Below are 144,179 nucleotides of genomic sequence, written 5' to 3'. Positions count from 1 at the left end.
TGGCTTTCTGGAACTTGCATTCTGATGAGGGAAGACAAAAATGCTAACAAAATAAATATTGTTGTATAGGCTTCCCTGGTGGCTCAGATGATAAAGAGTCTGCCTGTAATCTGCTTGCAGGACACATAGGTTTGATCCCTGGGTCAAGAAGATCCCTTGGAGGAGGGCATGGCAACCCACTCCAGTATTCTTGCCTAGGCAACCCCATGGACAGGGGGAGCCTGATGGGCTACAGTCCATAGGGTCACAAAGAGTTGGACATGATTGAGTGACTAACACTTTCACTTTTCATGGTATATTAGAAAGTGATGAGTGCTAGGTAATAAAGCAAGGAAGATGAGAAGGCTATTGAGAGTCAGTTTTCAATAGGGTAAGCAGGGACAGACCATTTAAGAGGTGACATCTGATCAAAGACTTGAAGTAGGGGAATGAGCCACGTGATCATCCAGAGGAAGAAGAGCATCGTAGGCAGAGACCAGAAGATGCAGTGAGGCTGAGGCTGGAATTTTTCTCATGTATTTGAGGATCATTAGGAAAGCTAGCATGCCTGGCCTGGGGCGAGCAGCAGGGGTAGAGAAGTAGGCATGGTGATTATACATCCCAATTTCCTAGAACAATCTTGAATTCTACCTGTTGTCCTGGCAGAATTACTATTTTTTATTATTATTTTTTGTTACAGGAGGATAATTGCTTACAATATTGTGCTAGTTTCTGCTGTACAAGAAAGTGAGTCAGCTATACATATGCATATATCCCTCCCTTCTTGAGCCTTCCTCGCATCCCCTGCCTTGGCAGAATTATTAATAATGTCCCTGTTCCTTCTCCAAGTGCCCCAGTTTAGATGATAAATCAGATGGTCACTCTCCTTACGGGCTACCGTTAGGACTATGATCCAGATAGAAGCCAAGGCAGGAGGTAAATACGGGACAGAACCTGACTCACATCGCCAAGGACTCACTGGCTGGAGCAGCCCAGTGATGGGCAGGAAAGGGAGTGACCTCTCTCCTTAGAACATCCCTCTCACACTTCGGTCGGTGAGCCCCCAGCAACCTGCCTGTCTTTCTAGACTGATTGCAATGTCTCCTCCTTCTGAAGTTATCCCAGACACAGCCCCAAAGCCCCCAGTCCTCACAAAGTTAAGTAGCTCCTTGATTCCTTTTTTGTACTTCATTCTCATACCTTTTACAATGTTTACACAGCCTATTTAGTTATTAGTTGACTTCTATTGCTAAAGAGTTAGAATCTTTCGTTTGAAAAGGGAAACATATTTATTGGGGCCCTTGTGCTAAGTGTGTGTTAGTCACTCAGTCGTGTCTGACTCTCTGCTCCCGTGGGGTGTAGCCCACCAGGCTCCTTTGTCCACAGGATTTTCCAGGCAAGAATACCCGAATGGGTTGCCATTCCCTTCTCCAGGGGATCTTCCTAACCCAGGGATTGAACCCGAGTCTCCTGCACTGCAGGTAGACTCTTTACCATCTGAGACACCAGGAAAGCACTTCATGGGAAGCTCTGGGATGCACCCTCATGGTATGATCTGGATCTTTCTGTCCCCAATAGAGTTTATGTGTTGAATCCTAACCCCTCAAAGTGATGGCTTTAGAGGGTGGGGTCTTTGAGAGGTGATGAGGTCATGAAATGGGATTAGTGCTTTTATGAAAGAAGACCCCCCAAAAAGGAACCCCACAGAGCTTCCTAACCCCTTCTGTCACAGGAAGATGCAACGAGAAATCTGCTACTTGGAAGAAGGCCTTCAGCTGATCATGCCATCAGCCTGACCTCAGACTTCTGGTCTCCAGAACTGAGGAATAAATAAGCCACCCAGGCCCATGATATTTTGTTACACATCCTGAATGGACTAAGACACTAAGGTAGGGTACCGACTTTGTACACTTTCTTTATTTTCCATTTAAAGAGAACAGTAATCCTCGGGGATGTAGAACAGCTCTGGTTTTCTACCTAACAAACCATCCCAAACCCCGTGCTACAAAATAACAGCCATTTCATTATGCCCATGGATTCTGTGGGCCAGGAACTGGCACAGAGAAAAGTGGGCACTGCTGGTCTCTGATTCGAGTCAAATGGTCAGAGGCTAGAAGAGCCAGGGCTGGACGATCCATCTGCCAGATGGTTTGATCACTTGCGTGTCTGGCCCAGGCTCCGGGGGGACTCACAGGCTGGACTAGCTACTTATGGTCTCTCCAGGATGGTGGCTTATGCGGTGGCTCAGTGTTCCAGAGAACAAGGAGGAGGCTTCCTGGCCTTCATGACCTAGGCTCAGGCCTCACAAAGCATCACTCCAACCATATCCTATTCAATGAAGCGAGCACAGTCTGGCCAGATTCAAGGGGAGCTGCCATAGACCCTACCTCTCAATGCATTGCTGTGCTATGCGCAGTCACCCAGTCACGTCCGACGCTTTGCTGCTCCATGAACTGTAACCCACCAGGCTCTTCTGTCCGTGGGATTCTCCAGGCAAGAATATTGGAGTGGGTTGCCATTCCCTTCTCCAGGGGATCTTCCTGACCCAGGGATTGAACCCACATCTCTTGTGTCTCCTGCCTTGGCAAGTGGGTTCTTTACCACTAAGCCACCTGGGAAGCCCACCTCTCAATAAGCACTCTACAAGAGTTTGTAGCCATCCTGTGTTTTTTTGTGTTTATAAGCATTTTATTCCGGTCATTATAGTGGGCAAGCTCTCAGCTAAATGCACAGATATATATGCAGTGTTCCTGGGTTAACACAGCCACCAGTGGGTGACACAGGACTGAGCATGGAGGCCAAGGAGAGGGCACTGACATTTCAGAGTCAGACCTGGCCAGAGACCTGAGTCCAGGGCGGGCCAGCATCTCGACACTGACAGCTGCTCCCTTCTCCCAGCTGGGCCACCACAGGCCTGTCTTCAACCTCACACCATTTCACTGATGTCACGGGGACAGATATTAAAGAAACAGAACCCAGGTCCCGATGTACCTTAACTGCCATTGCTTTGTAAGTCACAAACTAGCCTGTGAACAAGACTTTTAGAATATTCTGGTAATGGTGAGCCACAGGGTGGTAAGACTTCTTTCTCCCTCAGTGCCTCCTTGACTGTTTTCATTCCTACCTGAATCCCTGTCCTTAAGTCACACACCCTGATGGCCAAAGTCTCATGCACACAACAAAAGTCCCTCAAATGACAACAGCTATTCCCAAAGTTGTTGTCAGGATTCCCCTGGTGGCTTAAATGGTAAAAAATATGCCTGCAATCCAGGAGACCTGGGTTCGATCTCTGGGCTGGAAGATCCCCTAGAGAAGGGAATGACTACCCACTCCAATTTTCTTGCCTGGGAAATTCCACAGACAGAGGATCCTTGGGGGTTACAGTCCAAGGGACTGCAAAGAATTGGACACAACTGAACGACTAACACACATTCCCAAAGCAGCATCTTATGCAGACAGTCTATAACATCCAAGAAAGAAAGTGTCTCTGGTTAGCTATTCTCTGTGAAGGGAGATATCCATCCTGACCAATGTCTAACTGAAAGCATAATTTAGAAGACAGTTTTAGGAAGTGGACTATAGGTCGAAATAAGAAGCAAACTCTAAAAAGCTATCGTCTATGGGGACTCAGCCATGTTTTAAAACTGCCACGGTTCCCATGGTGCAGATAAAGAAGCCAAGACTGAGAGAGTGAGGCTTACTTGTTCAATATCACATAGCTAAAGCATCATGGAGCCAGTACTCCAAGCGCTCTGTCTGTCTGCAAAGCACATGTTCTTTCCACAATACCAGATGCCCATGGTGGGGAAGAGAGAATGTCTCAGTTCTGTCCTTCTGTGCTTGGCATAGTTGGGCACATTATGAATGAATGAATGCTGCATGACCAGCTGCTTCTGAGCGTTTTCTGACCTCTGCTTACAATCCCAAGCAATGGTTTTACCACCGAGAGTTCAGTCCCCGTGGCAAGAGGTATGGAAGACACTCTGGGGTGTTGGGGAGAGATTTCGGGTAGAACTCTGTCTGCTAAAACCCTTTTAACAGAAAGAAATGCTCTTGTACTCTCTTACCCAGCCCCAACAGACATATTGCTAGACTCATTTAGAAGATGCAGGAACTGTGAAATAGTCTGGTGGCTTCAATGGTTAACAGGCCTCAGCTCACCTTCCTCTCCCTTGTAAGGATAGCAGGAGCCTGAGAGCAGGGAGTCAGGGTCCATCTCTGAGAATCTGACTCTGCCCACTCCTCCCTGACCTTTTCATAAAGGTGAAATGCGACTATAATGAAAGCACTTTCACCCTTGATCAAAAAGCGCAAATTGAAGACCTGAGCTCACATCCTGGCCCTGCCATTTATTGGCTGCGTGTCCCAGGAGAGCTCGCCTCCCTTCTCTGGGCCCTACCTTTGTTGGCTGGTACTTAACAGTCTATGACTTGATTTCTGCCCCTCACACCTAACTTCCTGAAGTGCAGGAATGGGCTATAAATTTCTCTCTTTCCAGCCCTCAGGCTGCTCCATCGTCAAGTCTGACTAGAGTTAATTTCCAAGCTGATCACCTGGGTAAAGAATTACTAGGAATTTCTGTCCTATTTTTTTTTGCCCCTTTTCTCTAAGTCTGAAATTACCTTCCTCCTTTTTTTTTTTTTTCTCTCCATTCCTTCCAAAATATCCACTTTCATCCATACCACCATCATCTGTGTTGTTACATTTGCTCAGCTATTATTTATTGTTTGTTTTTCTGCTTCAATGCTTGTGCAAGCCAGGTGGTCTTTATTTGGGTATTGTTTGTTCTTATTTGTCTTTTTCTTAATTTTAGTAAGACATGCATAATGTAACATTTATCATTTAAACTGTTACCTTGTGTACAATTCAGTAATATGAAGGACGTTCACATTGTGTAACCATCACCAGCATCCATCCCCAGAAATTTTTCATCAAATTGAAACTCTCTACCCACTGAACAATGACTCCCCATCCTCCTCTCCCCGCCAGCCTCTGGGAACCACCATTCTACTTTCTGTCTCTGAATCTGAGCTCTCTGGGACCACAGGTATCTCTCTCCAGGCCCCTCACATAAATGAAACCATACGGTGTCTGTCCTTTGTGTCTGGCTTATTTCCTGCGACAGTGTCTTCAAGGTTTATGCATCCTATTACATGTTGGAACTTTCCTTTTAACACTGAGTAATATTCCACTGCATGGATAGACCATACTTTGTTTATTTATTCATTAGTAGATGGAAATGTGGGTTGTTTCCTCCTTTTGGCTATTGAGAAAAATGTTGCTATAAAGGTTGGCAGAGAGGATTATCTTTTTTCAAAACACAAATCAGTTCCTGTCACTCTCCACTCCCTTCAAGTTCTCCAAAGCTTTATGCTAAGAATAAAATCCAAACTTCGTTTGTTCACTATTTCCTGTAGGTTCACTCTCTGGTCTCTCTTCTCTGAGCTCACCAGGCTCCAGTAGTAACAGTCTTCTTCTTTTTTTAAACTTTCTGGCCATGCCGTAGGGCATGTGGGACCTTCCCCACTAGGGATCGAACCTGTGCCCTCTGCATTGGATGCACGGAGTCTTACCCACTGGGCCACCAAGGAAGTCCTGTACTAGCCTTCTGTTTGGTTCGTTTCTGAAACTCACCAAGCCTGTCCTCATGAGGCCCTTTGCACACGCTCTTCCACCTGCCTGGAATGCTTCCCCCCAGATTCGAGAGAGGCCAGCTCCTTCTTTTCATGCAGGCCTTCCTCTTCCTCGGGCACGTGAGTTGCAGTAGCCCAAGTGCCCATCCAGTCTCCAGGTCCTGCTCCTAGCTTGCCTGCTCCCAAACAGCTGCACCCTGACATCACATAACATCCCTGCTGGTGTTGCCTTCTAGACAAGTCTAGACTTCTCTAGACTGTAGAGCAGGCTGCCTCACTCACCGCTGAACCCCCAAGCCCAGACAGGGCCTGGCACGCAGAGAGTGCTCCGTGTTCGTGGAATGAATAAATCCAAAAGTCAGATCTGACAGTGCTGCGTGGAAGTATAGTGGGACAGAGGCATCACAGGACTCCGAAAGGTGTTGACAGAAGGAGGATTCGGGGCACGCTAAGCTGGTCCCTGTTACATCCCACCTCTGCTGCGAACCTTTCCTTCAGCGGCTGCCTTGGCTGCCTCCAAGTGGGAGCCCTGGTCAGACGAGCACATGGCATGGCAGGGCACGCTTGGCACAATCAACCCCGGGCACATGTCCACTCTCAGCTATGTCAGGCTCTGTGCTCCCTGAAAGTGCGGAGGTGACAGGGGAAAGCTGGCTGGGTCCGGCCAGGGCCATTCTTCATAGACGTGCCCCTAAGTCACCGTACCACCTAATATGTACAAGGAGAGACCCATTAGTCTGTGTCTCCTCAACGTTAGAATGCTAAGTCATTTTTCAGGCTTGGCTTGCTTTCTCTTCCATCACTAAGAGCTACAGTCCTGCCAAGCCAGGAACAGATAGCTCTACCTGCTGCCGAGATAGGGGGCTCCGTCAAAGGTGCAGAGGCTGCCGGCCACCATCCTGCACTTGGTGGGTCCCACACGGCTGCTCTTAGGAGCTATCAGAGGCTCTCGTCCTTGGGTGGTGGGGGCTACAGCCGGATGGCCTATCCTAGCACCACAGGGATAACGTCTTCCACTGGAGAGACGACACAACCCAGACCTGCTGGAAGGATGCTGCATGGGAACTCAGACGCAGGCTGGAAGCTTGGAGGCCTAACTCCCAGATCCACCTATTTTACTAACCAGGTGGCATTGACAAGTCTTTGAACTAACCTCTTTGGGCCCCAGTTCCACAAACTGCAAATGAAAATAATTGAGCCAGATGGTCTATAGGGCTGTGTAAAGCCTGGATATTGTAAGCCAGGTGCAGCAAGAAGCTGCAGAGAGATGTGACGACATCTCTCTGGGACATCTCTCAATGGGAGGGAGCGACCAAATGCTGCTTGTGTCCCCTTCACATTCTGCCTTGCCCCAGCTCGTAGTCCACTTCAGGACTCTAAGCCAAGGATGAATTTATCTTTGAGGAAAAGAAGAGCAGGAAAAGAAATTACTCCCCCATCCCTGAAAATGATCAGCTAAAAATCGACAGAATGCCAGTTGACAAAAGCAGCTTTCTCATTATTATGAGGATGCAGCTGACTGTGCTTTCAGATCTCCATGCTGCAGACGGTTTCTTGGGACCCCTTGGATTTCCACGGGTCCCTTTAAGGGAGAGCCCCTGGGCCTGACTACTCTGTCCCATGCAGTCTGCCTGGTCAGGGTCCACATTTCCGTGAAGGGTAGGCTTCATTCATTCATTTATTCATTCATCAAACAAACCTGTCTTGAGCACTTACTTTGTGACAGGCACTCTAGATATAGAGATGCAGGATAAGGTCCTTGTTCTCCAGGAGCTCCCCATTCAGAGAGGCAAGTAAACATCATGAACAGGCCATAGCAGTCGTATGTGATAAGTGCTATGGAGAAGAGAAGCACAAGCCCAGAGCGGAGACTTGACCCAGAGTTGGGAGGAGTGGTCTGCTATCAGGGAGGTCTCCCTAGAGGAGGTGACAGCTGAGCTTATCTTGGAAGATTCTACCTAAATGTCTCTATTTTTGTCTTGCTAAAAGTTAAAAGCAGCTCAAAGTTGCAAGGGAGTGTGGAGTGACAGTGGTACCAGGGGGCTTGGGAAGAGGAGTTGAGGGTCTGATGGAGGGACAAAGAGGGATGATGAAGCCTCGCTCAGTCATAAATCTTTAGTGACACCAAATGGCAAGGTTGGGAGATAGGTTTTCTCCCAGATAAGGTGGAGGGTTCCATCAATGGAGTGTTTGAGATTATTCCAGGAGTTGCAGTAGATGGATAAGAGAGTAAGAGAGCTGGACTTGCCAATAGAGAGGTCTATGTGACAGGTCAGGAGTCTAAGCCAGATGGAGAGAAGGAAGGGGCACCAGGAGGGAGCAAGCCCAGGAGAAAATGGGGGCATGGGGGACCAGTGAGAAAGCATGGGAGGGCAAACCAGTGTTGCAGAAGCAAAGCACAAGTGTCCTGAAGGTAGGCAATGAGACTGTAGGTGAAGCCGACCTGTGTCAGGCAGAAACATGAAGATTCTCTGGGCTATAAAAGAAGGAAGCCTTGAGAAGGGAGGCTTCCAAATCTCTGATGAAAAGTGGCAGAGTTTCCATGGACCTCAGAACTCAAAGGCCTCTTTTCTATGTGTGCAGATGAGACAGAATCCCTCCAAATTCTGCCCAGGTCAGTGGAGACCCAGTGTCCTCTGAGACATTAGTAAATCCTCAGCATTTGCTTACAGCTCCATCTTTTTTGTCTGTTCACCTTAATCTTCACAAGTGCCGTGTCAGGACAGATGGCATCCACGAGTATCTGATCTCCAGGGCCGTTCAGGTAACAACTGGCCCAGCACAAAATGTAAATGTCTCCTAACTGGTCTGCACAGCCAGTCAATATTTTCAAGAATCTAGCATTTGCAGAGGAGCAAGGAAGGGGGAAGGGGGGAGGAGTGATGGCCTTTAAGACATCCTGCAGGACCAGCCCACTCCCGAGGTATTGGGGATATGCAAGTGCCCTGGACACTGCTGTGGGCGTGTGTTTGTCCGTGTGTGTGTGCACGCATGCCTTTGTGTGTACGTGCCTGCATGTGTGTGTGTGTGCACTTCTGTATGTGTGCCCAGATGCCTGTGCATGTGTGTGCATGGGTGTGACTGAACGTGTTCCTGTGTGTGATAGGGCAGTAGCAGGGCTCCCTGGGGAACTGGTGGTTCTACCAGCCAGTTCTGTGGCAGTCCAGAGATGCCATCCAGTCAGGCTGCTTGGGAGGCAGCAATTGCCCCAGTGTTTTCTACTTCAAGTGGTCTCTACTCTTTCAGGGAAAAAAAAAATCCCACCCAGGGTCCACCTTGGCCTCAGGGGTGGACAAAGTAGTACGGTGGGCCACTGACACCAGAATGGGAAGCCAGCAAGACCCCCCCAAAGCCCCTTAGAGCAGGATGTGGGAGGTTAAGGTAGAGCCTCCATGCCAGGACTCAGGAGCCCACCTGGGGTGGGGGAGCCAAGTGTGGTTCACTGGAGCTCCCATGTGTCTCCAAACCTCCCCTGTTCATACCTTGGGGAAGGCGATGCAGGGATCTGCTGTCTTTTCCTAATGGGAAGTAATGAGCAGCTGATAGTATCAGCAATAATAATAATAAGTGGCATTAATTGAGCCTTTCCTATGCCTTACTACCAGCCAGTGTGTTGAAGGTTCTCACGGATTAGCTTGTTAACTCCTCATAACAACCTTAACAGAAAGATACATAATTGGTCCCACATTACAAGTGTTGAAATAAAATTTGGTGGTGTTAACTAAGAAATTTTCCGTTGTTGAGCACCACATACCTCCCTCCCCAGGTGAAGTCAATGCCTTCATTGCCTCAGAAGCTATGCCTTGCCCACAAATATTGGGGATGAAGACAAAAATCAAAACCAAAAAGCAACCAATGAACAGCAACAACAACAACAAAAAAAAAACAGAGAAAACACAGAAATTGATCATGTCTCCAAATAAGCATTGTAAGAGTCACATCAGAGACCACAGTCTTGAAGCCCCAGGGCTTTTGATGGACAAAAAGAACTGGGGCTTTTTGATTTGATGTTTCATAGAGAAGATATTTTCTACATTTCAGAACTTTGACTTTGATTATGAAGAGGCAGAGTAGGAGGGGCTGGATACTAAAAGTGTCCGCCAACAACAGGAACTGGGGAGAAGGAAGATGATGAATGGTTTAAGAAACACACCATCTCCAGACTCAGTCAAAAAAAAAAAAAGGAGCAAGAATAAAAATAAAAGGAGGGTGGGGAATGGAAGGGGGAGGAGGAGGTAGAAGAGGACGATCTACAGAGAAGCAGGGGAAGACCAGAAAGGAGAGGAGCCAGGCTCACTGTCGGTACGGGTCTCCTAGAGAAGCCAGGACTCTCTCCTCCCCACCCTCTCAGCACCTCTCAGGACACCCTCCATGCCACCACTACCTCCAGAAGATGCAAGAAACTTGAACCAAGTGTTTCCTGGGCTTCCATTGCAGGGAGCAGCAGAGGGAGGCTTTGAGTCTCTGGAACAGGCACACACGCACAGCACACCGCCACGCAGCAAACGTCGGGGGCACCCACGCACCGTGAGTACCTGGGTGGGGGTGGTCCTGAAGGATGCCTTAAGGGATGTCGTTTCTCTCCTTCCCCTGGCTCACTGTGACAGCCAAGTCTCTTGTTCTGGGCACCAAGACCCAGCAAGTGGTATTTCTTTCTTTACTTTTTATAGGATAAATAATTCAAGATAATGTAACCTGAATAAATTTTCCATGGAAAAAAGAAAATACAGATGAGCAAAAGGAAAAATAGTTAAAATCCTACCATCTAGAGATGGCCACTATTAATAACTGGTGTGTATGCCCATGCCTATCTATAGATCTATACAAATTAGGTACATTTTTATAGCAAGATAGTTTCCAGTTGGTGAAGGGATAGACTACCCACTCCAGTATTCTTGGGCTTCCCTGGTGGTTCAGCTGGTAAAGAATCCGCCTGTAATGTAGGAGACCTGGGTTCAATCCCTGGGTTGGAAAGATCCCCTGGAGAAGGGAATGGCTACCCACTCCAGTATTCTGGCCTGGAGAATTCCATGAACTATATAGTCCATGGGGTCACAAAGAGTCAGACACGACTGAGCAACTTTCACTTTCTTTTCACTTTACAATCAGATTGAGAAGGACTACAGCCATAAGTTACACCTATGTCACAAGTAATTACAAGGCTAACGTTAATTCAGGAATTTCTATGTAGTCCCAGAAAAATAAACAAAGGAAAAGTCATAGCCACCTTGTGGCTGGAAGAATGTGCCTCAGGATAAAGAAGGAATGGAGCCCAGCTTCTGACTCAAGGATGTGGTGTAGACCAGGCCAGACTGTGAGCTCTGGTCCTGATGCTGCGTGGGGGGTGTCAATGTCAGGCCCGGGAGAGCCGAGATGTCATCCTCTCCCTGCTGCTTACAGACCCAAGACTTTGTTCACTTCCAAGTATTGCAGTGCCTTCTTGCAAAATGCCCTGAGTTAGAAACGCTCCTCTCAGGATTAGAGAGCTCTGCATTGGGTAGCAGGAGAGGCAAGTTGATCCCTAAGACAGCGAGAGCCACAACTCTTTAGACAGGCACAAACTTGAGATCAACAACCCACCCCAGTCTTAGAGACCTTTGTGAAAAGATTTAGAAAGCCAGACACACAGGAACCATGTGTTCCCCATAATGGTTCAGATGAAATTATATTGTCCAGAACATTTTAAAAGCAGGCAGCTTGTTTCAAACAGGGGCACACAGAGGCTGCTGATGTACACTGTGAAAACTCAATAAAGGAGAACATCTAATGAAAACAGATAAAATGTAGCACTGCAATCACAGGTCATGCATGAATTATTAACCTCGGGGAGGTCTCAGTCAGTTCTGAGAACTATGGATTGTGTCTCTGGCATACAATTTGGAAGATATTGGCTCTCCACTTCATAAGAGAGAGCTTGAAGCAGGAAATGTAGCTATTTCTTCTTTAAATATATACTGTAATTACTGGTCCACAGTGACTAAATATTATTATCCATCCGTTGGTTGTTCAGAGACCTGTAATGAGTAAACCTCAGCAGGTTCATGCCACCTTCTATAGCACAGAGGCTGGGGCATATTTGCCCCAGTAAAGTATTGAGAATTTGTTATTGAAAGTGTTTACAGAGACCAAAAAATGAAAACAGTCTTGAATGGGTTTAAAGCATCTGCTCAAAATCTTTTGTTGAGTTCTCATTGAAATCAGAAGAGAATGTAGACTCTTTTGTTGGGTTTATAAGGCCTCCCACGGTCTGGTTGAACTGGCTCCCCAACTCTGGGTCATGTCCATCACTTCCTGACTAACCACATCAGGTATCTTCTGCTTCAAGAATCTTTAAAGGTGCCAAGTTCTTTTCCAACTCAGGACCTTTGCACATGCTCTCCCTCCCCCTGAGTCATTTGTCTCCACCCCCACACTCTCTACCCAATTTTCTCTCATTCTACAAGTTTCAGTTTAAATATCACCTCCTCGGGATTGCTGGGTCATAGGACAAATCTATGTTAAAATGTATAAGAAACTGCAAAACTGTTTTTCAAGTTGGTTGTACCATCTTCCCTTCCAACCAGCAATATCAGAGTTCTGGTGCTACACGTATCATTGTGATCACTGGTTACTGTTGGTTTTTAAATTTTCAGCCTTTGTAATAGACTCTCTTGTAATATCATTTGCATTTTACTAATGATATTGAACATCTTTTTATGATTATAAGTTATTTGTATATCTTCTTTTTTTAAACTTTTTATTTTATACTGGTACATAGTTGATTAACAATGTTGTGTTGGTTTCAGGTCTACAACAAAGTGATTCAGTTATTCATATACATGTGTCTATTCTTTTTCAAATTCTTTTCCCAGTTAGGTTGTTACATAATATTGAGCAGAGTTCCCTGTGCTATACAGTAGGGGTGACGTGTCTGTCAGAATCTTTTGTCAGTTAAAAAAATTAAGTTTTTTTCCTAAAAGAAAAGAGAGAAATATATTATCTCTTCAGTGAAGTGTTCCCTAAATGTCTTTTCTTAAGTAGCTTCTGCTTGCCCAACAATATTCATCTCAGCACCCTATTGATGTCCTCCAGGTTCTGTTCATAATTTAGAATCATTTAGTTGTGGGTTTATGCACCAGGCCTCTTTCTCTCCCAGGGGACAGAGTGGCAGAGATTATGTCTGTATTATTTACCACTGTAATCCTAGCAACAAGAATACTATCTTCCATGCATTTGATGACCGAATGAATGGATGGGTGGGTTAATCATGCTATTTGTTGCTGTTTGTTGTTTTTTTTGGATGTAATGTATAAAAGGGTATATTTGAGTCAGGACCTATGACACAGTCCCAGGGATGAGGGGCCAGGAAGCTCTGCCCACAGACCAACAGGGGAGGCACCTGCGGGGACCAGTACTTCCTGTTCCCCCACTGCACCTGTCTATGTGGGCCCCTCTTTTGACAAGCACCCAAATTCTCCTCTGCTCTTCCTTAGCTCCTCTAAGCCCCCATTAGGTTCACTTCCTCCTTTAAAAAGGTCCTAGGTTCCTTGGTTGGAATATCAAGAGATTCCTTAAAACCTTCTTCGTGTTACAGGGCTCCCTCCTCTCCCTCTAACAACCACGGCCCTCTCAATTCACCATCTAACTGTGTTCCGTCTCTATCAGGCTCCTTGGCTTTGTATGCTGGTTGTGATTCTCCTATCAGATTGTGAGTATTTCGAGTAGAGTCTCTGGTTCTGGTGCCTCTCTGTCCTGATTCAGTGAACACAGACCCCACCCCCACGGCCGCCAAGTTCGTGGCCGGACGAATCCCAGTCGTTCTCCCATGGGCTTGTGGTTTCATGACTCCCTCTGCCTCACTCTTCGACTCAGTTCTCTATCATCCAATGCAGATGCTTTGAAGAGGCCCGTCCCTCAAAACATCAAACCCCAAACAGAACATTTGTCGGGATGGTAAAATCTCCCACAGGTTTTGGAAGCCACAAAGAAGGAAGTCGTATTTCAGTTCCTGGAGCAATCAATCTCAGAACCCACCTTTTTGCACTCCTTTCTGCTCGAGTCCTTCCCAACGACTCCATCCAGACTCTGTCATCCTTACTTAGGGTCCTCCCTTCTTTTAGTTCCTGTTTCTCCTTCCACACAACCTGCCCCGCCCCCAGCACCACTTTCTTGGAGCCAAAACAATTCTCTTTGACTCTGGCGGAGAAATGTAGTCATTGTGCATGGAATTTGAATGTGTATGTATTAGAGGTGTCTCTGCCTCCACTCCAGGCTCAACGAGGCAAAGCCTTTTTAAAATATCTTCCTTCAGCTTATGAGTTTGCCTCAGCATCCTCCATTGTCTCTTTTTTTTTTTTTTTTTAATTTTTATTTTTCAGTGGGTTTTGTCATACATTGATATGAATCAGCCATAGAGTTACACGAATTCCCCATCCCGGTCTCCCATCCCACCTCCCTCTCCACCCGATTCCTCTGGATCTTCCCAGCCCAACAGGCCCGAGCACTTGACTCATGCCTCCCACCTGGGCTGGTGGTCTGTTTCACCACAGATAATATACATGCTGTTCTTTCGAAACATCCCACCCTCCCCTTCTCCCACAGAGTTCAAAAGTCTGTTCTGTACTTCTGCATCTCTTCTTTTGTCCTGCATATAGGGCCATCGTTACCATCTTTCTAAATTCTGTATATATCTGTTAGTATACTGTAATGTTCTTTATCTTTCTGGCTCACCTCACTCTGTATAATGGGCTCCAGTTTCATCCATCTCATTAAAACTGATTCAAATGAATTCTTTTTAACGGCTGAGTAATATTCCATGGTGTATATGTACCACAGCTTCCTTATCCATTCATCTGCTGATGGGCATCTAGGTTGCTTCCATGTCCTGGCTATTATAAACAGTGCTGCGATGAACATTGGGGTGCACGTGTCTCTTTCAGATCTGGATTCCTCAGTGGGTATGCCCAGAAGTGGTATTGCTGGGTCATATGGCAGTTCTATTTCCAGTTTTTTAAGAAATCTCAACACTGTTTTCCATAGTGGCTGTACTAGTTTGCATTCCCACCAACAGTGTAAGAGGGTTCCCTTTTCTCCACACCCTCTCCAGCATTTATTGCTTGTAGACTTTTGGATAGCAGCCATCCTGTCTCTTTCAAAGTGCTGAGTACTTAGTCGGTGATAGTAAACTCTTGCTGAGCATTGGCTGGAGGCCCTGGCTGACCTGGGAATCCTGGGGGTAAGGTGTAAATATCATGGACCTTTGACAGTGATAAAACATTCTAGGCTAGCATTCATGACCTCGATCATGACCTCGACCACGATCATGTGTGGAATAAGAGTTCCCTTCTCCAAAACTATAAGCTCAGTGTCACCCAGAGACAGGAAATCCATAGTTCAAATTAAAATAAGATGGCAATAACGTGACATACAAATATCCAGTTGTAAATGTGGAAGGGACTTAATCAGGCAAAAGGGCAGAGCTTTTCTATGGCAGCATAGTGTTAAGGCATTTTATTACTGTGGCAATTGGCAAAAAAGTCAAATGAATTTATGAGGCTTTTTCTAAATTACTTTTATTAATGCATGTAATATTTTTGAATGATTATGCTACAGAGTAAATGCTGCATTGAGCTACAAGTTGCCGGCAGGAATGTGTTGTAAATATACATGCGTGAATATGTTACTATCTTTACAACTCATTTCCCACTTCCTTCAGCCTTCTGAAACCAAACCATCACCAAGTACTTGGAAGGGTATGGGTATTTTACAACAAAGTATACAGTGTATATTTGTTGATCCTGGAATTAAACCAATTGTCAGAGTGTGAGAATGTATTTGGGAGTTTCTTTTTTATTTTTTTTTAGGACTTCTTTTTCCCAGCTCCCCTGCATCTTTCTGATATGTTGACATTTACTTTAAAAAGCTTCTTTGGGCTGATTTGAATAAATGTGGTTTGGGCAGTTGACAAGACTTTTCATATTTATTGTACTTTAATGCCTGGAAACAGAAGAGCTAATGACTGAGGTATGCCTGGAAGCAGGTGAGTGAAAGCTTTTGCGTCTTCCCTCAGCTCCTTCTGTATGTGTCTCTCTTGATAGACAATACATTGAGTTATGGTCTGGGGATTCCAAATGCAATCTCTCTTTGCTTCTGGAGTCATCTCTGATACCACCCTCTCACTTTGAATGTACTAATGATCCAGCCAATATAATTTCTGAGTTTGTGATTCAAAATCAATGTTTCAACCCAGCTCTCTCCCATCTGACAGCCACTCGTCAGGCGTGACCCCTGAGCCAGTCTATCTTCCTTCACCTTCGTCTTGTTTCTGCTTATAAGTCTCCTGTCACTTCTGTGGTTCTCCGTCAAGCTGAGGAGAATCCTCCTGTCCTAATTTATGAGGCTAGTTTACATGTCCTGCTGCTTGCTATTCACAGTGAATTCTGTGAACTGGTTGGAGAAGGTGGAGGGGGGAACAAAAGAAAAATAAGATGCAAAAAAAGGTAGGACAGTGAGGCAAGCTAAAAGTTACCATACGACTTTGCCTCATAGATTCCTCCAGAGCTCCCACTCTGGAGAGCAAAGACATGCTACCTTTATGTCAGCTGAAGTCACAGCATCCCCGAGAAGCCACCATCAGCCCACGGATGTCAGACTGTGCCACTCTGTTCCCACTGTAGTTAGTTCTGGACTGGGAAGGCTTCCAAATGCAAAGCATGTCGCATTTAGACATAACTTTTTAATTCTGTTCTTTTAGCCATTCACACTCCCTTTCCTCACTTATCTAACCCCCACCTTGGCTTTTCAATTATTTAAAAGAGCTTCTTCATATTCTTCTTTGGCAGGATGATAGTGTGTTGGGAGTATTTGGACCAAGTCACTAAGAAGTAGCTGGTTGCAAATCAAAAGCTAGGATGGGAGACCAGGTCCTCCCCCAGCCAGGGTTAGGGCTGGTGGATGAGATGTAGTGATTTCCCTGTGTGTGTGTGTGTGTGTGTGTGTGTGTGTGTGTGTGTGTGTGTGTGTGTGCACGCGCGCGCTCAGTCATGTCTGACTCTTTGCAACCCCTTGGACTGTAGTCTGCCAAGCTCCTCTGTCCATGGAATTTTCCAGGCAAGAATCCTGGAGTGGGTTCTCACTTCCTCCTCCAGGGCATCTTTCTGACCCAGGGATCGAATCTGCATCTCTCACATCTCCTGAATCAGCAGGTGGATTCTTTACCACCAAGTCACTTGGAAGCCCTCTAGTGTAGCTCAAAGGGCTACCTTAAGGCTCCTTTCTCCCACCATAGCTCCTCTACCAGTCTCCCATGGACTTGCCTTCCCATAATCTTTTGAAAGTCAGTGTATTTCTACGCCTGGCAGAATGTTGCTCATGTCTCTTAAAAGGAAGAACAATGATCTAAGATGGGTTTATCTAATACATTGCAATTGATAACATCTGTTTAAATTGGTTTAAGTTTGTATTGTAACATAAATGTAATGTATATGTATATATATATTTATATATAGTAGATGAATATGCACACTAATTTTTTTATCTCAAAGCATTTTGTTTCTCCCATAGTATTCTATCTTCACATCTTATACTATTCCAGCAAGAATTCTGAGCAAACAACACAAATCTAGAGTGATGTTTCATTTCCCAAACTAGCAGAAAATGCCAAGCCACTGAATGAGGTTAATTAATCCACCATGTGGTAATACCAACCATGTGCCAGGCAGCATGTTCATTGCTGGGGACCTAGAAGTGAATAAGACACGTGCCCTTTCCTTCATTCTCAGCTGATGACCTGGCTTCTCACTTTGAGAAGTGGAAGCAATCAGAAGAGAAATTCTATCCAATCCCACTTTCCCATTTACCAACCCACTTGGCTTTTACTCTGCCTTCCCTCAGTGACTAGGCTCTTATTTAAGCCACCTCTCTCCATTTGAATGGTGGCTCAGACAGTTTAAAGCATCTGCCTACAATGTGGAGACCTGGGTTCAATCCCTGGGTCAGGAAGACCTCCTGGAGAAGGAAATGGCAATCCACTCCAGTATCCTTGCCTGGAAAATCCCATGGATGGAGGAGCCTGGTCGGCTACAGTCCATGGGGTCCCAAAGAGTCAGACTGGACTGAGAGACTTCACTTTCACTTTCACTCTCTATTTGAATACTGGATCCCAACCTCTCCTGATCACTTAAGGACACCTACTCACTGAACATCCCCTCTATTCTGCATCACCTATTTTCCTCTGCTCTGAAGTCACTTATGACTTCTGCATTGCCAAATCCAATGGTCAATTCTCAGTCATCTTAGTGGGCTGATTCACTGCGTCTAATACAATGGAATCCTCTCTCCTCCTTGAAACACTGTCTTCTGTTGGTATTGATGGATCCACTCTCTCTTGATTCTCTTCATGCCTCAGTAGGTGCTCCATTATCATTCATCTATTCTGGTTCCTCACATAAGTTAAACCTCTAAATGTCGATGCACCATCAGCTTTCTTCCTTGGAATCCTTCTGTCCTCCTCCTACACTCACTCCATCCATTTCCATGAATATTCACCAATAACTTTCAAAAATATATCTCTAGCCCAACATCTTTCTTGAATCATAGATATTTATGTCCAACTTCCTCCTCAATATGACCTCTTGGAGTTCTAATAGTTACCATGAACTTTATTCATCCCCATTTGAAACCTCTGTGCTCAAAACCTGGTCCTCCCTGGTCTTTCCCATCTTGTTAATTGCATTGCCTTCCTTCTATTTGATTAGACCAAATATCTTGGTGCTATCTTTCATTATTTATTTCTCTCACCTATCATAGTCATGGAGAAGGCAATGGCAACCCACTCCAGTACTCTTGCCTGGAAAATCCCATGGACAGAGGAGCCTGGTAGGCTGCAGTCCATGGGGTCACTAAGAGTCAGACACGACTGAGCGACTTCACTTTCACTTTTCACTTTCGTGCATTGGAAAAGGAAATAGCAACCCACTCTAGTGTTCTTGCCTGGAGAATCCCAGGAACAGGGGAGCCTGGTGGCTTGTCGTCTATGGGGTCGCACAGAGTCAGACACAACTGAAGCGACTTAGCAGCAGCAACCATGGTCAATCCATCAGCAAACTTCATTATTTCCTCCTTCATAATGTCACATAAGTCACATCATGTCATACCTCTGCTCATAAACCTCCAATGGTTCACCATCCTACTCAGAAAAAAAACTGCAGTCCTAATTAAGGCTTCTAAGGCCCTACATAATGGACACTGCTTTCAGCACCTCTGACTTTATCATGTCACTCTCCCTTTCACTTGCCTTCATACTATTCTTGGAAAATCTCAAATATAATCCAACCTCAGGGCCTTTGCACTTGCTGGTCTCTCTGACTAAAATGCTTCTCCTCTAGGTATCAGCATGGCTTGTTCTCCCACTTCCTCCAAGTCTTGGTTTAAAGATTTCTCATCAGAGGTGTCCTCAGACCCCCTAGCACCACTTTGCTATCCATGTTTACTCTGTTTTAGCTTTTTTTTATAGCATTCATCTACTTGCTATATTCTATTTATATGTCTATTTTTTCTCTTCCACCACTGAAGTGTAAGTTCCTTGGGAGCTATTTTGTTCATTGCAATATCTCTATTACTCAAAATATACTAGGTACTCAATAAATACATATTAGTGAACAGAATTAAAAGCTTGGTCCTTGACCTTGCTTCCTAGGTGGCGTTAGTGGTAAAGAACACACCTGCGAAAGCAGGAGACAAAAGAGACAGAAGTTCAGTCTCTGGGTTGGGAAGATCCCCTGGAGAATGAAATGGCAACCCACTCCAGTATTCTTGGTGGGAGAATACCAAGGGCAGAGGAACCTGGCAACCTATAGTCCACAGGGTTGCACAGAGTTGGACATGACTGAACTAACTTAGCATACACACACACACCTTGCCCTTAAGGACTTCATAGTCTAGCAGAGCAGACAGGGACATAAAAATTCACTCACACGCAATGTAGAAAGACAAGGACAGAAAATTCTGGAAGCCAAAAGGAGATACAATTACTATTCCAAATTGAGGAAGATTATAGAAAAGTTTTTGGAAGAGGTGATAATCAAAGTCTTAAAATTAAGGAGGAGTCAGCTAGGTGAGATGCATTGGTGGAGAGAGAGAGCAAGGAATAGGGAGAACTGTCAAGAGCTTTTAAGCAGAGGGTCAGTTGGAGTAAATCCAGAGAATTCAGAAAGTGTGCTGCAAGCCAGTGCATGTCTGACTCTTTGCAACCCCATGGACTGTAACCTACCAGACTCCTTTGTCCATTGGATCCCCAGGAAAGAATATTGGAGTGGGTAGCCATTTCCTTCTCCAGGGTGCATGCCAGTATATGGTAGGAACCAGAATAGTAGAAACACATTCCTAAGCATAAACCAAGAAACCAGGATTGGTAAGAGTTGAGGCTGGAGACCTAAAGAGAGTCATATCATGAAGTTAATAAGCTTGGGACATAGATGACAGGGAGATATTTCAAGGTTACATGCAAAGGTATGATGGTGCTATTCACTCAGGATCTCAACAAAACTCTTTGGAATTAATATAGGCAATGTGCCAACTGTTGGGCAAATGGCTCTGCAGCCACAGTTACGGTCCAGCAGGGAGGTCAGTGGGCAGTGATAGTCAGGGAGGAGGGGAGTACAATCCAAGACAGGGCACCTCCCCGGCAGGATGGAGGATGGGTGGGAGGGAGACACACAGGAAGCAGTGAAAGATCAGCTGGAGGACTCATGTTCCAATTTAGGCATGAGATGATAAATTAGTGAGCCCAGGGAAGGAACAGTGTTCCCAGAGATGGCTGACACCCATATGTCGTGATCATAAAAGGTAGAGCTTATCTAGAGTCTTCACTCCTCTTCCAATGCTTCATCTCACACCTGCTCTCTGGAAGTGGATGTGTGTTACCCTCACAGGCTGCCAGAACCTTCCTGGGAAACCAGCATGTAGATAAATCTTGAAAATTCAATCTGGTTGCATCCTGGGAGTTTCACATGCTGATTCTCTGGGACCACACACTGAGACACTTTGCAAGAAAATTTAACAGAAAACAGATGGCAAATGTCGTGGGGCCTCACACAACAGAGAAGGCAAGGGAGTAAACCAAGAAACAAAGCACTAGGACCAGAGATCCTAGAGCAGACAAAGCAGTGGTCACCTCCTCTCTGCCCCTTGACTGGGAGGAATGGGAGGGGTACTGGCCTCCTACAGGAGCAACCCCAGTCTCTGTGACCCAGTGGACGGGCTGGTGCTTAGACTGATGGGTAAATTGTCCCACATCTCTTCCTTCTGTTCCTTCACTCTGAATATTCTTTGAGCTCATTACAACAGCTCAGAATGAACACTCTAAATTTAGATCCAAACTATTTCATGTTTCCAAGGGAACTGTAAATTACTTTGTGAATGTATATACAACACAGCCAGCAAAATCTGCTTGACGAAGCCCTCTCTTACATTCAATGTCTTACGGCGCCTCATAAATTGTTGCCCTGTCCGGGATCTTGGACAGCTGACAGCCTCAGACAGATTGCCTTGCTTCTCCATGAGACATTTCTCTAGGACACTCTGCTGTGGGTACAAGGGACTCAAACCTTCAGCTGCTGCAGCTCCACACTCCACACTCCTCGAAGTTCTACACCGTGCCTATGAAGGATTTGTTGGATGGAGAACTGAGCCAGGGATGCTCTGTTCCCTGTGATGAGTCATCTAATATGAGAATGACCAGACTGCTCCCCAAAGCCTCCTGTCCTGCCTGATAGTGAAGACAAAGGGTCAATGACCCAGGAAGGGATAATGGAGTATGGGAAACAGTTTTTGGCGAGGTTCATGGGTAATTTAGGATTGATTTCAGCTGTAGGACAGAGACTGGAAATAACAATGGCTTGAACAACTTAAAAATGTATTTCTCTCTCACAGGTAAAAAGTCCAGAGACATTCAGTCCAAGGCTAGTATAGTAGATACACAGTGCCATCATGAACCCAGACTCCTTCTATCTTTTCTCTACTCTTCTTATTGTGTAGATTCTATCCTCAAGTTCATTGCATGGTCCAAAATGATCTCAGGAGCTCCAGCCATTATGTCCATGCTCCAATCAATGGAAGGAGGAATGTGGAAGGGCAAGAAGGCTGCAGCTCTCAGTGGGTCAGCTTCCTGTGGGCAACTTTCCCAGAATCCCCCATATAACACTCTGCTTACGTCTCATTACCCTACCTGGTTACCTGGGCACTCTAGCAGGAAAGACTGGGAAATGTAGTCTTTTGGTTGGATGCAATATGACCCCATATAATATCATGTTTTTCACTAAAAGAGGGTAATGAAAACTGGGTGGAGTCCAGCAGTCTCGGTGGCAGTTAGGTTGTAATCATATGAGGAAGAGAGGACCCTAGCTCTTCGTATAATACCATGGAACCTAAAATCCCATCAGATAGTCAGCAAAGAGAACAAATCCTAGAAGAATGGAAGGATCGAGAGAAGAGGAAGGAAAAAATGATCAAGGAGAGAAGGAAGAAGAAAGAAAGAAAAAAGGAAGGAAGGAGAGAGAGAAACAGGGAGGGAGAGAAGAAGAAAAATGAAATCTGAAAATAAGATAAAGGAAGAAAGAGAGAGGGTTAATGAAAGGAGAGAAGGCAAAACGTAACCCAGATGTTTCACACAGCCTCCATTTTCCATTTTTAGGAATGACTTTTACTACCAGGAAATTTTGGCTTCCTATTTCACAAGCCTATGGTCTTCTTCTCTGCCCTCCTGGGAACAGGGCTCCCCACTTCTGTTTGTAACCACAGATGTTACAGCCCCTTCTCCCCATCCCTAGAAAATGGGGCCAGACAGGTTCGTCTATTTCTGGGTTTCCCTTGATTGTGAAGTTAAAGTGTTAGTTACTCAGTCATGTCCGACTCTTTGTGACCCTATGGACTGTAGCCCACCAGGCTCCTCTGTTCATGGGATTCTCCAGGCAAAAAAATACTGGAGTGGGTAGCCATTCCCTCCTCCAGGGGATCTTCCAGACCCCAGGGTGGAATCTTCACGCACTGGCAGGCAGGTTCTTTACTACTAGGGCCACCTGGGAAGCCCCAGATAGTTGATAATACCTGTTAAATAAATATATGAGAACATGTCTATTTTCTCAGCTCCATGTAGCTGAGACACACACTTTAAATTTTTTTCCAAAGAACTAGTTAATATGAAAAACTTCCTTGGAAAGGATTCAGGTTCTGATTTTTTCTCCCAACTGATTCATTCCTCCCTACTCGTCCATTTGGTACAGCCCCCAAGTGAAAAGGCAGTTTTGAGGATGTCCGAGGCTGAATGTCATGCAGATGATTATGCAAAAATGCAGGCTGCTCCCCAGGCTCTGTGGGGAGCTGTGAAAGATTCCATTCCTGGAATAGGTACTCATATGAGGAAGGGCGGAAGATGAGGTCAAATATCTCCCCCAGTTCATTCCTACAAATGAACCTGCAAAACAGGATGCCCACATTGGGCCCAAGAGAGACTCCAAAATACTTGAAGTAGCACCAAAGCAAAACTTCCCTTCTCTTCGTCGAAAAAAAATTTTTTTTACTCCAAAGTATGAAAGAACTCATTATTGCAGTAAAAAATTTCCTTTAAATAATGAGATTTCATTGGGTCCTCTTCTCTGTTGCTGTTGTTGCTGTTTTAGTCGCTAAGTTGAGTCCAACCCTTCGGGACCCCATAGACTGTAGCCTGCCAGTTTCCTCTGTCCATGGTATTTCATTGTAGATAAATAACTCATATAAGAGGCTTTCTTGGTGACTCACATGGTAAAGAATTTACCTGCGATGCAGGAGACCTAGGCTCAATCCAGGGTTGGGAAGATCCCCTGGAGGAGGGCATGGCAACCCATTCCAGTATTCTTGCCTGGAGAATCCCCATTGACAGAGGAGCCTGGGGGGGCTACAGTCCGTGGGGTCGCAGAGTCAGACATGACTGAGTGACTCACACTTTCTCTTTCATGGCTACCATAACTTTGGTTTTTCGTTAACTTCCTCAGCCTCTGTTCAGAGCTAACTTTAAACAAAGTTGGCTGAAAAGTTCGTGCCTCCGTAGACTTAGTTGTCTGACCCACACATCAAGGGTTTTAGCAATGTTTGTGTTGCTGAAGTGTTGAAGCACTGCTACTTTCCTCATCACCAAATGATGACTGACCCCAGGGCTAGAAAGCATGTTTTATCTCACATGCAGTTTCCACCTTTCTTGTAGAGTTGCATGAAGGGCTGAGTTGAGAAGGTTAGCAGGAGAGAGTTTCATGATCATTAGTAATGTCTCCTTGAGGTGAGATGGCAGAAGTAATGACATACACGGCACTTATTTGCTGAGCCTGTGTGCCAGGCTCTTGGATGACCAACCTGTGCCTTCATGAAGATGAAATTACAATGGAGAGGACCCCATTCCTCCAGTGACAACATCTCTCTCAACCAACAATATCATACAACAGTCCTCCCACATTCTATAACATAGCTACATCCTACCAAGTTTCTTCAGTTCCAATCTGTGCTCTAAGTCCTTGAGAAGCATTTTACAGAGTATCCCTGTATATTAATCCCGGAAGATGCTATTAAAAAAAGGGCTTTTGATCTGACATTTGGGAAATGCTGCATGCTAAATATAGCTAACATTTTCATCAAGGAGTTATTGAGCATTCATCATGTCACAAATTTTGCTCTAAGAGCTTTGCATGTATCAGTTAGGTTAATCCTCACAGTGATCTTCTCATGATACCCATTCTACAGATGAGGAAACCGAGGCAAGAGAGGTCACACACTGGAGGAGCCAAATTTCCATCCAGCAATCCAAATCTAGAATACATTCTTTTAACCATTACATCATGCTGCCTTCAATTTCTATATCTATCTTTATAATGTGTATCTTTACAGAGGTACTAGAAATCTATACCTATCTTCATGACTCACAAATCACATTAGCATGTTAAAGGCTCTTAAAATTTCTTCTGTAGAGAAATCTATTTAACTCTGTTTAATTAAGTGATTTCTAAAGTAATCTGACACAAGAAGCCCCCAACAGACATATTTCCCTCCTCTTTGCTTAGCCTCCCTGAGCCTTGGTTTGCTCATATATCACATTGAACTGATAATAATGATTTCAGTTTCCAGGGTGGCTGTGAAAATTAAATCAGATGGTGTATTTGTGAGCGTTCATCTTAGAGGCTGATGTCAACATCAGCTGGAGATGCTGTCATCATCAACAATAATTAACTTCGTTGGGTCTGAAGCCCAGTCTTCCAACTTACACCAGATCTCTCAGCCAGGTCTCCACCCCAGTCATGCCCGGAGTAGGAGATGCTGGTCAATAGCAGACTTACAGGGAGAAGAAAGCCCCCAGTATAGAAAAAGTTCAAAGAAAGGCCACTAGGGACAAAGCAGGAACAATCCCTAAGCAAATCGCCCTCTGGCCCTGAGGAAAACAGCCCCCCACCAAAACCACTTAGATGTTGAGACCTTGGTTTGCAGTTGATACACAGTAACTGTTCAGTGAGAGTTTGGTGAATTCAGCCAACTTCTACATCTTAAGGAGGTAGAATAATGTTCCCCTTACCATCCTCCTTGAATGTTCCCCCAAAGCTACAGATAAGAAAGGCTTTCTAACAGCAAATCTGGATACCAACTCCAAGTCCATTTTGCTATAACATATCTCTGGTGCTGGAGCAGAGGTGCCAAGAAAATGCAGCTTCAGAAAGATAAACATGTTGCCAAGATCTCACACACCTGTAAAAACACCAGGATAAGCACTTGATTCTTCCTCCCTGAAGTACCCTCTAAACTTGGCCGAAAGAGGAGTCACTGGCCCCATATGACTCCTTATTGAGCACTTGCTGAGATGTGCCAAGTCCAATCTGAGACGTGCTGTGAGTGTAAAATACCTACTAGATTTCAAAAGCTTAGTAAAAGAAAGGAAGATAGCTCATTCATCATTTTTAATACTTATTACATGTTGAAATCATAATATTTTCGCTATATAAACATACTATTAAAATTAATTTCACCTGTTTATCTTTGCCTTTTTAGTGTGGCTAACTAGAAAATTTTAAATTACATATAATGCTTGCATTAGTGACTTGTCTTATACCATTATTGGATGGTGCTGCTCTTAAGCAATAATTTCAAAATTGTGGGTTGTGATGTATTAATAGAGCATGAAACCAGTTTAGTGGGTTACAACCTGTTCTTCCTTAATGAAGGAGCATAGAATATATCTTCTTTAATAGAGTGGATGGAAACATAGTCAAAATAGTAAGTATTATTTTGCGAAATTTGGTTTCAGTTCTATACATATATAGGATTTATGTATGATGTATTGAGTAACAAGGTTAGAGATATTTTCTTTTACTGCCAGTAGAGTAAAAAAGTGTTTCAACACCCCTTTTCTGAATTACCCATGATGAGACAGTACTTCCTCGGGTCAGAATGTTCCAGTATAAAAACAAAGGCTATACAATTTGTATCCAACCCGGGAGATTCAGAGATGAGTCAGGTCAGTGCTACAGCTTTTAAGTTCTGTGCATGGAAATCTGGCAGCCTCTCTTGATGTTGTTGTAAAGCTGGAGAAGGGCACCTACACTGTTCTTTAACCATCTCTGTGAGTCATGGAAGTATACAGAGCCCTGAGGAGAAAGCAGCTAAGTGCTGCCGGCGACTCCAAGGGCTCCTGGGGTCCAGGCAGATGAAGGCAGGGGGCAAACAGCATCCAAGGGCCCCAAGGAGCAGGAAGCAATGCCCACTCAAAGGCAAATTAGACCTCGTGTTACTGATTTATCCAGCGAGGTCTGCTCTTTCCTTCAGCCCATCCCTGCATGACCCGGGAGGTTTCCTCTCCAGGCTAGTCAGGGAATCCAAAACACAAAGACCTCTTCCCTCCAGGTAATTAAAACAGAAAATGCAACCCCCTGCACTTTCCAGAGGCTGGGCCTCGGTCACCTCAGCTGGCTCCCTAGGCAGCACTCTCTGGGGGTCAAAGGCAAGCCCCAGGTTGATTGAAGACCCCACAACACCTCAGTGATGAGCTGTGGTTGGAACAACCTCACTGGTGGCTGACACTGAGGTTCACCCCAGGACTGTCCTGACCTCATCCCAGTGATGCAAAGCCATAGAAACCTTGTAAGCTGCAGCTCCTTGCATTGTAACAGCTGCTTGACCCCAACTCTGCGCCAAGAGTCAGAGGGGTCCTGTGTTCCCAGGCCCCAGTCCATGGGGGTGCTGATGAAAGGCTTATCTTTGCGAATTCACAGGTAGTGGCCGTGGGCAATGTATAAGGAGAAAGGTTGCAGACACATTCAGCTGCCGCCATCTGCCCTTTATCCTGCTCAGTGATTGTCACCAAAGGCTATTCTCACAGCCAATCAGGACCCTGCTTCCAGAACTGACATCACAGGTTTCAGTAAAGCACCCAAAACTCTCTCTGAGCACACTTCCGTCTTGGCCAGTGGCTTCTGTCTTCCACTCGAACTTGGCCACTGGCCCTTCCTAGCTCCCTCCGATGGTGGGAGTGGTGCAGGGTGGCACGTGGGAACCCAAAGACTTCATTACTTCATCCCCATCCATCACACCTGCTCTGTGCTCCCAGCATGCCCACCCCTGCTGAAACTTTTCCAGGGCTTCAGGTCCACCTGCCGTGAGCTCTACTGTTCAGATCGGGCAAAAATCAATGTCAGGAGCCGGCAGACCCTGATCTTTATCAAGACTCTCAAAGAGACCTGGTTCATCACTCTAATCAGGACCGAAATGCAATGTCCCTCACAACAGCCACACATTCAGACACACACATGTTAATTAGGAAAAGTGTGCAGAGGAAGCTAGTTACCCCATCAACACTTGCCTAGTCTCCCAGTAGACAGGGAAACGTGCTATGTTCCAGGGAGGAGGGAAAAAAAAACAGTAGCTGCTCCCTGGATGAGATCTGCTCAGTCCCCCTACTGCCTGGCCATGCCTGAAACTTGCCTTACCTGCATAACTCTGCAGCTTGGCAGCTGATATGGACCCTGGTCAGCCTTAGACTTACCTTCTGGGCCTGCCTGAACTGTCACCAGGGGGTGCATCCCTAAAGAGAGCAAGCCCAAGACATATGTTTGCTTAAAGTATCTATTCAAATAGTATGTAATTTCAACTATATAAATACATGCAGAGGAAAAATACTCTAAAAATACTAGTGACTTACTGGGTGAAGTCATTAAAAATTCAACTTTATTGTCTGTTCTGATTAGTTTATAATGAATATGCAATTTTCTTTTAATCAGAAAAAAAATTTTTTTAATAGAGACTCGTTGCTTAGCTTTAGGCCATCAGTGTGGGTATTGTAACTCCCAAGGCTTATGGTGTTTGGCTGGCATATACCCCATTTTAACCCTGTGACACCTAGAATTTGCAACCTAGTTCTGTTGATGCATCTCCTCTCCTTTAGCTTCTGATTCTAGTGGCTTTAATCCAACTCTGTGGCTTTCAGTTGACCCTGGCTGTGTCCTGGATACACTGTGTTGTCTACCCCAATCTTGTCCATCTCAAGACAGCCCCATCTTGGCCTCAGCCCCCAAAGTTGGCCTCCCAGGCCTCATGTCTGGTTGCTGTAACTGGGTGAATAGCTTCTGACCTCTGTTGTCCCTTTGGTTTCTTAAAATCCAGTTTCAGGGATGAAATTTAGCCCAGGAATAGCCATGGAATCATTCAGGAATCCTTGTAATTCCTAGGCAATTGAGTTCTCTTTTTAACATCCTAATTAAGCCCACTGTGGAAAGCAGACTGTTCCAAGAAGGTTGTTGATCATCTGCATGAGGTGATGGTCCTTCTCTATACTTGTGGGTCAAGAAGATGCACCATGCATGCAGCCACCTGAGCATCCTCAGTTCCACTCAATCCAACAATGACTAATTGAGCACTTGGTGAGGACTCACCATCCTGTCCATGCCCCTTCTAAATGCTGGGACTGAGGGACAGCTGAGGAGGAACCACAATTCCATGGCTGCATGTCAATAATGAATCTCTGATCCACGCAGAAATGGAGACCGTGCGCTTTTTTATTTGTTGTATGTTATTGATGCTAACAGCTTCCCACTGATTACTTCAGAGTTGATATAATATCCCCTCCAACCCAGGACATAATTTTTTTTTAATTGAAGTATAGTTGAGTTACAATGCTGTGTTAATTTCTGCTGTATAGCAAAATGATTCAGATATATATATACACACACACATTCTTTTTCATATTCTTTTCCATTATGGTTTATCACAGGATATTGAATATAATTTCCTGTGCTATACAGTAGAACCTGGTTATTTATCCCCTATATGTATAATAGTTTGCATCTGCTAATGCCAAACTCCTAGTCCATCCTTCCCCAACTTCTCTTCCCCCTCGGCAGCCACAGGTGTGTTCTCTATGTGGCACACAATTCCTACATGCATGCTAAGTCACTTCAGTTGTGTCCGATTCTTTGCAACCCTTTGAACTGTAGCCCACCAGACTCCTCTGTCCATGGGATTCTCCAGGCAAGAATTCTGGAGTGGGTTGCCATTCCCTTTTCCAGGGGATCTTCCTGACCCAGGGATCGAACCCCCATCTCCTGTGGCCCCTGCATTGCAGGTGGATTTTTTACCGCTGAGCCACTGGGGAGGCCAGCACACAATTCTTAAACCCCTCTAAAAGGTTGAGAGCTGTACCTAGAAGAAGATTCATTTGGACAGAGCAGTATTTTCACATAGACTTGATTCTTACTATAAATAATTCCCACTTTACAGATAAGAAAACTGAGACTGAGAGCAGTCACATGACTTGGTCAAACTCAGAAAGCCAGTAAATGAAAATGCAGGAAAGTCAGAGAGATGTTGTCTTCAAGGCAGCCCCCCCACACCCCACTTAGGCCATGTCCCCTCTCTAAAAGCTCCCTAAGGTGGCCCTCTGGAGAGCACCGTCTATGATCCAACTCACAGTCAACAACCTTCATCAAGTCCAAGGGCAAAGAAGGCCAGACAGCACTCCTTCACTTCTGAGAAGAATCAAGTAAATCCATGAGAAGCTGTCAGGGCCTGAGTAATCAGAGAAACCAGGCTTTCAGTGAAGACGGACAAGTGGCAGGTAAAGACAATTAGGGGGTGTGAGTGGTCTGACAGGCACCAAGGTCAATAATAAGAAACAATGTGACAGGCAGCAGTAATCAAAACAAGTGTGAGGGGAAGACCTACAATCCTGAAGCTATCAGCCAGGGAGCCTGGAAGGGGTAGGCAGGACATTTATTACCTGGACAATAAACTGCTGATGGCCAGCAGCACAATGTGTCCTTGGCCCCCTCGGGGTCACCTCACACACTCCCAGTAGCAGTTCTTCTGGCTGACACTGCAGAGAGGAACATTTTAGAAACTTTGGCAGCAGGAAAAACCAGATTGTGGGGGCATGCAGACACCTGAGTGGGTAAGGATGGCTGGAACCACATTACATGTTTGTGCATATGGGTATTTAGAGAGAGAGAGAGAGAGAATCTACTAGACTCCAGGAATCACGCTATATGCTGGGACCAAAGAGAACTAGTATATAGACCTGCCCTCCAAGGACCCGCTGTTGGCTGGGGGCAGGGAGCGGTGGGAGGGAGGGGAACAACTTTGCAGGTAACTATTGTAATAAGTATAATAAGTATAATAATAAGTTCTGCTTGAGCTCAGAGAGGGAGATTAATTGACACAAATTTCCTCTCATACAAAGGCTTCCAGACCCACTGGATATATCCCTCAACAACAACAACAACAAAATTTGAATCTTGGTGCCCTTGTTTAAATGCCTTGTGATTTTTGACAAGTCACTTAAACTCTCTCTGACTCAGTCTCCTCATCTGTAAAATGGGGACAATCATGGTAGTGTGTATGGTTGTTGTGAAGGTTAAGGGAGTTAATACATAATGCCCTTGGATGAATACCTGGCATATGTCTGAAATAAGTAGGTGGCAGTCAAAGAAAGCCCTCTCTTTCTTTTCATAACAGCCATGCCCATGTATCACAGTGCAGCTGAAGGCACACATCCTCGGTTGATGTTGTGCATTTATATGTGAAGGTGAAGGTAGTGAGGATTTTCCTTTCCTAACCAAAAGCAGCTGGTTTGGACAAATCCAGCCGCCAGTCCTACATCCTCAGTCTTCAAAGAAAAGTCCAGAAAGACAATAAATATCCATCAGTGATTTAAATACTGTGGACCCATCATATTGATCAAAAGTTTGGAAAAGTCCAGAAAGGCAATAAATACCTATCAATGATTTAAACCCTGTGGACTCATTGTGTCTATCAAAAGTTTGGATCATTCTATACACATTTATGAGTCTAGACTAATGAAGATATACTATTAAAGAATGGTAGAAAGGCATGCCAATGCCTACTTCATAATTATCTTCACACACAGGAATAAAGCATAGAAAATCCTCAGAGCTGGCTTAGGAAACAGTGTGCCAATGTTGGGCTTCCCATTGGGTGAATCAGGCTGGTGTTTGGCTCAGCAGGGGGATCTCTTTCATAATGATTTCCCTTCAGGAAGTCTGTGTGATAATGCAAAGTAGGATCAAAGGGATAGGTTTTCCCCATCACAAATTCCAGAGAATGGATCCACTTTTGAGTTGTCACTAGGGAATCTGAGAGCCTCTCATGGTATAGTCCTCCAGGCTTCAAGTAGGAGAGTTGCTGAGTAAATCCAGAGAGAAACAGGTTCCCTCTGCCCCAGCCAGTGTGGGCTTCTCCACTCACTCACTTCTTACCCTTGGCTGCCAGACCCTCCCCCAGCCCCAGCCATGCAGCCAAAAATCAGTGGTGGCCCACCTCTCACCCCAAGACCCCTACTGAAGGTAACTGCTCATTAAAGCACCTATAAATGGCCAAAGAGTTGAAAAAGTATAAGGCTGGAACTATTTTTTAACTCAGAGAATATATTCTCTCTGAGGAATAAATAAACCCATGACTTTATTATTATTATTAATCAGCCTGCCAAAGCAGGAGACGCAGGAGACATGGGTCCTATCCCTGGGTCAGGAAGATCCCCTGGAGGAGGGCATGGCAACCCACTCCAGTGTTCTTGCCTGGAAAATCCCCATGGACAGAAGAGCCTGGCAGGCCACGGTGTCACAGAGGGTTGGACATAGCTGAGTGACTGAGCACACATGCACGCAATATCACTGTACTTTTCCAGTTTCCCCATCAGGAAAACAAGCCCAAGAAGATGGGAGTCAAATATCTTTTTACATTGTAAAGTTGTCAGAGGTAAATTTGTCAAGTTTTCTTCAGAAAACATCATTTCTTAATATCAGCCTTATGGCATGTTATTCATAGGAATAAGCCTTAGTTTTCTCCTCTGTAACATGGGACAACATACCCACCTTACGTGTTTATAAAATTCATAGAACGATCAACCAAAAGCATCGTTTGATGCTTATGAAAGCCTCCTGAAAACTGTAATGGGCGTCACAGATGCCAGGTATTCTGACTCATTTTAGTGGTTTTTAACAGAGGAAAGGTAGAAAGATCAGCGTGAGAAAAAAATGTTGAAACCTTTTACAGGCAATGAATCTTATTCTCTGCTACAGTACGAAACCACACTGAACCATGTCCACTGTTAGGTTAGTTGAAGGCTGTTGTTAAAATGAAAATGTCACTGTTATTTATGGTTTAAGGCCTATGTGTTTCCAAATAGGTTTCTAGAAGGTATTAATTTATTGCCAACCCTGTATCTTGTATTACTTTGGCATTTGACTACTGAGGGAATGAGGCGCAGAAGACAGGTAAGTTTTAAGTAGGTTTGGAGCCAGGAGGAAATGTCTGGGGTAAATAGCCCTTCCCAGGAAGGCAGGACTCTGTGGGGACCTGGAGAGATGCACACTAGATGACCACAGGTCACTCAGTGAGGACACTATACCCAGACCATCCGGGATTAGTAGAAGCTGAACTGTTAGCCTCCTTAAGTCCCCAAAGAGGTGAGTGAACTTGGCAAAGAGGTTACCAGAACCTGGAAAGAGAGTCAGTCCCACAGAGAAGGTCACTTTGAGAGAAGTATTGCCCTTCAGTTGAGGGACATGGTCAGCGGCTGACCTCCCGAAATAGCAATCCACTGTAGTATTCTTGCCTGGAGAATCCCATGGACAGAAGAGCCTGGCGGGCTACAGATCCATAGGGTCACAAAGAATCAGACACAACTGAAGCGACTAAGGATGCATGCAGTCACACCCTCCCAGGGAGGAAGTCAGGCCCTACTGGGGAGCCCCTTTAGCTGAATGGGAAGAAAGATCAGATCCAGGAAGAGAACAGTGGAGAGATGGTCTGGAGGGGCAAACAAGAGAACACCAGAATTACGTGTGCAGGAGAGGAAGGCAGGCTCCTGCATGCGCACAGAGGCTGGGGCGAAAGGGGAGTTGCTCTGGGGAAGGAGAACTCCCATTAAAGGGGAAAGGACACCACGCACAAGTTATTTCTGGCATCACCCCCAGCCCACCAGGGACATTCTGCATCTTCTTATGAGCTTTTTCTGTACCTTAAATGGACCATACATGGACTTTGTCGCTATTGTTTAATCGATAAGTCCTGTCTGACTCTTTTGTGACCCTATGGACGGTAACCTGCCATGCTCCTCCATCCACGGGATTTCCCTGGCAAGAATACTGGAATGGGTTGCCGTTTCCTCCTGCAGGGGATCTTCCAGACCCAGGGATCGAATCTGTGTCTCCTGCTTTGGTAAGTGGATTCTTTACCACTGCGCCACCACAGAAGCCCATACATGGACTTTGGGAGCCTACAAAACTGTGCTTTGCTTACCAAAGCCTGACTACACTCAGAACCAACTCCACACCGTCTGCATTCTTAATTTGTCAGAAAGGCAGCTGCTTGGAGCTAAATGCTCAATTCTTATCTTTATTCAAATTGAAAACATTTTAAAATTCCAATATCTTGCAATACATATCCTGGATTTAGCAGTTAATAAAACAACGTGTGAATTCCACTGGAGCCCCTTTTTAACCATAATGAACAAAGATGATGCAGTCTAACTTAATGGAGAGCAAAATGCATTTTGTCAAGACAGAGAATGAAAGAAAAGGAATTTAAGAAATTATGTACCCTGAAAAACCACTCTCTAAAGTAATGAGCAAGGCTAATCCGGGCCTTACCAACTAAATAGCTGCAAAATAAGATAAACGACAAGCCAAAAAAAAAAAATCTTTTTTGAGTTTTTCAGATTAGAATTCATCTCTGGAGCCAATTGCAACTGAAGAGGTGAAAGGATTTCTTTAATCATGTCATGCACTGCTTAAAAAACACTGAGGCTCAACCAGCCCACAGAATACAGAGGAAATATCTTAAGATGTCAATCCAGGCTCTGTGACATCTTCATAGTCCCCTCAACTCTGAACATACACAAACACCCCCTATACCACCACCTTAGGAACTGTGCCCTCTTCTTCTGCCCTTCCCCCTGGCTTATGCTTTCAAAATCTTTCTAATTCTTCAAGACCTAGCTAAAAGGATGCCTTTTCCATTGAGATTTCCCTAGAGTCTTGTAGTTGAAATGGTTCCTTCTGCTGGGCTCCCAGAAGTATTTCTTCATATCTCAGATATGGTGCTTATCATGGTTCGCTATTTATTCTTATTATATAAATACCTTCCTCCTAGTTACAGAGGGAATTACCTGAAGTTTCTCTAACTCATCCCTGACATCTTGGATGAAACCTAGCCCAGTTCCTGGCATGCAATTAGTGTGAGACTGAATTTAACTAAGCAGGTTGTGCTCCAAATACTAGTACCCTCAGAGTTTCCTCGAATTTTAGTTAGAAAATGTTATTTCATGCACTAGAAGAGAGAATTCACCTGTGTGTCATCTTTGGGTCAGAACAGTGCTCTTTCATGGTCGAAAATACATAATTTGCACACTTAAAGTAAGTAACTCCTTCAGACCTCTAGAGCTAAACTTTCATAAGCTGCCACCTTCAACACACGTGTCATCTGGATAAATTATTGGATATCTATATTTAAGCAATATTCAGTTCCTGATAGAAGGATCAGTTCCAGTGTAGTTATGTCATATAATTGGAAACAGCATGATTTGATATTTGAATCTGTCATTAGGTATTTTTCGAGGAGATGAATTATCTGGTCTTTTGGATGTGAGTGAGTATAACTTCTCCAGGTAACTACTCCTAAGATCTGCTTGTTTCTAAGTGGTTTCAATGTCCAAGCAATCAAACAAACAACTCTTACATTTATAATTATAATTCTTACAAACAGCTCAGGACACTTCAATTCAGCTGCTCAGTCGTGTCCAACTCTTTGCAACCCTGTAGACTGCAGCACACCAGGGTCCCTATCCATCACCAACTCTCAGAGCTTGCTCAAACTCATATCCATCTAGTCGGTGATGCCATCCAACCATCTCATCTTCTGTTGTCCCCTTCTCCTCCGCCTTCAGTCTTTCCCAGCATCAGGGTTTTTTCCAATGAGTCAGTTCTTCACATCAGGTAGCCAAAGTATTGCTTCAGCATCAATCCTTCCAATGAATATTCAGGGCTGATTTCCTTTAGGATTTACTGGTTGTATCTCCTTGCAGTCCAAGGGACTCTCAAGAGTCTTCTCCAACACCACAGTTCAAAAACATTGATTCGTCGGCGCTCAGCTTTCTTTATAGTCCAACGCTCACATCCATACGTGACTACTGGAAAAATCATAGCTTTGACTAGATAGACCTTTGTTGGCAAAGTAATGTCTCTGCTTTTGAATATTCTGTCTAGGTTGGTCATAGCTTTTCCTCCAAGGAGCAAACATCTTTTAATTTCATGGCTGAAGTCACCATTTGCAGTGATGTTGGAGCCCAAAAAAATAAAGTCTGTCACTGTTTCCTCTGTTTCCCCATCTATTTGCCATGAAGTGATGGGACTGGATGCCATGATCTTAGTTTCCTGAATGTTGAGTTTTAAGCCAACTTTTTCATTCTCCTTTTTCACTTTCATCAAGAGACTCTTTAGTCTTTCTTCGCTTTCTGCCATAAGGGTGGTATCATCTGTGTATCTGAGGTTATTGATATTTCTCCCAGGATTCTTGACACTTAACAGCATCTAAACAAACAATCCAATCAACAAATGGGCAGAAGACCTAAACAGACATTTCTCCAAAGAAGACATACAAGTGGCCAAGAGGCACATAAAAAAATGTTTGACATGACTAATTATTGAAGAAATGCAAATCAAAACTACAGTGAGATATCACCTCACATCAGCCAGAATGGCTAGTGTCAAAAAATGCACAAACAATAAATGCTGGAGAAGGTGTGAAGAGAAGGGAACCATCCAACTCTGTTGGTGGGAATGTAAATTGGTATAGCTATTATGGAGAACAGTATGGAGGTTCCTTAAAAAACTAAAAATAGAGTTACCATGTGATTCAGCAATTCCACTCTTGGGCATATATCCAGAGAAAAACATGATCTGAAAGGAAACAGGCACCCCAATGTTCATTGCAGCTCTATTTACAATAGCCAAGGCATGGAAGCAACCTAAATGTCCATGAACAGAGGAATGGATAAAGAAGATGTGGTACATATATACAGCGGAATATTACTCAGCCATTAAAACGAAGGAAATAATACCATTTGCAGCAACATGGTTGGACCTAGAGAGTGTCATATTGAATGAGGTAAGTCAGAGAAGAAAGATATTTCATGACATCCCTTATATGTGGAATCTAAAAAGAAATGATACAAATAAACTTATAAAAGAGAAAAAGAGACTCACAGACTTAGAGGAGGAACTTATGGTTGCCAGGGAGGAAGGTTGGGAAGAAGGGGTAGTGAGGGAGCTTTGGATGGATGTACACACACTGCTATATTTAAAATGGATAACCAACAAGGATTCACAGTATAGCACATGGAACTCTGCTCAATGTTATATGGAAGCCTGGATGGGAGGGGAGTTCAGGGGAGAAAGGATACATGTATATGTGTGGCTGAATCCCCTCACTGTTCACCTGTGAAACTATTACAACATTGTTAATTGGCTATACCCTAATACAAAATAAAAAATTTAATAGGGGGAAAAAAAAAGATGTTCTGAGCCCACATTCATAAATTAGCCTGGCCCTGAATTGACCACCTGAATATCCAGTCCTGGAAGCACTACTGAGAATTTGGACATGTGCGCTCCCCTATCCTCAGGCACACACAGAACATGGAGGGATTATTGTCATACATTTTCAAAATATAGTTTTAATTGATTTTAAACCTTCATGCAGACTGAAGATAGTCCCTACAGAGGCAGAGCTTCCTTGCATTTAGCCTTGAGACTTCAATCAACTCTGCGTGTGCTGTGCCCTTTGCCCCTTCCCCACTCACCCCCCACAACCCTTACCCACCTTTCCCTCACCACCCTTCTGTGCAGCCTGGGACACTACCACTCCAGAAAGTCTTTTTCTGGTCACCTCTCCCACACTGTGAGGAGCATATATTAAACTTTAAGTGACCAATAGTACCAGTGGACAACCTTGACTCGTCCTTCAGGTTCACATGTATGAGCCTAGTCTTCTCAACTAGATTATAAACCCCATGAGGCCAGAGACTACTTTTTATATTCTAAACCAATTTCTTCATCTGTTTTAAGGGGTATCTTGGGAAAGAAATAAAAAAGCATCGGTTTAGGCTACAGTCTGAGTGGTCATCTTTCTTAGATGAGACTTCACTTTGCACTTTTATTAAATGGAAAGAAGAGAAAGATGAAAAGCAGGATGATGACTGTTCAAGAAGAATAATTGATCAGCAAATGGTGACATGCTGTTCTCCCAGCTCGAGAAACACAGATGAAAAATAGATATTAATGACAGCAAAAGGTCAGGCTCTTGGAAGAATTTCCAAACCAAAATGGTGGAGATTAATTGGGAATTCATTATTTATATCCTACCTATTTCCAAAGGACAAAGGTGGCTGGCAGAGGGAGGCTGTGGCGTCTATGACTGAACTGAGAGTCTGGAAATGTGACTCAGCATTTAACTCGGCTCTAATTCACTGTGTATAACTGGGCAAATCACTCCCATACTTTGAGCTGGTCTATAAAACTGGAATAATCCCATTGCTTATTTTGAGGATTAAATGGGGTACTATATTTTACATATAAATACACATACACACACACACACACACACATACACACACATGCTCACTTGTGTCTGACTCTTTGCGACCCCATGGACTGTAGCCCACCAAGCTCTTCTGTCCTTGGGATTTTCCAGGTAAGAATACTGGAGTGTGTTACCATTTCCTTCTCCAAGGGATCTTCCTGACCCAGGGATCAAACCCTCGACTCCTACATCTCCTGCATTGGCAGACAGATTCTTTAACACTGAGCCACCTGGGAAGCCATATATATATACATACAAATGTGTATATATACATATGTGCATGCATGCCAAGTCACTTCAGTCATGTCTGACTCCTTGTGACCCTATGAACCATCAGGTTCCTCTGTCTGTGGGATTTTCCAGGCAAGAATACTGGAGTGGGTTGCCTTACCCTTCTCCATATATGTGTGTGTGTGTGTGTGTGTGTGTGTGTGTGTGTGTGTATAACTATGTATGTACACGGTTTTACATATATATGTATGTAGTTGAATGTTCTACAGATGCTTAGAATTCTCTGAGATCTATAAAAATTGAATAAATTTTCACCTAAATGGGATGTCTGTTTACCAAAAATCATGGGGAAACCTGGAAGGCATACCATCAGCCTTAGCTGCTCCCAAAAGGAAACAGGTGCTCCCCCAGCGGTAAAACTTGCCCAGCCTTGCCCCTTGTATTAAAGCAGAGATTCAAACCAAGATGGCCTCACATTCACTTCCGATAGGTGGACTTTATCACTCCCTTGCTGGATATTCAGGACCGCACTTTCCAGATGAAGAAGGAACTGCTCTGAGAGGCCAGGTCACTGGGAATGATCACAGATAGTACAAGACAGAGCTGAGGACAAGACCAGAAGCCAGATTTCTCGATCCAGCAGTGCAGTTTCTCTATCCCCCAGGGACACACACACATAAATATGCTGGACTGAACACTTGTGCCAAAAAACGCATGTGGCTCTATCACATTCTGAACCAAAGACTCGTCCTGCAGACCCCTCGAGGGGGACCATCAGGGAACGGGGTTCAGGAGCGGGGGTGAGGTGGCCAGTCCTGGTGGGAGGCGACACCCAAGCCTGGCCTTGCATCTCCTCCTACACCACTCCGCGTCCTTCCTGACAGCTCTGGGCCAGCCATAGAGTCCTGTCTGTGGGGAGATTTCTGCCCTCGGGTTCTTTTCAGAAAGCTGACAAGCCCAATAAAGGCCCGGTGCTGATGTAGAGGAGCGGCCGGTCCTCCCAGCAGCGCTGACGCCTCCCCCACTGACACAATGGGGCCGGCGGTAATCACATTACACCCTCGTCTTTCGTAATTACCCTCTTTCTCCAAGTGACAGAGCATCCCAAAGGCAGGCAGGGAACTATTTTTAAACTAATTCCAACTAACTAAAAAAAAAAAAAAAAAGCGCACAAAAAAGACTGTCATTTTTTCACAGCTATGGTTCTGGTTTATAAATCACTCCCAGGGACAGCATGGGGACTAACGTTGGTGGAAGCTAGAAAAGCTTGGCCGCCCACCCCCAGGAGACCACCTCTCCTTACCTGTCCAGCAACCTACACACTCCTATTTTTTCCCAAAGTTCCTCAACCTGAGTTTGTCTCTTTCACTCCCTCTGTGAGTCTAGGAGGAAATAAAAATGAAAAAACTCAAAGGCATAGCTTCCACGTGAGGGACTTATGGCTTTTTCTCTCCCTCGTCATCACCTCCTCCTCCTTCCTCGCACCCCACATCCCACCTTCTTGAGACCAGTTTTCTCCTCCTCTGAGCCTAGGTAAAGGTGATGGTTCCCGAAATATTCTTCTATAACAGTAGAAAAGTTCTTCAATGTGAAGAAATAAAACTGGAAGGGGCATTGGAGGAGGCCAAGGGAAAGAAAAGCTACTTAAGAAAAACTTTAGCTAGGACAAGAGTTGGCCAAGCCCCGGGGACCCAAGCTCTCCCCACATGCCACCCAGAGAGGAGGGAACACCCCAGTAACATGGTATCCCCTGGGCCTGGAGGACCATCCAGGACCATGTCGCCTCTTACACATGACCCAGAAACACCTCTGGTGCTCCATGATAATTATACTGATAAGGAGGCAGGAGTGGAGGAAATAGATCAATGGCATCACATGGATTTCTTGGGTATGGAGCTATTGAATAGCTGCAATACTTGCTTGCACTCTCATTTGGAGAGTCGTTAGCTACCTGTCTTGCTCACAAGTGTCAGTGCATCTTTGAACCCCAAATGTGTTATCTTGTCCCTCAGGCTGACGTTTTCTCCCGCTACCTGTAGAACTCTCTCTGCTTCTCTCTCCAGCCTGGCGCTCTGCTCTTTCGTCTTCCCCATCTTCTCTGCTTTCCCCCTCTTCCCCTCCCCCTGACTCCCACCATGTCATCCTCTGACTGACCGGTTTTGCTTCTATCCTGGAGTCTTCCAGCTGCAGTGGGATGACTCACCTGAGATATAGGAAGAGAGTGACGGAGCCCGTGGAGGGGCTCTGCAGGTCCCCTCCAGTCTCCTCAGTTGCTTGTGGTGACAGATATTTGGCATCTAGTTAGAGGTACAGGCACCACCTCACACCAAAGCCAGACCACAGGTGTCAGAGCAGGCTGGACCCCTCTAAATGAGACCAACACATGGACGGTGGCATTCTTGGATATGCCACGGGATTAGACCAGGCCTCCCTCATAGAAAGTTAGTTGCAAAAATCTACCCAGCAGCATCGCTGAGGAGTACCATGGAAAGAGACCACGTGCAGAACAGTCAACATTCCTTGTGCTCCAGAGGAAACGGAGATGGAGGTAGAGAAGGAAGCCAGAAAGGGAAGCTTTCAGAAACACAAGAAAGAAAAGCCACTTAGAAATAGTTATTAAGTGAAATGAGTTTAGCAAAACTAAGGGCACATTTATGAAGTAGGGATTACATAAGCATAAGTTTCATTCCCCTCCCACCTCCAGCAGGCTTCAGATGAAATAAGAAAAAACGAAGTGTCCCATGCCATCCATCCCACCCCCTCTCTCTGCCTGCCCTCAGAAAGCATTCTCAGTCAAATGCAAATAGAGACACGAGAGGAGCAGAGAGGTCCTCAGGACAGTTAACAATAGCTTGTGACTGAACTGGCTGGGGATAAGCCAGAGAGAGCTCAGAGAAGTGAGTAAAGCCAGAGGGGGCCAGGGCAAGCCCTGGGTTTCTGTAACTGCCGGCTAGTGGGAACTGTCCTGGGAAAGGGTAAGTGTAAAAAATGTCTCCCGACCCCTCTAGGATCAAGGTTTACTGGCTTAGCTAGCACTGCTCTTGATTCTCTGAGACACTATGGAGGCTGGGCGCTTTTAGAGAGCCAGCAGACAAGCTTTCCCTCCAGGGGGAGAAGCTAAAGCAATTTCTGGGGGTAGTAGCCTGGAGTGGGTGGAGAAAACATTAAGCGAAAAGTCATCGCTGTCAGAAAGTCCTAAATCTGATCCTGGGAGAAGAGAGTGCTGATCTGTAAGAGCTCTCAGTCTTTTCATGAGAGTGCTATGTGGCCGCTAATTAAAGCTGCCTGAAAAAACAGCAGCTAAGAGTACAAACCGTGGTCAGCAAGATCTGGGTTCAGCCTTGGCTCCTGTGCTCATTAGCTGTGAAATCTTGGTCACATTCTTTGGCCTTTCCTGAAGCTCATTTTCCTCGTCTCCAATAATGGAACTTGAAAGAGGACTTACCACCATGCTGAAATCACCACAGAGCCCTGCTCTGCAACCCGTTTACAGCGGGTCTGATGATGCATGCCCCCTTTGGATTGGTTGTGGCCTGAGCCATGGGCTCTGGGCTCAGTTGTGTCTGACTCTCTGCAACCCCATGCACTGTAGCCTGCCAGGCTCCTCTGCCCATGGAATTTTCCAGGCAAGAATATTGGAGTGTGTTGCTATTTTCTACTCCAGGGAATCTTCCCGACCCAGGGATCAAGCCCTCATCTTTTGCATCTCCTGAATTGGCAGGTGAATTCTTTACCACTAGCACCACCTGGGAAGCCTGAGCCATACCAGTTGCTAAAAAACTCCTAAATGTCACTCCTCTTAGCATATAGGGTTGTTATAAGGAATGAATGACATAATATAAGGAAAATGATTAATCTGGTGCCTGGTAAATGCTCAGTTCATTATTGGTATGTATTATGGGTTGAAATGTGTCCCACAAATAAGATAATGTTGCAGTTATGACCCTGGTACCTCAGAATGTGATCTTAGTTGGAAATAGGGTCATTGGGGATGTAATTAGTTAAGATGAGGTTACATTGGAGTGATGAGCCCCTAATCCAAGATGACTGTCCTTGAAAGAAGATGGCCCCATGACATCACAGAGATGCAGGCAGAGAGCAAAGTGAGGATGGAGGCAGAGACTGGAGTGATGTATATGCTAGCTGAGGAATGCCAAGCAAGGCCCACCATCACCAGAAGCTAGGAGAGAGGCATGAAATAGACTTTCCCTTGGAGCCTCGGAAGGGACTAACCCTGATGACATCTTCATTTTGGTCTTCTAGTCTCCAGAACTCTGAGAGAACGAAGTTCTATGACTTTAGGCTACCAAGTTTGTGGTGATTTGTTATGACAGCCCTAGAAAACGAATACAGTATTATCATGGGTAGACTCCTCAAAGGATACATAAGACCATGAATTCATAAAACATCAGGAAACAGAAGTCTTTAATGTTCATTTTAATCCAATCTCTCATGTGATGCTTGAAAGTTCATCTTCAGCATTCTCACTGAGTAGTCTTGGGGCTTGTATTTGAACACCTCCAGTGACCAGGGACTCACTCCCTCTCCTGACAACCCAATAGCTCCAAGAATTAGAAAAATTGCTCTTTACATGGAGCCCAAATCTGTTTCCTTGTAGATTCTCCCATCTAGGGGTAATTACCTCCCTTGGACATTTTGCTTCATAAAAGCCCAATGCTGAAGCATTTAACAGCCCTTCAAATATTTGTGTTCCTTGAATAAGTCATGTTTGTGCACATATCAGTTTCAGCAAATGCAATTTCTTTTGTCTATAATGAATTTCTGTCTTCCCTACCTAAAGAGTCAGCTATTAAATTCCAGTTCCATATTATCATTTGATAGACCAAGTTATGCTGTAGGGAAAAGTCATACCAACATCTGTGCTTCAAAGACCAAAGGTTTACTTCTCTCTTGTGCACTGAACATCCACTGTTCCCAGCCAGGACACCCTATATCACAGTCATTCAGACTGAGAAAGCAGTCACCATCTTGAACATTGCCAGTCACCATCAATGTAAAGAAGAAAGCTCTAGAGGGTAGTGCTCAGTCATTTAGCCACGTCCGACTCTTTGCGATCACCCCATGGACTATAGCCGACCAGGCTCCTCTGTTCATGTGAGTTCCCAGGCAAGAATACTTTAGTGGGTTGTCATTTCCTTCTTCAGGGGATCTTCATGACCCAGGGATTGAACCCAAGTCTCTTGCGTCTCCTGCACTGACAGGTGGATTCTCTAACACTGAGCCACCTGGGAAGCCACCAGTCTGCGATTCATGACCCCCTGCCCGCAACTTAGCAGCAGCAGCAGCCAAAGAAGTGATCCCCAGGAGTTCCTCTCATAACCATTGGCCAGTACTAGTGACATGGCCTCACCTTACCAACAGGGGCCGGGAAAACACAGTCCTGGAAGGTGTAGTCCTACCACGTGTCTGGAAAGGCAGGCCAGAACAACTGTCACTGCCTGTTACCCACCACCCTCTGCTCAGCTTCCCCCTGGGCCCCAGGCAAAGTTGCTGTGTCACCTCCAGCCTTCTCAGGGGCATTTTATGTGTTTGTTGCTCATGATAATGATCACAGTGCCTTGGCATTATATTTTCTTGTCTTTCCATCTTTTTCCTGAGGCCAATTGTTTCTCAAACATCGGGACTAGGTCATCAGAAACACTTGGTATGCGGAGGCGTTTGAGAACAATGACCATATATATCCCCACAGTAACAGCCCAGGTCCTTAGATGGTTCACAAGGCCTTCTCGGATCTAGCCCCCACTCCTTCTCTGACCTCAGCCCCACAGCCACTCCCTCATTCACTGGCCTCCAGTTTCGCTGTCACTCAAACTCACCAGGCCGGCTCCTGCATCAGAGCCCTCCTCCTTGAGGTTCCCCTTGCCTGGAATGCTCTTCCTCAGCTGTCTGCTAAGCTCATTACTCACTTCCTTCAGGTCTCTGCTGAGCAGTCACCTCCTGGGACCAGCCTTCCCTGGCCAGGCTCCATAAGATGTCCATGTGACTCTACTACCCTGCTACCTCCTCTGTTCCCTTCTCTTTTCCTTTCCTCCACTGCAGTTACCATTTGCTGACACAGCACACACAAATGAATGTTACACCATCATGTATTAAAATATCATATAATATGCACTGTATCATATATTACATATGAAACACAATGTTATTGTGGGTATTGATGTGTTGTTTGTCCTCCTCCTGCCACTCCTTCCCCCTACACACACACTTAAATATAACTTCTGCGAATAAAGAACCAGTGCAATAGTAGGTACTCAGTAAATATGTGTCAAAGGAATGAATGATAAAAGAGCAATATCTCCAGAGCTATCACTTCCCTGGACAAGAATGCTAAACTCCTCCCTCTCCTATGACAGGATTTTGAGTACCTTCAGCATCCTCACCACCCAGAAGTCATCAACAGTGAATGCAGGACAGAGTAAAATAGCCCCCTGCTCAGCCTAGTCTGGGCTTCCCAGGAGGCTAAGTGGTAAAGAATCTACCTGTCAAGTAGGAGATGTAAGTTCGATCCCTGGGTTGGGAAGATCCCCTGGAGAAGGAAATGGCAACCCACTCCAGTATTCTTACCTGGAAAATCCCATGGGCAAAGAAGCCTGGTGGGCTACAGTCCATAGAATGACAAGAGAGTCAGACACAACTCAGTGACTAAACAACGACAGCCTGGTCTATCTGTGCTTATTCACTGAGTCATGTCAGACTCTTTGCAACACTTTGGACTGTAGCCTGCTGGGCTCCTCTGTCCTTGGGATTTTTCAGGCAAGAATACCGGAGCAGGTTGCCATTTTCCTCCTCCAGGAGATCTTCTCGACCCAGGAATAGAGTCCAGTTCTCATGTCTCCTGTATCTCCTGCACTGCAAGCGAATTCTTTACGCACATAGGTATCAAGGAAGTCCCATAGTCTGTATTGCAATTAATGAGGCCTGACTCTGTAAATCAACTATACCTCAATAAATAAGTAAATAAATATATACACAAGTAAACAAATAAATAAATAAAGCCTGAGTCTAAATAAGCTTTTGAAAGTAACAAAAATATCACACTGTTGACTAATTCATAGTCAGTTTGGTTATAGACGAAAGTCTTGCGTTTTTCACAGTGAAAGCTCTTCTTTTCTCTCTACATATAATTTTGTAGTTGTTGCTTTAGACTTAGGTGTGGCACCTAACATTTTTCCCTTTTAATTTTCCTGTCACTGATCTTCCTTTTCATTTCTTTCACTTACTTATTGAGTGTCTGCTCTGTGCAAAAAGCTATGTTAAGTGCTATAGATGTTACATGACAATCTTACAATTCTTAGGGAAAAAAGCTGTTCAGCAATATCAACATGGATCAGACAGCCCAACTCTAGTTTAGCAAATGAGGTGGCAAAGACTCTTAGCCTTAAGTGTAAATGACTTTTATCAGAAGCTTTCAATGATATAAGGGCAGATGCCACTCCAAGGATGCAATGCCTAGAGCATCTGAAAATGAGAAGCCTACAAATGCCTCAGAAAGAAGGGCTTGAAAAGAGATTTGAGTCATGAGGGCAGTTTGGTTCAGACATGTCACTCCATCTATCCTTAAGGTTATCTCACCTCATCTGATGTAGCCAGGGGATAGCCACATCTCCCATCATTCCAAGAACCTCACACTTCTTTGAACCAGGTCATGGTAAGGTTGAACTTTTCACTGTCAAATGATGGAGGGGATTTCTCACATGTTCCAGTGATTTCAAGGGAGTCCTTGGATAGAGGAAGAACCAGGCAATCTGGCTCTAGAGTCTGGAATCATAATAGCTCTACTCTGCTCTGCTTCCTCTTCATATTGGAAATGAAGATTTTAGTCTAACATGTAACATAGAAAATGTAATATTGGAAATGGTTTTCATAATAGTCACAAATACAGATTACTCTTAATAAAAGCAACCCTCAGAAATTGTCCAGTTGAACCAAAATTGAAGAGAATAGTGAATAACTTGAGGATAATGCAAAGATATCAAATGAGTTGGAGAATGATTTAGCCCTTTGTTCACCGGGCATTTACTCACTAATTCACCTGTTTATCCATCCTTCCATGTATCCACCCACTTATTCATTCAACAACCATGACATTAAGCACTTTTGCTGTCCTACACACATATTAAATACTGTGGATAAAATGTGCGTTGCATGCTCACTCAGTCATGTGACCCCATGGACTGCAGCCTGCCAGGCTTCTCTGTCCATGGGATTCTCCAGGCAAGAGTACTGGAGTGGGTTGCCATTTCCTTCTCCAGGGGATCTTCCTGACTCAGGGATCAAACCACATCTCCTGTGTCTCCTGCATTAGCAGACGGATTGTTTATCCACTGAGCCACCTGGGAAGCCTGTGGATAAGATGTAATCTGACCTAAATTGACTTAGCAGTTTGGGTCCAGTGTGGGGAGGTAGGAGGTGGGGCTGGCAGGGGCAGAAGCAAAGGAAATTCATGGTCTAATATGGCAAATGCTCTCAGAGAGGGTTTATAAGGAGTCGGGGATGACCTTAGCCAGTGCTCGGGATGTTCCTTAGTCTCCTGAGGGAACAGGAATAAAAAGGTGAGAGCAGAATGCTTCATGGAGGAAGAAACACTGGCTCTAGTCCTAGCAAAACTTTGTAATCTCAATATTCCCAGAACTAACACAATTTCCATCAGAGACTAGAGAAAACTGAACATTCTTTTCAGGAAAAGCACTGGAGCATAGCCATTATGAAGACAGGTTTTGGAGTTTGATCTGCATTCAAATCTTAAGCTTTCTAGGCAGAATTCACTCCATTACAAGATGGGGACAATCATAACATTCAACCATAAGGTTGTTCTGAGGGTCAAGTAAGATCCCATGTGAGGTGCCCAGCACAGTCTGTATGCAGTACACACTCAGTTGATGTTAGCTGTCATCCATTGCCTTCTTCCCAAACTCATATATATATTTTCACTCTGCTCCTTTGTCCTTAATCTTCTTAACTCTAACATTACCTTTAGAACTAAAGTCTGTAAGCCTCTTTTCTCTGTTACACAAGGAGTACAAAAGAAATATAATTTCTGTAAAACTGATTTGCATCGTAGTAAATTTATCATGCTTCCTGGTTCTTGGTGACTAGGTAACCAGCAGAGGAGCTAATTCATTATTTTAGCAATTCAAACAGGACCTCGGAAGAAAGGCACCCTGCGGTCACAAAGCACTGGAACTGTACTAATGAGAAGATTAAAAGAAAGTTCAGCTTACACAGTTCCAGATAATCACAAATGTACCCAAGGATTATTAACAACCACAATTACCTGGAACTATATTATCTGCCTGCTTGGTTATTCTGAAGTCAACTTGTATTTGAATAGATGAGCTTAGAGGTGTTAATAAGTTATTTTGAAGTGGCTGGTTGGGCCCCATCCTAATACACATCTGGGGAAATATGAGGGTATGCCTAAGGCTTCATAGTACCCAGCACCCTAATTCTCACCCAGAAGTGAAATGAAGCTCTGAGTTCTCCTGTCCACAGAGCCCCTGTCCTGAGTCCTTGCAGGTCCTCTTTGTTGGAACCACCTGCCCAATGAGGGGCCAGAATCATGTGTTCTAGATAAACCTTTTGGAAAATCAAAATGTCTTTCTGCAGAAGCAATGTCCATTCTCAGGGATTTCTCTAGAGGACAAAAAGCTCTGGGTTTTCATGACCCTGGCAGTCACTTCCCAAACATCCCCTTAAAAATCTCCACTGCCATCCTTTAGTTTTGTAGGACTGTGCACTGCAGTATGCCCACGTGCAGGTCTCAGAGGCCTTCTGGTTCATCCCCTGGTTTCTCTTGCATATTCCATGCTTTCTGCTGCAGGCTGGTCTTGAACCCGGAGCTCTACTGAGAGGATGGGGGCAGACGGGGAGACGGTGGTCTTGAAGAACGTGCTCATTGGCGTCAACCTGATCCTTCTGGGCTCCTTGCTCAAGCCCTCGGAGTGTCAGCTAGAGGTCACCATGGAAAGGGTCCAGAGACCAAAAGTGGAGGAGGAAGGAGGCGCTGCCAGCTACAATGCATCCAGCAAGGAACAGCCGGTGGTCTTCAACCACGTGTACAACATCAACGTGCCCCTGGACAGCCTCTGCTCCTCGGGGCTGGAGGCCTCGGCCGAGCATGAGGTGAGCCCTGAAGACGAGGTGCTGACGGAGTACACGGGCCAGACCTCGGACCACGAGAGCCAGGTCACCTTCACGCACAGGATCAACCTCCCCAAGAAGGCCTGCCCGTGTGCCAGCTCAGCCCAGGTGCTACAGGAGCTGCTGAGCCGAATTGAGATGCTGGAGAGGGAGGTGTCAGTTCTGCGGGACCAATGCACCAGCAACTGCTGCCCAGAGAGTGCGGCCACAGGTAGAGTTCTGGAGTTTACAGCCAGTCTCTGGAGGGGAGGGAGGGTGCTGAGCAGACAGGGAGCGGGAATCTGGGTGATTACACCAGTGCCTGAGAAATCTGGCACCTCTTCACACAGAGGGGAGGAAAAAAAGTGCCCTCGTCTGTAGCTCTCTGTTAATACGCCTCTAAGATCTAAGTGTGGTCCTTTCCCAGGGGATTCAGCATAGGGACTCTCTACAGCGCTTAGCCAGTCTGAAATACATTAACCTAATTTGGGGGGGATGAGTCAGGGAATGGTACATCGGTTCAGCACAGCAACTGCTGTGGCGAGCAGGGAATTTGATGTCTGTCTTCATTCATCTTTGGTTTTCACAGGCTGTTGAATTGATATCTATCCGTGTTAACCGGAGGGACTAGAGAATGCAGGCGCTCTGTTCACTGCATCTCAGCCTTTCTCCCGTCTGAGAAAATTACAGTCATTAAAACCTCAGAGGACCTGGCCCCATCTTCTCCAGCAAGCTGGAAGTTTCAGCCCCTGCCCCCTCCACCAAAACACGTGGCTGTGCATACATGTGCACCCATACCCACCCACAGAGCTTATTCCAAGCCTCTCCCCAACCAAAGGCTGAGTATCCGGAACTTGGATATCTAGCCTCACCTACATCCTAAGTACTAACACTTATGAATGACTCTTTTGACCTCCCTGGGAGAAGTCAGCTCATCTTCAGGGCCAGACTTCCTGACTACGTGTCCTAGCTCTGCTACTTACTAGCCTGTGACTTAAGCAAGTTGCTTAACCCATGTGTTCCTTTCCGCCTCAACAGACTAGAGTGACAAGGAGTTATTAAATATAAAAACCTCCACTCAGATGAAAGCCCAGCCTCTAGTAGGCACTTCACATTCAGTAGCAATTATCAGCAGATCCCCAGTGAGCAGAAAGTGTGTCCCCTTTTGTGCCCAGCTTCTCTCACCCAAAACAGTACCTTCTACCCATTTGATTCAGTCTGTAATGAGAAAAGGGCAGTGTCTTACCATCTTGGGTTCAAGCTTTTACCTCTCTAGGGTCTAATATCTCAAGCCTTGCCCAAGGATGAAAGAGGTGTCAGGAATGGCATTTTAATAGGGAGAAAAGGCCCATATGTTCAGAGAGATGTCCAACACATTCTTTCTGAAACACCTAGACTGGGGGTAGTCTTTGAGAAGAGAAATATTTCTTGGGTTTTTCTCACCTCTTCCTCCTTATAACCAAAACTATAAACAATCTGAAACTGAGAGGACAAAGTCCAGGTGTTCAGACTCTCCTTCCTCAGTGAGTTCACCTTTTCAGTGGAGTTGGGGAATATAGGGAAGACACAGGTGTCCATGGACATGGGTCTTCAATGCCTGGGAACCTGGTGGCTTCTGTAAGTGGGCTGCTTTTTTAAATCAGCTTCCCACCAGTTTCCCTGGGAAGATGTGAAAAGATCTATAAGGAAGATCTATGTTAACCAATGTCAGTATAGTATCCTTTTGGGTCATTGGGGGAGGGGGTGTATGAAGTGGCAAAATTAAACAAGGACATAACTTACTTGACTTCCTATCCCCAAGGCCAAGTGCTGAGAAGGATGCCAAGCAGGTACTGCTATGGTGTTCATTTAATAAGTTTGTTTGATTCTTGCTGGACAGATAAATTAACCACTCTAGTTATTACATGGTAAGGGCTAGGGCAGGAGATACACATAGAATCCTAAAAAGATCACAGCAAACAATCACCAAATGAAAAGTTCTAGGAAACCTTTGAAGTGACCCTGGAACTGAACTGTGAAGGATGAGCAGTTAGTCAGATGGTGGGAAGGAGAGGAATAAGATGCATCTGCAGCACATGTGACCTTGACCTGCCTCACAGGCCTGCTACTCAGCCTCCATCCCCTCGGTCCCCTTCAATCTTCAGCGCCAGCACCTGGGTGTGTTGGTCAGGGACTGCCCCCAGGCTCTGAGAACCTCCTTGATCCACCCCAGGTAGAGAAGGGACAAGCGTGAGAATTGACACCCTCCAGGGACAGCCCTCCATCCCAGTTGAGGTGTGGCTTGCCCTGTGGCCAGAAGATCCCCTGCAGGACTGAACCCAAGTCACGGCTCCCTGGGACTTTGCTTGATAATATGTTTGGCTTGGGCTCCTCCCTCCCTGTCTCTTCTCCATGACCAGTTTTTTCCTGGGAGCACCTCCCAATTAGTCACTAGGGAACCCAAGCCAAGACACATTGCAGGTGAGCTCCTAAAGGACAAGGGACCCAATCTCACTCATCCTCACCCTCAACACTATACCAGACACACACAATCCACATTAGATGAAAAGATTCATGAAGCTGATGACGTGCCAAGCTAGCTTGAGCTTCCCTCTCAGCAACACACATCTGGTCAGTGAGCGAGTGGAGGTCTCAGCCTGCCCCCCCGCCCCATACCCCACTGCCAGGAGGTTCCACCGCTGCCCTTTGACCTTCTCCTTGGCCATTCCAGGACAACTGGACTATATCCCTCACTGCAGTGGCCACGGCAATTTTAGCCTCGAGTCCTGTGGCTGCATCTGCGATCAAGGCTGGTTTGGCAAGAACTGCTCGGAGCCCTACTGCCCGCTGGGCTGCTCCAGTCGGGGCGTGTGTGTGGACGGCCAGTGCGTCTGTGACAGCGAGTACAGCGGGGACGACTGCTCGGAGCTCCGGTGCCCGACCGACTGCAGCTCCCGGGGGCTGTGCGTGGACGGGGAGTGCGTCTGCGAAGAGGCCTACACGGGCGAGGACTGCAGCGAGCTCAGGTGCCCCGGGGACTGCTCGGGGAAGGGGACCTGTGCCAACGGTACCTGCCTGTGCCAGGAGGGCTACGTCGGCGAGGACTGCGGCCAGCGGCGGTGTCCGAACGCCTGCAGCGGCCGAGGACACTGCCGGGAGGGGCTGTGCCTCTGTGAAGAGGGCTACCAGGGCCCTGACTGCTCGGCAGGTAGGGAGGGGGGCTCCGCGGGGCCGTCGGCAAGACGGTCCAGCCAGCTAGCCGGAGGCGGGAAGAGAGATGGGAGGGAAGATGAATTTAGGCCAAAGAATTGCCCAATGGGTCGTGCTCCTCTGCTTTCCGAGAGAGGTGATGCCTTGAGTCGATCGCAATTGACAACACGGGTTTAAGGGGAGAAGAGTGGAAACCAGAAAAGGTCAAGTTTGGGATGAAAGTTGAATACTACCCCAAGGCTGGAACAAAGTCAATGGTAATAATGGAGACAGCATTTCGCTGTTCTTGAGATGGAAGGAAGCAGAGAGTCAGGCCAGGGGACCACCTTAGGCAAGGGACCCCTCTCTAATTCAGCGGACTTCCCAGAGCTCCACTCCCTCCGAAATATTCCCCTTTCCCATTGCCATATTCTGAGGACACTCCTTTCACAATGCTAGAGAATGAGATGGGGCATAGTCTGTGATAATCAGACTCACTGGGCACTCTGGTTATTTTTGGAGCTTCCATATGGCAAAGTGTTATTAATTTATGAAATGATCTAGGATCCACATGGATGAAAGTATTTATAGGCAAGGAATTACATGTAAACAGGAATAAATTACTAAAGACCTCCATTAAGCAAGAACTCACAGTCTAACTAAAACACTATGACTCAGTTTGTTCCAGAAGACATATAACAAGCTGGAATCAACCCCACATGTGTCTACATCATGAAAACCAAGACAAGGGTGATATCCCGAAAGGAAGCCCCAAGTCCATCAGTGAGAACATACCAATATCTCATTGGAGATCATTTTCTTTTGCCTAAAAACAGATTATTTTCATTATCTCACTGTGACTACTTGTCGTCTTCTAAATCAGTGACTGTCACTGATTAGTTTGTATTTTAAACAATACAGATTGAGTGATTGATCTTCATCCTTCTCATTTATAGTACAAACTGTAACAGTCAGCTCAGAGGGCTCATTGGGAAGATTTAAAATAAAAAATAACAAGAAATAAACATTATTAAATCTTCTGATGAGTTGATTCTAGGAATTTTTCTGATCAGATTTCTGACCTCAGTTTAAAGGGGAGATTCTGGGAGGCCAGGTCTTTTATTCTTGAGCATCAGCAGTGATTCCCACCTACGTACCAAAGCAGTCAGACAAGTCTCCTGCACCTGCAACTTAAATTTCTATTGAAAGGTGAATGCAACAAGGTAAAGAAAAAAACAACAATTCACTGCTTAGGGAAAAAATGTTTTCATGTTCCTCCATTTTTTCCATAGTCAATGGTCTCATGTAGCCTCCTACTTTTGTTTACTGAATATCTTTCTGAAAATATAGTTATTACACCAATTGTTCAGAAGGAAAATTCAAGCAGAAATTGAGCTGCATCATTTACAAACCAAAGGTCACTAAGTAATTGCTGGAAAGGGGAAGCTGAAGCATGATCCCAGTTCTCACTCCCAGGACAAGGCTCCATGAGGCCCCATCAGAGAATGCTAAGGGTTCTTTTGGGCCCTTCTCTATGTGTGCCTACTGTATAGTTCACATTCTTCTTAGTAAAATTGATCTCTGTTGGGTTGTACATACCTGTCATGTTCTTCCTGACCCTCCTTTTCCACAGGGATGGGTTCATTTGCAAAGAGAACCTTAATCTGATCCAGGGTACAAACTGAACTGGATGTGGCCCTTCTGTCATGTGGGGAAGACTCAGCAGCCACTAGCATAACTACAACTAGGCTGAACTCAGTCCATGAGCTACATGTTACCTCCAACATGTTACCTCTGTGCTATTTGATTTAGAAAGACTTTTGGACAGTCAGATAAATTACTTTATAGGTTCCCAAAGCACGTCAGGAGGGACAGTTGCATAATTTCCATCTGTTTCTATAGCAACCATGGAGCCACCACTCATTGCTGGAGGTGCTGTTCTCAATGCTTGTCTTTTAAACCAAATGCCATGGGTCTCTTCCAGAGAAGTATCTAGGTCATTATCTAAAGTGCTACTTCGCCTGCTCTTGGCGAGAAGGCTCCAGGAGAGGGGCTGTTTACCCGCTGTTTGACATTTTTGGCCACATGCACACACTCCAGCATTACTATTCATCTCACCAACAGCAGGAAGGAGAGGAGAGAGGAGAGTGGGGAAGGTGAAACCGAGGAGAGCCACAACACACTCCCTGACTTTCCTTTCTCGCTGGCAAGGGCATGGAGAATGGAGGCCCATTGTGTGGACTTCATTCTGAGGCCCCTTAGGCTGCTAGAGCTTGAATGCAATTGAATAGAGTTGACAAGACGGCACTATTTGACTCCCAGCCTTGATATTTCTCACAGTGGACCATGAGACCAGATCTCAACCTTTCCACCTCTATTCTCTGGCCAGGTAAAGACGATAGAATAACAACAACAACAAAAAAGAATATGAACACTTAAACCAGGCCTTAGAAAGAAGCTACTCAGGGCTTCTCATTTTACAAACTGAAAAAGCAGCAGCCCTGGGAGACAGGAATATTTTTCCAGAGCCAGACAGCTAATTAATGGCAGAGCAAGAATAAGAACCCTGGTCTCCTACCAACTTCTAGCACTCTTTAATCCTCCTTAGGATGCTAAGTAGAGTGGAATTGGAAAATAAAAATGGTAAAAGCCACATGCATAAAGAAATAGTCTTTTGATATGAAAGCTGAGCTCTGTCAGGTGATTAAAATAATACTAAGTGTTGGAGACAGGATAGGGGTTCTTGTTCAACCATTTGTCCACATGTGCCCCTGGTGAAGGAGGTTAGTGTGGGAGTTGGCCAGTGAACTGGTCACAAGTCCCTGTGAAGAAGCAGGGTGAAAGAACCACCAGAGTTGAGGCTTGAAACAATCCAGAAAGCCGTTCCTTGGACTTTGGTCAGACGTGCAGAGATTCATCACCATCAGCCTCTGTGTTGGCCTGCACTGCAGCCAGTCCGAACTTTGGCACCTGACCTCACTCGCTCCTCTGAGCAAGACACTTCACGGAACTAATTCCAACTGCTGTCACAGCATATGTGCAAATTGATGATGCCAGATCTAAAAAGTAAACAGCATGGCATCTTGCCAGATAAGCAACTCAAGTTCCTCAAGCTACAGTTAATTCTTTTTAACTGCCCGCTCATCCACAAGTTTCCAAGTTGGAGCCCCAAAGAAAGCAAGACTAAGAATACTTTGTGTGGTTTCCCTGGTGGTCCAATGGTTAAGAATCTGCCTGCCAATGCAGGGGATACAGGTGCGATCCCTGCTCTGGGAAGATTCCATGTGCCATGGGGCAGAGCCTGTACTCTGCAACAGGGGAAGCCCCCACAATGAGAAGCCCGCACACTGCAACAAAGAGTAGACCCCATTCACAGCAACTAGAGAAAGACTTCATGCAGCAAAGAAGACCCAGTGCAGCCAAAAATAAAAAAATAGGAAACTTTCTTCAGCCCCACTTAATTCCTTGAATCAAGGCATACAGCTCTTTTATAGTTTGCTTTCTAGTTCAATATCATTTCATTTTATAAGAATTATTGACACCCAGTTTATACAGCTTCTGCTAAATTATAGGGTGAGTGGTGATGGTCTCTTCTGCTGAGCTACTGCTCTCAAGAATGCTTCTTCCACCATGGACATTATTGCTTCTTTCGCATCAGATGTGAAGGTTGTTTTTTCCCACCACCCAGGCTCAGGTCTCAAGATAAAGTTTGTCAAGCTAAGTTGTCAAGATGAGAAAATCCTTCTGCAGTCTTTTTAACTTTAAAATCCCCAAATGTGCTGCTTGGATCATTCTCTATTGTCGTGATTAGCTTTATTTTTCGGAGAAAGCAACAAAAAATGAATTCACCAACTTGTTCTCAATGCTCTAAGAATTGTTGGTGACTTGAAATTTGGAATGGCCATTTCTGTCACCATGACAGGAGGAGTCCCACACTGGAAACTTGAAATTAATGTGTTGAATCACAAAAGGCAGGCACTAGAGAATCCTTAAAAGAAGTTTCTGACCACTAGGATAAGCACCAGCCTAGAATTTCCACCCTAAAAGACAGTCTAAATTATTTACTGATGTAATTTATTTTTGAGGCTCTGTACAAATGAAAGAAAGCATCTGGCACAATCCATAACCCATCCTACAAATTGTAGGGGGAAGAACATCCAAGGTAGAAGAGTGTAGACCAAGCATAGAAGACCTCGGCTTGATGATCAGTTCAGCAATGACCCAACTCCCTTACTTTTGGCAGGTCCTTTCGCCTGGGTCTGTTTATCCATTTGTAAAGTTGGGATAATTATACCTTCCCAATCTACCTCAGAGTGCTGCTATTAAATATTTTTTTTAAAAAATTCTAGTTAGATGGTGTTTTATAGACCAAGATGCTATGCAAATGTAAGTTTTATTGCATACTGGCTTAGTTTGTAGAATCATTGCACCTGGGTTCAAATCCTAGCTTCTGTGTTCACTGATTGTGTAACCCAGTTTTCTTCTCTGTAAAACAGGGGTAAAAATAATACTGATCCCATAGTGTTGGTGAGAGGATGAGATGAGAAAATCCATGTCAGAATGTTTAGCTTAGTGCTTGGTGCATAATAAATAATTAATATAATCATGCAAAATACTGATAGGTTCTATATATCAACTGTTCCTTCCTTGGTCCACGAGTCATTCGGTATGTATTATACAGGCTAACCCAAAGATCTTAGTGGAATTCAAAGCTCTAATCATGTTAGAGTTAGAAATGACATAGGCTTACAAGTTATTTGAAACTTTAATTATTTAAATTTCATTTACACTCATCTAGCTATAATAAATTGTTAAAAATAAAGTTAATTTTTTTTTGTCTTGGTCAACATATAACTTCTTAAATCACAAGAAGTTCTGCTATTTATACTGTTTCATATCATGAATAGTTCAGGGCAAAAGCAATCAAAGCAAATGCCCAGCACTGCAAATATATGTTCCTAATTCCCATCATATGGGTCTTCATTTCTGCCTCTGATGAGGATTTGAGGTAGAGCACCATAGAGAGAGCAGGCACTTCTCACTCACATGGCACCGTGACTAGCAGTCCTCAGTCCTCTGCTCAAGTAAAGGGGGAAAGAGAGAGAATTCTCAGAAATTCAATACCAGTGACAACACTTAAGCTAATCAAAGCCTCCAACTACACATAAATTTATAAGTTAAATTATGACTATTTAAATACTGGCATGATCTTTGAGTTCATCTACAGGCAGGTCCAATTACAGGCACCCTGGTATTAACTTCCTAATTGGTCTTAAAGTTTCAATTATTTAATACCCCCACTACCACTGAATCTTCACTTCTCAAGGGAACCATACATGAAAGGCTATCGCAATGAGGTTTCATTTTGGTGAGTCTTTGAATAGTCTTTGAGAAGTAGAACAGGAATGCTACTTTGTCATCATCCCCTATATCAAGGTTAATAAAAATTTGTGTAACACAAGTTACATTTCCAGAGTAATCTGATAACAATAATTTATTAAACTACCAAAAATATTAGCCAATGTATGCTGTTAAATATTTAACAACTAGCTCTTTGAGAGAAAAAACAACAAGCCCCACTTTGTAGCTTTTGCCAGCTCCCATGGTATAAATACTCCCTCCATGGCCAGTTTCAGACCACCAGCGTGAAGTCACTAAAGGTTGAGTTGGAAATAGCTGCACACTAGAACACAATCAAATAGTACTGGGCTGGCCAAAAAATTCATTTGGGTTTTCCACCCATTTTATGGAAAACCTGAACGAACTTTTTGGCCAAAGCAATATTTCTTCCCCAGTGGCTCAGTAGTAAAGAACCTGCCTGTAATGCAGGAGACATGGGTTCAATCCCTGGGTTAGGAAGATCTCCTGGAGGAGGAAACAGCAACCTGCTCCAGTACTGTTGCGACTGTTGCGTGGGAAGTCCCATGGGCAGAGGAGCCTGGTTGGCTACAGTCCATGGGATCACAAAGTCTGACGCAGCTTAGCAACTGAGCGCGCATGCACTGTTTCTACCAAAGAGATACAACACAGGGAAATTGCCTTAAGGGCACAGATAATAGTAAAATGTAGTGAAGTCATTTGCCAGTGATGAGTTTGGAGTATTTATTACTTTTGTTCTTAAGATAATTACCTAATTCTAAGTTTAGACAATTTAATATTTCACAATGACTTTAAAAATGTCTCGCAAAATTTGACAACTAACTTTTCCAAGCCAGTAGGAGCAGGCTCCAGCCCACTGCTAACTAACTCAGGGCCCTATAGAGGTGAGAGTACCGAGCACAGAAAAGACAAGAACCTGCCTGCGAGCTGAGGACATACAGACAGGGCGTGTGGGGTGAGAGGTGAGGAAGGAAGTTGAGTCCAGCATGGGGAAGGCAGACCTCTGAGCTCATGCTATCTGTGTATTGCCTCCTGGTAGTTGCCCCTCCAGAGGACTTGCGAGTGGCTGGTATCAGCGACAGGTCCATTGAGCTGGAATGGGACGGGCCGATGGCAGTGACGGAATATGTGATCTCTTACCAGCCGACGGCCCTGGGGGGCCTCCAGCTCCAGCAGCGGGTGCCTGGAGATTGGAGTGGCGTCACCATCTCAGAGCTGGAGCCAGGTCTCACCTACAACATCAGCGTCTACGCTGTCATTAGCAACATCCTCAGCCTTCCCATCACTGCCAAGGTGGCCACCCGTACGTACCATTTCCCCCTCCTGCTTCATTTTTCTTTTCTCCTACATGAGATCATGGGCATTCATGATGGTAGTGTCTTTTCTTAATTCTTCACGGATGCCTGAAGTTATCATTGCTCTCAAGGGGAAGGGCTTCGGATGTGACCCACTTAGGAAAGGGCATATCATTAAAAAGACACTTCCAAAAGAGCAGAGTTTCCACATCCCAGACAGCCCCTATCTATTATAGAGCCGAAAGGACAAAAAGTACTTTAATTGTTGAGTTTTGACTTGTTATAAGCTTGAGTCTGATTACAGTCAAGGAAAATATGAGACTTACACAGACTTTGAATCTAGTTAGAGATTCATAACCAGCAGACATGAAATAGGACATATAATAAGCAAGTGCTAAATGGTATATCACAGATGGCAAGTGTAAAACACACTGGGAAAAAAATCTTATTTAAAACCACAACTGAAAACACCCACTTCTCCTTAGAGAGAGGTGGCATTATTTCTTCGTAATCTTTTGTTTGGTAAAATACCCTAATGGTCCATTTCAATTATAAACATTGAATCTCTAAAGCGTCATTTAGGAAGATTCAATGGGCAAAAAAGAGATAGAGAGCATGCTAAACCCTTTTCTATGAGAAATGGAAGTTTCTCTTTTTTATTTATAACAGAGAAACTGCTATAGGTATGTGTCTATATTTTGTATGCTTATTTAAGAACAGAAACATTTTAAAAGATTGCATACCAACTATTAACATTAATTACATCAAAGAGCAGAATAAGAAAGAGATGGGAAGGGGCTGTTATTTAGTTTTCTTTATATACCATGGAATTCTTCAGTTGTCTTTCCAACCCCACTTCTTCAGCTCTCAAATGCCAGCTGGGGATCGTACAGTTCATTTCAACTCAATATCTATCCACCAGGAGTTAGCATCAGATCTGACAAGCTAAAAACCTCAGTCTCTCAGAACTGCTTCCACATCAGTTTTCAGTCACAAGTCCCAGGTTGTCACGGGTCTTCTGAATAGCCAGCTCTACATTTAAGGGGTTCTCACAACCCGTCCTTAATTTTGGTAATTCCTTAGAACTCACAGAGCTCAAGAAAGCGCTTTGCTCTCTATAACCAATTTCTTAGAAAGGATGCAAGTCAAGAACAACCAAATGGAAGATACACATAGGGCAAAGTATGGTGTGTAGGGCTTCCATGTTCTCTCTGTACAGTAACTGTCAGTAACTCCATGTGTTCACCAACCCAGAAGCTCTCGGAACCCCATTGCTTAGGGCCTTTATGGAGGTTTCATTATGCAGGCATGATTGGTAAAATCCCTAGCGATTGGTGATTAACTCAAGTCAGCCCCTTTCCCCTCATTGGAGGTTGCGGGCAGGAGTTCCATCCCTCTCTCTAAATCACTCCTGGGTTTTTCTTCAAACCAGTCATCTAGGAGGCCTGGGCTACCAGTTATCTCATAATCATAAAAAAGATACTCTTTGCCCTCTGGGGATTCCTAGGGTTTTAGGAGCTGTTGTATCAGGACAAAGACCAAATACTTACTTTTTTTATTACATCACACAGAGATTTTTAGTAGTGGCAGGAAACCAAAACAAGATGTGACCGTGAAACATCAGCCCCTGGGTTGGTAAATGAGACTTGTCACCAAGTATGGGATGAGCGATCCAAGCCCATTTGGTGTAGGTCTCAAATGACAAGATGGTATTTGGGTAACAAATGCCAAAAAAGTTCAGAATAAGAAGAGGTTGAAGTAGGAAGGTGGTGTTGATGGTTAAGAGCCTGCCTATCAGTGCAGGAGACATAAGAGATGGGGGCTGGATCCCTGGGTCAGGAAGATCCCCTGGAGGAGCGCATGGCAACCCATTCCAGTATTCTTGCCTGGGAAACTCCATGGGCAGAGAATCCTGGAGGGCTACCGTCCATAGAGTCGAAAAGAGACATGACTGAAGCAACAGAACGCACATGCACAAAGCAGAAAGAGTTGGCTTGGACGGCTTCATGGAGGCCAAGGCCTTGAGTTGTGCTGCAAGCATAGGACAGGCAGAGGGGAAAGGATTTAAGAAGTCATTTTGTCCCCTTGCTTCTCAGGTGACAAAGATCCTGTTAGAATATTGGACTCCCCGCTCTGAATGCTGACTTTTTTTTAATATGCCTATAATTATCTCTGTTTATATCTGACCTTTTTTTTTTTTTCAATTCCTCTGGTGCCTGAGAAGCAGTTTAAAATATCTGCAGTGATCGCATAGAGAGGCAGGTCACCATCTGCTGCTTTCCCCACCTTGCTCCAGGATGAGTCACCACAGCGAGAGCCTGGCCCGACTCCCAGGCGTCTCTGCTCTGATCCACGTGCACCACGCACCGTGGTGAGGTTTCCATCTCCCGTGGCGTTTATTCTGCCAATTCAGGGCATCCCCTCGGGCAAGCTCCCAGGTGACAAGGACAGAATCATGTAAACTCACCTGACACACCTTCAAGTGGGTTGAGGAGCCGCCCTGCCTTTCACCAAGAAGCCTGAGGAAGCTTCCAAACAGGAAGGATGAGAATCTGTCAGTCTTCCAATGGGAAGGTCCCAGGAGAGGCGCAGCTAAAATGGGATCAGGCTCCCTGGAGAACTGAGAAAAGTCGTGCTGTCGTATTTCAGGGCTGGTAATTGGAACCCCATTAGGACCAGCCTACTTCCACCTGTGTGTGCATGTGTGTGTTTGGGGGCGGGAGGGGTGGGAGGGTGTAGAGAGTGGAAAGCCAGGGAATTAGGAGCGGAACTAAAAACAAGATTGACGTGAAGTTGGGTGAGGGAGAGAGGGAAGAGAGAACCAGGCAACAGCTGGAGAAAGAAAAGCAGGAACTCGTGGAGTGAAAGCAGAAACCCCAGTATCTGTTACTGTCCCTTATTGACACCCTTGCTTGGCTTGGTGACACATTTTGCTACACAAAATGGAAATTTCAGGCCATCCTAGAGGTGGTGATTTGAGCTAAACAAGATATTCTTAGTGCACATCATGTGATGGAGAAAAGCGTTCGAGTCTCTATTCTCAAGTTGGCTTGCTCCACGCCTTTCGCTGATTCTCTCTGTGCCCCCTTCTCCCGGGTGTAGGAAGGAACAGTGGCATTAACCTTCACACCGCCTCTCGGAAACCCTTAAAGCCTCCGAAGATGGCATTTGGCTTCTCTGAAGAAGGCATTATGTTAAAGGCCAAGACTCAACACCTTAGTAAGGAAAGGGAAGTGTGCCTTTTGGATTTTAACATCAACCTCTTATGGAATAGAAAGCATAAAAGTGTTTATTAGGTGTTTGTTAGGTTCAGTCCTCTGTTGGCTCACACTGAGCACCAACACCAAGGTGGCCTGGGCCCATCCCTTGCCTGGAACCCAGCGTGTCTGTAATGAGGTTGGGATAGCCCATCACACGCCGTGGCACCCATGGCATGGGAGGAGCCCAGGTAATGCTCTCTGCCCCTGCCAGGGCTAGCCATGACACCGTCACCCACATTGCTGTGTTCCAGATCTCTCCACGCCGCAAGGGCTCCGATTCAAGACGATCACAGAGACCACCGTGGAGGTGCAGTGGGAGCCCTTTTCATTCTCCTTTGATGGGTGGGAGATCAGCTTCATTCCAAAGGTAACCCCCACCTGTCAGAAAGCCAAACAGCCTGATGGGGCATACCCACACCCTCAACTTAGGATTGGGGCAGCAAAAAAACCACCCCCCACACACACTCTCTGTCTCTTTCTCCAAGCCATTAAGGACACAAAAGGGCACTTGGCAGGCTACAGAACATTTCTTTCACAAAGGTGTGGTAATGACTGATTAACAAGAATGGCCCCAAGCCTGGTACCCAGGCCTTGGGTGACAGGAGAATGGGGGAGCAGCCAGACCCAGCTCTCTGCTCAAAAAACTTTAGGTTTTAGCAAGCTGCGACTTCAGCGAGTCTGAAAACCTAAACTTTCAAAAAGTTGGGGCTTCTCTTTAGGACATAAGAAAAGCTAAAGTCAGTGAGTCTCATAGGCAACCCACAACTTCATTCTGTGCAGGCAGAAGCCCCCAAGGTCGACCCATGTGGTTTCAGCCTCTGAAAGTCAGAGATGTAATACAGAAACACCATGCATAACCTATTCATTGAGAAAAATTTTCTTTAAACATTTTGAGCTGAAGAGGATCTTAAGGTTTCTTTCCATTCATCAAAGTTGTATTTTATTTTATTAATCCGCAAATTAACTTTTCTAAGTTGCCAGAGGTGCCTGACTAGTTCTAGTTTTTCTAGGAGTTATTAATGGCACTGATGTTTTCCCTAACTATATCACTCATGAGGGTATACACACACACACACACACACATACATAAAATGTTTAATCACATTCCTTTCCCTTGTCTTCATCTTTCAATATCAAAGAGCATTTTTTCAAATCATTCATCAGACTTAATGACAGATGACACATTTTTGGCTCATAAGACTATGATTTTACTATTCTTTTTACTTCAGAATTCTTAGAGGCATGGACTGCTGGAACTACAAAAGACTTTCAGATTCACAGAGAATGACCCTTAATTTTACATCTAGTTTGTTTAGTTTATAGAGAATCAGACTCAGTAAACTTACACGATATCAGACAGCTGGTTGGTGGCAGGCTTAAAACAAGAACCTGGTCTCCACTTCTTATTCCAGGGCTCTGTCTCCTGAACTGGACAGGACACCTCCTTCTCTTGTGGGGATATAATCATGACATGCCAAGCTAACTACATCTAAGCAGATTTTCTATATATGTAGTTTCTTACATGTTTTATCTGCATTAAAATGGTCAAAGAAATATGGTGGGCGATTGGGTTCATAACAGAGCAGACAGAATCATGCCACTCTGCTGCTCAGGCAGGACAAAACAATGCCAGGTTTGCCTATTTTACATCCAATATGTAAATTCCAAATGAGAGAGGGGCTAGCCACAGCATACCTAGGTCAAATATACAGTCACACAGAATAACTGTATGATCTGTAGGTTGAGGCTAGTAGGAGGCACTTGTCACATTGATTTATAAGAGTATGGATATAAAATACATATAGGGCACGCCAGGTGACATGAACAGAGACCAAAGATAATAAGAAAAGGACTGTGCCACAAAAAATAGCCCTCTTGTCACCTCCACTTCCGAGGCACAAAGAGAAAATGTATAAGAATAGGCCAACAGACAGACAAGTGGGCAGAGACACTAAACCCTGGACCCAACGTCATGTTGATCTTTTTCACTTCTTCTTTCACCAGTGTATCTCTTTCTTCTTTCCTTTGTATTATTCTTTGTTCTACCCTTTTCCTCTTCTTTGTACTCCATGGTTGTGTCACTGATTCCTAACTCATCAGGGTAAAAGGGAAACAAGACAATGACAGATTTGCAGCCAGTGTAACACTATGAGAAACTCCAGACACAGCAAAATAATAGCTCCAGCTCATTAAAAAAACTGGGAACGTTTTAGTTTGAAATATGTTGTCATGTACATAAAGATGTTTACACACATACATATACAACTAGACTCTTCTAAATAGCCAAAGGCAGGCTCACCATGATAAATGCCAAAAAAAAAATATCTGATAGATGGATGGTAAGCATCAAACATTTCATTTTTGGCAAAAATGTCTACATCATCTCATGACTAATTTTTATTGGCAAACTCAGTAGAAGCAGGGGAAGCCAAAGAAATGTTCTCGAAAATTGGCATTCTTCTTGAGCCTGCTGGGAGCCATTCCTGGCCCCAGACACTCAGCTGTCAGCCTGGAGGGCAGAGAAGTGGTCCTCATCTTTAACTGACAATCAGGGTCCCATCCTTTCCCCTCCTATTGATTTCCTCTTTTGGTTTCTCTGCTTCTCCCTTCCTTCTACCCACCAGAACAATGAAGGCGGGGTGATTGCCCAGCTCCCCAGTGACGTCACATCTTTCAATCAGACGGGACTAAAGCCTGGGGAGGAATACATTGTCAATGTGGTGGCTCTGAAAGAGCAAGCCCGGAGCCCCCCTACCTCGGCCAGCGTCTCCACTGGTAAGTGCCTCCGACCTTTCTCGCTCTGACTACACAAGGTTCATTCAGGAAGAATTGCAGACTCAATCAAGAAAGACAAAGGGGTGGTAGGACTTCTCCCACAGCTGAAATTAATTTTGGTGCCTGGAGATGGAGCTTACTCCACCAGATGTTTAGGTGAACATCTTCCTTATTCTTGCAAACCCAGGAGAGTATTCTATGAGAAATTCTTTGTTCAGATCTCCAGTGTGTCTGTATTCTGATCTTACTCATTAAGACACTTCATTTGTAAGCCCCTAATATCTTGAGCTTTGGAACCAGCAAGAGCTAATACACTCTTGCTTATTGTGAAGTGTGCAGAAAGTCCTAAGACCCTTCCCAAACCTCGATCCATTTGACAATGATGAACGATAATACCTTCTTCAAAGAAATGACATGAGGATTAAATCAGATAAAGCACACAAAGTGATTAGCACTGAGTTGATGACATTGTGTATACATATACTCAGAGAACACCTTTCAAAGTGACAGAGCAGGAGGAAACACATCATTCCAAACCAGTAAGTGTGGGTTGGGTCACTGTTCAAGGTGACAACTTAAGTAGACTATTATTTCATCTCCACAGTTCCTCTCATGCAAGATCATTATATTTCTATGTTTGAGTCATTAACTGTATCACATTTTGCTTTATTGTTTCCTTAGCTAACAAAGGATGTTCAAGCTCAAAGCTGTAAATTAACAAATATAATGCATGTGTGTGCCCTCAACCAAGGGTTTCTCAAAAGTTATAAATAGCTTCTGATATCACTCTTGGTTCTCATTTTATTGATGGAGGAGCTGAGACTCAGAGGTTAAGCAACACTCCCTGTAATAGACTGAGTTAGGCGAATATTGGGAGAGCTTTATTTTTTATAAACAGAAACTGACACCTAAGAAAACCAGTCATGAGTCCAGGGCGAAGGCCAGGTTGGCCAGAAAAGGGAACCACAACACTATATAATGAGCCCATGTTTACGGATTAGTGATTCATACTTTGTTAACTGGGTCCAAACTAAACAGCATCAGGTGCTGAGGTTTGTGCTCTGTCAAGAAAATATTGGTTTAAAACTATTGTGGCACCAGATTATGCTTCATTAGAGCCCCAGGGTTCCGTGACAGTTCCTCAAGGCAAGGAGGCAGTAGAGATCCCAGCCTCATTACTCCCACTCCCATGTCCCTCCCACCTTCCCACCAAGGCAGTTCCACTTTCATCTCTTTTGTATTTTGTACAATCATTTAAGATGTTCTTCTTTTAAAAAAAAGAATATGCCCCCTCTCCCCAAAAGGTTTTAAAACCACTGTACTAATCCAAATATGTTTTAGAAGAAACTCTATAGCCATAAAGCTAAAAGTGCTCTGTAGGAATCTCTCCAGTGGCCAGAGTTTTTCTCCAATTCTGCTTCCCAAGGTTATGCTGGACCGTGAAGAGTTGGTTAGGTAATTGTTCATTCTCCTCTTCTGATTTGGAATGTTTCAGGGTCCCTAAATCACTTCTGTGATTTGATACCAAAAAAGTATTAGCAGAAAACAAAAAGCTAGAAGAAGATGGTACCTAAGAGCGCAGAGAAGAACATTACAGATGTAAGATGCTTTTCTTCCAAAATACTGACACACTTAGAAAAGACAGACTCTGCTTTAAGCTTCTACTTACACCACATTTTGACAAAATTGGCAGTATTTTTTTTTAATTTGGAATTTTCTTAAGATTAAAATGAAAAGCTCCTGATCATGTCATCTGTGGTCAAGCCAGGCTAAAATTTTTTTTCACTTAGGAAAAAATGTCCTAGTTCATATTTTGGGATTGTGTACAGAATCACAAAGAAATGGAAAGAAAAATATTTATTCCAGTTTACCTTTTGAGGAGGATGTGTGTTTGTTTAAAAATTAGGGCCTAAATTGAAAGCAAGCTGATACCTCCTTGCCTGGAATGAGACACGGCTACCCAGTGGCCAACTGAAAGGCCGAATCCAGGAGTGGCAGCAGAAAAGATGGTTGGCTCCCAGCCCCGTCTGCTGTTTTTAAGAAACCATTGTTTAATTATTTCCTTCTGCTAAGTTCTGATCCACACCAACCCTCTTGCAAAGCTCTGAGTCCTCGTCAGGCACGCAGGCTGGCTTCTTCCAGTCAGGCCATTTTAAGAATTCAAATTACAAGACCTCCCGCAGCCAGAGGCCTTGGTGCTTCACAGTGACACTCTAATACAAGCAATCATTATGATTAGGATTGGAAGATTTAAAGAGCTGATGGAAAAAGCCTGATACGGTCATTAGAGTTTTTGTAACTTTTTTTTTTTCCCAAAAAGCTCCAGTTCATTGAAATGCTTCCCTTTCTTATGACTGTTGAGAATCATCTCTTTATATCATTTATTCAGCCCCATGTACTGAGTCTCTACTATGTTTCAGGTATTATGCTTATTCAGCTGCTCGGAGAACATCTCCCCCATCTCATTATTAAATTAAATGAAATTAAAAAGCCCAAGTTATCTAAAACCATGAAATTCAGCGTGCAAGAAAGAAAACATCTGGATGTGTTCTGTTACATCTCATTATTACTCCAAATATGAAAAACAGAACATTTTAACTCCAAACCAGGTGGCACCAAAACCAAAATGGTCTGGTGATTTTTATTTTGGCCAGTGCCAGACCCCAAATCCCAAGCTGTTTAATAGAGAGAAGGACAGGGCTAGACCCACAAAGAGGGTGGAGTGCCCAGGGAAAGGCCCAACTCAGAAAGACTGAGAGGCTCAAAGTCAGGCTGAGACAGTCCTGAGGGGGACTCTCCATCCTGGAGACAATCAAGATTGTGATCCGGTGAGGATTGTTTGAAAAAAAAATCTTAGTCAAGACACCCTGGTAATATGGAAGAAAAATGGTCAAAATGTAGCTGAAGCAAAAAAGAGAATTTACTGGAAGGACACAGAGTGTCTCATGGAACCCCAGGGCCTGAAATGCATCTGAGTCTCACAGAAGACTTGGACCAGGAAATGGAAAGTCAAGAATCGAGTTATTCTCTATATCTTTCTAGAAATGCCACACGGTCACTCATTTCTGCTTCTCTCTCTCTGTTTGCTCCTAAAATCCTGCACCCAGTTCCAGTGTGTGTGTGTTTGGGGGAGGGGTCCCCCACACCAAGCGATTCTCTGTTTACCAGCTAGGTATCCTACCATTCAACTCAGTTCTGACACCATCTACCATCTGAGAGCATCAGACTCCACAGGTTGAAGGCTCAGTCCTTTAAGGCCATCCTCCACTTCAGATGCCAATCACAAACCCAGGTGTTGCCACCTGTCCTTCTGACTGACCAGCTACAGATTATAGGTTCTACAACCCCCTCTCCGGGTCTCATCAATTTGCTAGAGCAGCTCACTGAACTCGGGAAACCCATTTTCTCACCAAGTTACTGGTTTATCACAAAGGATATTTAAGGACACAAATCAACAGTCATATGAAGAGATACACAGGAGAGGCCCTGAATGAAGGAGCTTCTGCCCCCGTGGAATTGGGGTCCTGTCATAGCGGCACATGGAAGCATTCTGGTTCCCTAAACTGGGAGCTCTCCGAACCCAGTCTTTTTGGAGTTTTATCGAGGCTTCATTACTTGAGCACAACTGGTGGACTGATCAGATGTCAGAAGTGAGACTGAAAGTTCCAACCCTCTAGTCACCTAGTTGGGTCCTTGACAACAGGTTTCCAGCCTCAATTCACTAACATAACAAGAGACAGACAACTTTTTTTTTACAGAGAGGAAAAGGACCTTTTTTTTTTTAATGGGGAAAGCTTGATCATGTTTCTTTTTTCTTTAATGGGAGGATAATTGCTTTATAATGTAGTGGTGGTTTCTGCCAGTTATGGGAATCAGCCATAACTATATATATATCCCCTCCCTCTTGAGCCTCCCTCCTAGCACCTTTAGGTCATCACAGAGCACCAGCCTGGGTTCCCTGTGTGATACAGCAGCTTCCCACTAGCTATCTGTTTTACACATGGTAGTGTATATATGTCAATGCTACTCTCTCAATTTGTCCCACCCTCTCATCCCCCTCTGTGTCCACAAGTCCATTCAACAAGAGACAACTTTACCACTTTGATCACTTAGAAAATATCGAGGGTTTTAGGAGCTCTGTGCCAAGAAGGGAAGACCAAATATGTATTTACTATAAATCACATTTTCCCCTTTGCCCTCATCCCTCCCTCTTCCTCTCTGTCTCTCCCTCCCTCCCTTTTCCCTTTCTCTCTCTCTCTCTCTCTCTCTCTCTCTCTCTCTCTCTCTCTCTCTCTCTCCCTCCCTGCTCCATCCAGATCAGATGTTTTCTATTTATGTGTAAAGATGGTAGAGAATGGCCACACTAGTCCTGGCTCACCAACTAACCAGAGAGCCAGAGCCTGTGGTTCCAGTTCCTAATCCTTGAAGAATATTAATATTAACATTAATCAGCCCCAGCTAGACGGGTGTCATCCTTAATAAATAAAAACATGGAAGCCGAGTCAGCTCTTTCTAGAAGATAATGAGTAATTAAAAGAGGGCATGTTAGCCATGTAGACATGCCATGAGGAATTGAGAACACCATTTTCTACTCTACTCACTAAGCCCTTTCTATTTCCCTTCTACATTCTGTCACCTTGCCCCACCTCCACCATCACTTAATTCAATATGAACAGGACCCTAAGTGGATAACAGAACCATGGATGATGAGCCCCCTAGGAAATCAACCAGTTTTTTCTAGATAAGGCCATCACACGGTGGTTTCCCCTGGCTGCTCAGTGCTGGGGACAGGGACACGTGCTGAATATTCAGAAGCCCGGAAGGACTGGGTGTGATGCAGTACCCTCTGACTCAGGAATATGCAAGAACCAGGGAGGAAAAAATAGCCCACAAGAGGCTGTTCCAAGATTGATATCTTTTTTTTTTTTAAACAGAAGAGCAAGTTTCCCCAGAAGGCATATTTCACATACACAAATATAAATGTCTGTTGGGTTTTTGAGCATCTTAGCAACTGGTTGACTGAGCTGTTGGTATGGCTGAGCAGGGACATCTTTTGGATGTTCATGATGCCCTCACTGGCAACCAAGTTGGAAGTCTCAGGTGTTTAGACAGGACTGCTAATTCATAGATCTTTCCTTGGGGCTCAAAGAAGGTGAAGGCTGGACAGGTGGGCACACACAAGAAGCACGGTTCTCTGTCCTTTGTCCCATAAACTCCTGACAGAGCAGAGCTGGCCCTCTCAAGCCAATAAGTGCCCTTCCTCCACCCAAACTGGGAAGCGCCAGCCCTGAAAAAAGTCACAGCCTCAGGGGACCTGAGATCCAGTGTCCATTCACCCATTGCCAAACTATGTGTCCACAGGAAAGAGGTTCCATCTCACTGTCTCATTATCCCCATCTGTAAAATGGGATAACAATACTCATCCTCTCTCTAACAGACCAGGCTAATGTAAGGAGGAAAGGAAAGGAAAGAGCTTCCTAAAGTCAAAGGCTCATTTCTCAAACATTTTTTTTTTCTGCTGCTGGCTCTTCCTCATTTAGTCATTGATGGGCCCACGCAGATCCTAGTTCGAGATGTCTCCGACACCGTGGCCTTCGTGGAGTGGACCCCACCTCGAGCCAAAGTCGATTTCATTCTCCTGAAGTACGGCCTGGTGGGCGGGGAAGGCGGGAAAACCACCTTCCGGCTGCAGCCTCCCCTGAGCCAGTACTCGGTGCAGGCCCTGCGGCCGGGCTCCCGATACGAGGTGTGGGTCAGCGCGGTCCGCGGAGCCAACGAGAGCGAGGCCACCTCCACCCAGTTCACAACAGGTGAGGCTGCGAGTGGGGGCGGAGCCGGAGGAGGGGCGAGGGCGCTGCGCCAGCGGGTACCATCGCGACAGGAGGGGCATCCAGGGAGAGAGAGGATGTGTGCGCGGGCATCCACGTATATCACGTGCACCGCAAGAGGGAAGCCAGAGGTTTCCGGGCGTCCCGGTGAGGTTCCATCACAGGGCGGAGGAGCGCAGGTCACCCGTGGATGGGAGAGGGTTCTTGTCTTGCTTCTGCTACCAGCCAGGTCTGTGACCTGACATAACCCTTCCCCTCGGGTCTCACATCTCTCCTTTGAAAAATGAAACGTTTGTCCTGATGTCACTGACACATCCCCATTGCTAACCAAAGGGCAATTCTGTGAGAGTTCAGTGACGCTTCCTGGTGACACTTTATTGCTATTTGCGGCAATAGTGGTAGTGATTCCATAGATCCACAGTGACTACACCAGCACTATGGTGCTGCTTAGAGTTGTGCAAAGCCCATCCGTGTCGAAGCAGACCTTCTGCCTGAGACTGTTTTACTCATCCTTGTGAGCGCTTGCAAGAGGGCCAATGTACATCTGGCTCCCATAGACCGCAGGCTGAATGAAGCCCATGTCAATGCCTCCTGCCCCGCTGGATGACCGGCCACTCACTTCCCAAGCCTGTCAGGACTTTTAAAGAGACTTGGGAAAGGGCAGACCTCACGACTTGCTCCCTGGCTCTCCTGGAGCCCATCCAGTCCGCCAACTAGTGGACAAGTAGGTCAGGCACATGCAGACGCAGGCTTGCCAGTGTTCTTCGCAGGTCAGCAGGGGCTGAGATCCAAGAGTGAGTCTCTATCTAATCCAGACTCTGTGTCTCGGCCTATCTGCCCTCGGGAGGTCGCAGGTCAAGGAATGTCCCTGCCAGCTCCCAAGGTGGCACAGCAATCGAAGGGAACTGCAGGCACCTGTAAGATCTAAGAACCAGCATCTTCCGACAGAATGAAATAGGAGAATCACTAATTCAAGCATCCCACGTTAAGTGGTGGCCTAAGAGCCTGTTACAGGATGGGGCAAGTCAGCCAAAGAGCTTCAGGGGAGGCTCAGTAAACAGCACCATTACCCTCCACCTGTGTTTAAAATCAGCTGATAAATACAGCAAAGAGTAAGACAGATGGAGGCCAATATACCCCCTAGATTGGAACAGGTAGCTTAGTGTTAGAGTCGAATGGGCTTGCCAGCTGATGGCCTCTGTGAGTCTGGGCAAGACCCCCATGTGTTAGAAGTTGGGGGCTGCTGAGGGTAGGGCACAGAGGAACAAGCAGAGGCTGGTCCCCATGGGCAGAGGGCTCCCTAGAGAGGGGAACCAGAGGGGTCGTGCCCAGTCTCACTACAAAACTCACCATTGAGGGGAGTCCATCTTCCCCGGAGAGGAAAAAGGCTGGGAATCTCATAACAGCTTTCCCTCTACCCCAAAGGAAACACTGGGTTAGGGAGAAGATTTCCCTATTGAAGAGACCAAGTGTGAACGCTGAGGAAACGGAGAAGACAGTTGATTCTGAAAGAGACCCTCTCAGGCTTTCTCTCCTGCCTCTCTGCTGGATTCCACCCCAGCCAGGGGTCCCCGGTCCGATTTTTACTGAACACATGTTGGGCTCCTCAGTGACTGTATTTTTAAAATAAAGGAACTACATTCTGCCCGTTTCTCTTGCCTTCTTTTCCCTCACTCAGCCAAAGCTGCTCAGAGCCTCACACAAGGTCCCTTCCCGGTGAATTCAAGGTCAATCCTGCCCACCCCCAACCTTTGCACCCACAGCAAGGCCTGCTCAGGTGGTGGGACCTCCGGAGAGCCACAAGTCCTGCATTCTTTTTCAATTTCAAGATAGTTTTTGTGTGAAAAGTGGTTTCTTTGTGGCTGTGCTCAGATAAGGAGTTTGAAGAGCCTGAAAAGGAGACAAGAGCTTTCAGGCGGAAGCACGAAAAGGGAATTCTTGATGTTTAGGTTGACGAAATGGAAACAGGACTGGCTGGTGGCCCAGGAAAATTTCAATCAAGACAATTACGTTCTGCCTCCTAGAAGCCCCCACCCCCAACCAAGAGTTCCCGTTCTTGGCGTGATTCTCTGTTTCTGGTTGCTTGGCGGATGGGCAGCTGTTAGGTGCCTGCTTTCTGCACGCAGCAGCAGCCTGTACCTGCAACCTGCCCTGCTCTGCTCGAGGGGGTGGAGGGTGAGGGGGCCATGGGGGCGGGGAGCTGTGGACAGATTTGCTCACCAGCTCTCAAGGCCAGGAGTTGGCAGGTGCTGTGTCGAATGATGAGAAGGTGCCTGGACCCTCACAGCAGGGTCCTCAGTCATTTTAGAACTCCGCTTAAATTCAAATTAGCCAAAGTGCTTTTCCAGGTGATGGCTTCGACACTAGGAGCGCACTAATTGCACAGGCAATTAAAACAGAGATTTGCTTTCCGAGTGGTGAGCAGGGTATCTGGCTGGGTCTTAGAGCCGCTCGGAAAAAGGAAGGCATTGATGGAAGCTCAGCAAAGCCAGTAGTTACAGAGAAGGGGTCCAGGGAGACCTGGAGGGCCAGTCTCACGAACTTCCCCACTCTCCGTACATAGCTCTGGTTGCAGTTGCCCTCATAGGAGAAGTCCTAGGACTCTCTTGGTGAATTTTTTTTTTTTTATGTGAACCATTTTAAAGTTTTTATCGAATTCCCAAATGGCTCAGCAGATAAAGGATCTGCCTGCAACACAAGAGACACAGATTTGATCCCTGGGTCTGGAAGGTCCCCCTGGAGAAGGAAATGACAACCCACTCCAGTACTCTTGCCAGGAAACCCAATGGACAGAGGAGGCTGGTGGGCTACAGTCCAAAGGGTCCAAGAGTCAGACATGACTAAGTAAAAAGGCATGTTAAAATATTGCTTCTGTTTTATGTTTTGGTGTTTTGGCCACAAGACATGTACTTAGCTTCCAGATCAGGGATTGAACCCCACACCCCCTGTATTGGAAGGGGAAATCTTAACCGCTGGACCACCAAGGAAGCTCCTCTTATGGTGGATTCTTCCTCACAGCCCTCAGATTCTCTCTCACAGCCCTCAGAAGGGAGCCAACACCTTGATCTCAGACTTCCAGTTTGCGAGACAATATGTCTCTGTTGTGTAAGCCCAACCAGTCTGTGGCCCTTGGTTGCAGCAGTCCTGGAAACTCATTCAAAGGCCCCACAACAGTTGGAGCTCCCACCTGCTGGGCAGGGAGTATGCTTTGGGATTCCCCAGGAAATGCCTCCGCAAGTTCAACCCTGATGGCGCTTGTCAGTCAGCCAGGACCAGCCGCCCCCAGTCACAGCTGCAGTTCTTCCTGCACCCCCTCGCCCCGAGCATCCTCACAGTCCCCAGCCAGAATATTTAACAAGACTTTCTCGATGGTTTTGAAGGAGCAGACAAGGCAGAGAGTGGACAGTATTTGTTTCACCTGTGTTTAAAGGACACCTAGAGGTGCCAAACACTGGCCTCGGCAGTAAGGCTGCAGAATAAACAAGACAGGCAAGATCCCAGTTCACGTGAGTTATATTCCAGTGAGGGGAACTGGACAAGGGAAAAAAAAAAAGGAACATAAGAATATATGGGATCGTCTCAATTATGAGGACCATGCTAAAAAATGAAATTAATGATACAGAGGGAGTAGTCAGAAGACAATAGCAACCCACTCCAGTACTCTTGCCTGGAAAATTCCATGGACGGAGGAGCCTGGTAGGCTGCAGTCCATGTGGTCTTGAAGAGTCAGACACAACTGAGCGACTTCACTTTCACGCATTGGAGAAGGAAATGGCAACCCACTCCAGTGTTCTTGCCTGGAGAACCCCAGGGACGGGGGAGCCTGGTGGGCTGCCGTCTATGGGGTGGCACAGAGTCAGACACGACTGAAGCGACTTAGCAGCAGCAGCAGCAACAGTCAGAAAGGTCTCTCTGAGGGGCTGAGGTTTGAATCAAGACCTAAGTGACCTCATGGGGGGCTTCCCAGGTGGCTCGGTGATAAGGAATCTGCCTGACAATGCAGGAGCTGCAAAAGACTCGGGTTTGATCCCCTGGAGAAGGAAATGGCAACCCACTCCAGTATTCTTGCCTGGGAAACCCCATAGAGGAGCCTGGTGGGCCACAGTCCATGGAGTCACCAAAGAGTCAGATGAAACTTGATGACTAAACACCAACAGCAAAGTGACCTCAGCCATGTGAGGGTCTGGGAAGAGCATTCTCAACAAAGGAAGCAGTCAGCGCAGAGCCCAGAGTCAAGAATAAGCTGGAATGAGTCAGGAGGAGGAAAAAGGCAGTCCAGCCGGAGCACAGTGAATAAGGGAAGAATGCTCCAAGGTACCACCTGAGAAGCAGCCTGGGCCAGACCACACCGAGCCCGTGGGCCACCATGCAGTTCAATTCAGTCATTCAGTCGTGTCCAATTCTTTGCGACCCCGGGGACTGCCGCATGCCAGGCTTCCCTGTCAATCACCAACTGATGGTGGGCCACCATTAGGAGCTTGTAATAGGAAGCAATGGAAAATTTTCAGCCAAAGTACTTGATCTAATTTATGTTTCAAGATGAGAGTCCACAACCCAGCCCCTCCCCAGGACCTCTCCTGGGCATCTGATTTTGCCTTGCACCTGGTTTGCTGGTGTGTTTCAGAGACCAGCCCAGCTCCCACTTGCCAGGGGGCCCTTCAGCTGGCCCTCCTGGAGGTCAGGCTCCACAACCTAGGGGGAGCAAACCGTTTCACTCCACCCTAGTCCTAAGACACCCCCTTCTCCAGTCCTCATTCCCAGTATTGATCTCTTTGGGGATCACTGACATTGGAAATGTCCAGTCCCTTCAGAAGAAACACTGCTGCCTATCCACAGGGCATAGACCCTAAGACCCAAAAATGCAGAAAAGAAAACCATAGTTTACCATTTTCAAAAAACTATAGTCTACCATTTCCAAAGCTTTTAGTTGTGAAGAGCAGTAGGTAAATAAGAGACTCAACCTGGACCCTAAGTGAATTTTTTTTTGCTCCAGTTCCTTTCAGCCCACACCCCCAAGCCCCCACCCAGTCCTCTGCCAGGCTCTCTTCCCCCACACCCCCCGCCCCCTCGCCAGAAAGATTGACGGGTGTGAGATTTAGGGACCTGCAGCCCAGAGCATTCCTCCCACATGCCCCTCTACTCAAGCTCCTCTCTCCATACAATTGCTGGAGAAATTACACACACAGCACGTGCAGAATGCATGGTTTCCCGCATGCTAAACCCACACTGAGTAAGGAAACATTTCTCAGAAAAATAAGCTGCAGAGGCATAAATCTGCTAAGAGATTCACCCAATTTACATCCCTAAACAGAACACTTCTCACTCGGCAGCAGCTGCGCTCAGACTGATTCACAACGTCCCATCTTCCGAAAGAACAATCGGTGGAGACTTGCCTGGCATTTACAAAGAAAAACAGTCCGCTTGAGGTTTTCCCAGAACAAATGACTGGTCCACTCCAAAGTTAAATTCAGGTCTCAAAGTCAAGACCTAGTTAGAACTTTTTAAGTGGCAGTTTGTCAAGACAACACCTTCTTACCCTGTAAATTGTTTTATGTTGTTTCTGCCCAAATAAGCCTGCCAGAATGACCAGTCCTGGGAGAGAGCCAGCCCCCCAGAGTTGAGGGAGAGACCCCAATGCCAGAGGTCTTTTCATTACTGTGGAGTTCTTGGAACTCCAGGGAGCAGGCATGGGGGTGCCAGGTTGTTAGAGCTCAGGAAGAATTGTGGAAGCACCAGTAAGTCAGCCCAGGGCTTGGACACCTAACTTTATACCAGTCCCCAAACTGTGCACTTCCACATGCATTGTCTCATCTTTACAACTAGCAAAGCAGTATTGTTGGCCCATCTTACAGATGTGACCATCAAGGCCCAGCCTTTGATCCCATTACATTAAGAATTAGAAGTGAGATCAAACTGAGACCTGACTCCAAAGGGTGACTGATTTCCACTATATCACATACCCTCTCTCTGTGCAAACCTTTCAGCATGTCTATGCAAGTAAATCCAAGGGAAGACATCTTATACTTCAGTCTTGCAACCAATCCTGTTTTGTTGCTTGGTGATCAAATTTGAAATTACACTCTTTCATCTCAATCACTTGAGTGCCATCTCTGATTTCATCCTTCCAGGAATTCCCTTAGTCTCAGGTTTATGATACTAACTAGTTCATTTTTCAATTTCTAGAACACCAGTAGAGCAAACTCCTGAATGAGAATGGGGGACGTGTAAAGTGTATTTATGTCTAACTACCAAATAAAACTCTCCAGCCTGCCCATGGAATCTATCATGGCCAATCTGGCAGACCAAAAGCTAAGGGGCAACGCCTGGGGTTCACTCAAACAAAAGGCAGAGGGTGAGATGTGGGCTCTCACCCCAGAGCCTGTTCAAGTTCAAGATGCACGGCAAATGCCCATTATCCTGTGTGATGTTGGTGATGTCTTTTTTTTTTTAAGAGATTGATGCTCCCAAGAACCTGCGGGTTGGTACCCGCACAGCCACCAGCCTTGACCTCGAGTGGGACAACAGTGAGGCAGAGGTTCAGGAGTACAGGGTTGAGTACAGCACCTTGGCGGGTGAGCAGTACCATGAGCTGCTGGTCCCCAAAAGCATCGGACCAACCAGCAGAGCCACGCTCAGTGGTGAGTAAACCCTGGCTCCTGGGGGCACAGCAGCTCCTGAGCTCCTCCCAGCCCTCTCCCCAGCCCTGCAAGCCCACATCCAACCATTGCCAAATCCCTCTGATATAATCCACCAAGTACCTAGGGCATGTATCTACTGTTCTCCATTGCACTGCCATCCACTGGTCTAAGCTACTGTCATATCTTGTCTCCACCACTGCAATAACCCACCATTCTCTCCTGGCCCCTCCATTGTCCTCTTCACTCCATCAGTGATCTTTTCAAAGTACATTTCTAACTATGCCATCCTATTGTGCATCCATTTCAAGGACTTCAATTGCTTTTGTGATAAACTCCAAACCCTCCCCTGGCCTTGGTTTCCCTACCATCTTCTCCAGCCTCCTCCATCTCCCATATCTCCTGGTGCTCCCGGTGTTCCAGCCCCACAGGCCTACGTTTTTTAGTTGCTCAAACACCCTCCTGCCCCAGGGCTTGGCACATGCCATTCCCTCTGCTTATCAGGCTCCCTCCCCCCACAACTCTCTTCACCTCATGATGGCAGCTTCCCTTCCTGCTCTCAGGTCACGTGTCACTTCTCTGGAACCCTGGCTGGTTCCCAGGTAAGGTCAGGTCATCCTGCTTGCTGGTGACCCCTCACCTCACAGCACTTCTCAAGTTATCCTTGTGCGCTTGTGGGTATGATTATTGAGTTGTTAATCTCCACCTTAGACTGAAGCTCTGTGAAAGGGGGATCATGGCTGGTTTTGATCACCATGATTCCCCAGCATCTAGCACAACATCTAGCACTTCCTAGGTCCTGGATAAGTGGTGAATAAATGGATAAATGCATGCATGAATGAATGAGAGCAACAGCACACAGGCTACAAGAAGCCAGTGATAAGTTGATAAATTAAGAGCCTGGTCATGCCTTCTGCACCCTGTAAAGAGTGTGAGTGAGGAGTTGTTGAAAGGTCTCAAATAGGTGAGGCAATGCAGATTCATCCAGCTACAGTGGAGAACAGACAGGAGGAGGGCAAGGTCAGAGGCAGACAGTGGTCAGGAGGCTGTTTAGAGCCAAAGGGAGAGATAATGGTGGTGTGAACTAACACGATGCCCCAGGTCACCATGATGCTTGGCTGGGGAGCATTCCGTGTCCCCATGGGGATGTGGAGCCCAACTAGTGCTCTTTCTGGGCCTTAGACACACCCATCCAGGAAAACCTACCTGCTAGGCTTTGCTGAAAGGTAGATGGCTGGAAATGGGGGCACAGTTTTTAGATGGAGAGTGTGCAAAACAGCTATGGACCAGAGGCTGGTAGTGTGCTCACAGAGACTGTTTATCCTGTGTCTTGGCTTCTCACAAAAGCATTTGTCATCTCGGTAGACAAGGGATCCACAGCAAAGAGTGCGGCGAGTAAACAAGGGCAGGATAATCAAAGCTGTTTTCCTCCTGAACTGAAATCCCAGACCGCCTTGCCAAATGAGGCTAGTTAAAGTAAATATAATAAATGCTTTTTCCAGACAGACTCACTCCTGAAAACACAGCAAGGAGATGGAAAGATATGCTGACCAAGCAGGTTAATGGGGGTGAATTAAACATAGCAGGAACAGACCAGCTGGCATAGGGCCTTTCCAGAGAGCTGGAGACATTCACAAAAATTAAGCTAAACAAAAAAACCTGCAATGATGCAAGAGGGAACTGGTTCTAGGCACAGTGTATCCCTGCCCAGAGCCGCAGGCTGCTTTGGCAATTAGCAGTTTTACAAAGATGATGGCTTGATGTTCGGATGGAGGATACACTATAAAATCATGGGATATAGAGAAGAACTCACTCATATCCTAGTTATTATTTCCCATTACCGGAAACAAAGAAGATTCTACATTCATTGGTCATCTGTTATTCCAGGCATCTTCACATAGTTTTAGCTTATTTCATCTTCACAACAACAAGACTCATGAGGGACATGAAAACGAAAATATTGCCTGCCATATCAGTCAACTAAGGTGCCACAGCCATCAGCCATCACATTACAGCCACCCCAGTCATCGTCCCCATTTTACAGATAAGGAAACTGAGGCAGGGAGTTTGGAAGCTTGCCCGTGTTCCCAAAACTAGCAAGGGAGCCATGAAAGGCAGTTGTGAAGCCCAGTCAAAAGCTCCCATCCATTTTCATGGCTGCTCTTACTAAAGAAGCAAGAGAGAAGGAAGGGTCAAAATTTAAATGTTGCAGATTTCCAAGGAATGGGAAGATTATTATCAAGGAGTGAGCGTAGAGATGTTGGCTTTTTATTTGAGTTGGGCTTATGAAATAAAACTATAAATATATATTACATACAATTATCCCAGGGAGCTCACTGCTGGGAAGATTTATAAAGGCAAATAGCCTTATGTGATTTAAAAAGGGATTATAGGCATGTAAGGAAATCAAGTATGTCTGTACTTGCTGAGATGCCGATTACAAGGATCACTGGTGCTCTTACTGTGGTGTCTGGGGAAAGAGAAGGAAGGACCCTACTGGAGGCAAGGCCAAAAGAGGGAGAAGTTTGATCCCAGCTCTTAATAGTTGTGTTTTCTCCCTCACTGTCCTACCTGGATGCTAAAAAGAAGAGTTTTTCAGCTCCCAAGACTTGTTTTGGGATTTTTTGTTGTTGTTCAGTTTGTTTGTTTTTGGTTCCCAGCAAGTTATTTGCTTGTATATATAAAACAGGACTCTGAACTCAGTGAGAAGGACAATTCCAGGCTGATCTGAAGCAATTCCTCCCTGGCCAGAAAGTGCAGGAAGGACTAGAAATTTCAGCTCTTCCCATCCCCACCCTCCCTATCCCTTAGCCAAAAACAACTGCAACCCTAACAGAAGGTACCACCTCTCCTGCCCCATTTTATTTGACTGCTCAGTTCCTTGGGACATGTTAAGAGCTGAGACTGTAAACTCTCTGTGTGTGTTAGTCACACAGTCATATCCAACTCTTTGCAACCCCATGGATTGTAGCCCACCAGGCTCCTCTGTCCATGGGATTCTCCAGCCAAGAATACTGGAGTAGGTAGCCATTCCCTTCTTTAGGAGATCTTCCCAACCCAGGGATCGAACCCAGGTCTCCTACATTACAGGTAGATTCTTTACCATCTAAGCCACCAGGGAAGTCCTAAGACTCTATATCTAGGCTCAACTACATCCTATGTGGTTTGAAGCCATTGACATGACCTTTCTAAGCCTCTGTTTCATCATATGTAAAAGAGGAATGTTGCCACCTGCCTCATAGCATTTGATAGGGCTTTAATGAGATCATGAACTTAATGAGTTTAAGGCCGTTCTTCTAATATAGCAAAGTACTCAATACTCAGATGATGACAATGATGATGATGAATAAGGAGGCAGAGGAGGAGGTCTAGAGCTAAGAGATGGTTCGGAATGACACCCTGTATAAGTAAGGCACAGAGCAGATTCCCAGCTTCTCAAAGTGGGGTGTGTGGGGGGACCTGAGGCTATGGCATCACCTTGGGAGGTGTCAGAGTCCTCTCCACCTAGATCTGTAGAATCAGAGTCTGCATTTTAAAAGCTCCTTGGGGATCTGTGTGCACATTAATGGGCAAGAAGCACCAGTTTGAGCGTGGCTTCTTCTTTTTAAGATTACCAAGCTTTCGTCACTGCCTTTTTATTTTTTATTAATTTTTATTGGAGTATAATTGCTTTACAATGTTGTGTTAGTTTCTACTGTATAGCAAAGTGAACCAGCTTTATGGAAAGGAATGGATAAAGAATATGTGGTGCATGTGGCAATGGAATATTACTCAGCCATAAAAAGGAATACCTTGAGTGTGGTTTTTTAAATCGCCCACTCAGGCTTGAGACCAACTTCATTGATGTGTGTCTGGCAAATTGCTTCAGTTTCTGTGTTTCTGCTTCCTGGCCCAAAGGACATCAGGTCTACCTCACAGGTTGTTTTGAGGATTCAATGAAATCGTATTTATTTATGTATCTGAGCATTGGTACATAACAAACTTTCAGCAGCTATTTAACCTTTTATCATTTTTAATCCCTACAAAGTTCAGCCTGGGTCCCTTGCAACCTGGCCTCTCCCAAGCACAAGTTCACACGCCCTTTATTCTCAGAGTTAGGTGACTCCAAGTCCCTCAAGTTCTATGGCATCTGTACTGGATATTCTTTGCAGAATCCTTTGGCTCTGCACCCACGGCCTACCCCTTTACTGTGGAACCTAGGCCTTCCTGACTCCAGGGATCAGAGTCACACAGAGAGCTCACAGCACCTCCCCACCCCACCTCCCCCATCATATACCTCCCCCTTTGCAATGCAGAGGCCAGGCAGGGGCACAGAATACCAAACCTTTCTTCTGCATTGTTCTTTCTAGGCAATACCCAGCAACTTCCCTCTGGAGTATGAATTTGTTTCTCAACAGCAGACTCCATGTCTACCATGATTTTTCTCTCTGCTATGGTAGCTTCTGTGTCTTTAATGATGTCTTTTTCTGTAGGCTCAGCCTCTCAGCCTGGGGGGCTTCCCAGTGATTAAAAAAACTCGCCTGCCAATGCAGGAGATGTAAGAAATAGGGGTTCGATCCCTGGATTGGGAAGATCCCCTGGAGGAGGGCATGGCAACCCACTCTAGTATTCTTGCCTAGAGAATCCCATGGACAGAGAAGCCTGGCAGGCTACAGTCCATGGGGTCGAACACAACTGAAGCTATGTCTGCTTGGCCTGTGTTCCATACCTTGAGTCCCAAAGGGGTCCCTGAGAGTTATATACCTTTACAGGCTCACCACTCCCTGACTTCCCTCTAGGTTATTGGCATCATGTAGCGGGGACTGGCACCACCACTGTTTTCTGAATAGCGGTGACAAACCATAAACTATACAGAAAACTCCTAGAGGAAGGGGAGTGGGAGGAAGTGAGGAAGTGGGGGTAGGGGAAGGAAGGAGATCCTCATTCTTTGACTGGACTTTGGTTAAAAAACAACAATAAAACCCTGCCTGAGATTGATGCAGATTATAAACACTGCTCTGGCCTGTGTCTGAGGGGACTCTACCACCCTGCCCTCTGAAGAGCCTGTGGCTGCAGTGTTCTGTGAACAGGGGCAGGGGGTGTCTTCAGCCATGAAGTGTCTTGCCTGGTCCCCCCTCAGGAAGAGAAGCCCACACTTGAGGACCCTTGTGGTCAGGAGAAGGGCAAAAGGAGCTGGCCTGGAGGGCCACGTGAGCCCTGGGCTGTAACCCAGCTCCAGGGCCCTGGCTATCACCTCGTCTCCATGGGGCAGCCCCTGAACACCTCTTGATGACACCTCCTCACCAGCTGCCTCTGCTGGTGGCGACCACCTGGATCTCCAGTCCACAAGCTGCTAATCAGAAAAATCATTCACAGGGTTAGGAAACCCAGGGGCTCGGAGAGTCCTACAGACCTCATGGTGTAACACGGGACCACAAGAAAACAAAGACCTGCAGCCAGCCACACACGACACACACACACACACACACACACACACACACACACACACACACACACACACACACACACACACACACACGTGCAAGGCCGATGTCTACAAGCATGCCCCAGTCAGGCCCTGCGAGTTGCCGCCCTCTCGACCAAAGCCCGCTTTGTTTCCTTGGGGCCCCAGTGGAGGTCTCGTGGTGAGAAGATGGGCTCCTAGAGGTGCTTGTCCACAGGAGGACTTTCCACGGAGAAACCCGAGACCCCCTTAAAGGAGTCCAGCTGGCAAATCAGTGCCGATGGAGGCACTTGATGTTCTCTTCATCCTGTCTGCACTCCCTGACATGCCAGGGCACAAGCCCCAGACCCAGCGCCAGACCTTCAACACCCTGCAGGCTCTTCTGAGGAGGAGGAGCCGGGCAATGGGCCTGGGGCCGGGGCCAGATGGTGCTCAACCTGCTTTGGGCGAAGTCACAGTGACCCCAAGTGGTCACTTTGGTAAGGCACCCTCTGAGCATGGCCCACCTCCCAGGGGCTGCAGGGACCCAAACAGAAGAGAGGACAGAAAGAGCAGAGGCTTCCACACCGTCTTCCTCACTGCTGGCACCTACAGGCCTCTGCTCCCTTATTTGCACTAAAGGGCTGAAACAAGGGGACCAGGAGTCAAGCCAGGTGGGAATTTTTCTGTTTCTGCTCTGAGTTCTTCATCAAGGAATGCTTGTTTACAGTAAAGACCCAGAGGTGGGATGTTCCTGTAGGACAGGAGGTGATGACCCATGTTCCTCATTAATCCCACTGGCAACGAAAAAGCTGTATATGAGAACAGTCCTTGGTGATGATTTTCTGTTTGTAGGACCAGTCCCTTCCTTAAAGTCAGCATGGAGTCTTCTCTTGATGCTTGAACATCATCCACACCCCCAAATCAGGGAGGTGTCCTCCAAAGCCTTTCTCATTCAGGGAACCCTGGAGAAGCATCTACCATTCCCCCCAACAGGATCAGAATGGGAAAACCTGAGAGGTTGGACCCAGAACATCAGAAAGTAGATTGTTGCCTACCTGGTATGATTTCAGGAGTTCCCAGAAGATCCTCTGTCTCCAAATATCTCCCCATCCGTGAAACCATCTATCAAATTCCCTGCTGGAGATTTCCCTGTGAGAAGCCCTATATTGGGTCCCTGGTTTTCATGAAATCTTTTACCAGATACACGTTTGCCTATTTTATTCCCTCAGCCTGCAATGCCCTTTCCCCAACCAAATATCCCCTGATGGTTCAAACTCAGCTCAGATATTCTCTCATAGAAGTCTTCCCAACATCACCGTTGTCCCTGCCATGCTGCTTCTATGCATTATACATTTTTTTCACTATACTACATACTGAATTAAAATATTAAAAAAATCAAGTTACTTGACCCAAAGACATAAGAGTGTAGTGAGGAGACCAAAAAAAAAAAAAAACCTACCAACAACAACATAATAGCATGGTTATTAGGAAAACTAAGAAAGTAACTGCAAACCCTGGGAACAGGGTCCTGGGTTTGCCCCTCCCTTTAAAGGCAGACGTCTTTCTTTTCCTTTAAAGTTTTTGATTTTTAACATTTGTTTATTTTTGACTGTACTGGGTCTTTGTCGCTGTGTGCGGGCTTTCTCTAGTTGCAGTGAGGGGAGCTAATCTCTAGTTGCAGAGCGCAGGCTTCCCACTGTGGTGTCTTCTCTTGTTGCGGAGCACTGGCTGTAGGTGCGTGGACTTCAGTAGTTGTGGTGCACGGACTTAGCTGACCTGGGGCATGTTGGGTCTTCTTGCGTCAGGGATCAAACCCATGTCCCCTGTATTGGCAGGCGGATTCTTAACCACTGTATCACCAGGGAAGTCCAAAGCCAGACATCTTTTAAATGCACTCAGTTCAGTTCAGTCCCTCAGTCATGGCCGACTCTGCGACCTCATGGACTGCAGCATACCAGGCCTCCCTGTCCATCACCAACTCCCAGAGCTCACTCAGACTCATGTCTGTCCAGACAGTCAGTGATGCCATCCAACCATCTCATCCTCTGTCGTCCCCTTCTCCTCCTGCCCCCAATCCCTCCCAGCATCAGGGTCTTTTCCAATGAGTCAGTTCTTTGAATCAGGTGGCCAAAGTATTGCAGTTTCAGCTTCAGCATCAGTCCTTCCAATAAATATTCAGGGCTGATTTCCTTTAGGATGGACTGGTTGGATCTGCTTGCAGTGCAAGGGCTCTCAAGAGTCTTCTCCAACACCACAGTTCAAAAGCATCAATTCTTCAGCACTCAGCTTTCTTTATAGTCCAACTCTCACATCCATACATGACTACTGGAAAAACCATAGCTTTGACTAGATGGACCTTTGTTGACAAAGTAATGTCTCTGCTTTTTAATATGCTGTCTAGGTTGGTCATAGTTTTTCCTCCAAGGAGCAAGCGTCTTTTAATTTCATGGCTGCAGTCACCATATGAAGTGATTTTGGAGCCAAAAAAAATAAAGTCTCTTACTGTTTCCATTGTTTCCCCATCTATTTGCCATGAACTGATGGGACCATATGCCATGATCTTAGTTTTCTGAATGTCGAGCTTTAAGCCAACTTTTTCACTCTCCTCTTTCACTTTCATTGAGAGGTTCCTTAGTTCTTCTTCACTTTCTGCCATAAGGGTGGTGTCATCTGCATATCTGAGGTTATTGATATTTCTTCCGGCAATCTTGATTCCAGCTTGTGCTTCATCCAGCGCAGCACTTCTCGTGATGTACTCTGCATATAAATTAAATAAGCAAGGTAACAATATACAGCCTTGACATACTCCTTTCCCGATTTGGAACCAGTCTGTTGTTTCACGTCCAGTTCTAACTGTTGCTTCTTGACCTACATACAGATTTCTCAGGAGGCAGTTCAGGTGGTCTGGTATTCCCATCTCTTTCAGAATTTTCCACAGTTTGTTGTGATTCACACAGTCAAAGGCTTTGGCATAGTCAAAAAAGCAGAAATAGATGTTTCTCTGGAACTCTCTTTTTTTTTTTATGATCCAACAGATGTTGGCAATTTGATCTCTGGTTCCTCTTCCTTTTCTAAATCTAGCTTGAATATCTGGAAGTTCACAGTTCACATACTGTTAAAGCGTGGCTTGGAGAATTTTGAGCATTACTTTGCTAGTGTATGAGATGAGTACAATTGTATGGTAGTTTGAGCATTCTTTGGCATTGCCTTTCTTTGGGATTGGAATGAAAACTGACCTTTTCCAGTCCTGTGGCCACTGCTAAGTTTTCCAAATTTGCTGGCATATTGAGTGCAGCACTTTCACAGTATCATCTTTTAGGATTTGAAATAATTCAACTGGAATTCCATCACCTCCACTAGCTTTGTTCGTAGTGATGCTTCAGCCAACCAAATCTTCAACCCCAGTTTGGTAGACTTGAACTTCACAAATATTCTGGAGATGAACCTAGGGATTTAGAGATGGAAAGATTCCATATTTCTGAATGTTCCATGTGAACCTAACAAGCCTGCAGACCCCGGGTGTCTTAGTCATGCTTTTGCTGGCAAGACACAGCAATCTCAGTTTCTTGGGCCTCCTTCTCCCACTTCTTTCCTGCCAGCAGCAGGAAACATGAAGACTAGGCCTCCTAGACAGAGGGAAGTGAGTCATCCTGCCTTTATCACCCACCCACGGTCCTTGCAGTACAGGTGAGAATCTGCTCATTGAGTTAGTTGGGTTCATTGAGCTCATAATTAAAACTAGTTGCTCTCTAGCTCTAATCAATCTCTTCCTGTTCATCCTGCCCCATCCCACCCACTGGAGAATTCCATATCTCCACCCCTCAACCTTTCCTAATCTTGGCTAGCTTTCAAGGTCCAATCTAGAGAGTCCCTTCTCTAGAAAGTCTTCTCTGGCTACTCCAGCCCAGCCCATGCTGATTTCATCCCCACTCTGAAATCGTTTTCTCAGTTAGCTTCCCATGGAGTGGTACCAAATCACCTTCAAATTCCAATTTGCTTACTCCATTTCCCTCTCCTAGCCCATAAGACTCGTAGGGACCATGCTGCGATATATCAGAAAGAAAAATGAGCCTGGATTCCAAACCCTGTTTCACTGTGTATTAGCATTGTGACCTTGGTTTGACAAATGGACTTCTCCAGTCCTCTGTTTACCCATAAGTAATGCCCTCCTGGCATAGTGGAAGACAAGATAACATGTATGAATCTCTAAGAACCTAGTCAATCAATAATGGACCTCTTGGCCACCAGGCACTCAAAGTTCTCTTCTGATATTTATCCCTCTTTTATTCCCTCTCTTTCTTTTTTATTATTCTTGTAGATTACCCAGCGCCTGCAGCTCAGTGCTTGGTATATTCTTGTTATTCAGTCACTAAGTCATGTCCAGCTCTTTAAGACCCCATGGACTGCAGCACACCAGGCTTCTCTGTCCTTCACTATCTCCTGGAATTTGCCTAAACTCATGTCTGTTGAGTCAGTGATGCCATCCAACCATCTCATCCTCTGTCCTCCCCTTCTCCTCTCCTTCAATCTCTCCCAGCATTGGGGTCTTTTCCAATGAGTCAGCTCTTTGCATCAGGTGACCAAAGTATTGGAGCTTCAGCTTCAGCATCAGTCAGTCCTTCCAATGTATATATGGGTGCTCAATAAGTAATGAATTTCCTTTTCAGTACAGATTTCTTTTTATCTCTTTAAGGACAAGGGTGATTCCATTCAGCTCACTCTTGTATCAAGTACACAACCCTGTGCCCAGCACAAAGGAGACCTTCAGTCATGTTTGTTGAGTGCATGAACTGTGTGCTTTGAGTGTTCAAAGAAGAATGGATATGCAGGAAAAGAGTTGAGAGAAGTGTCATCCTCTGAGTTGAACCAGTGAAGTTCTATAAGGGGTGGAGAGTGGTGGTTTCCCATGGGATGAATTTCTGAGCTATTGTTAAAAAGGGAGCAAAGCCATTCATATGCTACTACTTGCAGGAGTTGGACAGAAAGATAAAGGGAGCGTTGATAGAAAGCCATGGGGTCTTTAAAAGTGAGAAATCCCTAGGAGTCTTCCAAGTGCTATATATAAGTGTCTCCGCTATGCCTTGGGTATGCATTTCCTTTTCCAGCAGAAAGTGTATTTTACCTGCTGGCAAAGAGCAACAATTCACTTGTAGCACAGGAAGAAAGCTGCTGAAAATCAAAGAAAAGCAGCAGGCAGGAACCTATAAGCGAGTCCCACTTCCCCATCCCCTAGACAGAAAGCTGGGAAAGAGAGTACTTTAAATTCTACTCTGTACTTTTCTGGGAGAAGATGATTCCGTTGTAAATTATTGAACATTTCATTTAAGCTTCATAAATAAGAAACTCAGATGAAAACGGTACATGCTGGATCCGTTTGGCAACATATAATTTCTGTCTTCCTTCCTCAATCTGTCACCCTTCATCTACGTCGGAAAATTTGTACTTCATAATAGGCAATTGAAGGTCTCAATCAGTTGTCTGAGAGTAGTTTATGTCCCAAAGGTAATCTAATTTCTCCAGCCAAGTATGTACTTGGGACTTGCCGAACATACTGGCGGAGATAAATATGTACTTTGAACAGATCTGGGGGCGTTGCAATAGCCCAACTCAATCCAGTGACAGGTACCAGCCCAGCCAGGGGCCAGCTCCTCACTGACACCTGGACTCCCTAAATCCCTGGTTTCATCAGAGCCAGTGGGCTAAGCTTCAGCAAACTGACAACAGGTGTGCGGAGGACCAACCTGTACCTGTCTGGGGCTTACCAAAAAATGACTCAAAATCCTGGAATAGTTCTCTGAGCAAGGTAATAATGCTATGGGCTAGTCTTACAATGGGCCAGGTACTGTACTTTCTCTACATTGGCTCATTTAATCCCAGGACCCTCTGAGATAGACACTATTATTCTTAACCATTCTACAGACAATAAACCTCAAAGATGTGAAGGAATCAAAGTTACACAAGTATCTTAGGTCAGTGCAAAAGTACTGAAGTTTGTTTTTGTTTTTTTTTCATTTATTTTTATTAGTTGGAGGCTAATTACTTCACAACATGTATTGAAGTTTTGCACTGTAGGACTTTGCCATTCAATATTGGAATACATTCTTCAATAAATGTGGTTATGTTATACATGATTTTAATGCATATTCCTCACTTTAGGTTTTTCTGCTAATGACTTATTATTTGCTGTGTATTTTATATGTATTTTAGACTATGGAAATTTATGTTAGACAAAGATCAAATTCGAGTGATTTTCTTATTCAAGTTCAAAATGGGCTGTAAAGCAGCAGAGATAACTTCCAACATCAACAGCCCATTTGGCTCAGGAACTGCTAATGAATGTACAGTACAGTGGTGGTTCAAGAAGTTTTGCAAAGAAGATGAGAGCCTTGAAGATGAGGAGCATAGTGGTTGGCCATCAGAAGTTGACAAAAATTGAGAGCAATCATCGAAGCTGACCCTCTTACAACTACGTGAGAAGTTGCCGGAGACCTCAATGTCGTGGTTGTTCAGCATTTGAAACAAATTGGAAAGGTGAAAAATTTCAATAAGTGGATGCCTCATGAGCTGACCAAAAATTTTTTTTACAAATGTCATTTGGAAGTGTCATCTTCTCTTATTCTGAGCAACAAGGAACCATTACTTGATTGGATTGTGATGTGTGATGAAAGTGGATATTATATGACAGCTGACAACGACCAGCTAAGTGGTTGGACTAAGCAGTTCTAAAGCACTTCCCAAAGCAACTCTTGCACCAACAAAAGGTCATGGTCACTGTTTGGTAGTCTACTGCCCGAAGCATGGATTTTTACACTACAGGAATAAGCAAGCTTATTTCTCATTGGCAAAATTGTGTTAATTGTAATGGTTCCTATTTTGATTAATAAAGATGTGTTAGAAACGAGTTACAATGATTTTAAAATTCACAGTCCAAAACCACCACACTTGCATTTGAACCAACCTAATAGAAAGTGACAGAATCTGAATATTAATGTCTAGCAGACCTCAAAGTTCACCTCCACCAGTGTTGACACTTTGTTTTTTTTAATATTTGTTTATTTTTTATCTATGTTTGACTGTGCCAGGTCTTAGTTGTGGCATGTAGGATCTCTGCTGCTTCACGTGGGATCTTCTGTTGGCGGTGCACAGGCTTCTGTCTAGCTGTGGTGCGTGGGCTCCAGAGTGTGTGGGCTCAGTAGTTGTGACTCGCAGGCTTAGTTCCCCATTGGCATGTGGGATCTTAGTTCCCCAACCAGGGATCAAACCCACATCCCCTGCATTGGAAGGCAATTCTTAACCAATGGACCACTAAGGAAGTCCCAATGTTGACACTTTAGAGATAGAAAGAACCAAAGGTAAGGAAATGACTGGAGCTGGTTTCAGAAGAGGAAAAAAAGGGGGCTGATTCTAATACATTCTGACCTGAGAGCCCAGTCAGTAAGGCCAGGTAGGTTCTGCCTTACCCAGGCATGGGGGGCTCACTGCACAGGCTGTACTAAAACCATACTGAGGAGGGAATGCCGAAGCCTCTGGCTCCCACACAGCTTTTACCTTCTTGAAACCACGCCCTTGTTAAGGAAGGGTTGCTTGATGCATTTCCTGTCAAAATCGTCCCTCTTCCCTCAGGGTTCCTGGGAGGCCACAGATGCTCTGGGGAGGGGAGGAACTCAGGGTAGGGTAGGGCATTCAGTCCTAAAAGCCCTGACCCCTGATGCCAGAAGCCAAGGGTCATCTCCAGCTGGTCACAGACTTATTCTTTGCCTTGTGTGTGTGCTTAGTCACTCAGTCATGTCCGACTCTTTTGTGACCCCATGGACTGTAGCCCGCCAGGCTCCTCTGTCCATGGGGATTCTCCAGGAAAGAATACTGGAGTAGGTTGCCATGGCCTCCTCCAGGGGATCTTCCCAACCCAGGGATTGACCCCAGGTCTCCCACATTGCAGGCAGATTCTTTACTGCCTGAGTCACCAGGAAAGCCTGAAATGTTTGTGTCCCCCCAAATTTCGTGTATTGTAATCCTCATTCCAGTGTGATGATATTAGGAGATGGAGCCTTTGAGAGAAGACTGGGTCATGAGGGTAGAGTCCTCATGAATGGAACCAGTGATCTCATAAACTCAGCAGAGTTTTCTTGCTCTCTTGCTGTATGAGGACACAGTGAGAAGACGGTCTGTGAACCAGGAAGCGGAGCTCACCAGACATCAGATCTGCTGGTACCTTGATCTTGAACTTCTCAGCCTCCAGAACTGTGGGAAACACATTTATTGTTTGAGTCACCAGCCCATAGCAGCCTAAGCAGACAAAGACACCATGGGCCAACAGAGATGGAGACTGGAGTGATGCAGCTGGAAGCCAAGGCACACCACCAAGGATTCCCAGCAGCTACTGGAAGCTAGGAAGAGCCAAGAAGATTCCCTGCTTAAAGCCTTTGGAAGGAGCATGGGTCTACCAATACCTTGATTTTGGCCCTCTAGACACCAGAACTGGGAGACAATACATTTCTGTAGTTTTAAGCCACCAAATTTGTGATTCTTTGTCTTGGCAGCCACCCAGGTCTCCCACATGGCAGGCAGATCCTTTACTGACTGAGCCATCAGGGAAGCCCAAAATGTTTGTGTCCCCCCAAAATTCATCCACTGTAATCCTCATTCCAGTGTGATGATCTTAGGAGACGGAGCCTTCGGGAGATGACTAGGTCATGAGGGAGACTAATGCAGATGGGGAAAAGACTCCCCATCTCACATTCCTCATAAGGTTGTTGTAATGGTCAAAATACAGTCAGATCACCAGAGCACTGAGGAACCTAAATGGGAAGGAAATCCAAAAAAAGACGGAATATATGTATATGTATGCATATAGCTGATTCACTTTGCTGTACATAGAAAGTAACACAACACTGTAAAGCAACTGCATTCCTATAAAAAAATATTTTTTCAAAAAACAGGTAGTTTGAAAAGAACAAGTGTTATTATATAAATGCAGAACAGCATGATCATCAGTCTTGGTTCTAGTTGAGCCTGCACAAAGAGATACCCAAAAGGATTCAGACTGACAACAAGGGACTCACAGATGATGATTTGATCTTGTATTTTTTTTACAATTTCAGTCTTAATAAATGAGGGTTTGATGCTAGTTTGGTGCTAGAATAGAGGCCCCCAAAGATGTCCACGTGATAATCCCTGGAATGTGTGACTATGTCATCTTACACTGACAAAAGGAAGTTACAGATGTAATTAGGTTAAGGATCTTTGCATCTGAATTTTAAAAAGTGATTACAGGTTTTTCTATTAAATGTTAGTTTTAGTGAAAAAAAAAAAAAAGATGAGGAGACTATCCCATGCTAATCAAGACCAGTGTAATCTCAAGGATCCTTTTTAAAAAGATGCAGAGAGATCAGAGTAGAAGATGGAATCATGGTAGAAGGGCTCAGAGGAAAAAACAGATTTGAAAAAATGTTATACCTCTGACTTTCAAGATGGATTATGAGACCACAAGCCAAGGGATGCAGGCAACCTGTAGAAGCTCGAAATGGTAAAGAAATAAATTCTTTCCTCGAATCTCCAGAAAGAATACTGCCCTGCCAAGCTCCTGAATTGTAAAATAATAGATGTATTGTTTTGAGCCACTAGACTGGTAATTTGCTACAACATAAATAGGGAATTAATATATCCACTAAACTGGTTAAACTGAAAATGATTTTGGGTAAGAGGATAGGGAGACACCCCCAGATAATTCTAGATATTCTTGGAGATCCCCAGTGATCCTTTGTATTGAACCCTAAAGAATTTCCCTCTGTAGTTGGGAAGTGTTTTTCCATTTTCTTCAGCTCCTTAGGGTCCCCCAGAAGTCATCCTCACATTGAAGTGCCCTTGGTAGGAAGCCCGCAGCACCAGAGCTACTACATGCCCTTACATTAAAGACCCAACAGCCTTGTGCTCAGCGAGACAGTCCATCCGCAGTTGCTCCCCAGAAAGGATGCAGACATCCCCATATGGCCTCAGTCCCTGTCTATAACAGGTGCACCTTGTTCTTCATCCACAGTGTTCAACAAATGCTTTACAAGCTTATGTCCACACAGTCCTCAATTATACACTCCCCCAATTCACAGTGTAAGCAAGAAATGCCCTTACCAGCTATAGCCAACCTGAGACTCTAAGTGCCCTGAGGAGACTCCCACCGTAGAGCACAGGTCTGAAGGTCACGGGCCAGGACAGCACCTCTGCCCTCCCACGGAGACCAGCAGCAAGGAGGAAGCTCTGCGCTGACCAGTTCATTCTCTTGACTTGGTGTGGATTTCCTACGTGGTGAAATTAGGATTTCCTAATAGGTAAAATGAGGAAATGGTAACCCACTCCAGTATTCTTGCCTGGAAAATCGCATGGACAGAGGATCCTGGTGAGCTAAGTCCATGGGGTCACAAGGAGTCAGACACGACTGTGCACACATGCAATGCAAATGGGTAAAATTAGGAGGGAATTAAACACAAGATCTGAACAGGAGCCTAAGGTCATCTGCTCCACCCCATCCCGATTCAGCCTTCCCCATCCCTGACATACATGGGATAACATTTGTTTCTGCATCTACCAACAGATCTGGTGCCTGGCACTGAGTATGGAATTGGAATATCCGCCCTCATGAACTCACAGCAAAGCGTACCAGCCACCATGAACGCCAGAACCGGTGAGTAGGAAGACTGGTGTGGAAAGAGCCAGGACACTGTGACCTGAGGGTCATCGAGGACCGGTCAGATGGCAACCCACCCTAGCGAACAGGTCCCTGGGTGAGGACTGCCGGCTTAGGAACACCATCTACCTGTACTCCTTGATTCCCTGTGCCTACCCTCGACATCTGACATGCAGGATGGGGTCCCACCCTCTCCTCACACTTGGTACCCAACGGTCTGAAGGGCTGCCCACGGCTGCACAGAGCAGAGGTGTAAAACCCCATAAAAGCCAGTGTTGTAGCAAGTCATGTTTCCTTCTAGATCATCTCACAGCAGGCAGAATGTGATACTTCTCACCCCATAGGACAGAACCTTCAGAAAGGCCACAGGCTGGAGGTCTAGACTTGGAAACAACCCGTTTGAGCTTGGAGAACGGAGAAGTCCACTGAGACTCTTGCTATTCTGGATCCAACAATTTTGGTTTCAAATCCCAGGCAAATTCCAAAGTCACTTTAGTAACTGGTAGGAGCCTGGGCTGGGCTGGGAATTCTGAACCAATCGCTGTCCTGAGGTTGTCCAGCATAGACAACCTCTCTAGAGAACCTCAAGACATGGGTCCCCAGGAGTCCTCAGATCTTGTTGCCTACACACCTATGGCCAGGTCAGTCAGAATGGCACCAGGGACAGAGGTAGTTATGGCTGCCAGGAACAGCATACCCATACTTGATGGTGGCACCTGTTTTGCCCTGGTTGGCTTACTGAGAAAGGCTGGGAGAAAATGGAGAGCTTAAAAATCAGCGGCCAGCTTTGTCCCGCAGTGGGGTATCTTGAGTTACTAATGCTTTCCGGCAGATTATTCATCTATATACCGAGCCCCTGGCCATCTTTCAAAGGGAAGGTGCTTAACAAAGTGTGAGATTAGTGTCAGCAATGACAAGGCAATCTTCATGGTCAGCAGAACCGCTGATAGCTTAGAAATCCACCAGAGGCCTAATTCCAATAAATACTGGCCCTCGTGTGGAACTTACGTAAAATAGGCTGCTTATTTTGATCCACAGAACTCGACAGTCCTCGAGACCTCATGGTGACAGCCTCCTCAGAAACCTCCATCTCCCTCATCTGGACCAAAGCCAGCGGCCCCATTGACCACTACCGAATTACCTTTACCCCATCCTCTGGGATTGCCTCTGAAGTCACCGTGCCCAAGGACAGGACCTCGTATACACTGACAGATCTAGAGCCCGGCGCAGAGTACATCATTTCAATCACAGCTGAGAGGGGCCGGCAGCAGAGCCTGGAGTCCACTGTGGACGCCTTCACAGGTACCCGGGCAGCAGAAATCTCAGCTGGGTTCAGGGATCAGTGGATCTTAGGATGAGAAGATCATCTAGGCAACCCACTCTTCCAACACCCCATTGCCTCTAGAGAAAGGAAGAATTTTAGAGAAAGGTAGAGAAAGAAGAGATAGAGAAGAAATTAATAAATACCTTGAAAAACAATGTGTATGTGTGTGCTCAGTCACTCAGTTGTGTCTGACTCTTTACAACCCCATGAACTATAGCCCAGCAGGCTTCTCTGTTCATGAAATTTTACAGACAAGAATACTGGAGTTGGTTGCCATTTCCTACCCCAGGGGATCTTTCCAACCCAAGGATTGAACCTGTATCTCATGTGTGTCTCCTGCATTGGCAGGCAGACTCTTTACCATTGAGTCATCTGGGAAGCCCAAGAGAGAATGGCTGGAGGTGAAGGGGAGAAGTGAACAAGGCTACCTGCATGCCTAAAATTCTGTCTGGTTTCCTGTAGGCTGGTCAGAGTAGTTAATTCTGTTCATTTTCTGCCTGCACTAAGTCAGTGGGTATTCAGAGGATCCATGGGATCATGTTGAATTCCTTCCAGGATAGAAGTTTTAAATCCCCCACCAGTATTATGAATAATTCACAGAGGTGATGCTGTATTTATACTGCTGAGGGCATTCATTTTTCAGTGTCTGGCTTGGAGAAAGGAGAGTGGATGAGATAGGAGAGTGAGGATGTGGACGCTCTGGTTAACAAGTGCAGGTGTAGTCCTGATTAGCAAGGAAAGCAGACCTCTTTGGTTAGATGTTTTCTGTACCCCAGTGGCCCCACCACTTTATGTGGATTTCAGAACCATTCATTTCCTCTGTTTTCAGGCTTCCGCCCCATCTCCCATTTGCACTTTTCTCACGTGACCTCCTCCAGTGTGAACATCACCTGGAGTGACCCATCCCCTCCGGCAGACAGACTCATTCTCAACTACAGCCCCCGGGATGAAGAGGAAGAAATGATGGAGGTCTCCCTGGATGCCACCAAGAGGCATGCTGTCCTGATGGGCCTGCAGCCAGCTACTGAGTACATTGTGAATCTGGTGGCAGTCCATGGTACAGTGACCTCTGAGCCCATCGTGGGCTCCATCACCACAGGTGGGGCTGGAGGACTTGACAGCAGGTGATAATGGGGATTCCCATGATAACCTTTATGAAATTTACAAAGAGAAACACCCAAGGAGTAGGGGACCACTCCTTGGATAACAGAGAGGGTCTATGAATTGTTCTTAAACAGTCACCTCTTCCAGGGCTGCACGTAATGTATAAGATGGGAAGCTTCCACTTAGAAGATAGGATGGATTTGATGTCTTAAGGAGGCCAGGGCTTTAATGCATTGATCCAGAGGTCCTCCTTCTATCAACTTAGAAGAAAACTCTGGAGGGAGCTAGTCTCCAAGAGGACACCCTTCTACAGTGAGGAGACATCTGTTCCTCTTCTGCAGAGCCATCTCTTGACTGCCTAGTCAGTTCAATTTGTGAATGATGTTTCCCCAGAATCATATAAGACTAGCATGCAACCATATAGGGACCTGGTACTCTGAGAATGGAGTTGATCTGCTTGTTGTCTGAAAAACACAGGTTCTCTGAGATGTACTGAATCACTTGCATCTCATCCTTCTTACATACAGTCACAAATATGAGTATGATGTGGGTGAGGACATGTCTGTTTGGGTGAATTCTTATATACTTACAAGAATTGAACAAGTGGATTAAACACTCAGCTGGTTTTGGTCCTGTAACCTGCCAGTAGTTTAAAAAAAAAAAACAGAGCATACAGTATAAATAAAAAATCAGTTTAGGAAAGTGGATTTGTTCTGGACTTGTACTCTGAAATCCCTGTACAGTCAATAGCAATTTTTCCAAATTGACCAAAGGTGGTTGATACAAAAAAGAGAGAGAGAGAGTTGGATTTGTTCAAAAGAAGCTGCCCCAAAGAAAATGACTATTACTCCTAGTTCAAAACAAAACAACAAACTTGAAGGATATTTTCCAGTTGGAATTCAGATAGGTAAGAGTCACTACACAGGCATAGACCTTGACAGCTTGATTTCATGTTGTTAAAATACTCTCCAGGTGCATGACTCTGGCCATATCTATGAGGTTTCAAGTGAGACTTCAGCCTGATCACGGTTTTAAGGTTGCCCTAGTATAAAGCAAGGTCTTGTCTGCCTCTGGGACACCATTAGCTCTTGGTCCACATAAAATGAAAAATAGGAAATTGTTTCTCATATTATGCTTTCTGTCTTTTCCCCACGACCACCCGCATCCTTGTAGGAATTGATCCTCCCAAAGACATCACAATTAGCAATGTGACCAAGGATTCAGTTATGGTCTCCTGGAGCCCTCCTGTTGCATCTTTTGATTACTACCGAGTATCCTATCGGCCAACACAAGGTAATAAAGTTACTTGAATTCTCAAAGATGAATAGAATTTGGAACTGGATGAAGACTGTTATGGCAGAACTAGTATATCCCAGGGGATATCACCCCCTTGCCTGCAATTTCCTCCGCTCTGTAGCACGCTCCATCAGAATGAGAGTAGGTAATGAGGAGTAGCCAAGGAACCCAGAACATACTAGCTCCTCTCACAAAAGGTTTGATTATATTCACATAGGAAGCAGGCCCTTTACAGGTTGAGTGAACCATGGTAATCAGTCACCACTATCCAGACAGTGTAGCGAGAAACTAAGATCTCTAAAAGAATCTGCCAAGAGCCAGGGTCACATGCACTTTTCTGAGAGAATTAAAGTGCAAGACTAAAACCCCTAGGGGGTGCCTATGCCTGAAGGTACCACAGAGTCATATGAAGGGAACCACAGTGATGGTGGTCCTGTTACTGCTGCTCCATCCAAGTTATGAGTCAGAAGAAATAGGGCCAGACCTCACCTGCATCCTGCCAGCTCTTGCTGGTGCATGTGGAATTGTTAAGGAAGTAGAGGGTACACTCACTTCCAGTGAGTCGGGGGCATAATTTTCCAGACTACTGGATCTCTTGGCTGCATGGGCCAGTCTGCAGCCATGCTTTCTATACTGCTTGAAGACCAGCTTGTTAGAAAACCACCTAATAAATAGTTTTTCCCCCCTTTGTTCTTGGGATCCTATACAATAAGGGGGTGGGATCAGCATGCAAGGTCTCTTCAAATTCCAACATTCCCAGCCCCCCTCTTTCCCAAATGGGTGCTGACCCTTGCACCCGTCTATCGGGGCTGCATGACAAAGTGCCCCTGGGAGATCCTGCATCATGAGCTGCATTGATGTGAGATCCATGGAACTCGACCTGTGACTTCTGCTCTTCCTTAGTGGGACGACTGGACAGCTCAGTGGTGCCCAACACGGTGACAGAATTCACCATCACCAAGCTGCACCCAGCTACGGAATATGAAATCAGCCTCAACAGCGTGCGGGGCAGGGAGGAGAGTGAGCGGATCTGCACACTTGTGCACACAGGTGGGCACGTCTCCCCATCACGGGCCAAGGTGGGACCCCAGCTGAGGACCTGGGGCCAACAGAAGTCATCCTGGCTAACTCAGAGGACACTGGTTCTGGGTTGGGCATGGGAGGTTGCCCTCCAGGGTGTTCCTTCGACTCACATTTTTTTTTTTCTATATTTTTTTTTTTTTAATTTATTTATTTTTTTAATTTTTTATTTTTCAGTGGGTTTTGTCATACATTGATATGAATCAGCCATAGAGCTACACGTATTCCCCATCCCGGTCCCCCATCCCACCTCCCTCTCCACCCGATTCCTCTGGGTCTTCCCAGCCCACCAGGCCTGAGCACTCAATTCATGCCTCCCACCTGGACTGGTGGTCTGTTTCACCACAGATAATATACATGCTGTTCTTTCGAAACATCCCACCCTCACCTTCTCCCACAGAGTTCAAAAGTCTGTTCTTTACTTCTGCATCTCTTCTTCTGCCCTGCATATAGGGCCATCGTTACCATCTTTCTAAATTCCGTATATATGTGTTATGGACTCACATTTTTATGCGAAGCAATTTGCAAAGTTCCTCCCTTGGAGCTTCTCTGTAACACTAGGAGTTTAGAGTCACCCTCTAAGACTCTTGCTGGTTTAGGTCAGACATTTTCATGGCATTTCCAATATGAAAAGTAACCCTCCAAAGACTCATGACAAGTGAATTCCAGAACAGACATGTGATTCATCCCATCTAATTTTTTAAAAGACTGACAGGGAAACTTTACCTTAGAGAAAAAACAAAAGGGGGCTGTTATTCCAGTAACAACCCTTGGAATCATGAAATCCCTCATTCTACATGACCAGAACCACCAAGTGACTGCATTTCCTTTTGCTTTATCATCCAGGGAGGAGGAAGGAGGTGCTTTTCTCTGGAAAAATGATGGGCTTGAGAGCAGGGCTCCAACAGCCCCTACCCTGCCCTTCTTTTCTGACTCCTCAGCCAGCTCATCATGCAGAACTAGGACAGGTTTTTCACAGAAAACATGAGAGGGAACAGTGAAAGTTTTTGGTTCCAACCCCAGACGCAACTCTCAGTGACGATATGGTTCCTGTATATTGAAGCATATATTCAGTAGTGTGCTGACCCAGCACACAGGAAGACATCCAGCTTGCCTCATTAAGAGAACACCTGGATTTCCTGAGGCTGCTTACTTCCCTCAGGGAACGAACGGTACTTCATGAATGAGAGCAACCTGGAATTCCTCACTGCTCTTGTAGATACGCTCACTAGCCCAGAAAGAGCATCTCTAAGGCCATGGCCAAAGAAACATTCCTTCAGAAACTCAAAACATTATTCACCTGAAGACATCACAGGATGTTCTCATCTTCCCTACTGTCCTGCCATGCCTGTGACTACATGTAGCGCAGCCGTGTTTTTGGTTCAATCTTACCCTTCCTGTCAAGACATCTATGACCATTAAAGTATCAGCACATGTTGACCTGAAGGGATGCCCAGTGAGTATAAAGAAGCCCTCCTCATCCATTCCTCTAAGTCTTAGAAATTCACTTTAAAGAAGTTAGGGTTTTTCTCAGGGAGGATAATAAAATGGACTTCACAAGCCTCCAAACCCAAAAGTAGAAGAGAACAACTTAGGTCAAAAACTCACTCCTGGGTTCTTGGTTATAAGCAAGTATCTCTAAAGCATATATTCAATAGCACACCGACCCAGTTTCCCTCCTTCAAATTCAGGCAGAGCTATTTTGGCAACTCCCAACAACCAGATTACTCACAGAAATGTTTTATTTTGTTCTTTTGCTGTTGCTGTTGCTTTAGTGTGAGGTCTATGATTTTATAACTTTTGGCGATGATTACTCCTCAAGGTCTCATGGTAGATCTCAGAGGTCAAACTAAATGTAGTCTCTTAAGATTTTTCTTCTTTGTTTCTTTTTGGAAGCTTGCATTTGAAGACCTTGTTCAAGGCATAGATTATGGACACAATTCAGATGTTAAAATTGTAAATGGTTGTTTCTTTGAAATAAAGGACATAGACAAGCAATCTAACCTTCAGTTAGAGGAGAGGGAGAGATCAATAGTATAGCTGGGTCTCCAAAATTAAATTACATGACACATAGGTTGACCTGATACCTAAACTACTGTAATAACCTGCATTTCTAAGATAAATCCCAACTTTATGGAAGAGAGGTGCAGTAAGGAAATGAGGCAGGGAACAGGAGCAGTAAAGAATCTGCCTGCAATGTAGGAGATGAGGGTTCAATCCCTGGGTCAGAAAGATCCCTTGGAGGAGGAAATGGCCACCCACTCCAGTATTCTTGCCTGGAGAATCCCATGGACAGAGGAGTCTGGTGGGCTGCAGTGTATAGGGTTGCGAAGAGTCAGACATGATTGAAGCAACTAAACCACATGTGCAAGTGAGAATGAGAATATGGTGCTATGATGAACAAACTCTGCTCCTCAGCAGGCACTCCCGGCTTTAAGTGGGGACCAAATCCCTTGACTCTCTACGCCACAAAAAGAGCCCAGGACTCAGTACAGAGTCAGCCTTGTGAGTAGCAAAGCAAGAATTCAATGAGCAGATCTGACTGTAAAGGCAACCTGAGTCCCATTCTTCATTCCACAAGTATTTACTGAGCAATGGCTAAGTTCTAGGTGCTGGGGTTACTCCCTGACTTCATGGAACTCCCACCACACTTCCTGCAGCTCATCAACAGAGACTGTTTGACATGGCATGCCCCTTCTATCAACATTTATTCAAGTAAAAAGAGCCTGGGAATCATATTAGCTCATCAGCTACAAAAATATAACAGTTTTGATATGTTCTTAGTTTCTCTACCTAGGTTTAAATGTCTAAAGCACAAGAGTCATACCTTGGACTCCCCCATAACACCCGACTGCTCTGCACATAAGAAGTTAATGGATCAATTAAAAAAAGATCTGAGAGTATTTAAGGGAGTGCTGGGTGCTTGAAAGGAAGGAGAAATGAGAAAGGGGAAGAGGCTAATGGAATCAGAAGGGGAGAAAGAAAAGAGGTCTTCACTCACTTCATTATGTTGTGTCACACAGCAGCAGACATGCATTCTAGGTGAAACTACAGGAGGCAGTTCTCTCCTCTTCCATCCTGCAGGTCGTCTTACCTCTACCTGATATTTTCCTGTGTTGTTTCAGCCATGGACAATCCTGCGGATCTGACTGCTACCAACATCACCCCAACCGAAGCCCTGCTGCAGTGGAAGGCACCCATGAGTGAAGTAGAGAACTATGTCATTGTTCTCACACACTTTGCAGGTGGGTGTCTGCGGGTCAATGCATTAGGCAGGTGGGAATGGTGAGGACTGGGGCTGAAGACCATATGAAAATTTTTTAAAAATCTTTTTAATCTGAAAGAAAATTTGAAATTTCCCTGCTTTAATTTCATCATAAAGCCCTCAGGATAGCCCTCAAACTCTGTGAACTGTATCAACTATGGGAATTGAGAAAGTTAAATCTAAAAAGTACAAAAAGGGCATGTAACCAATATAGAAACAGAAGTAGCACTTGAAAGACAAAACTCAGAACTTGCCCCAGAATGCTATGGGCAAGAAAGTTGACTTTTCTAGATATTTTACAGAGTGAGGAAAACACGAAAGGACCATCCATGATAACGGGTGACAAAGGATTCAAAACTACTAAATTCTTCTGTTGCTTTGATCTTCTCTACCCATATCCAACCCCAAAGGTTGAGCCAACATGAGATCTTGAGTTTTAATGTCTTCTTTGCCATACTTGAAGAAGGAAATGGCAACCCACTCCAGTACTCTTGCCTAGAGAATACCATGGATGGAGGAGCCTGATAGGCTACAGTCCATGGGGTCACAAATAGTCGGACAGGACTGAACGACTTCACTTTCACTTTTACTTTGCCATACTTACTCACCTTAACGCTATTTGAAATTGATTAGAGGAGCCCAAAGCAGAATGCTAATGAGTAGTTCAAGTGTCCAGGCCTAGGAAATTATTTCTCTGCCTAAATTATACATGTGCTCACAGAATATTGTGGGTTATAGGCAGGAATCCAGAGAACAAAGATACCAGAAGACAGAAGGCAGGCAGATGTCTTGATTTTCAACAATGACAGATTAAGTCAATTCTGTAAGCTGCAAAGTAAACTGATTGTCAAAGCTTGGGAAAGTAGAAACCAAAACAGACTATTAAATAAGTTGGAAAGGAATTAATGATTACTACATACCAGCACAGGATCACAAAGTATGAGTTTTGCCCAAACCCCTTTGAGCCCCCTTTTTTTTCACTGGCAAATCTGCTAGCACATCAGTATCTCAGCAAGGCATTAGAAAGGCCCACCTCCCATTGAGATGGAAAACTACATGGTAGATCATATTTGGAGTTCCAGAGCTGTTTGAATGACTCTCCCCAGAGAATGAACATTATTACTATGGATACATCCTAACCCTGTTGTGTGCATGCACAAGCCACGTCAACCCTACCACCCCTCTCTACACATTATGACCCTGCATTTCTAAATTCTCACCTGCCTTCTCAAGCCAACGTACGTTTGTACATGTTCTTTCCTCTACCAGGAAACTCTTTCCCCACTTATCTACCTACTAAAGTCATCCTTCAAGCCTCAGTTCCAACACGATCTGCTAGATCAAAGCTCTCATTATTCCCTTAAGGCAGTCAGATGCACCTGCTCACAGATATGAAGCACAGAGTTCCATCATAGCAATTCCCATTCATTTAACAACTACTTTTGCTTTCCTCCAAAGTGCAATGCACTCTCTGAGACAACAATGATTCAAAGCAAAACATGAGTTCTTATCTTCGAAGAATTCACTTCTAGTGAGGGTGCAGACAAGTAAAGGGTTACAACCCAGTGTGAGCAGTGTCATGATGTGGGCAAGTACAAAACACCAGTCTGCCACACCTGATGGGCCACTATGATGTGGAGTGAGAGTGTGGAGGGGAAGAAAGAAGGCAGATCTTGGATCTGAGAAAAAGAGAAAAAGAAAAAGAGATTAGGAGAAAGACATGAATTCCAAGAAAAAGAGCAGCCTGTGGTGCATTTAGAGAGAAAGCTTGGAGAGTCACAGGAACTGCCATAGTTGATGTGGCTGAAGCATTGACTGTTGGCATCATGTTGCAAAGGAGGATATTAAAAAGATAGAGCTATTATATGAGCTCTTTCAAAGGGCTAGTTTAGATTTTAACTTGTTTGCATACTTTTCTATGTCATTAGACCACAAAAAATTGAAACTTCAGCCCTGCCATTATTTGGAGAAGTGCCCAGTAAACTCTATTAAATGCTGAATGACTCAGAAGTATTCTCAAGACACAATAAGAGGCTTGGCCTTGATCTAATGAACAGTTTTATCAACAGCTTGAATGAGTATAGAAAAGATATGAATACCAAATTTATGTTTCAAACAAAACTGTGATCGTTAGAATCCAAATTCAGGTATATTTTAGTAAACTGAAATGTTAGCCCCACACTCAGTCAACAAGGAAAAATGAAGTCAAAATGAATGCAAATCCCTTCCCATGGGTGCAAAAAATCAACTATACAAGGTAAGGTTGGGAAGGGGTTATAAACATGATCTTTGATGATTTTTAATCTCAGCCTATGATAACAAAATCCTAGGACCAGGATTAATATACATACTTGTCACAAATAAAAGCAGAGTCTTAACCTGTCTCTTTCTTTGTCAGCTCATCTCAATTATTGTTCTTGATTCTCTTCTGAGTTTTGCATTTCAGCAGGGACACTGATAAACTGTTCCTTGTTTAGAGAAAGGTGGCCAGGAATGTGACAGTTTTAGAATCATCTCGTAAGATTCCCTGGAGAAGGAAATGACACCCCACTCCAATATTCTTGTCTGGAAAATCCCATGGACAGAGGAGCCTGGTGGGCTACAGTCCATGGGGTCGCAAAGAGTCGGATATGACTAAGGGACTTCACTTTCTTTCACTTTCATACATGTAATGGGGGTTGGGCTGAATGCTCTTAGTCTACAGGAGAGAAAACCCGATTAGGAAGAGTGAAGGGCAGGAAGAGGTCAGGAAACAAAAGATTTGGTTTATTCTAACTCCAGAGACCCAAGTAGATGTTATACGAAAGACTAATCGGCCTCCAAATAATTTCTCAATTATGATGCAAAACAAGATGAGAGGGGAGCTTTGTATGGAATATAATGCTAAGTTAAATAACCTCTAAAGGATTTTTTCCAAAATACTCTAATAGTGCAGTTTTTTAAGGAATATCTTTGGATTGGATAAGTCTTTCCTAAGTTGAATAGTCTTATTCAATCCTTATCCATATCCATCTGATTTTAGTTGCCGGAGAGACCATCCTGGTTGATGGAGACAGTGAGGAATTCCAGCTTGTTGACCTGCTTCCTAAGACCCACTACACTGTCACCATGTATGCCACCAGTGGGCCTCTCACCAGCGGTACCGTCAGTACCAACTTCTCTACCCGTGAGTACTCGAATGGTCAGTTCCATGTCAATATCCTGGGAGGCCTTTATGGATCCTGAAAATGATCAGTTTCCAAGGGCTGGACTAGACTGAGTCTATAGGTTTTAGACAATGTGGTTATGAGGCATTCTTATTTTAGTTAAGTGCAGCCCAAACGCCAGTGAAAGTGGGTTGCAACTCTTTTCCTGAGTCTGGCTGACAGCAATACATCCAGGTCAAGAGAGGCCAGTATTGGGAATGCATCTGGCCCATAAAAGTCTGATGGAACTAAAGGGCTTAATATTGGGAGAGAATTTCTAGGTGCATTCATGACCAGGAGAACAGTAGACAAAAGTATACATGTGGGAATGATGTAAATTCAAGAGTGAACTCACAGACATGCAGGTTTAACAAGGTCATGATTTCAGACTGGAAGATGTCACATCCAGGCCCAGAGGACCAGGTGAGGGAAGGGGGAATAGCTTCAGGAATGATCATGACACTGAATGATTACCTTCTGCCCAGGAGTGTCCTTTATGCTCCTATCCAAACTAGAACAGAGGTCACCATGTGAGCAGCCCAGAGATCACACAGGTGGACAAATTGGTCCACATGCCTGGCATCAAAGAGGGAGGAGCTGGAGGGGCGCCCACTCCTGGCATTTTCTCTTCTTTGTAGTCCTGGATGCTCCTGAAAATCTGACAGCCAGTGAAGTCACAAGACAAAGCGCCCTGATCTCCTGGCAGCCTCCCAGAGCAGAGATTGAGAACTATGTCTTGACCTACAAATCCACTGATGGGAGCCGCAAGGTGAGATTTTTCTGGAAGTAACACACAGGGAGTAAGCTAAGTTTGCCATTACGGATACATAGCAGGCTGTTGAGGAAAGAGCACTCATCTGCAAGCCAGACATTTGGGTGTTAGTCTTGCCTCCACTCTTATCTCCATGCAAGTTGAGGCAAAGCACTCAACCTCTCTGAGCCCCAGTTTCTGCTCTAGGTAATAGGGGCATCTACCCTGCAACTTCACTCAGTTGTGGCTGATGCTGCCGATACCAGCCTCCAAGCCAATTAATAAGTATGTGGTATTGGAATGAATTTTCACTAACAGGGCCATGCACACATGAGCTGGATACCAAATTTGACAGTCTCATGTGCCTCTCTGTAAGCATGATAAAGGCTCCATCTGTACAGCCCACAGTAAAGAGATCACAAATTTCTGTTTTAGATGGTCAGTTGAAACAGGCCACCTATAGCACTGGTTGTCAAATGTTTGTTAATGGTGAAATCCTTTTTTTCTTTTTTAAAGTGAAATCATATTCAGAAACCAAATATACAGAATAGATTTCAGTAGAGCTAGTCTGTGGGTGTGAAAGAGGGAGGCCTAGGTTCCTCCTTCCTCAGGCCTCCAGGAGACCCTTTGTGATCTGAAAACCACAGGGTTCAATAACCCAGGGCTAAGCTTATCCAATGTGCATCCATGGGAGGGGAGCTGGCCTCAGTCCCACATAGGAGGTGTTCTTTCTGCTCATTGGAACGTCTTCTCCTGACATGATATGGGACGAGAGAATAAAAATGGTCACTGTAATACTGACCGTGGGGTCTGAACTTCCCTTCCCCACTCCCCTCCATGGTGACCCCTCTGCTCACCACCGTCCACCTCCCTCCCCCGGTTCATCCTGCAGGAGCTGATTGTGGATGCGGAGGACACGTGGATCCGACTGGAGGGCCTGTCCGAGAGCACAGACTACACGGTGCTCCTGCAGGCGGCCCAGGACACTGCGCGGAGCAGCATCACCTCCACGGCCTTCACCACAGGTGAGAGAGGGACCTCCACCCTGACGTCTCCTCCTCCCCTGCATGGCATTTGTCTCCTCAGCAGCCTCTACTGAGACTTGGCCAGGGGGGAGCCCATCACAGAAACTCAACTGCCTCTTCCTGCAAAGGAAAATAATTCTTTTCCCCTACTCCTGCCTTCCCCCACTTCCACGGTCCTGCCAGGAACCTCTCACCACCAAGGCAACCATAGGAATCAGCCGCACAAATTCCTGGTCCTCCTGAACCAACCAAGTGCACCAAGTGAGACAGCAGGCTCCTCTGCAGATTTCCTGCAAGGGTTTTTCCAGCACAGTTTGTCCTTCCCTCCTTCCTGCCTCTGCTGCCTGTCCTCAGATTCACCCGGTAAAAGTTGCACAAATAAAGCCCCAGTATGAAGTCTACAGTTCTCTATCCACAAAGCACTTCTGCATTTCTGTGGTCTCAACCCATCCTTTTACAACAACTGATGAGAAGGGTCTTATTATCCCCATTCACCTCAGATGATGAAACTTAGGTGCATGGAAATCAATTGACTTACATGGTGGTAAGTGCTGGGTCACAACTTGAACCAAGGTCTTCCACTTCCTTCTACCTTCCTTCATCTAACTATTGGGTTGGCCATAAAGTTTCTTTGGGTTTTTCTATCTCATTGTACAGAAAAACCCAAATGAACTTTTTGGCTAACCCAATATCAGCAGAAGATATTGGAAATACCCTTACAGGGTGAAAAGTGAAGTGAAATTGTTAGTCACTCAATCAGGTCTGACTCTTTGTGACCCCATGGACTGCAGCCTACACACTCCTCTGTCCATGGGATTCTCCAGGCAGGAATACGGGAGTGGGTTGCCATTCCCTTCTCCAGGGGGTCTTCCTGATCCAGGGATAGAACCTGAGTCTCCTGCATCGTAGGCAGAATCATTACTGTCTGAGTCATCAGGGAAGCCCACCTTAAGGGGTAAGGTTGGTCTAATGTGTACAACAGGAAATAAACTAACACCTGGTGTTTGAGGGCTGTTTGACAGACACTGTTATAACCATTATGTATTCTAACTTAATCCTCATGACAGCCTTTGAGGTATGTTCTAGTATCCTTATTTACAGATATGGAAACTGGGTCAAAGAGAGATGAGGTAACTCACCCAAGATCCCATAGCTGTCAGGTAGGACAGCTGGGATTGACTCCAGGTGTGCTAGCTCTGCGGTCTGTGTTGTTAACAACCCTTCCTGCCACTTCCATGGTTCCTCTCTGCAGTCGGTAACGTGGGGCTGCCTGGTCAGACTGGATTCTCTCCCCACCCCATATTTAGAGGAGGGTACACCATGTGGGGCAAGTGTACTGTTAGTCACTCAGTCGTGTCCAACTCTTTGCGACCCCATGGACTGTAGCCCACCAGGCTCCTCTGTCCACGGGATTCTCCAGGCAAGAATACCAGAGTGGGTTGCCGTTTCCTTTGCCAGGGTATCTTGCCAACCCAGGGATCAAAACCACAACTCTTGCAGCTTCTAAATTGGCAGGCTGATTCTTTACCTTCTGAACCAGCAGGGGCAAGTGAAGGCATGTTCATTATCTGTAGACACACTTCTGTTGTCATCTCAGAGCACCAGGGTGACTGGATTCCTGTTCACCCCCAGAGCCCATCCTCTCATCACTGAAGAGAGGTGACAGAAAGTCACCCATCTACCCAGGTGCCTCCCCCACTAGACTTGTTCTAAAAGACAAAACAGGACACTGGCTCAAATACACCCAAATGTCACTAGTGATTCCGTAGGGTGGTGAAATTATGAATGAGGCCCCATTTTCCTTCCTTTTTATACTTTTCAATATCTTGCAAAGTGTTGACAATGAGCACAATAATCTGAAAAACAAATTTTAATTAAAACATAAAAGTTAACCTTGGCCTTGAATCCAAGGTCTTTGACAAGCAGAATTTGGAGGACACTTGATCTCTTTTATGAGGCTGAAGTCAAGTAAGTTCAAGCTGCACTACTTTCTAGGGGTGTCTTACCTCAGAACCAAGGTGTCACCATCTTGCTCAAGCCCTTCCCTGCACATTCACAGGTTAATTAAAGGGTCCTCCAGGGTTTCCCTTCTCAAGCTACCACCCCAAGACCCAGGGATTGGAGCTTTTCACTGAATTAAAATTTTCCTTCCCCTAAAAAGGACACAGATGACAGAAACATAAACAAAACCCCTGATCTGCATATTTATTAGGTCTAAACTACTCATTTCATTCCCAAAATGCATGGGTTTCACTGCTTGCTCAGTGTAGTATGAGCTTTCAATTCCCATCCTGGTAACACCACAGCTCGTGGTTGTGAGCAGGATGACAATATGCCTGGGGTTTCTGCAGTATCTTGCAGCTGTGCCTTGCTCCATATCCGCTTGGACTGTAATAGCATGCCAGATTCTGTGCCATCCGCTGGCCTCTGTTAGATGAAGTCACCCCCAAAGGGGTGAATCCCAAATCCAGCTGGGGGCCCAGTAAGATCCAATAAACAGACGGTTGACAATTTGTGGAAATCTGGGACGGAGCCCAGGGTAGTGGCTTTGTTCCATGGATAGCACAGGGGGACCATCAAGATGTATTTAGGTATTTGTTCTTTTTATGAGACTTCAGTTGACACTGAGTCCTGCAGCATGACCAGTAACTCCCCTGAAAAGGAGAGCGCTGAAGAGCCCACTTGCCTGTAGCATCAGTGTAATTACTACCCAAGTTGTTCCATGCAGTTTGGGGAACCAGAGAAGGACTTACCACTACAACTACAGTGGTACATGGCAAAGAGGGGTCTATGTCTAGGAGTTTTCCCAGTTTCCCTGGAAAGCTCAAATTCAAATCTCAATCACGGATGCATCCCAAACCCACTGAAATGACCAGTGGCATAGTGACAATCCAGGGATAGAGGCAATGCACAAGACATCACCTTGCACAAAGCTGGTACATAGCAGACATAATCAATGGTGGTTGAGAGGAACAGTTAAATCCTCAATTCAGAGCCCGGGAAGAGGGGTTTCTGGTGAAAAAACTGTAGGAGAAGACGATTTTCAGTATCTCTTACAGGGACAGCTCATGCAAAAAGGGACTGCATACAGAGTATGATGCACGTGTCTCTCTGATTGCAGGCTCTTTCTGCCACCTCACATGCAGATTTCCTCGAATGAATTACACAGAACTTACAGAGTCATTTGCATGTCAATACTTTTTTTTTTAAGATTCAAAGCAACTGACACAGTAAATTTCATTGTTTACATAATGACAGGCTCTGGACAAAATGAAGACACGATGGATACAGTAATCATAAAGTTTTGATAATATTTTTAATCAATTTTTATTGGAGTGCAATTGATTTATGATGTTGTGTTAGTTTCCACGGTACAGCAAAGCAAATCAGTTATACATATACATATATCCACTCTTAGATTCTTTTCCCATAGAGGTCATTACAGAATATTGAGTAGAGTTCCCTATGCTATACAGTAGGTTCTTATTAGTTATCAAATGGCAACCCACTCCAGTAGTCTAACCCACTCCAGTATTCTTGCCTGGGAAATTCCATGGACAGAGGAGCCTGGTGGGCACAGTCCATAGGATTGCAAAGAGTCAGACACAACTGAGTATGTAAATGTCAATCCCAATCTCCAAATTCATCCCTCCCCTTCTCGCCCCCTTGTTAACCATAAGCTTGTTTTCTATATCTGTGACTCTATTTCTGTTTTGTAAATATGTTCATTGCTACCATTTTTTGGGATTCCACATATAAGCGATATCATATGATATTTGTCTTTGTCTGACTTACTTCACTCAACATGACAATCTCTAGCCCATCCATGGCATTATTTGTTCTTTTTTATGGCTTAATAATATTCCATTAGAGGTAGATATATGTCTCCCACACCTTCTTTCTCCATCCCTCCATTGATGGACATTTAGGTTGCTTCCATGCCTGGCTGTTGTAAATAGGGCTGCAATGGACATTGGGGTACATGAAATGGGACCTAATTAAACTTAAAGGCTTTTGCACAGAAAAAGAAACCATGAATAAAATGAAAAGACAAGCCACAGAATGGGAGAAAATATTTTCAAATGAAGCGACCAACAGGGATTAATCTCCAAAATATACAAACAGCTCATGCAGCTTATTACATTTAAAAAAAATTCCAATCAAGAAATGGGCAGAAGATCTAAATAGACATTTCTCCAAAGAAGACATACAGATGGCCAAAAGGCACATAAAAAGATGCTCAACATCACTACTTATCAGAGAAATGCAAATCAAATAAAAACTACAATGAGGTACCACCTCACATGGTCAGAATGGCAATCATCAAAAAGTACAAACAATAAATGCTGAAGAGGGTGTGGGGGAAAGGAAAACTTCCCTCCTGGAGAAAACTATAATTTGAAAATATGCATGTCAGTATTAATGAGTCCTCATTGCCTGTGCCATGCCCTCCCCCCTCTCCTAAATCCCTCACCGAAGAAACAAATTTTCTTAGAGAAGAACAGAATACAAGTGTACCACCTTCCTGAGTGTAGAGGTGGAGATGTTATCAATAAAAGAAGGACTGGGGTTTACTTGACAGGTGACATGAGCTAGACTCCTTGAGGAAGAGTCTGGGGGGAAAAAGAGGCCTCCAAAGATCCCCTGCAGCATGGGAACAGAAGGGAATCCCTGCAGAAGGGAACAGCTAACCACTCCAGTATTCTGGCCTGGAGAATTCCATGGACTATATAGTCCATGGGGTCACAAAGAGTCAGACATGGGAGAGAGACTTTCACTTTCACTGGGCACCTGGGCATCCAGGTGTTTCTTATCCCAGAAGTCCCCTGTCTGCCCTGGATATCTCCTGACATCCCCTGAGAGTGGGCTTCCTCTGGGAAAAGTGGTTGGAGCAGCAGTGCCTCGGGCCTGATTCTGCAGTTCTCTGAGTTCCCACCCTCTGCCGACACTCAGCACTTTCTAACCCATCCTTCCCCTGCCCCTCCATCAGGACCAGGGCAAACTCCCCTCACACCCTTGACGCCACATACAGCACCCTGCAAGCTCCATCTGCAGCATCCTTTAAAAAGAGAGAGAGAAAGAGAGAGGAGAGAAAGAAACAAAAACAAAGAGCAGTTATCTTCACTTACTCGAAAGATTGAAGGGCTGCCCTCCTGAACCCCATGAATCACTCCTGCTGAGCAAGAGATCTGAGGAACACCAGGGATGATGGATTTAGAGGCTAATTTCATTCTAGTAACTGACACCCTTTCTGACTTCACTAACAGTACCTGAGCTTCCACCTAGCAGTATCCTATTCTTAGACTGATCTCAGCTGATTGTTCTAAGTGTTTTTTATGTCATGTCTTAGGGAACAAAAGAGTCTAAGGCTGGACCCCAAAGTGGCCTCCATCCACTCACAAACCCTTATCTTATCCTGAGTGGGCCAGGCAAAGAGAACTCATTACATGCAAATGCCAATTTAATGGTTTAGGAAAAAGTTGAGATGTTAAAAAAATAATATAAGAGAGGAAAAAAGGAAAGAACTGGCTCCCAAAAAACCTCAAAAAATTTCTTTGATCAAGATGTCTCTTCTCATTGTGTTCCTGCCATATAATATAAGCCCATTTCATTGTTTCCATCATGTTAATAGCTTCCTGTCCTCTTGTCTCTGGTGTTTGCACAAGACTCTGGGGGGAATTAAAAACAAGTAGTATGGAAGAGAAAAAAAATATATGGATACATTATTTATAATTTACTGTCACCTGAAATTTCATCCAAGGTCTACTTGTCTTTTAGAGACATGAATATAAATGAGGAAACAAATATTCCCCACAGAGCAACAGGAACTTGGTGAAATGATCTTCTGAGAAGCAGATTTCATTGTCTATTTTAATACTATAAGAGGCAAACAAGGCGCTCACTAAAGCTTGTCCTCAGAGACAGTGAACACCATAAAATAGGTTGTCTTGACCTTGAGGTTAAGCAAAGACAATCATTTTCGGAGGCACCCAGAGATGGGTAATGAGAAGTTTTCTTTATTGCCTTCGCTCTGTCCCTGCTCTTCCAGCAGCCAGACTGAGCTGCTCTCTGGGGCTTTTCAAGAAAACTCCTAGAGGGTGATCTAACATGAGCTTCATTTTCTGAGGATGTGAAAATTAATGACAGTGGACAAACCCTGGGTTCTGGGACAACAGACAGTGAGTAATGCAAGTGAACATCGTTATCAGTGGGGAAGGAGAGCATGATGACCACTATTCATTGCAATCTATTCCTATCGAGGGTGGTAGGGCTCTAAACATCCCATCTAAACAAACCATTCCCATGCATGCCCACCATGGGTAGACGGATGGGTATCAGACAAGAGGTCTGAATTAATCATACCACTCAGTTTATCACATATGACCAGCGTCAGTCTCCAACAAAGTCCCTCTCTATTCATTTATTTCTGTTTATCTCCCATCTTTTCTTCCACCTTCCATATGCAGTCATTTTGATGTGCTAAATTTGTAAACTTTTGTTGTGTTTTTTTAAATGTATTTTTGAAAAGCTGCCTTAAGTATATTTAAAATGTATGTAAATGTTATTAGATTGCATAACTCGCTCCCTATTCTATTTTTTGCTCAGCACCAAGTTTAAGACCCATCTAGGTTGTTATAATGGCTTTCCTGTCCATCCGCAGCACGCCAGGCCTCCCTGTCCATCACCAACTCCCAGAGTTTATCCAAACTAATGTCCATGAAGTCGCTGATGCCATCCAACCATCTCATCCCCTGTCATCCCCTTCTCCTCCTGCCCTCCATCTTTCCCAGCATCAGGGTCTTTTCAAATGAGTCAGCTCTTCACATCAGATGGCCAAAATATTATAGTTTCAGCTTCAACATCATTCCTTCCAATGAACACCCAGGACTGATCTCTTTTAGGATGGACTGGTTGGCTCTCCTTGCAGTCCAAGGGATTCTCAAGAGTCTTCTCCAACACCACAGTTCAAAAGCATCAATTCTTTGGCACTCAGCTTTCTTTATAGTCCAACTCTCACATCTATACATGACTACTGGAAAAACCATAGCCTTGACTAGACGGACCTTTGTTGACAAAGTAATGTCTCTGCTTTTTAATATACTGTCTAGGTTGGTCATAACTTTCCTTCCAAAGATTAAGCATCTTTTAGTTTTATGGCTGCAATCACCATCTGCAGTGATTTTGGAGCCCCAAAACATAAAGTCAGCCACTGTTTCCACTGTTTCCCCATCTATTTGCCATGAAGTGATGCGACCAGATGCCATGATCTTAGTTTTCTGAATGCTGAGCTTTGAGCCAACTTTTTCACTCTCCTCTTTCACTTTCATCAAGAGGCTCTTTAGTTCTTGTTCACTTTCTGCCATAAGGGTGGTGTCATCTGCATATCTGAGGTTATTGATATTTCTCCCAGCAATCTTGATTCCAGCTTGTGCTTCTTCCAGCTCAGCATTTCTCATGATGTATTCAGTATATAAGTTAAATAAGCAGGATCACAATATGCAGCCTTGACGTACTCCTTTTCCTATTTGGGATCAGTCATTGTTCCATGTTCAGTTCTAACTGTTGCTTCCTGACCTGCATATAGGTTTCTCAAGAGGCAGGTCAAGTGGTCCGGGATTCCCATCTCTTTCATAATTTTCCACAGTTTATTGTGATACACACAGTCAAAGGCTTTGGCATAGTCAATAAAGCAGAAATAGATATTTTACATGTCCACATATAAATCATTGAGGCAATACCTTTGGGATATATGTATCCAGAAGAGAACTGTTGGGTCTTAGGGTATGTGTTTATATGGTTTAACTAAGTACTGCTCTCCTGAATGGTTGTACCAGTCTACGCTGCTTCCAACAGTGCACAAAGGATCCTATTTCCTAATGATTCACATCATTCCTAATGACTTGACATGATCCAACTTTGTAATTCTTGACAGTCTAATGGACGTGATTGATATCTTACTGTTCTAGTTGAATTTCATTAAATAATGTTTGTGTTTTTAAACATCTCTTCAAATGCTTGTTAGACTTTTGAGTTTCCCTGTTCTGTAAATTACCTGTTCATATAGTTTGTCCATCTTTCCATCAGGGTTCCTGTGCTAGTTAAGTATTAGCTATAATTATCTGAACTTTGGAAGTCTTTCTTTAAAAAATCTCACCCTGCCTGTAGGACACAAATATATTTTTCTACATGTTCTTCTATTAACTTTCTGGATATATTGTTATATCTAGTCTTAATTTTATTTACAGTATAAGGTAGGAATTGGTTTCCCAGGTGGCTCAGTGGTAAAGAATCTGCCTGCCAATGCAGAAGATTCAGGTTCAATCCCTGTGTTGGGAAGATTTCCTGGAGAAGGAAATGGCAACCCACTCCAGTATTCTAGCCTGGGAAATCCTATGGACAGAGGAGCCTGGGGAGCTACAGTCCATGCAGTTGCAAAAAAGTCGGACACAACTGAGCAACTAAGCAATAACAATAAATTAGGTAGGGACACAGTGAGCCAATTTCCCCAGCATCTTTTACTGAATAATCCATCTTTTACTGAATAATCCCTCTTTTACTGAATAACCAATTGATTCGTGGTGCTATATTGTATATTAAGTCCCACATATACATGGATTTGTCTCTGAATTCTGAACTCCCTATTCTATTCCATGGTCTATTGATCTGTTCTTTTGCAAACACTACATTTAATGTTTTTGACATCATATTTTACATCTTTCTGCTTTGTGTGTCCCTTAACTACTTATTGTGGATATAGGTGATTTTACTGCTGTTGTCTTTTAAACTCCCTACTAGCTTTATAATCAGTTGATCTATTATCTCTACTGCACATTTGCCTTTACCAATGAGAGTTTTCCTTTTGTAATTTTCATGTTTCTAATAATAGTCTTTTCTTTTCTGCTTGAAGAAATCTCTTTAACATTAACATTTCCTGTAATGCCAGTTTAGTGGTGCTGAACTCTTTTAGTTTTTTTTTTTTTTTTTTTTTTTTTTTTTGGTCTGTAAAATTCTTTATCACTCCTTCAAATTGGAAAGGTAGCCTTGCTGGGTAGAGTATGGTTGTACGTTCTTTCCTTTTATCACTTTGAATATATCATGCTATTCCCTCTGGCCTGCAAAGCTTCTGCTGAAAAGTCAGTGAAAAGTCTTATGGGAGTCCCCTTGTATGAAACTAGTTGCTTTTTTCTTGCTGCTTTTAAGATTCTTTTTTAATTACTTAATTTATTTAATTTTGGCCGTGCTGGGTCTTTGTTGCTGTGTGCAGGCTTTCTCTAGTTGCAGTGGGCAGGGGCTACTTTATGTTACACTATGAGGGGCTTCTCAAAGCTGTGGCTTCTCTTGTTATGGAGCTCGGGTTCTAGGCACTCAGACTTAAGCATGGGCTTAGTTGCCCCTCAGTTCAGTTCAGTCACTCAGTCGTGTCCAAATCTTTGTGACCCCATGGACTGCAGCACGCCTGGCCTCCCTGTCCATCACCAACTCCCGGAGCTTGCTCAAACTCAGGTCCATTGCGTAAGTGATGCCATCCAACCATCTTATCCTCTGCCATCCCCTTCTCCTCCTGCCTTTAATCTTTCCCAGCATCAGGGTCTTTTCAAATGAGTCAGTTCTTTGCATCAGGTGGCTAAAGTACTGGACCTTCAGCTTTAGCATCAGTCCTTCCAATGAATATTCAGGACTGATATCCTTTAGGATGAACTGGTTTGATCTCCTTGCTGTCCAAGGGACTCTCAAGAGTCTTTTCCACCTATTATACAGAGTGAAGTAAGTCAGAAAGGAAAATACCAATACAGTATGTTAACACATATGTATGGAATTTAGAAAGATGGTAACGATGACCCTATATGCGAGACAGCAAAAGAGACAGATGTAAAGAACAGACTTTTGGACTCTGTGGGAGAAGGCAAGGGTGGGATGATCTGGGAGAATAGCATGGAAACATGTATATTATCATGTATGAAATAGATCGCCAGTCCAGGTTCGATGCATGAGACAGGGTGCTCAGGGCTGGTGCACTGGGATGACCCTGAGGGATGGGATGGGGAGGGAGGTGAGAGGGTGGGTCAGGATGGGGAACACATGTACACCCATGGCTGATTCATGTGAATGTATGACAAAAACCACCACAATATTGTAAAGCAATTAGCCTCCAATTAAAATAAATTTAAAAAAAAGTCTTCTCCAGCACCATGGTTCAAAAGCATCCATTTTTTGGCACTCAGCTTTCTTTATCTTCCTGGACCAGGGATTGAACCCATGTCCTCTGCAATGGCAAGTGGGTTCTTAACCACTGGACCACCAGGGAAGTCCTTTAAGACTCTTTACCTTTAATTTTTGCCATTTTAATCATAAAGCATCTTGACACAGACCTCTGGATGCATCTTGTTTGGGACTCTGCTTCCTGGACTTGAATGTCTGTTTCCCTTCCCAGGTTATGGAAGTGTTCAGCTATTATTTCTTCAAACAAGTTCTTTGCCCTCTTTTCTCTCTCTTCTCCTTCTGGGACCCCAATAATGAGAATGCTAGTACATTTGATGTTGTTCAAGAGGTCTCTTAAACTATCCTCAAGTTATAAGTCTTTTTTTTTCCCTTTTTTCTGTTCAATTTGGGTAATTTCCAGTCTGTCTTCCAGTTCCCTCATCTATTCCTCTGCATCATCTAATCCACTGTTGACTTCTCTTAGTGTAGGTTTTTTTTTTAACTTAAGTTATTGTTTTCTTTAGCTCTGTTTGGTTCTTCTTTGTATTTTCTAACTCTTTGTTAAACTCCTCTCTGTGTTCATTCATTCTTCTCCTGAGTTCATCAAGCATCCTTATGACTGTTACCTTGAACTCTATTGAATAGATTGCTTATCTCCACTTTGTTTAGTTCTTTTGAAGTTTTGTCTTATTCCTTCACTGGAACGTATTCCTATGTCTTCTCATTCTGTCTCATTCTCTGTTTTTATTTCTGTGTATTAAGTAGGTCAGTTATGTTTCCTGATCTCAAATTAGTAGCCTTATGTAGGAACATCCTATGGAGCCCAGCAGCACACTTGCCTCTGGTCACAGAGTTGTATACTCTAGGAGCGTTCCCTGTGTGGGCTCTGTGGGTCCTTCTATTGTAGGGGCATTGACTCTTGTGGGTATGCTGGCAGGTGGCGCTGACCCCTGGCCTGGTTGGCTGCCAGGCTCTGAGCCAAGTGGCAGCTGCTGGCCCATGGTGGGCAGTGCCGGATTCTGGCAAGGCTAGCTGTGTGGTCCAGGGCGTCCAAGGCTGATGCTGGATGAGTGGGTAAACCCTTTGTGCTAATAGGATAGAGGAAGGATTTCAAAATAGCACTTGCCAGCACCAGTGTCCTTGTGGTAGGACAGGCTCCCAAAAATCACTGTTACCAGCATCTATGTCCCCAGGGTCATCCCAGTTGCCTTCTGCCTCTTTGAGGGGCTCTCCAAGATAAGCAAGTGGGTCTGACCCAGACTTCTTTCAAATTATCTCCTCTGCACTGGAACTCACTTGCCACTGTTTCCCACATCCCAGACTCTGGCCTCAACAAGGGTGGTCAGGAAAGACCTCTCTTTGAGCTGAGCCATTTGAGCAGGACTTGAATGATGAGAATGAATCACACCAAAGAGCATGCCGAGCCTGGAGAAGAATAATCACTACACCACAAGGGAGGAGTAAGTTTGGCATATTCAACAGATTAAAAGAAAGCCAGTGGAAAGAGCAAGGAGTACAAGGCAGAGGCAGAGCATGCAGGAGTTTATAGGATGTGTTAAGGATTTTAGGTTTTATTCTAATTGCAAGAAGCCATTACAATCAGAGCCACTGATTGGAGAAGCTATTGGAGGGTCTCAGCAAGTGAGAGAAAGGATGACATAGTATCACTTTTACATTATAAAAATATTACCCTGGTTAAAATATAGAGAACAGATGTAAGTGGGGCCAGGATGGCAGGAAGAAACTAAGTAGGAGGCATTACAATGACCCCACCCTTTCCTTGCCATATTAAATCAAGAGCCACAGAGAAGGGCCAGGCTGGAAGCTACCAGTCTATGATCAATGAATCTGCCATAGAATTGGATCTCCTCATATTAGTAAATCTAAGGACCAGCAAATTATGTCAGAACATTTCTTTACTGTTAGGGTGCCTTTAGCTGATCTTCAAAGGGAAGATTCAGAAGCCTGTTGTGTTAGCTCTTGGTAGGTAGAAGGCAAGTGGTCTTCAGAGCTTAAAGACCTTCCTCAGAAACTCTGCTTAAGATAAAGCCATCCAAGCTGTTGACTGCACAGTTGATTCTATGTTCCCATTGGCTCCTTGAAGGCTATTGTTACCTCTCTACCTTGATTCCTACTGCCACCTCCTGAATGAGGTCTTACCTCCACTCTCACCCCATCTAATTCATTCTCCACACTACAGGGAAAATGCTATTTTAAAAACTTGAGCTTAAAGTCCATTAATGGGCTCTTCATCTTATTTCCTTCCAGAGAAGGTCCAACTCCTTCAATGTCATGATCCAGTCCCTCTTATTTCCCCAAGGCTTTCCTTCACCCACTTAATCCAGCTCTTTCTCTTGTTTCCTGACTGAAACCTACAGTTCCCCAGATAGGCCACATTTTGCACAGACCTAGAATATCTCTCTTCCATCAATTTGTGACTAATTTCTACCTTGGTTCCTAAAATAAAAAGCACTTTCTGTTTAGCACTTGCTAACCCCTGCCCCATACTCCACTACTCACCCTACCCTCACCAGCCACAGAATTCACTACATGTGCATTCATTTCCATGCTTTGATAGCTCCTTGTTCAGTTCAGTTCAGTCATTCAGTCATGTTCAACTCTTTGTGACCCATGGACTGCAGAATGCCAGGCGTCCCTGTCCATCACCAACTCCCAGAGCCTACTCAAACTCATGTCCATTGAGTCAGTGATGCCATCCAACCTTCTCACCCTCTGTCGTCCCCTTCTCCTCCCACCCTCAACCTTTCCCAGCATCAGAGTCTTTTCCAGTGAGTCAGTTCTTCACGTCAGGTGGCCAAAGTACTGGAGCTTCAGCTTCAACATCAGTCCTTCCACTGAATATTCAGGACTGATATCCTTTAAAATGGACTGGCTTGATCTCCTTGCAGTCCAAGGGACTCTCAAGAGTCTTCTCCAACACCACAATCCAAAAGCATCAATTCTTCGTTGCCAAGATTTCTTTATGGTTCAACTGTCACAGCCACACATGACCACTGGAAAAACCATAGCTTTGACTAGATGGACCTCTGTCAGCAAAGTAATGTCTCTGCTTTTTAATACACTGTCTAGGTTGGTCATAGCTTTTCTTCCAAGGAGCAAGCATCTTTTAATTTCATGGCTACAGTCATCATCTGCAGTGATTTTGGAGCCCAAGAAAATAAAGTTTGTTGCTGTTTCCATTGTTTCCCCATCTATTTGCCATGAAGTGATGGGACCATATGCCATGATCTTAGTTTTCTGAATGTTGGTTTTTAAGCCAGCTTTTTCACTCTCCTTTCATTTTCATCACTTTCCTTTTTACTTTCTGCCATAAGGGTGGTGTTATCTGCATATCTGAGGTTGTTCTTTCTCCCGGTAATCTTGATTCCAGCTTGTGCTTCATCCAGTCTGGCATTTTGCATGATGTACTCTGCATATAGGTTAAATAAACAAGGTGACAATATACAGCCTTAACATACTCCTGTTTATCTCTCCTCCAGAGTACTCAGAACTTGGGGTTATGTTTGCTTGTTTCTCCCACCAGAGTGTGAGCAACCTGAAAAATAAGACTGTGTCTTTTTCTTCCCTATATTTTAATCTCTTATGCCAATATTTAGAACCCAATAGACACTTCCTATATGTTTGCTGAATGAATACACAAAAGAAGAAACACATAAATCAATTGGAAGACACTGTGAAGGAGGCCAAGGTGGTAGGTTTGACAGCCCATGTAAGCTAAACAGATAACTCTTCCCTGTCTACAGCCTCAGACTGGTTCCCCAAACTTTGCTACCCACAAACCCACTTCTGAGAAGAAGGTGTAAGGGTGGGTGGCCAGAGGTGGTCTCACCTGTGCTAATATGAAACGACACCTTTTGTCTGCAGTTGCAGAGACTTGCTGAAGTTGTTCTCAGAGATAAATACTAATATCATAGTTCAGTTCTGATGCTAAGGCCGTTAGATTGGGCAGACACTCTTCAAAGCCATTAACTCTGACCATTTTAAAGACCACATTCAATAACACAAAGCACGTAAGGAACAGAGCAGGGACAGAGTCTCCCCCCTCACTCCCAGCTGACTGGAGGCTCTCTGTTTGCACTGCTTTATCACATAGCTCACTTTCCTCTGCTCAGCATTCAGCCTCCAGATGCCCAACAGAAACCAATTTCTGAGCCATTCTTCCAGTGAATGCCCCCAACCCTGTTGATCTCCCAATTACATCTAGAAACACTTAGCTGTAAGACATTTCAGTGTACCAATCGCTTGGCATCGCTTGCCTCTTAACTTGGTAATCACCACAGCCTGTGCTTTAAAAAAAACAAAAGAAAGAAAGAAAAAGGGAAAAAAAGCCTCTTTGTCAGGCCAGGTCCTCGTAATTGTATCAAAGGGGAAGAGAGGGAAGGCCTTCCAGTTTGGGTCTTCATCCTAAAATTTCTGCCTTGGAAAAACTACTGGGATGATCTACGTTAGGATTAAAGGTGAGTTTTTAGTATTTTAGATGTATAACATTCAGAGAGCTAGGGATGCCCCAACAATGCCCTGTCTCCTAAACACATATGAAGCCACAGTGTACATGCAATGAACAAAGCACATTGGGAACCAGTGTATTATATATTATTAACTAAACCAGAGCCCAATAACCCCACAGGAGAATTTAATGGTAAAAACTGGGACACAAGGCTTAAACTCAAGGATAATTAGAGTCTCTTATCCCCTCTCGCTCAATCTACACATCTTGGGACCAGCCTACTCAAGATATGCCCACTGGGAAAAAGAGAGAGAAGGAAAAGGAAAATGGGAAAGAAAAGAAGGAAAGAGGGGAGGTAGGGTGAGAGAGACAGACACTCAGTCTGTTTATCCACTCTGCCATGTGGATCTCAGCAAAGAAAGCAGATCATTGCACTCCTTAGAGCACAGTCTAGCTAACCAGTTTCACCTTTGGACTCTTTAGGAAGAGGAAAACATACTAGAGGAACAGTGGAGTTCAAATCCTGCTGGTCTTCAGGCTCATCTGAAGAGCTTTATTTAAATACTGATTCCCGACGACACCCACCCACTCCCAACCCCACACCCCCCCCCACCCTCACACCCCCCCCCCACCTCCCCCGCAGCATTCTGATTAAGCAGATCTGCTGCAGAACCCAGGGAGCTCAATTTTAATAGTCTCTGGTTTGGAAACAATTAGTGAGCCTGCTTCCTCTCAACAGGTGAAAAGGAATAATAATTTGATCATGGACTGGTGGTGGGAGGTAAAACTTTGACAGTCTTGAGAGCTGGAGTAGGCTGGAGAGGAGTGGTTTCACAGTAAATGTCTCCTCCAAGCTCCCAAGATGTGAATATTGCTGCCCTAGATAGTCTGTATAAGCAAAGTGCTTTTGATTGTTTTTTCATTAATGCTATAGACTAAATTATAGTAAGTGGAATCTCTAAGCCACAAGGTGGACTTGCCATTTGTCAAAGGTAAGGCAAGTGCACCCAGCAACTATGCATCAGCCCAAACATGCATCACCGACCATGTGCAGTTTGGTGGGCGCCTCCACTAACCAGTCCAATGTGGGGGCCCAGAAGGAAGAGAACATGCCCCTTCCTCTCCCAGGGTGCAGTCTGGAACCTTCATCCCATCCAACCTTATACACACCTTGAAAGGAAAAGTGAAAGTCACTCAGTCGTGTCTGATTCTTTGCGACCCCATAGACTATACAGTCCATGGAATTTTCCAGGCCAGAATACTAGAATGGGTAGCCTTTCCTTTCTCCAGGGGATCTTCCCAACTCAGGGATCGAACCCAGGTCTCCGGCATTATAGGCGGATTCTTTACCAGCTGAGTCACAAGGGAAGCCCAAGAATATTGGAGTGGGTAGCCTATCCCTTCTCCAGGGGATCTTCCTGACCCAGGACACTCCTTAGGTCCACTTTTTTCTTAATTTGATTTTATTCCTGTTTTCTGACTTTATAAAAATGCATCCCTGTTTCATATGACAGCCTTTTAGATACGTAAAAGCTTCTCTCCTCCAAAACAAGTTATCTCATTGTCCTATATTTGTTTTTGGTAGTCTACCTTTAAAACAACTAATATCTTTGAGCCTTTGAAAGGATCTATAACAGAAATATTAAATAATCAACATTATCAATGTGAAGGAGCCTGTATAAGATCATTTATTTGTCTGTTCTAAAGTTTGGCCTGGTGTTATATGTGTATTGGGAAGAAATGTGGGGTTCTGGCCCCTTAAGGAACTGAGGCAGATTCAGGGGAAAGGGCTATTAGTGCTTAAGGCAGAAGTGAGCTGAAGACAAGCATGTTTTATGTTGATCTTAAATGAGAAACTCAAGCAGTGAGAAAAGAAAGGAAAAAGGAAGGCAGACAAGCCAATTGCTCTAAAGACCAGCTAGAGAATATCCTGGAAGCCAGAAAATATCACTGTGCTCCCAAGGTGTTGGGGGGGCGGTGAGGTGCTCACTCACACTTGCCCCTGAAATGTAACTAGACCCTCTAGAAACAGGTGGGATCAGGTACTCTAACAAGCTCTTGGACAGGCTGGAGTTGCAAGTTGAGAGCTTTTCTATAGCTATTAAGGAAATACATTTTGGAGGGTTAAGATATTTAATGTGAACAAAGAACTTCGAGGTAACTTTAATCTTTGGGGCCTTCTTTGCTTATAAGATAAATACTTGTTGTTGTTTAGTTTCTAAGTCATGTCTGACTCTTGCGACCCCATGGACTGTAGCCCACCAGGTTCTTCTGTCCATGGGATTTCCCAGACAAGGATACTGGAGTGGGTTGCCATTCCCTTTCTCCAGGGGATCTTCCCTGCCCAGGGACTGAACCTGAGTCTCCTGCTTGGCAGGCAGATTCTCTACCACTGTGCCACCTGGGAGGCCCATATGATGTTCATTAATCATTTGCTGTCTGAATAGATGTAGATCCAGTTAACTGTATCATAGGGTATAGTCCCCATTTTAGTAGTGTAAGGAGCACTTGACCTGGAGTCTGAAAACCTAAGTTCAAGTGAACAGAGGAAGTCACACAATCTTTCTGAGCTAGTTTCCTTCTCTGTAAAATAAGTCTTCAATCTATAACAATGTCTTCCTCTCACATTTCTTGCAAGAATTACATGGAAATAAATGCACGTTTGGTTAAGTACTAGTTGTATAGGAATACATTGTTATTCCCTGGTGGAACATGCCTGAAGCAGGTGGTGGCTTGTTCTATTCTACCTTAAATGGAAGGGAATCTAGTCCATGGTGTGGCAGCACGCTGGACAGTCCTTATGCAGGAGGAGTTAACACATCTCCAAGAGGGGGCTTGCATAAAGCCTACCAAACCACCAGAAGCTCTTACTAACACAGATGTTTCATTGAGGTTGCTCAGGCCCACTGGATGACTCTCCCAAGTGGCTCTCTGTTATATGTGCTGTGCACGGGTTCTACCACTAGGGGCCGCTATAGGTTCCCACGTGGTCCCTACCCCACCTCTCTTCTTGCTTCTGCTACAGTTTGCAGGATGCAGAACCACAGCAGCGCACCACCCTTTCCATTGACTCAGAGATCATATATTTACAGGGCACCCAAGCCACTTTTCCTCCCATGGCAAGCTCTGCCTTTAACTAGCTCCATCAGCTCCTGCAGTCCAGTAAAGCTCCTCCCATGGGACCTCTGCTTTCTGGCTTGCCTGTTGAGCATTAAAGTCTGCCCTGAAGCCAAGCTCTTCAAGACACATGATTTAAGCTTCTCTTTCAGCTAATTAGATATTGTTCTACAAATTGGACTGTTCTCTCTGAAAGATGAGCAGCAATTTATTTCCTCTGCCCTCTCCTTAAACTTAAACTGAACTGTAAAACATGGCCATTTGATTGTTTAGTCCAATCAGGAGATTATTTTGCAGGAGAAATAGATATCCATCTTCTTGCTAATACTAAGCCTGTTTGGGGCATTCCTTATGGGCTGCTGTGAAGATGGTGGACGGCTGTGCTTAAATCCCTCTCATTCTTTTGAGATGTGGGCTCTGCAGTGATTTATTGTGGCCCATGTATCTGTAATCATCGCCTAAGTAACCCATCACTCTCTGTAGTAACATACCTTCACCCTTGCTGGAGGAATATTTTTATTATCCTCATCTTTCTGATGAGAAAACGGATGCCAGGAAGTCAGGCTATTTGCCTAAGCTAAACAAGTGGGGAAGTGGGGGAGTCACAGGGTGAACCCAGCTCTTTGGTCTTCACATCCCATAAAGCTGTATGCTGTCTGATAAACCCAGCATCAGCTGAAGATTCAGTGAGGATTCCTTACCGTTCTTGATGAAGCACTGTCAGACTCTAAAACATTTTACAGTCCAAGGGGCCCTCATGCATAGTGGGAGGTCCCTACCCCACTATGGAAACTGCCTCTTTTCCTGTGCAGGGGGCCGGGTCTTCCCTCATCCTCAAGACTGTGCCCAGCATTTGATGAACGGAGACACTCTGAGTGGGGTTTACACCATCTTCCTCAACGGAGAGCTAAGCCAGAAGTTACAGGTGTACTGCGACATGACCACCGATGGGGGTGGCTGGATTGTAAGTACCTATGGCTGTTCTCTGGGCACGCCAGCATCCTTGGTGCTTCCATCCACCTGGCTCGGCACCCATCCATCCACACTTCACTATGCTTTGGCCATTTTTTCATCCACTCCCCCCGCCCCACAGGTCCACTCTGGAACTCTGCATCATCCTCAGGGCCCTTGTTCAGCAGCCCTATCACAGGTTTGACCAGGCAGAGGAAGCAGTAAGAATATGAGACTGCAGTGGTCCAGCCAGGAAAGGGGGACCCAGGAAATCGACTCCTTCTGGGAAGATAGTTCATGCAGGAGGGTGCCAGGGGAAGGGAGAAGCAGCTCAGAGAGGCCCAGGGGTCTTGCCTGCTGAAGACTGCAGCTATGATAAAGAAATAGAGGAGATGAGTCCCTCGTAGGAGGAGGGAAGTCTCTTTGGGGAGGTGACCACTATCTTTCTATGGGAGAATCACATATGGCAAAGCAGTTAAGGGATAGAACGTGGATCGCCACCTCTATTTACAAAGGCCACCCCTGTCTCCATCCTTTCCTGACCTCTCTAGTTCTTCCCCATAGTCTTCAGGGAGCAGAAGTGGTGAGGAAAAGAGAGAGTCCATTTCCTATCACCCTCCTCCCATGTCCGATAGGGCAGTACAGAGAGAAGAGAATGGGCAGCCTGGCGAACGGCCTCACACATCACTGCAGGCCACTATGCAGATGGAGTTCTGGCAGCCTGGCCCGAAAGCAGCCCAGCATTAGCTGACTCAGTGCAGATGGAAACCCAGCCCCTCCACCCTCCTTCCTCCTGAGGATCCCGCCTCCAGCACCAACACACCACGCTAGATTTTTCACAGTGCCAAACGGATAGTTGTTGAATGGAGTCAAATGGTGGCTGGGCTCAAAACAGTCACTCTTGGGAGATGTTTTTCTTTTATGTTTCTGACATATTTGTGCCTTCTTCTTAAAGCATAATTGGAAGTTGAAGTCGAGGCTGATGTATTGGAGGTTAAATGAAATTAGCACTTAAACAGCTCGGAAAGTCAATGATACACACTTGCTTTGCCTGAAACAAGATGATGACATTACTGGCTGATCTGAAATGGGTCCCGTTCTTCTGGTGAAAAATGCTTTCTGCTGCATGCCACGGTGTGAAAAGATGGATTTGAGAATCTAGCCTATTTCCCTTGACTATCAGGGGTTTGATATGTATACTGAATCCTTTCTACATTGCAGGGGTGCAAATTAGTGTCAACATCACACCCCAGCCTATTCATCAAGGGCCCCTGTGCTTCAGAGAAGGGCTGCGAGCATCTCCTGCCATGACCACTGTGCAAATACCGAGCTCTCTACTGCAGTGGTCCTTACCTGAGTGTCTCTGCCTCTGCAGATATAAAACTCAGTTACAGCAGTTTTACTCATTGGAGTTTATCTTCCTTAGCATTTTTCTTTTTCATTTGTCCCCCTCTTTCTTCACAGGTATTCCAGAGGCGGCAGAATGGCCAAACTGATTTTTTCCGGAAATGGGCTGAGTACCGTGTTGGCTTTGGGAACCTGGAGGATGAATTTTGGCTGGGTAACGCCTCCTTTTTTGTTTCCCTTGGAACGCTACTCCGGCTTTTTGCCTGTCTCTCTCCTCTCTGTGTCCATCTGGGATTATCAGAAACCCTGGGTCTGTTGAGAAGTTGACAGCTCGTGAATTGCTTTCAGTACCTCATGCTCTGTTTGGCGCCACTATTGATCCGCTTTTATCTTGTTGTGGTATTTTCCTCTTTGCTCTGTCTCTTCCCATCCTCATTAATAGTCTCTTATGCTGATGGGTCTTGACGTGAGGCAACTTTTCCAAAGGGAGTGAGCTGCCTGGTGGGGGAAGGGGGCAGAGGGAGCAATAAGCTGGCTGGTCATCTCTCAGAAGCCAGGCATCAGACAGCCAGCCTGCAGGCCAGGAGAAAAATGAGACAGTCACTCAGACCTTGTTCCTTGGAGGGATATTATTACCTGACTTGGGATGGAAAAGGAAAAATGAAAATGACATTAGAGGTGACCAGCAATTTCCTAGAGGTCTGACACAAGTGGGAGGTGTAGATTGAGAACTGAACTTGTGTGAGAAGGTAAACACACACCCGACCCAGGCAGATGGCAGAGGAGCCAGTTCCAGAAAGCAGCACATTTATTATTCCCTGCATCTCCCTGTTAGATTTTCACAGTGATCATGAAGGGAGGCCAAGGAAAGGCAATAATTGTCTTCTATATCTGTGGTCTCCTCTCTATCTCCCACTCAGCCTCACCATCTTTCTCTTGGACCCTCCTATAAGAACCCTGTAACTGGCCTTCTGCCTCCTGGATCAACCATTGTCTACATGGCCACTAGCACCATCTCCCTCATGCCAAAATCTGAGCAATGGCTAGCCCCATTTGTAGAACTTTTAAATGAGTCCCCATCACCAGCACCTTAGCTATGATACAAGGCCCTCCCTTTGGGCTTGAACCCCATTCCTCTTCCCTACACCCTCCAACTGAACCAAACTCCAAACATTTTCTTATTGAAGTAGAGTTGATTGGCAGTGTTTCAAGTATACCGCAAAATAATGCAGTTATACATACACACATAAACACATATATCTATTCTTTCTCAGATTCTTTTCCATTATGAGTTATTATAAGATATTGAATATAGTTCCCTGTGCTATATACAGTAGGTCCTATTGTTTATCTCTTGGGTTAGTCAAAAAGTTTGTTTGGATTTTTCTGCAAGGTAGTATAGAAAAACCCAAACAAATTTTTTAGCCAATACAGTATTTGTATTTAGTAGTGTATATCTGTTAACTCCCAATTCCCAATTCATCCCTCCCTTTCCCCAGACTCCAAAGCCTTAGAATCACTAATGTTTCCTTTGCAAGGAACCTCTGCCTACCAACTCTCCCCAACCCTCCATATACCTTGCTGTGCTCCTCTGCATATTCAAAGCCTCAGCTAACCTCCTCTTCCCCAGTAGGACCTATCCTATCCATTTTTCTCTAACTGTGCCTGCAGGAGCAGTCTCTCTCTTTTGTGACCCAAATCAGGGTCTGTTTTCCTTTCTGTCTCTCTTGACTATACTATGTAAACTTCTTTCAGGCCTGGGACCTAACCATATTCGTTTTCAATCTCATTACCTGTCACAGTGGCTGAGGACAGTAGGTACCTAAAGTGTAGATACCAATCAATCACTCGATTGATAAGAATTTATTGAGTGCCTGTTAGATGCCCAGATCTGTATTTGCTGATGAATGGAATAAAAATAGAAGGTAAAATAAATAAATGAATAAATAAAAATAGAAGGTAAAAATCACATTATAAAAGGAAAGAGAAGTGAATAGGAAAACATCCTTGCCTTCTAAGAGTTTGCAAGCAGCTTGAGAGGTAAGTGTAAAGCATACAAATTGATGTGCCCACAGCAGACAGTGCTCATTCTTACCCAACCTCAGCCACTGGACACCACAGCCACCTCTGGGAAACATCTGAACTGTCGCACACTTGAATTCTCTATATATCACTTTTTAAAAAAATTATTTACTTGGCTGTGCTGGGTCCCAGGTGTAGCACATGGGATCCTCAGTTGCAGCTTATGGGATCCAGTTTCCTGACCAGGGACTGAACCCTGGCCCCTTGCATTGGAAGCTTGGGGTCTGGACCACTGGACCACCAGGAAAGTCCCTATGTATCACGTTTTAAAAATGAAATCTATCCTTTTGTGAAAGAAACATCACAGCATTGCCAAAAACAGAAAGCTAGTCATCATGTGCCATAAATAAAAGGGAATCTTAAAAATAAATGCAATGAAAACAGCAAAAATATTAAATGCCAGTTGTTGCTGGTGCTGGTGGTGTAAAAATGGAGATTAGAAAGTGTTGAGTGTTAAACCACAAAGTTTTTGTTGTTGCTGTTCAGTCGCTAAGTCATATTTGACTCTGCAACTTCATGAACTGCAGCACGCCAGGCTCCCCTGTCCTTCACTATCTCCCAGAGTCTGCTCAAATTCATGTCCATCGAGTTGATGATGCCATCCAACCATCTCATCCTCTGTCATCCCCTTCTCCTCCTGCCTTCAATCTTTCCCAGCATCAGGGTTTTTCCAATGAGTCAGCTCTTTGCATCAGGTGTCCAAAGTGTTGTTTGGAGCTTCAGTTTCAATATCAGTCCTTCCAGTGAATATGCACAAAGTGCTAGATCCAGACTGAAAGGAACAGTTAGAATCAGGGTTAAGGTTTCCCTTCCATCTATGGAGAAAGAGACAGAATTTGGAAATACCTTTCTCCCTACATGTTTAAAGTTATTCAGTTCTTACTCCAAAAATGTCTTCCCGGGTGGTTCAGTGGTAAAGAATCCACCTGCCAATGCAGGAGGTTCAGGAGATGCGGATTTGATCTCTAAATCAGGCAGATCCCCTGGAGGAGGAAATGGCAACCCACTCCAGTATTCTTGCCAGGTATATCCCATGGACAGAGGAACCTGGAGGGCTACAGTCTGTGGGGTTGCAAAGAGTCCGACACAACTAAGCACATTCCCCAATTACTTCTCATATCATCAGAGATGCCCTCTCACACTCAGAAACACTGTACTCATCTATGAACTAGGCCACAGATATTCAGAGAAGGAAGAGTCAGCTTCCTGCAGAAGGCTTTGAGAGGTGAGTAAGAGGGATGAAGGAGGGAGGGGGACAAGAAAAGAGGGAAGGCAGGGATCCTGTTGACATGAGCACACGGGAAAATGATAAACCATCCAACCAGAGCAAAGACGCAGCTCAGGGAAAGAAGAAAATGAGGTAAGGTGGGTTGAACGAAGGCGTGTTATGGTCCCTAAAGTGGGGAAGGGAAGTTTTGCATTAACACCATACATAATAGGGAGCCAGGGAGGGCTCTTAAGTAGAAGCACAGCCTAGTGATGTATAGTGTGGTGGCAGTACTCAGGTGAGGGGTAACACTCTGACCCACGGTTTATGTTGTAAGCAGGGTTCCCTAGAAGCAAAGTCTGACACTGGGATTCTTGTTCAGGTCATTTATTGGGCGAGTACTCTCAGAAGTGGGTGGGGGAAACAAGATAGATCTTGATGGGAGATTAGCATCAGTCTGATCCTCAGGGAAGCTCTAGAGCATGAACTGCTCCTCAGAGTCGGTCCCCAGTGGGGCAAGGGGGCTGGGATTTGATAGCCCCCCCCCCCACATCAGGCATTGATGGGGCTCAGCCCCAAGGCATGGGGGAGGAAGAGGGTAACTTCCAGAGTGAAGCAACTCCTGTTTGGGCAATAATCCAAGGAGGCAACTGTGAGCTGTTAGCAACTGGGGGTTATGTCCACTGACCAGTTAAAGGGCATCTGGGCAAGGCACGACCAGGATCCACCACATCCCAATCCACGTGTAGGGCACCAGTAACCTGGCAAACAGCAAGCAGTATATAACATATAATATGTAATTAACATAAGGCTTTAACTCTCAAACAGGACAGGGAAACAGAAAGATCCAGGTGACCCGCCATCAGCCATGTCACCTCTCTGGACTTCAGCCACGTTTTCAACAAAACAAAGAGTAATTTCTAAATTACTAAGTAATTTCTAAAGTAATTTCTAAAGCCTAAGTAGTTTCTAAATTCCCTTCCATCTGCAATTTTTTCAATTCTAAATCATGGTGTACTCTGATAGATATCAAATGTCACAGCAAAGCAAGAGGACCCCAGTTCAGTAAGCAGGTGGAAATCAGGAGGACTCCAAGATCACCAGCAATGTGGGGGCGGGGGCAGTTCAAAGTCTGGGCAGGGAGGTCAGAATCAGAAAGATCCAGAGCACAGCCAGCCAGAGCAAAGAGAAAAGAGAACGCACATGGGAAAATATCACCAAGAAGGATCTGGGCTCCGCCTAACTCTGGACTCCTGGGGTTTGCACCTATAGATCAAAGGCTAGGAAGCTTAGAGGCCAAGGAGACAGTGGCGGGAGGGCCAAGGGTGTGGGGCTAGGGTTGGGGCGGAGGGTGCATGAGTGACCAGATAGACGAGTGCAGAGATGGCAGTGCAAAGATATAACAGGTAGATCCGAGAGACAGGAACTGGTGTCAGGAGACAGGGGACAATGTTCTCTGACCCGGTTATGGGAGTCTCAGGAGGGCTGAAGCAGAGATCAGGAAGGGCAGTGTAATTAAAGGTGGATGGAGCCCCCTCCCAGGCTACTGGGTAGGATGTGCAGATCCTCTGGACCCCGAGGGTCCACTCTGAGTTCCCTTGATCAGTACTCCTACCTCCTGCTTCCTATCACTCACACCAAAGGAGTCACACCCCAATGATGCTGCTCATCATTTTCAACCCACACTGTGGTTTGGAATGGGAGGTGATAGGGGGACTAGGCCAGGAATCCTATGGCTCTGGGCTTGTTGGTTACTGGGTCAACACTTGATGGCAGGACCCCTGAGCTGACCTGCAGTGGGAATTCACCAGCAAAACTACGTGGCTTTTGTACAGGAGGAAATTCAGAGGCTGGTAAGGTCTGAATGGTCTTCCCTGGTGGCTCAATGGTAAGGAATCCGCCTGCCAGTGCAGGAGACGCAGGTTCAGTCTTGGGGTTGGGAAGATCCCCTGGAGTAGGAAATGGCAACCCATTCCAGTATTCTTGCCTGGGAAATCCCATGGACAGAGGAGCCTGGTGGGCTACAGTCCCTGGGGTCACAGAGTCAGACACGACCTAGCAACTCAACAGCAACAACAAGGGTCTGTTTGAGAACCACCTGCAAAGGGCTAAAAGCGAAAGCAATCCCAGTATTCCTCCTTTTTCCCAGAACATCTGTTTTGAGGCCACAGTCACCTTCTGCCACCCATGTCCAAAGCCACTGCAGCCAGGCTCACTGCGTTCTTGGCTCTTCTCCACAGGGCTGGACAATATACACAGGATCACGTCCCAGGGCCGCTACGAGCTGCGCGTGGACATGCGTGACGGGCAGGAAGCCGCCTTCGCCTCCTACGACAGGTTCTCTGTTGAGGACAGCAGAAGCCTGTACAAACTCCGCCTGGGAGGTTACAACGGCACCGCAGGTACCCCGGCCCCCAAGCAGCGCCCAAGGGTAGTGGGCGTGCAGTAGGGCCCCACGCTCGAGGCCTGAGCTGCTCTGGGCAGTCATAGCAGCGCCCAAAGAGCTGGTGAAGTCCCTGCTGGCTGAGGAGGAGGGTGGCGGGCTGGAAGCACTGGCTCTGGTCCAGGCTGCCCCCCACCTGGATTGAAACCATCCCCTGGAGGAGGGGATGATAACACACTCCAGTATTCATGCCTGGAGAACCCCATGGACAGAGGAACCTGGCGGGTTCCAGTCCATAAGGTGGCTAAGAGTCAGACACGACTGAAGGGACTTCGAATGCACGCAAGCTCCTCATCACTCAGGTGACCTGCAATCAATTTCTCAAGCACTTCAGTTTCCTCATCTGGAAAATCTTAATAATGATGCCTGCCCTAGTTCACAGAGCGGACAGAAAAAATAATGTGATAAGTAGAGTGAAAGTGCTTTTTGAAGTTAAAAAAAAACTACCATGTGAGGGTGAAGGATTATTTTTCTTGTCTAGATTAGTCAATATGGGCTCTCATCCCATGAAAGCATAATCATCTATTGTCTGGATAGAAATCTCCCCTGCAATGACAGCTAGGAAAATCATCTTCGAACTAATGAAAATAAGACAGATGCCCCATTCTGAGCTGTCCCCTCCTCTATCAGCAGTCTTCATCACACCTCCATCAGGGAACAGACAACAGTGCTACATGTCCCCCCACGGGCCACATGTCTTTTCAGTCCTCCACAAGAACCCATACATGGGAACGTTTTCTGTAGATTTTATGACACTTTCACTAAGTACAACAACCACCTCTATAAGCTCTGTTGCATTAAGAGTTTTATCAGGACATCTTATCCCAATCTGATTCTTAGGCTCTGCCAATCTATTTCCTAGGTTCCCTTCTAGTACATATCCTAAGACCTGTTTTGCCACATATTCCACTATTTGGTACATGGAGTTATTGGTCTTTTCATTAACTCCAATTATATGGCTAAATGCTACGGTATAAATTTAGCAACATTTTTAAGACTCTTAGAATTAAGAAGATCATCAAAGTGCTGCCTCTCCCACGACTGCATCTGCTCAGTCATTTCTCTGCTCAGCCAGGTGTCGTTACTCCAAAGAGAAGACATGCTTCCCCCTGTTGTTTTTCACATGAGAGATCATTCCCCAGGGCAGTCAGACCTGCCCAAAGTGCCCCAATAAAAGATCCAATTTTCCCACACTTTGGATGTAAAATAGTCATTTGAAATGAAGTATATGACACAAAATGTTGGACCAAATCATTTCAGAAATAACCTGATACCAACCACTCCCCAAGATTAGAATCGTGCCTGCAGAAATCCGTTCTTACTTCTCCCACAGAAAGACAAGCAAGCCCTCCCACTTCCTCACATGGCTGATCCCCCTGCCTCCTCCTCAGCGGCCCCAGACTGTGCTCCTACCTGTCGGACTTGGGCCCCCCTTCTGCAGTCTCTGTGCAGCTCTGTCTCACTGCTGGACCCCATGGAGGTCGCAGCTGGTGGACTGCCCTACTGTCACATTTCAGAGGCAAGTCCCACCAACAGTTTGGCCAGTCATCAAAAATGAATTGCGATCTGACCTCTTAGGTCAAATATTCAGTTCATCTTCTTCAAACGATGAGAAGAGAGGCTTATGTAGGCCCCTTCTCTGAACAACTTCACACAATGGTGGTTCTTTCCAGACTGGAAGGTCTCCAGGGAGGAGGCGCCATCCTCTCTCTGGCATTTACTATTGCCCAAGTCCCCCGGCCTTTATCTTGCATGTTGCTCATCTTTATTGGCCCCACTAGAACAGTGGCCTCTGTGGCCTTCAATGCCAAGTTCAGTCCCTTCTCCCATCTCCATTGTTCTCAAGTCTGCAAAAATCCAAGTCTCTAACCAGGACTCTTAATTGAATTGGAGCTGAACATTACAAGTCAAATTATGGCTAAAAGGTTGTTGAGCAACCTCTAAAAGTTCATCATGCGAATTGTGAGGACTCATAAGGAGCATAAGGCATGACCTCTGCAAGAACTAAACTTCCATCTGAAAAAGAAACAGTTTGGAAGCAACTCACCACAAAATGAATGGTACTCACTTCCAGTTTAACCTGCATTCAGAGAAGGGGGGTCTGGGAAGTTGAAGAAGGCTTCATGAAAGCAGCAGCATTTGGCTGGGATCCCAAGGGGAAGGCAAACATTCCAGGGAAAGAAAATCCTGGGGGAGAAGTCACAGAAGAAGCAGTTAGTGTGGAGGGAGTGCACGTGCAGAGGACCTGGCTGCCCAGGACAAGGTGTGAGTTCAGAAAGAATAGAAAGGAACCAGGTGGAGTAAGGTGGAGTCAGACCCTGAAGGGCCTTAAAGCCAAGGGGACAGAGGAGTCTATCTTAATACGGTGGGCAGTGGGGAGCTGTGGTGGGTCCTGAGTGACACAGTGGACGTGGAGTTTTAGGAAGATCCATAAATAGGATAAAGTAAACCTGAGTGAAGAACAGAGACCAGCTGGAGCTGCTGCATTAATTCTGGTAGGAGATCACAGGAGCCTTGACTGCTCTTAGGAGTTAAGGGAAAAATATAAATCTGACAGCAGTTTGAGAGAGAAAAACCAAGACTTAGATGATGGACTGAACGTATGAGGTGGATTTATGAAGCAGAAATGGGAAGGAGGCCAGATCTGGGGAGGAGACCAAGACCAACATCAGGATCATATCTGAGACAGCAGCAGGCAACATCCAAAGTGGAAGCAGGAGAGAATAGTTCCCAGGGAGTGAGGAGGGAATAGTTCCCAGGGAGGGCAGCTTCTAGGTTAGAGAGATAAGCAGGAGATGAGAAGATAGAAACGTGGGTAGACACAACATAGTCAGGGGACTGATGGTAAAGAAAGAGTCTCCAGAAAGTAGGATTAAGTCAGGATTTTTTTAAGACACAGGGATTGAGTATGAGTTAGAGTGAGAAGAGATGAAAATGCTAAAATATCCATATATATCTATCTCTATCTGTATCTATATGAAAAAAGGAAAAGTAAGAACTCTTTTCTGCTTTCTCCAGGACCTGGAAGAGATGGGAAAGAATGAGTTGCAGGTTGGTGGGATCATCCTGAGTGGAGACAAAGCCTGGTTTGTTTAGAGACTGAGAGAAGGAGATAAAAAGGATGGGATAGAAATAATGACATATGTACTTAGGGACAAAGCTGGCCTGAATGGACCAGGCTTCCCTATAAAAGAAAGACCATCCTCCTAAGAATTAAATTGTGACCAGAAGCACTTGGAGGCATTGAGTGGCCACTGTGAGTGTGGACTCAGGAAGCCACAGGATCAGAACCATGAGTTCCCCTGGCTTAAAGTGACCTTGGATGCATCTACGACAACAGTCATTCAATAGCATGAACCCCTTCACAACATCTCTAACCACAAATTCTGCCAGAGGTTTGGCCAATAGTTATAAATTAATTACGGTCTGATACCTCACTTCAAACACTCAGTTCATATGAGTGGCCTGCACAACATCCCAACAAGAAAATCTCCAGCTTCTAAAAATAGAGATCTCCCCATATTTCCAAGTAGTCTATCCCATTTATCAACAGCGCTAATATTTAGGTGATTCCTCCTCACACATTGAGCCAAAATACGCCAGTTCACAGTCTCTGCCTACTGATCCTCATACTTCTCCAAAGAGTGTCTGTTCGGTGGAGTTCTGTTTGTTTACTAAATAACCCATCAAATATTTGGAGTTGGTGATCTAGAACCTTGTCTCCCCTTGCAAGTCTGCTTTTCCCCAAGATACAGCCCTGGTTTTCCCAATCACTTCTCCTCTAATATGGTTAGGATTTTCTTATCATCTTGCTTCCTACGGACAGAAACTCCAGTTAGCTAATGCCCCTCTTCACATGTGGACCCTAGTTCTGAACAAGGGGATGCTGGATGTGACCAAGGCCTGATGAGCCATGGGGAAAGCCAGACTGCATGGTGGTTACCCAGATTAGCCAGGGCGGTATGAGTCATCACTGTCTCCTCTGAGACACAAGGAGCCATTCATGCCTGTGTCCCAGTGCTGGCCTGGCGGAAACAGTCAGGAATGAATGGTGAGGTAGAGCTGAGTGGACAGAGTTCTGAGCAGAAGGTCAGGGGAATGAGGAACTGAGTTGGAGAGAGCAGCACAGAGGTAGTGGACCCCAGGCGTTCGTGGAGAAAGAGCTCAGCATAGCCAGGCTGAAGCCGAATAGACACAGAGAGGTAAGCGGAAGGTCTCTTAGGCAGAAGCCAGGTGTGTTGGGCCTGGGTCAAATGTCCAGAACGTCATGACAAAAGAATGACAGATTGGACAGCTTCAAGCATGTGGTTTTTTTTTTTCCCAGGGGACTCTCTCAGCTACCATCAGGGCCGCCCGTTCTCCACGGAGGACAGAGACAATGACGTAGCAGTCACCAACTGTGCCCTGTCGTACAAGGGGGCCTGGTGGTATAAGAACTGCCACCGGACCAACCTCAACGGGAAATACGGCGAGTCCAGACACAGTCAGGTGGGTGAGGCTGCCGCTGCACGGATGAGCCTGCAGCCCACGTGCCTTAGCGTCACGTTCGAAGTGCACGGGCGGGCCTTGCATTTCCCTTTAAAAAAGATACCTTCAGAGTGTTGAGAACGGACTATTATAAAGAGGAAAATAATGCAGACACTGAGATAAGAGCAGGGCAGAGTCCAAGCCAGAGGAAGAAAAGGGGAACACACCTGGACTCGGGAGCTAGAACTCACCCAGAGAAACCTTGGCGAAAAGTCAAGTCCCATTTCATTTCCTCCTCTAGGATATCCCGTGAAGAGCTTCTCAAGTTCAGGGACTGCTTCACAGGCCCAGCTTCATCCAAAGAAGTATCCTAGAAAGGGAGAGAGCAGGAATAGCAGTGTCAATGAGACCATGTCTCCCCACTGGAGATCACATACCCATCGGCTGGGCTGGGCGGTAGGGTGGCCAACTGGGACCTCTCCAGTTTTAGCACAGGAAAGGCCAGAAGCCAGGGGCACCCCTTAGTCCTGGGCAAACCAAGGTGGCTGGTTACCTGATAGATGGAAACCACTTATCGCTCCCATCAGGAGTGGGCCATCAAAAACAGTTATGCTCTTCAGAACGCTTCTATACTGTTGGGAATCTGAAATTCAAATTTACTGGTGCATGCAAATCCTGAAAGCCCAAACCAGAAAGCCAGTGATAAGGAAAGACCAGCTACACATTCCTAATACAGGCCCAGACCACAAGCATGCCTAAAGAGAAAAGCTAGAAAAACAAAAATCTCTGGGTTTTTTTGCCCTTTTTGTAGGGGGAGGGAACTCAGCCACAAAGCTTCATGTTAATGGAAAAGGGCTAAATGTTATCTTGGATTCCCTGCTCTCAGCCAGCACCCTCTTTCTTTTCAGACTGGGAGTTCCCTTGAGTGGGGAAAGGTGATCTGACATGCTCATCTTTCTCCTTCCCAGGGGATCAACTGGTACCACTGGAAAGGCCATGAGTTCTCTATCCCCTTCGTGGAGATGAAGATGCGCCCATACAGCCACCGTCTCGTGGCAGGGAGGAAACGGCGGTCCTTGCAGTTCTAAGCAGTGGGCGGCTGCGAGTCAACTGACCTTTTCTGTCATTTGTTTGTACTTTACAATATGAAACAAGGGGTGGGGGACATAGTAATGTGCTTTGCAACATGTTAAGAGTGTTTGAAGGAAGCGGGCTGTAGCAGGAACCAGTTGAGAATCAGCAGCTCATGGTTTCTGCTGCCTCCGGGCCTGCCCCTCAGTCTCCATGCTCCCTCCTACCCAGCCATCCCTAACCATCCCCTCTTTTCCCACTAAGGAGGAACAGTGAGACGTTTTCTTAAAAGACCAACTCAAACCCAGATCGTGGAGTCAGATCGGTGACAGGCACGTGCCTTCTTTCCTGCCCTCCTTCTGAGATGCCCTTAACTTCCAGGAACCGAGCTCTGGTCACTGCCTTCGGTGGCTGGGTTCTCACACCAGCCCCAAGAAGAAGCCCCAGCAAGAGAGCTTTGCCAACAAGTCCCCTTAAAAGGAAACATTTTAACCTCACCCTGTCCCAACAACCCAAGTCCTTTGTAATGGGCCAAAGATTCTCATTGAACATTCTTAGTCTTACCAGCCAAGTGTCCTCTGTCACCTTTCAAGAGGAGGGGCCTATTTTCCAGCCAATCCATCCTTTGCCCACTTGCATCCTACCTTACGATCCCCTGTGGCCTCACAAGCCCAGCCACTGTTTTGGATTCTAGTTCCCAAGGTGTTGCTTACACCTGGCCTGGGCTACACGTAGCCGTGTGCCCGAGGATCATAAGTCCCTGCCCCCTCCCTCAGGTCAACTTTCTTTGAAGCTGGAAGGTGGAGAGAGTTATGGTTGATAGCACTTTGGGGTCAGGCACCGAGGAAAAGGCAGAAGAAACAGGTCTGGGTTCCGCTCGGAACCTGTCATTGAGATCACAGGTTCCATGGGGAACATAGATCCCACCTAGCTCCATTTTCTCTAATTCTGGTCCTATTTGTCATGGATTCTTTTTCCTGAATTGCAAACTAAAGCCTCAGTTCTGAGGCTCTCATTTCAGCCAAGCTCTCCTTAGGGCAAGCGGCTTAATAAGAGTCAGGAGAAGTTATATGACCAGCCAGCCATTCCCCTGACTGATAATCTCTGGGAAGAGGTGGAATTTCAGGGTTTGGGTTTCAGTTTTCTCCTCTTTCTTTCGGTTCAGTGAGAAACAGGAATGACCTCCTTAATGAGGTGAGCTCACAAGAAGCCTTTCTCCATCTTCTTTTATTATTCTGCCTTTGAGAGGAAAAATGAAAAGTGCCAGAGGAAATTACATCTAGAAATCCAAAGGTGAATAGGGGAGAAGTATGGGCCTACCTCCCATTTTATGAGACGTGCTCTCTTCACTAGCATGATTTGATTTTTACACCCAAGAGAGCTGGAGGCTCTAAAGCCATGACCCTTCAACTTCTCCAACCAAATGTCAGCTACAAGCATTCCTGTGGTGTCTGCCAAAATTCATGCCCAGTCTCCCCAGCCACTTGTTTCCTCCTCTCACTTTTTCCTTAAAGCCTCAGGTTTGGTTGTTTTGTAATATCCACCTTTAGTCAAACTGAGGCATCCTGGGCCTTTCCCAGCCAATCACTGGATGAGCCTGAGAGTTGGCAATTTTCTAATGGAAACATGCACAGTGTAACTGAGCTTTGTTAAGCAGGGAAGGACAGTCCCCCAGGCTGACAACCACGTTTCTGATGTAACGAGGATGGAGTCAATCGCCCCTTGCCCTCTCCCTTTAGTAGATCTTCAAGGTCTTGTTCACTGCCATGGGGTGGGTGTGACTGCCAGGCCAGTGGTGGAAATGGAGGTGACATTCCCATTTCTCAGTTCACCATGGGCTTCAAAAAACTAGGGGGAAGGAAGAAGAAACAGAAACAATCCTTTCAAGAAACCTGATAATTAAGATTTAGCTAGAGAGTGGGAGCCCGATGAACAGCAGGAAGCTTGTTGAATGCGGAACCTGGGGTCTCAGGGGTGGGCCCGGCTGTGTTTTGGTGCTATGACTTCAGGAAGATTGTTTCACCTCTTGGGGCTTCAGTTTCCTCATCTGGTTGGATGAGACCAGAACGGCTTCTAACTTCCCTTTCAGTTCTGATGGTCAGTAAGGCTAGTCTCTGATCTGAACATGGAAATTGGCATTGGTGAGCGAGCACAACTAAGTAATGAAAATTCACTAGAAGCCCTGCTTTATGAAAGAGACAGAGAGGAAAAGAAAATCTGATTCCGAAGTCATCAGTAAAACATATACACATGTGCATAGACACAGCCACACACACACATACACACGAAAACATTGCAGAAGAGATTGCCAAGGAAGTGGCTGGACTCATTTTGTCCATAAAAGCAGAACCCAGGGTCCCAGGTGATATGAGTACAGCCCACCTCATCGAGGGAACGGAGATGGGAAAGATGATGGGTCCTCATGTTGCCAATTCAGGTGAAAGCCAAGAAACATCAATGGGAACCAAAATCTGTCTCCTACTGGAACCATTTTACTCTATGGAACATTTTTATAAATAGTATCAGCAGCATTGCCTAGATTCCTGTTAAAGAATTTCAAAGCAAAGAAAGGAACTTCAAAGACTAGCTCACCTAACTTTCTATAAAAAGGATTTATAGATTCCTTTTATTAGGTAGAGTGATTTTCTCACAAGTTTTCACCATTTTTAAGAGACACTGTACCTCAGTATCTCCCCAAGGCCCATGATCAACTGGACTCAAAGCTTCACAACATGACTCATGGATTCCTGCTTATCCTGTTCCTCCAAGCACCTGTGCCCTTCCCGAAGATGGATCCAGGAAACAATAGTCACAAAGAGCTCACCCTCACACACCACAGTTTCCTTCAAGGGACTCAGAAGGAATAGCGGCGGACTCTGCTCAGAAGCAGTTTAATGGCAGACACATCAGGATATGTGCTTATAAAAAAGAAAAGAAAACACCCTACCAGTGACCTCAACAGGCTCATCACCTAGACCCAAGACCCAAACAGTTTCTTCTTCTTGCATCTCCCCATCAGATAATTTCAAACGCAGTAAACACTTTCTCCAGGTTTATTTCTGGAAGATGATGGAGCAGAGGTAGGGAAGAGACGACAAATTTATGGAAAACTCCTGCCGGCTTTTAGACTCCCTTGTGGCTCAGCTGCAATCCAGAAGACCTGGATTCGATCCCTGGGTTGGGAAGATCCCCTGGAAAAGGAAAAGGCTCCCCATTCCAGTATTCTGGCCTGGAGAATTCCATGGACTGTATAGTAAGTACTGCTGCTAAGTCACTTCAGTCGTGTCCAACTCTGTGCGACCCCATAGACGGCAGCCCACCAAGCTCCCCCGTCCCTGGGATTCTCCAGGCAAGAACACTAGAGTGGGTTTCCATTTCCTTCTCCAATGCATGAAAGTGAAAGTGAAGTCGTGTCTGACTCTTAGTGACCCCATGGACTGCAACCCACCAGGCTCCTCCATCCATGGGATTTTCCAGGCAAGAGTACATGGGGTCACAAAAAGTCAGACACTAGTGAGCGGCTTTCACTTTCAACTGGAGGAGGGAAACTTGCTAAGCATGACCACAAGGTGGCGCTGACATCTCCCAGTCACCTTCTGATGATGGGGTTGAGGACACAGTGCCTCCAGGTTTTCAGAACTCATACTAGACCAGGACCCAGGAAAACTAGCTGACTGATCTGTAAAGGAAACAACAAAAATGGTAGCAAGAAAATGCAGAGCAAAATTCCAGAAATAGCTTAATCCACCCTACCCTTCATCTACCAGATCCCCACTCCACTACTCATGGAGTATGTAAGATACCCAACAGCTATGCCCTCCCACCTGGGAAGCCACCAGCTCTCTGCACAGTGAAGCTGTTATTTCAAAGACAAATGTGAAGAACCAAGGTTGCCAATGAGTTCAGTTCCAAACCAAGCAATCTTTAATCACATTTATACTTTCAAAATCCAGTCCCAGAACCGAGCCATAGATTAAGGGACAACAGGTCATTATGGAATCTTCTCAAAGAGTCCTTTTAAAAGCATCATTTGAGAGAGGGTTTATGACTTCCTCTTTGTCCTCTCTTCTGGAGGATAAATGGGATCTGTGAGAACAGTGGGTACAACAAGCTGAGGGGGTTGAAATAGACTAGCTAGTGGCCTGGATTTGCAAATACTCCTGGGGCATGCAAACATTTTTCTTTTTTTACCCTCCACTCAGAATTTCAGGAAAGGTGGAACCACTTACTCAGGATATGTGCTTTTCTATGGTTTGCTTTCTTATCACCAGACTCCTATTCAATCTAATTCCTTACTTCCATTTCTTTCCCTCCAAAGGGGACGCTAGGGCATCCCAAGTGGCTCAGTGGTAAGGAATCTGCCTGCTAGTGAAGGAGACTTAGGTTTGATCCCTGGGTTGGGAAGATTCACTGGAGGAGGAAATGGCAACCCACTCCAGTATTCTTGCCTGGGAAATTCCATGGACAGAGGAGCCTAGTGGGCTTCTGGGAAGAGCCAACTCATTGGAAAAGACCCTGATGATGGGAAAGATTGAGGGCAGGAGGAGATGGGGGTGACAGAAGATGAGCTGGTTGGATGGCATCATTGACTCAATGGACATGAGTCTGAGCAAACTCTGGGAGATAGTGAAGGACAGGGAAGCCTGGCGTGCTGCAGTCCATGGGGTTGCAAAGAGTCAGACACGACTGAGTGACTGAACAACAACAAAAGGGGGAACTATATTTGCACCTCAGTGTCCATTCTTAAAACTTTGATCAGGAAGCTCAGAAAGAGTCACACTTCAGTTTCAATAATCCCAAGAGGGTGGGGTAATCTGCTTTCACTTGTCTCAAACTTGCCACAGCTTCAAGAAGGGCCTTGGGACCCCAGAGGCCTGTAGAGAGTCTGGGAAGTTTAGGAGTCTTGCTTCTTGCACAAATCTCCAGATACCAAGAGCTGCTGATTCAGCCTCCCTGGGTGGTATGTTTTCCTCCCAGTAACAATGACCGAGAGGTTCTTTGCTCTCAGGACGAGACATGGGGCTAGCTGCTACACTGTACCTGTAGCCTCTCTCTGGTTCTGCCTCAGGGTTCCTTGGCCAAGACCCTGAAGATCCTTGACTAAATGCACCCTAAACCTTTGTTGCTTCTACCACCCAACCCCACACAGATAGGACAAAGTTTTCCTCAGCAATTCTGGAGCATTCTGTCACTACCAGACCAAATGAGCACCCACAGGCTAAAGGAAAACTCCTAAAAACAAATAAGGAAAAAACTCCAGGAAAATGGGTGTGTTGGTGTAGGTCCAATATGAAAGAATGGCTCAGGTTCATCCTAATGGTATCCGGGCTGGATTTACTTAGATCCATTCTGGGCTTGTCAAGCTTTGAGAAACAGCTGGGAAGGAAAAAATTAAATGCAAAACACAAAATAACATAAAAAAGAAGCTGATGGGTCACTGGAGACTATAAGCAAGCTCTCTTGCTTATAGTGGCCCAACAGTAAAAATAGCAAACAAACAAACAAAATAGAGACCAGGCGTGAGGAGCCCTGGAAAAGGGACCAGCATTAGTCTCTGAGTTCTGGCCCCCCACCAGAGCTCCTGTTCACCCACTTCACACGAGGGGGAGCGAAATCACCAGAGGTCTTCACATCACAGAAATGAGAAGCAAAGGGGCCTCCTTTGCTTGCTCCACCTGTCTGCCTGGACCTCGCTTTTTCTTCACAGCAGCTACAAACCCGTTGTGCCATCTCCAGCATTTCTGATTAATTTTTCAAGGTCACCCCTTGCCTGAAGCATGACTTCATTGCACCTGCAGCACTTCATTGTCCAAATGTCCTTGGCAAACCTCGCCGTCTTTGGACAGAGTTGCACTTCCTCCCTACCGGAAATTCTCCCTCCTTCCCCAAGCTTAATAAGGCTGTGGCAGAGAATCCAAAGAACACAGCTCCTGTTTCTCAGAAAAACCCCTGTCTGCTGTTAACTCCCTAAAACAGCTCCTCATTGTCAGTGGTGAGGCTGGGCTGGTGCTAAATTTCCAGTTCATTTAACCCTTCTGGTCTTACGGGTTCCACTCTCCCAGGTACTCACATTGGCTCATTGGCATCAGGAGTTCATGGGAAGCAGTGCAGACATCCCAGGAGGCCTGGAACACCGAAGCCTTGAGAGAGGGTTTGGGTCCAGATGCATGGCCAGGAGGCAAATGCATGGATGATCACACTGTTTTCTATTGTTTTCTTCCCATCACTGGTTTGGCAGCCCCCAGGAAGACCTTGTGTTTTTCAGTAATGTGCTCAACACAGCTTTCAAACAGCAAGTGTTGGGAACCTTCAGAGCTGGAAGGGCCTCTGAAGCTCATCTAATCCATCCCTCTCATTTCATTCTCCAGGAAACTGAAGCCCAGAGAGGTTAGCAACTCGCCCAAGTTCACACAGCTAATTAGAAACAGAGGTGAGATTAGATCTGGAATAGGCTCTTAAACTTTTCTCTCCCCAAATGAAGACTAAGAGAAATGGTATTGATTATACACCTTTTATTTTCCAGACACTGTGTTAGAAGCTTGACATCTATTACTTTGTTAAATCTTCACCACAACTTGACCCAAGTTTAATCATCTTACAGATGAGTGAATAGAAGAACAGGAAGATTAAGTAACACACCCAAAGTCACACAGCTGCTAGGTAGAACCATAACGGGAAGCTCTCTGTCTAATTCTAAAGTCCATGCTTTTGCTGCTTCATGAGGCTGCTGCCCTTTTATATTTATTTAGCCAAGTGGCCACCATCTTGGATTTGCTAATATCCTCACAAAGGGGCCACTTCCTCTCTCCTCTCTGTCTTTTAAGAAAAGGGAATTCTTGCATTGTTTTTGCCACATACTCCACGGGACCTTCAACCTCACCATCAGAAGTAAGAAACATCCTGGCAACTTTTTCCTTTTCCTTTTTTTTTTTTTTAAATTTGGGAAATGAAGGAGAGGGTCACAGTGGATTGGGAGGAGAAGATAAGGACCAGAACACAAACACTATTTCCCCCACCCCACTCCTTGGAGAATATGAAACCTCTGTCTCAGCCAACATTAGAAGAGTAGGCAATTCCAGGGTCATTCTTCTCAAACTGAGGCAGGAGACATGGCCAGGATTGAGAAGGGGGATACCCCAGAATAAGTACTGCACGTGCTCCTAGAGTGTCAGTTTTACTCTTGAATTTGGGAGAGGAAGGATTATATTATTCATGTATTCAAACCAATGCAGTTGGT

The 144,179-nt window shown here is 45.3% G+C and overlaps 1 protein-coding gene across 1 annotated transcript; it reads left to right on the top strand.

Annotated features, from left to right (window-relative positions):
• The first annotated feature begins 47,849 nt into the window (after nt 1–47,849).
• On the top strand, nt 47,850–136,959 carry TNR (tenascin R). The gene is made up of 21 exons (XM_065936101.1): nt 47,850–48,348; nt 50,827–51,303; nt 57,703–57,966; nt 61,470–61,585; nt 63,843–63,993; nt 69,534–69,803; nt 76,274–76,459; nt 92,467–92,556; nt 93,598–93,861; nt 94,713–94,982; nt 96,161–96,280; nt 97,187–97,333; nt 100,489–100,608; nt 103,651–103,794; nt 104,452–104,582; nt 105,457–105,589; nt 124,187–124,338; nt 125,790–125,886; nt 131,202–131,363; nt 135,729–135,892; nt 136,840–136,959. Exons 1-21 carry the CDS (start codon nt 47,850–47,852, stop codon nt 136,957–136,959), a joined length of 4,077 nt encoding a protein of 1,358 aa, XP_065792173.1.
• Nucleotides 136,960–144,179: the final 7,220 nt, after the last annotated feature.

The sequence above is a fragment of the Muntiacus reevesi genome, chromosome 5, assembly GCF_963930625.1.
Source record: "Muntiacus reevesi chromosome 5, mMunRee1.1, whole genome shotgun sequence".
In the NCBI taxonomy this organism is placed as follows: domain Eukaryota; kingdom Metazoa; phylum Chordata; class Mammalia; order Artiodactyla; family Cervidae; genus Muntiacus; species Muntiacus reevesi.
This window is presented reverse-complemented; position numbering and strand designations above follow the sequence as displayed.

Coding starts and splice junctions, on each gene's coding strand:
- TNR (XM_065936101.1), top strand. CDS start 47,850: ATGGGGGCAGACGGGGAGACGGTGGTCTTGAAGAACGTGCTCATTGGC. Junction 104,583..105,456: donor CCACTGATGGGAGCCGCAAG/GTGAGATTTTTC, acceptor TTCATCCTGCAG/GAGCTGATTGTGGATGCGGA. Junction 124,339..125,789: donor CCGATGGGGGTGGCTGGATT/GTAAGTACCTAT, acceptor CTTTCTTCACAG/GTATTCCAGAGGCGGCAGAA.